We start from the raw sequence: 101312 nt of genomic DNA on the forward strand, positions 1-101312 counted from the left end.
CTATACACTGCAGTCTACAGTATGGTCACGGTCACAGCTGGAGTGGCTGTTTCCACTTCATTGGGTTTGTACTATACACTGCAGTCTACAGTATGGTCACGGTCACAGCTGGAGTGGCTGTTTCCACTTCATTGGGTTTATACTATACACTGCAGTCTACAGTATGGTCACGGTCACAGCTGGAGTGGCTGTTTCCACTTCATTGGGTTTATACTATACACTGCAGTCTACAGTATGGTCACGGTCACAGCTGGAGTGGCTGTTTCCACTTCATTGGGTTTATACTATACACTGCAGTCTACAGTATGGTCACGGTCACAGCTGGAGTGGCTGTTTCCACTTCATTGGGTTTATACTATACACTGCAGTCTACAGTATGGTCACGGTCACAGCTGGAGTGGCTGTTTCCACTTCATTGGGTTTGTACTATACACTGCAGTCTACAGTATGGTCACGGTCACAGCTGGAGTGGCTGTTTCCACTTCATTGGGTTTATACTATACACTGCAGTCTACAGTATGGTCACGGTCACAGCTGGAGTGGCTGTTTCCACTTCATTGGGTTTATACTATACACTGCAGTCTACAGTATGGTCACGGTCACAGCTGGAGTGGCTGTTTCCACTTCATTGGGTTTGTACTATACACTGCAGTCTACAGTATGGTCACGGTCACAGCTGGAGTGGCTGTTTCCACTTCATTGGGTTTGTACTATACACTGCAGTCTACAGTATGGTCACGGTCACAGCTGGAGTGGCTGTTTCCACTTCATTGGGTTTGTACTATACACTGCAGTCTACAGTATGGTCACGGTCACAGCTGGAGTGGCTGTTTCCACTTCATTGGGTTTGTACTATACACTGCAGTCTACAGTATGGTCACGGTCACAGCTGGAGTGGCTGTTTCCACTTCATTGGGTTTGTACTATACACTGCAGTCTACAGTATGGTCACGGTCACAGCTGGAGTGGCTGTTTCCACTTCATTGGGTTTGTACTATACACTGCCACAGTCTACAGTATGGTCACGGTCACAGCTGGAGTGGCTGTTTCCACTTCATTGGGTTTGTACTATACACTGCAGTCTACAGTATGGTCACGGTCACAGCTGGAGTGGCTGTTTCCACTTCATTGGGTTTGTACTATACACTGCAGTCTACAGTATGGTCACGGTCACAGCTGGAGTGGCTGTTTCCACTTCATTGGGTTTATACTATACACTGCAGTCTACAGTATGGTCACGGTCACAGCTGGAGTGGCTGTTTCCACTTCATTGGGTTTATACTATACACTGCAGTCTACAGTATGGTCACGGTCACAGCTGGAGTGGCTGTTTCCACTTCATTGGGTTTATACTATACACTGCAGTCTACAGTATGGTCACGGTCACAGCTGGAGTGGCTGTTTCCACTTCATTGGGTTTGTACTATACACTGCAGTCTACAGTATGGTCACGGTACACTGCAGTCTACAGTATGGTCACGGTCACAGCTGGAGTGGCTGTTTCCACTTCATTGGGTTTGTACTATACACTGCAGTCTACAGTATGGTCACGGTCACAGCTGGAGTGGCTGTTTCCACTTCATTGGGTTTGTACTATACACTGCAGTCTACAGTATGGTCACGGTCACAGCTGGAGTGGCTGTTTCCACTTCATTGGGTTTGTACTATACACTGCAGTCTACAGTATGGTCACGGTCACAGCTGGAGTGGCTGTTTCCACTTCATTGGGTTTATACTATACACTGCAGTCTACAGTATGGTCACGGTCACAGCTGGAGTGGCTGTTTCCACTTCATTGGGTTTGTACTATACACTGCAGTCTACAGTATGGTCACGGTCACAGCTGGAGTGGCTGTTTCCACTTCATTGGGTTTATACTATACACTGCAGTCTACAGTATGGTCACGGTCACAGCTGGAGTGGCTGTTTCCACTTCATTGGGTTTGTACTATACACTGCAGTCTACAGCTGGAGGTCACAGCTGGAGTGGCTGTTTCCACTTCATTGGGTTTGTACTATACACTGCAGTCTACAGTATGGTCACGGTCACAGCTGGAGTGGCTGTTTCCACTTCATTGGGTTTGTACTATACACTGCAGTCTACAGTATGGTCAGTCACAGCTGGAGTGGCTGTTTCCATGGTCACGGTCACAGCTGGAGTGGCTGTTTCCACTTCATTGGGTTTGTACTATACACTGCAGTCTACAGTATGGTCACGGTCACAGCTGGAGTGGCTGTTTCCACTTCATTGGGTTTGTACTATACACTGCAGTCTACAGTATGGTCACGGTCACAGCTGGAGTGGCTGTTTCCACTTCATTGGGTTTGTACTATACACTGCAGTCTACAGTATGGTCACGGTCACAGCTGGAGTGGCTGTTTCCACTTCATTGGGTTTGTACTATACACTGCAGTCTACAGTATGGTCACGGTCACAGCTGGAGTGGCTGTTTCCACTTCATTGGGTTTATACTATACACTGCAGTCTACAGTATGGTCACGGTCACAGCTGGAGTGGCTGTTTCCACTTCATTGCAGTTTGGTCACTCACAGCTGGACACTTCATTGGGTTTATACAGCAGTCTACAGTATGGTCACGGTCACAGCTGGAGTGGCTGTTTCCACTTCATTGGGTTTATACTATACACTGCAGTCTACAGTATGGTCACGGTCACAGCTGGTCACGGTCACAGCTGGAGTGGCTGTTTCCACTTCATTGGGTTTGTACTATACACTGCAGTCTACAGTATGGTCACGGTCACAGCTGGAGTGGCTGTTTCCACTTCATTGGGTTTGTACTATACACTGCAGTCTACAGTATGGTCACGGTCACAGCTGGAGTGGCTGTTTCCACTTCATTGGGTTTGTACTATACACTGCAGTCTACAGTATGGTCACGGTCACAGCTGGAGTGGCTGTTTCCACTTCATTGGGTTTGTACTATACACTGCAGTCTACAGTATGGTCACGGTCACAGCTGGAGTCTGTTTCCACTTCATTGGGTTTGTACTACACTGCAGTCTACAGTATGGTCACGGTCACAGCTGGAGTGGCTGTTTCCACTTCATTGGGTTTGTACTATACACTGCAGTCTACAGTATGGTCACGGTCACAGCTGGAGTGGCTGTTTCCACTTCATTGGGTTTGTACTATACACTGCAGTCTACAGTATGGTCACGGTCACAGCTGGAGTGGCTGTTTCCACTTCATTGGGTTTGTACTATACACTGCAGTCTACAGTATGGTCACGGTCACAGCTGGAGTGGCTGTTTCCACTTCATTGGGTTTGTACTATACACTGCAGTCTACAGTATGGTCACGGTCACAGCTGGAGTGGCTGTTTCCACTTCATTGGGTTTATACTATACACTGCAGTCTACAGTATGGTCACGGTCACAGCTGGAGTGGCTGTTTCCACTTCATTGGGTTTGTACTATACACTGCAGTCTACAGTATGGTCACGGTCACAGCTGGAGTGGCTGTTTCCACTTCATTGGGTTTATACTATACACTGCAGTCTACAGTATGGTCACGGTCACAGCTGGAGTGGCTGTTTCCACTTCATTGGGTTTATACTATACACTGCAGTCTACAGTATGGTCACGGTCACAGCTGGAGTGGCTGTTTCCACTTCATTGGGTTTATACTATACACTGCAGTCTACAGTATGGTCACGGTCACAGCTGGAGTGGCTGTTTCCACTTCATTGGGTTTATACTATACACTGCAGTCTACAGTATGGTCACGGTCACAGCTGGAGTGGCTGTTTCCACTTCATTGGGTTTATACTATACACTGCAGTCTACAGTGGATGGTCACGGTCACAGCTGGAGTGGCTGTTTCCACTTCATTGGGTTTATACTATACACTGCAGTCTACAGTATGGTCACGGTCACAGCTGGAGTGGCTGTTTCCACTTCATTGGGTTTATACTATACACTGCAGTCTACAGTATGGTCACGGTCACAGCTGGAGTGGCTGTTTCCACTTCATTGGGTTTATACTATACACTGCAGTCTACAGTATGGTCACGGTCACAGCTGGAGTGGCTGTTTCCACTTCATTGGGTTTGTACTATACACTGCAGTCTACAGTATGGTCACGGTCACAGCTGGAGTGGCTGTTTCCACTTCATTGGGTTTATACTATACACTGCAGTCTACAGTATGGTCACGGTCACAGCTGGAGTGGCTGTTTCCACTTCATTGGGTTTGTACTATACACTGCAGTCTACAGTATGGTCACGGTCACAGCTGGAGTGGCTGTTTCCACTTCATTGGGTTTATACTATACACTGCAGTCACTGGTCAGTCACAGCTGGAGTGGCTGTTTCCACTTCATTGGGTTTATACTGGTCTACAGTATGGTCACAGCTGGAGTGGCTGTTTCCACTTCATTGGGTTTATACTATACACTGCAGTCTACAGTATGGTCACGGTCACAGCTGGAGTGGCTGTTTCCACTTCATTGGGTTTATACTATACACTGCAGTCTACAGTATGGTCACGGTCACAGCTGGAGTGGCTGTTTCCACTTCATTGGGTTTATACTATACACTGCAGTCTACAGTATGGTCACGGTCACAGCTGGAGTGGCTGTTTCCACTTCATTGGGTTTATACTATACACTGCAGTCTACAGTATGGTCACGGTCACAGCTGGAGTGGCTGTTTCCACTTCATTGGGTTTATACTATACACTGCAGTCTACAGTATGGTCACGGTCACAGCTGGAGTGGCTGTTTCCACTTCATTGGGTTTATACTATACACTGCAGTCTACAGTATGGTCACGGTCACAGCTGGAGCTGGGTTTATACTATACACTGCAGTCACAGGCTGTTTCCACTTCATTGGGTTTATACTATACACTGCAGTCTACAGTATGGTCACGGTCACAGCTGGAGTGGCTGTTTCCACTTCATTGGGTTTGTACTATACACTGCAGTCTACAGTATGGTCACGGTCACAGCTGGAGTGGCTGTTTCCACTTCATTGGGTTTGTACTATACACTGCAGTCTACAGTATGGTCACGGTCACAGCTGGAGTGGCTGTTTCCACTTCATTGGGTTTGTACTATACACTGCAGTCTACAGTATGGTCACGGTCACAGCTGGAGTGGCTGTTTCCACTTCATTGGGTTTGTACTATACACTGCAGTCTACAGTATGGTCACGGTCACAGCTGGAGTGGCTGTTTCCACTTCATTGGGTTTGTACTATACACTGCAGTCTACAGTATGGTCACGGTCACAGCTGGAGTGGCTGTTTCCACTTCATTGGGTTTGTACTATACACTGCAGTCTACAGTATGGTCACGGTCACAGCTGGAGTGGCTGTTTCCACTTCATTGGGTTTATACTATACACTGCAGTCTACAGTATGGTCACGGTCACAGCTGGAGTGGCTGTTTCCACTTCATTGGGTTTATACTATACACTGCAGTCTACAGTATGGTCACGGTCACAGCTGGAGTGGCTGTTTCCACTTCATTGGGTTTATACTATACACTGCAGTCTGGAGTGGCTGTTTCCACAGTATGGTCACGGTCACAGCTGGAGTGGCTGTTTCCACTTCATTGGGTTTGTACTATACACTGCAGTCTACAGTATGGTCACGGTCACAGCTGGAGTGGCTGTTTCCACTTCATTGGGTTTATACTATACACTGCAGTCTACAGTATGGTCACGGTCACAGCTGGAGTGGCTGTTTCCACTTCATTGGGTTTGTACTATACACTGCAGTCTACAGTATGGTCACGGTCACAGCTGGAGTGGCTGTTTCCACTTCATTGGGTTTGTACTATACACTGCAGTCTACAGTATGGTCACGGTCACAGCTGGAGTGGCTGTTTCCACTTCATTGGGTTTGTACTATACACTGCAGTCTACAGTATGGTCACGGTCACAGCTGGAGTGGCTGTTTCCACTTCATTGGGTTTGTACTATACACTGCAGTCTACAGTATGGTCACGGTCACAGCTGGAGTGGCTGTTTCCACTTCATTGGGTTTATACTATACACTGCAGTCTACAGTATGGTCACGGTCACAGCTGGAGTGGCTGTTTCCACTTCATTGGGTTTATACTATACACTGCAGTCTACAGTATGGTCACGGTCACAGCTGGAGTGGCTGTTTCCACTTCATTGGGTTTATACTATACACTGCAGTCTACAGTATGGTCACGGTCACAGCTGGAGTGGCTGTTTCCACTTCATTGGGTTTGTACTATACACTGCAGTCTACAGTATGGTCACGGTCACAGCTGGAGTGGCTGTTTCCACTTCATTGGGTTTGTACTATACACTGCAGTCTACAGTATGGTCACGGTCACAGCTGGAGTGGCTGTTTCCACTTCATTGGGTTTATACTATACACTGCAGTCTACAGTATGGTCACGGTCACAGCTGGAGTGGCTGTTTCCACTTCATTGGGTTTGTACTATACACTGCAGTCTACAGTATGGTCACGGTCACAGCTGGAGTGGCTGTTTCCACTTCATTGGGTTTGTACTATACACTGCAGTCTACAGTATGGTCACGGTCACAGCTGGAGTGGCTGTTTCCACTTCATTGGGTTTATACTATACACTGCAGTCTACAGTATGGTCACGGTCACAGCTGGAGTGGCTGTTTCCACTTCATTGGGTTTGTACTATACACTGCAGTCTACAGTATGGTCACGGTCACAGCTGGAGTGGCTGTTTCCACTTCATTGGGTTTATACTATACACTGCAGTCTACAGTATGGTCACGGTCACAGCTGGAGTGGCTGTTTCCACTTCATTGGGTTTGTACTATACACTGCAGTCTACAGTATGGTCACGGTCACAGCTGGAGTGGCTGTTTCCACTTCATTGGGTTTGTACTATACACTGCAGTCTACAGTATGGTCACGGTCACAGCTGGAGTGGCTGTTTCCACTTCATTGGGTTTGTACTATACACTGCAGTCTACAGTATGGTCACGGTCACAGCTGGAGTGGCTGTTTCCACTTCATTGGGTTTGTACTATACACTGCAGTCTACAGTATGGTCACGGTCACAGCTGGAGTGGCTGTTTCCACTTCATTGGGTTTATACTATACACTGCAGTCTACAGTATGGTCACGGTCACAGCTGGAGTGGCTGTTTCCACTTCATTGGGTTTGTACTATACACTGCAGTCTACAGTATGGTCACGGTCACAGCTGGAGTGGCTGTTTCCACTTCATTGGGTTTATACTATACACTGCAGTCTACAGTATGGTCACGGTCACAGCTGGAGTGGCTGTTTCCACTTCATTGGGTTTATACTATACACTGCAGTCTACAGTATGGTCACGGTCACAGCTGGAGTGGCTGTTTCCACTTCATTGGGTTTATACTATACACTGCAGTCTACAGTATGGTCACGGTCACAGCTGGAGTGGCTGTTTCCACTTCATTGGGTTTGTACTATACACTGCAGTCTACAGTATGGTCACGGTCACAGCTGGAGTGGCTGTTTCCACTTCATTGGGTTTGTACTATACACTGCAGTCTACAGTATGGTCACGGTCACAGCTGGAGTGGCTGTTTCCACTTCATTGGGTTTGTACTATACACTGCAGTCTACAGTATGGTCACGGTCACAGCTGGAGTGGCTGTTTCCACTTCATTGGGTTTATACTATACACTGCAGTCTACAGTATGGTCACGGTCACAGCTGGAGTGGCTGTTTCCACTTCATTGGGTTTATACTATACACTGCAGTCTACAGTATGGTCACGGTCACAGCTGGAGTGGCTGTTTCCACTTCATTGGGTTTATACTATACACTGCAGTCTACAGTATGGTCACGGTCACAGCTGGAGTGGCTGTTTCCACTTCATTGGGTTTATACTTCATTGGGTTTATACTATACACTGCAGTCTACAGTATGGTCACGGTCACAGCTGGAGTGGCTGTTTCCACTTCATTGGGTTTGTACTATACACTGCAGTCTACAGTATGGTCACGGTCACAGCTGGAGTGGCTGTTTCCACTTCATTGGGTTTGTACTATACACTGCAGTCTACAGTATGGTCACGGTCACAGCTGGTGTGGCTGTTTCCACTTCATTGGGTTTGTACTATACACTGCAGTCTACAGTATGGTCACGGTCACAGCTGGAGTGGCTGTTTCCACTTCATTGGGTTTATACTATACACTGCAGTCTACAGTATGGTCACGGTCACAGCTGGAGTGGCTGTTTCCACTTCATTGGGTTTATACTATACACTGCAGTCTACAGTATGGTCACGGTCACAGCTGGAGTGGCTGTTTCCACTTCATTGGGTTTATACTATACACTGCAGTCTACAGTATGGTCACGGTCACAGCTGGAGTGGCTGTTTCCACTTCATTGGGTTTATACTATACACTGCAGTCTACAGTATGGTCACGGTCACAGCTGGAGTGGCTGTTTCCACTTCATTGGGTTTGTACTATACACTGCAGTCTACAGTATGGTCACGGTCACAGCTGGAGTGGCTGTTTCCACTTCATTGGGTTTATACTATACACTGCAGTCTACAGTATGGTCACGGTCACAGCTGGAGTGGCTGTTTCCACTTCATTGGGTTTGCTGGATTTGCAGGATGTCATTCCAGTTTAGCTCTAAACCTGATTTAACCAATCAGCCATTCATGGGCTGTGCTCAGAAGGATGAAATGTTCAGAACATTCCAGATAGAAATGAGGTGACACCATTACCTTTTCTCCAAAGGGTAATCCACACAGCATATTTCTATATAAACGCTTTGTAACCTTGCATCCTCCGTCCGTCCTGAATAAGCTCATGCTCTTGAATGTAGATCAAAGTTATGTGGAACCAGGCATGTTAGAGCTGAGCTGGAACACATGTCTGCATAGTGCACACGCTGTCAGGACTGCCCTTCTCTGCTCTAGTGGGTAATATACAGGGATTTTCCTGTTTAGGCTAGTTAAGATGATCTCTTTGTAGACACTCTGATGAGATATTCTGTTTTGCTAATTCTGTTAGCGACCCATAGAGTGTGTCCAGTATATTACCTCTACACAGAGGCTAAAACGGTTCAGAAATGTTGTGAAATAGCACAGTTACAAATAGAAATCAAACTGGATGGACATCAGAAATAGAGGAAGGACTAAAAACAAACAAAATATAACTATTGTAAAATAGATTGTGTCTGTAAAATGTGTATAATATGTATAAACTGAAGGTAGAATCGTAAGTGTTATTGTTTAGTAGTTTAATCCAATTGGGGAAAGGGTGGGAGGGTTTGCAGGGAATAATAAAGGTATATTCTAAAAAAAGTATGTATATACGTATATATATGAATATATATATATATATATATATATATATATGAATGTTTATGTATGCATGTATATATATATATATATATATATATATATATATATATATATATATATATATATATATATATATATATGGGTATGTACGTGTATGTATGTAGGTATATATATTAATGTTTATGTATGCATGTATATATATATATATATGGGTATGTACGTGTATGTATGTACGTATATATATTAATGTTTATGTATGCATGTATATAAATATATATATATGGGTATGTACGTGTATGTATGTATATATATGAATGTTTATGTATGCATATATATATATATGGGTATGTACGTGTATGTATGTATGTATGTATGTATGTATGTATATATATTAATGTTTATGTATGCATGTATATATATATATATATATATATATATATATATATATATATATATATATGGGTATGTACGTGTATGTATGTATGTATATATATTAATGTTTATGTATGCATGTATATATATATATATATGGGTATGTACGTGTATGTATGTATGTATGTATGTATGTATGTATATATATATATATATGGGTATGTACGTGTATGTATGTATGTATGTATGTATGTATATATATATATATATATGGGTATGTACGTGTATGTATGTATGTATGTATGTATGTATGTATGTATGTATATATATGAATGTTTATGTATGCATGTATATATATATATGAGTATGTATGTGTATGTATGTATGTATATATATTAACGTTTATGTATGCATATATATATATGAATGTTTATGTATGCATATATATATATATATATATATATGAATGTTTATGTATATGTATATATATATATATATATATATATATATATATATATATATATATATATATATATATATATATATATATATATATATATATATATATATATATATATATGGGTATGTACGTGTATGTAAGTATGTATATATATATTTACAAAAAAAAAGATATGGGGGATGGGAAATGATGCAGCCAATTACATTGATGGAAGCAACAATCTATCCACAATATTAAGTGATCCACCCCTAAAAGAAAATAAAAAAAAAACACTTCTTCAGCAGTCCCCATAGGAGAACCCTTTGAAGAACCCTTTTTGGTTCCAGGTAGAAAGAACCCTTTTGGTTTCCATGTAAAAAAAAACTTTATACAGAGGGTTCTACATGGAACCCAAAAAGAGTTCTATCTGGCACCAAAAAGTGTTCTTCTATGGGACAGGCGAAGACCCTTTTTTTTCCTAAGGGTGTAGATACAGACCGAACCACATACGGCTAATTTTGTGGTTGTATTCTGTGATACTCTAAGTCAGTTTTAGTGAAGGGTTGTCATCATTATTGTAACGATCTTCTTCATCTGATAAGGAGTATGAAAGATCGGACCAAAACGCAATGTGGTATGTGTCCATTTTAATGAAATATAACAGAACACTGAATACAAAATAACTAAAGTGAAACAATGAACATCGAAACAGTTCTGTATGGTGAAACACCGAAAACATCTACCCACAACCCATAGTGGGAAAACAGGCTGCCTAAGTATGGTTCTCAATCAGAGACAACGATTGACAGCTGCCTCTGATTGGGAACCATACCAGGCCAAAAACCGAAATACAAAACATAGAACAAAAACACAGAATGCCCAACCCAAATCACGCCCTGACCAAACTAAAATAGAGACATAAAAAAGGAACTAAGGTCAGGATCCCCCCCCCCCCCCCCCCAACCCTCCCAAAAGGTGCGGACTCCAGCCGCAAAACCTAATCCCATAGGGGAGGGTCTGGGTGGGAACCTGTCCGTGGTGGCGGCTCTGGCGCGGGACATGGACCCCACTCCACCATAGTCTTGGCCCACTTAAGTGGCGCCTTTGGAGCGGCGACCCTCTCCACCAGCCCTGGACTGGGGGCCCTTGCAGCGGGCCCCGAATAGGCGGCAGAGTCTGGCCGCTCCTGACTGACGAGCGGCTCTGGCAGCTCCTGACTGACGAGCGGCTCTGGCAGCTCTTGACTGACGAGCGGCTCTGGCAGCTCCTGACTGACGGGCGGCTCTGGCAGCTCTTGACTGACTGGCGGCTCTGGCAGCTCCTGACTGACGAGCGGCTCTGGCAGCTCCTGACTGACGGGCGGCTCTGGCAGCTCTTGACTGACTGGCGGCTCTGGCAGCTCCTGACTGATGGGCGGCCCTGGTCGCTCCTGACTGACGGGCGGCTCTGGCAGCTCCGGACAGGAGGGAGACTCTGGAAGCGCCGGACAGGCGGGAGAACCTGGAGGGAGGAGACGGAGAGACAGCCTGGTGTGTGGAGGAGGCACCGGATGGACCGGGCTGTGGGGGAGGACTAGAGCTCTGGTGCGCAGCCTTGGCACCACTCCTCCAGGCTGGATGACCACTTTAGCCCGGACCCTCTAGAGTGCAGACACAGGTTGAACCGGGCTGTGGGTGAGCACTGGAGATCTGGTGCATACCACTCGCACCTCTCCCTTAGGCTCAATGCCCACATTCACACGGCACAGGCAGAGCGCAGGCATAGGATGCACTGCACCCTCCCAGCGCCCCTGAGACAGCACGCAGAGCCGGCGCAGGATACCCTGGGCCGAAACGGCATACCGGAGACCAAACACTCTTGAGCCTGCACAATACGCCCTGGCTGGATGCCCACTCTCGCATGGCACTTGCGGGGGGCTGGCCTATAGCGCACCTGTCTATGAGTGCGTACTGGCAACACCGTGCGCTTGACCGCATATCACGGTGCCTTCCCAGTACTACCTTCTTCCGGTAAGCACTGGGAGTTGGCTCAGCTCAGCTTTCACTGCCTCCAGTTCTTCCTTGGGGCGGCGATATTCCCCAGCCTGTGCCCAGGGTCCCTTACCGTCTAGTATCTCCTCCCAAGTCCAGGACTCCAGAACCCTCTGCTCCTTGTTACCACGCTGCTTGGTCCTTTTTTGGTGGGTAGTTCTGTAACGATCTTCTTCATCTGATGAGGAGTATGAAAGATCGGACCAAAACGCAGCGTGGTAAGTGTCCATTTTAATGAAATGTAACAGAACACTGAATAACCAAAGTGAAACAATGAAAATCCAAACAGTTCTGTATGGTGAAACACAGACACAGAAAACATCTAAAACAAACGAAGTGGGTGTCTCAGACACAGAAAACATCTAAAACAAACGAAGTGGGTGTCTCAGACACAGAAAACATCTAAAACAAACGAAGTGGGTGTCTCAGACACAGAAAACAGCCCTCCAAATGAAAGTGAATAGCCTCCATTATCAGGGCCAATGCTTATCATACAACTATAATAACTAGAACCCAGACTTTCACCTAGCCAGATCACATGGTATTCATACTGTAAATATTATGCATGCGGGTCAGTGAGGCCAGAGGACTTGCTTAATGCCTGTGATAGAAGGAGAGCATCTCCACTGAGCTTCAATAATGGAATCAGGTTGCATTAACTCTGCATGCTAAACACTTCTCACCCTCACATTCTTCATTTAGTTATATCTGACAGGCCGTTAGTGTGTCATGCAAAGTAATGACTGTGTCCCCATGTGTGATATGAACAATGAAATAACAATGAACTGACTGAAATGGGTGCATGGATGCAACCTGGAGGCTTCTTAATTAGGTGTGTGTCCTTCTATACAGACTGCAGTGCCCCTTCATGTAAACCTGGAGATGCTGCAATCTCAACCAGAAGCCCTCCTGTGGGTCTCAAATCCTCTGCACCCAGTTTTTTTATTGGTTATTCCAAAACTTTGAATGTGATAATTCGTATTAGGTTTCAGATTTGGTCATCCGATGTGACTTGTAAAGACCATTTTATAATTGAGATAACATTACAGAAATGCAAAAGCCCAGAATAAGAGTGAGCAGGAAAGCCATGGTATGAAGGAATCTCCTGAAATCAACTCCCCTTCAGGGCCAAGTTTTTTTAAAGGTTTAAACTGGATAAGAATGATCCGGATTCTGTAATCCCCTGTTTTGCAATAGAATACGTTAAATTGACTGCTGTTTAGGTACAATATATTGAGAAGTGTCAAATAGATATACTTTCGTACAAGTGATAAGCAGGCTCTATTATTTTATTTTATTTTAGTTACCTTTATTCATTAGTTTACTCATCTCTGTTTCATTGACAGTGTAGAATTAGTAACATGACCAGTCCAGTAGATGGCAAGGATAGGCCTATTCAAAGCATTGAAAAGACATATTCTGTGATCTCGATATTGTGGTATCTGGATCCGTATGATCCTATCCGATCCTTTTCTGAAAAACTGCAGTCAATCTAACGTAATGAACCTCCCCATCGTCGTGACACAGAAATTACATCCCAACCTTTGAGTTTTGAAAAAACGCCTTCATGAATAATAGGCTGCCTTCAATAAATTGAAATGACTTGGTCAGAAAATAACATTGAACAGAACATTTCCAGGGCAGAATATTTCAAAAGAAACTAAATGTATGTGATGATGTGGCCGGTAAGATTTTTCGTCTTGAAAGTCCAATATCACAAACTTGACTGTTGACATGCAAAACATGTTGGGCAGTGTAGCAGTGGACTAAATACCAAAATGTATTTTTTGTGTGGATCCCTTTAAATTAAAATAAAGTTTTACCTGAGTATTTATAAGGAAAGATGATTCAAAATCATGACTTGACAAGTGTGATATAACTTGGTGGGAGGAGCGCATCAACAGTGGTGTAAAGTACTTAAGTAAAAAGTACTACTTAAGTATTTTGGGGGAGTATCTGTACTTTACTTTACTATTTATATTTTTGACAACTTTTACTTTTACACTACATTTCTAAAGAAAATCATGTACTTTTTACCCACTACATATTTCCTGATACCCAAAACTACTCATTACATGTTGAATGCTTAGCAGGACAGGAAAATGCTGAAGAAGAGGACACGTGGTCATCCATACTGCCTCTGATCTGTCAGACTCACTAAACACAAATGCATATTATGTAAATGATGTCTAAGTGTTGGAGCGTGACCCTGGCTACATTTAAAAAACAAGAAAATGGTGCAGTCTGCTTTGCTTAATATAAGGAAGTTGAAATTATTTATACTTTTACTTTTGATACTTAAGTATATTTGCAACCAAATACTTTTAGACTTTCACTGGGTGACTTTCACTTTTACTTGAGTAACTTTCTATTAAGGTATCTATACTTTTACTCAAGTATGACAATTGGGTACTTTGTCCACCACCAAGGTGTGTGACTTTGAGAATCACCTTATTTTCTATTCTTCTTTAAGAAAGAAAGAAAGAATACCTTTAAGAAAATAAATTGTAGAAATGGGTGGGGTTTAGCCATAATTTGGGCGTTGTGGCTGTGTTAATTAGTGATGACCGTAGTGACCAGAAGACATCACATGGGTTGTCAAAGGTTTGATAAAGGTTGTGACCTGTCATTATTCTAACTGTGAAAGCTGAATGGCCTGAGTTGACTCAAAATGGACATCTCTCCCATTTGAACTGAACTGAATTTGATTGTGCATGCCATGAAAGCTTTTATTTATTTTGTTTATTTAATTGGGCTAATGAGTGGCGCAGCGGTCTAAGGCACTGTATCTCAGAGCTAGAGGTGTCACTGCAGTCCCTGGTTCAAATCCAGGCTGTATCAGATCCGGCTGTGATTGGGAGTCCCGTAGGGTGGCGCACAATTGGCCCAGCGTTGCCCGGGGTAGGCCGTCATTGAGAGACAATGAATAAAGAAAACTGATTAAGTAGAGGAATAGCAGGGAAGACAAATGCCAGGGTCATCTGTAGGAGGACACTGAGACTCCATTGCCGACTAGTGATTTTGGCCCAACCGTGTGTTACCTGTCGTTACGGGTGCGACGTAGGAGATGAGAAGCAGGTACTGGGAGTGAAGGTTTATTAGCTGACGGACATGAAATGGAACAGGAACAGCGTCTGGACAGGAACACATAACAAACACAATATGGAACAATGCGGACACAGGGAACACAACCAAAGAAGAGACAGATATACAGGAGGTCATCAACAAAGTGAAGGAGTCCAGGTGAGTGCAGGTGAGTGCAGGTGAGTGCAGGTGAGTGCAGGTGATTGAGTCCAGGTGAGTCCAGGTGAGTCCAGGTGAGTACAGGTCCAGGTGAGTGCAGGTGAGTGCAGGTGAGTGCAGGTGAGTCCAGGTGAGTCCAGGTGAGTCCAGGTGAGTCCAGGTGAGTGCAGGTCCAGGTGAGTGCAGGTCCAGGTGAGTGCAGGTGAGTCCAGGTGAGTCCAGATGAGTGCAGGTGAGTGCAGGTGAGTCCAGGTGAGTCCAGGTGAGTCCAGGTGAGTACAGGTCCAGGTGAGTGCAGGTGAGTGCAGGTGAGTCCAGGTGAGTCCAGGTGAGTCCAGGTAAGTGCAGGTCCAGGTGAGTGCAGGTCCAGGTGAGTGCAGGTGAGTGCAGGTGAGTCCAGGTGAGTGCAGGTGAGTGCAGGTGAGTGCAGGTGAGTCCAGGTGAGTGCAGGTGAGTGCAGGTGAGTCCAGGTGAGTGCAGGTGAGTCCAGGTGAGTGCAGGTGAGTGCAGGTGAGTCCAGGTGAGTGCAGGTGAGTGCAGGTGAGTCCAGGTGAGTGCAGGTGAGTCCAGGTGAGTGAAGGTGAGTCCAGGTGAGTGCAGGTGAGTGCAGGTGAGTCCAGGTGAGTCCAGGTGAGTGCCAGGTGCAGGTGAGTGCAGGTGAGTGCAGGTGAGTCCAGGTGAGTCCAGGTGAGTCCAGGTGAGTGCAGGTGAGTCCAGGTGAGTGCAGGTGAGTGCAGGTGAGTCCAGGTGAGTCCAGGTGAGTGCAGGTGAGTCCAGGTGAGTGCAGGGTGAGTGCAGGTGAGTCAGGTGAGTGCAGGTGAAGGTGTCCAGGTGAGTAAGGTGAGTGCAGGTGTCCAGGTATGAGGTGAGTGCAGGTGAGTCCAGGTGAGTCCATGTGAGTGCAGGTGAGTCCAATGAGCGCAGCTGTGCATAATGTTGGTAACAGGTGTGATGACAGGTAGCCTTGCGCCCCCGAGCGCCAGGGAGGAGGAGCAGGAACAGGTGTGACACTGTGCTCAGTAAATAAACTCCATCCAAGTTATTTATTTCCTCTAAATGTGACAGCGAGGCTCCTATTGCGAAACAGCAAAGGCTTCAATTGCAAAACAGAAATATATAAGAGCCTACTGCATGTGTTAAATCTAGGTCACCGCCTCGTTCACAACAAGCTTATACCAGTTTTGCAAAGAAACATCAACACTGATCATCTCACATTATCTAACTTGGCACACACTCATTTATAAACCACCTTTTCTTCTCTTCAGCAGGTTAAGTCCATTGCACATATTTGTTGAGGCCCCTGAAGTATATCATTAAAGTTGAGGCCCCTGTGCTATTTTTCAGGGGAAGTGGGTGTCTTACAAGTTTTGAGGAGTGAACAACATGTTCTTTCATAATCTGTATTTAGTATGAATAGTTTCTCTGCAAGCGTTCCTCTCAGAGTGGATGCATCTGGAGTGAGCTGGTATAAAAGACACACATTCAGCATAATGTAAGTAGAAATGATAGGGTCGTTGCTTTGATAAGGCTTGTTTGTTTTTGTGATGTGTTAAGTATTTAAAAGACGAGAGATCTTTATAGAAATAGACATGTGCAATAACATTCTTTACAAACTGTCTTTTAAAGTATTACAATTTATTGCAAGAGTGATGTGCACTTTAGGTTTTTAATGTGAGGACACTGACTATTTGTGTGTACTTCAGGGTTTATCTTGCTGGGTCGGTTGGCTTGCTGCTCATCTTGACTGCTGACGCTAGAGTTGAGTAAGGAAGGTACACTTCTGCTATTTCCTCTCACATCATAACCACACAACTCAGAAATCATACGCTGTTTACATATTGAATCAACGCCGGGCCGTGTGAAATCAAATGCTATTGTTCCTTATTGATTTGTTTCCCACTGACCCCTGTATAGGAACTCCTCTGAGTCTAGCTTCTGTACCGAGACAAAGGAATGTCTGCTCTGTGATCTGGTTTGCAAGAATGATGATTATGAGGGGAGTCGATTGTAATGCACAAATGAACGGCACATAGCAGCTAAAACTACGTCAGGAGTTTGTTTCTCCACCTTTTTTTCTTTTACACGTTTAGTTTTAGATCAGGGTCGCAGATACAATACAATAGCATTTTCATCACAATAAACTTGATCATAACGTTCCATACAATTGTGAAAACAAAAAATATATGTGCCTGCATGCGTAAAAACAGGAGCTTCCCCCTACCCAGCTACCAAGCTTCCATCCACCCGACAACCACAGCCCCAGAAATCAGCATTCCCACCCCTTCCTACCCACCACGTCTAGAAACCAAAGTTGCTTGAACCCCCACAGCCTCCACCCATGGACTGCCCCTTCCCCCACACCCTCCACCCATGGACTGCCCCTTCCCCCACACCCTCCACCCATGGACTGCCCCTTCCCCCACACCCTCCACCCATGGACTGCCCCTTCCCCCGCACCCTCCACCCATGGACTGCCCCTTCCCCCACACCCTCCACCCATGGACTGCCCCTTCCCCCACACCCTCCACCCATGGACTGCCCCTTCCCCCACACCCTCCACCCATGGACTGCCCCTTCCCCCGCACCCTCCACCCATGGACTGCTCCTTCCCCCACACCCTCCACCCATGGACTGCCCCTTCCCCCACACCCTCCACCCATAGACTGCCCCTTCCCCCACACCCTCCACCCATGGACTGCCCCTTCCCCCGCACCCTCCACCCATGGACTGCCCCTTCCCCCACACCCTCCACCCATGGACTGCCCCTTCCCCCACACCCTCCACCCATGGACTGCCCCTTCCCCCACACCTCCACCCATGGACTGCCCCTTCCCCCACACCCTCCACCCGTGGACTGCCCCTTCCCCCACACCCTCCACCCATGGACTGCCCCTTCCCCCACACCCTCTACCCATGGACTGCCCCTTCCCCCACACCCTCCACCCATGGACTGCCCCTTCCCCCGCACCCACAATGTCAATTGTTTCACCACATTGGGGTATCGTGTTGAGTTGTAGATCAGTTATGTAGGGATGTTTCACTTTTGCACAGTCCTAACCCAAACCTACATCATCTGTAATGCACTCTACAGCACAGGATTCTGACTGAATGTTTGTGTCTGTGTCTGTGTTGCAGGTGCGCCACTATGACTCAGTGAAATGGCTGTCGACAGACAAGGAAGCCCACTTCATGGATAAGGCCATAGTCACCACATTCATGAGACTCTTCAAATACATCACCGGATCCAACAAGGCTGGTGTGTGTGTGTGTGTGTGTGTGTGTGTGTGTGTGTGTGTGTTTTTTTGTGTGTGTGTGTGTGTGTGTGTGTGTGTGTGTGTGTGTGTGTGTGTGTGTGTGTGTGTGTGTGTGTGTGTGTGTGTGTGTGTGTGTGTGTGTGTGTGTGTGTGTGTGTATTTTTTTGTGTGTACATCTATTTGTGTGTGTGCATGCATATGCATGAGTCTGTTTCCATGCTTGTGTGTCTACCTGGCAAGATGTGTTTACCCATACATTTTTCCGATAGGCATCAACATTGACATGACAGTCCCGGTGATTGTCGAGGAGACGAAGAGGATTTCACGGTCATTTGTCAACCTGACAAGTGCATAGGGTGTAGGGTCAAGGGGTCCATTTGGGATTGGCCTAACACTCCATATAACTGATTTTAACCTGGATGCCACAGATCTGTATACTCTGTATAGACAACTCTTACATGGTCATCTTTAAAATACTTTGATTCAGATTTTCTAGAGTGCCAGATGGGCGCGGTTTGCACTTTTGGGACTATTCCATTGTTGCCATTATGCAAGACAAGCTCATTTGAGCGCAGCTTAAGTATTTTAAATAACACAAAGACTTTTTCAACTAGGGACGCACAATATATCGGTAAGCATATCGGAATTGGTCGAAATTAGCTATAACTGCCAACAACGGCATCGGTCCAATGTCTAATTTAACGGCGGTGTGCAAAACCAATGTCAAAGTTGACGTGCACACCTATATAACGTAGGTACATGACATAATGACACCACACAAAATGTTGCGCTACACGTGCAACACAGCATTCCTAACTTAGCCCACAATGTCTGCTGTGTTGGTCGAGCAGTCAACAAGTCGAGCAGTCATTTGAAATAGTAAGAACATTTCAGAGAGACAACTTAAAGTGAAATCCAGTAACGCCAAGATAATGGAATTCATTGCCCTTGAAAATAATCACCCACAACTCAAAAGTGAAACCAGGCTACCTAAGTATGGTTCTCAATCAGGGACAACGATTGACAGCTGCCTCTGATTGAGAACCATACCAGGCCAAACACAGAAAACCCAAATCATAGAAAAAGGAACATAGGCAACCCACCCAAATCACGCCCTGACCATACTAAACAAAGACATAACAACAGAACTAGTCAGACTAAGTCAGAACGTGACCTTAGGCCCTGAAGCAAGGATATGCATATTCTTGGTGCCATTTGAAATACTTTGAAGTTTGTGGAAATGTGAAACACAATAGATCTGGTAAAAGACAATACAAAGAAAAAATCTACAGTTTTTTGTATTTCTTTTGTACCATCATCTTTGAAATGCAAGAAAAAGGCCATAATGTATTATTCCAGCCCAGGTGGCAGCTGTGTATGTGCAGAGTTTTAGACCGATCCAATGAACCACTGAATTTCTGTAAAACAAATTGTATCAGTACCGCCCAAATGTGCCTAATTTGTTTATTAATTACTTTTCATGTTCAAAACTGTGCACTCTCCTAAAACAATAGCATGCTATTATTTTACTGTAATAGCTACTGTAAATTGGACAGAATTGAAGCTTTCTGCTAATATGAGATATGTCTATGTCCTAGGAAATGTTCTTGTTACTTACAACCTCATGCTAATAGCTTTAGCCTACGTTAGCTCAATGTCCCGCAGGGGACCCACCGATCCTGAAGAAGTTTGAACTATATGCTTCTGAAAAGGCAGCTTGACAAAGTCCAGGCCACCTACAACAAAGACTAAAACTCCCCTGCGGGATATGACAGGTTAGTGCACGGTGGTAGGCATGCCAGTGGTAGCCATGCTGGTTAAGTGTGCCTTGAAGTCTAAATAAATCACTGACAGTGTCACCAGCAAAGCACCCCCAGAACATCACAGATTTTCACTGGTCTAATCTCTATTTCAAAACTCACGGACCAGGCAAGGAGGGCATTTAATCAGAGAGGCAATAAAGAGACCAAAGATAACCCTGAACGAGCTGCAAAGCTCCACAGCGGAGATTGGAGTATCTGTCCATAGGACCACCTTAACATATGAGACTAAAATGTTGCTTGTTGGCCATCAAGGAAAATGCTATGTCTGGTGCAAACCCAACACCTCTCATCACCCCGAGAACCACATCCCCACAGTGAAGAATGGTGGTGGCAGCATCTTGCTGTGGGGATGTTTTTCATCGGCAGGGACTGGGAAACTGGTCAGAATTGAAGGAATGATGGATAGCGCTAAATACAGGGAAATTCTTGAGGGAAACCTATTTCAGTCTTCCAGAGGTTTGAGACTGGGATGGAGGTTCACCTTCCAGCAGGACAATGACCCTAAGCATACTGCTAAAGCAACACTCGAGTGGTTTAAGGGGAAAGATTTAAATGTCTTGGAACGGCCTAGTCAAAGCCCAGACCTCAATCCAATTGAGAATCTGTGGAATGACTTAAAGATTGCTGTACACCAGCAGAACCCATCCAACTTGAAGGAGCTGGATCAGTTTTGCCTTGAAGAATGGGATAAAATCCCAGTGGCTAGTTTATAGAGACAAACCCCAAGAGTCTTGCAGCTGTAATTGCTGCAAACGGTTGATTAGTAATGCACGCTCAAGTTAGATTTTTTTGTAATCACTGCCAAAGGTGCTTTAACAAAGTACTGTGTGAAGGGTCTGAATACTTATGGAAATGTGATATTTCAGTTGTTCATTTTTAATACATTTGCAAAAAAAAAATAACTTTGTCATTATAGGGTATTGTGTGTAGATTGATGAGGGATTTTGTATTTTTTATAATACTGTTTACATAACAAAAATGTGGAAACCGTCAAGGGGTCTGAATACTTTCCGAATGCACTGTTGCTCCATTCTACTGTATTAGATTTTTTCCCTCTTGTTGTTTTATTTGTATTATTATTTTGAATTGCTGCATCATTGGGAAGGCCTCGTAAGCAAACATTTCACGGTAACACCAATTGTATTTGGCTCATGTGACAAATAAAATCTGATTTGATTCATGTAGAGCTGTGACTGAGTACTTCATGGCTAAAGATGATACACGACCCTGAAGAAATCCTTTAGGGTCAGCTGGATGATAGAGAGGGCTGGGTTCCCAGGCAGAACTGCAATCTTCTTAAGAGAATTTCTCCACAGCTGATCAGCCACTGTCTAAGAAGTTGAGGCAAGATGATAGTTGACGCAAGGTGATAGTTGAGGCAAGGGGATAGTTGAGGTAAGGTGACAGTTGAGGCAAGGTGGTGATAGTTGAGGCAAGGGGATAGTTGAGGTAAGGTGACAGTTGACGCAAGGTGATAGTTGAGGCAAGATGATAGTTGAGGCAAGGTGATAGTTGAGGCAAGGTGAAAGTTGAGGCAAGGGGATAGTTGAGGCAAGGTGGTGATAGATGAGGCAGGGTGTTAGATGAAAAGAGTAGAACCGCACTCAAGGTCCATAATTTTTATTTTTCATTGTATTTTTCTGTAAATAGCCCTATAAATACAGGTAAAGGGGAAAGAAATATATCGGCCATTGGCTTTTAAAAATGTGGAAAAGCAGGTCACTCTAGGGATACTGTATATTACGCTCTTCCAGTGAGGCTTATGGGCCAATAGAGATGAGGACCAACTGTTCTGGGGCTGGTGGGTCAGGACATAGTCAGCACCCCAGGTGGTGTTTGCATCAGGTGCCAGTCATGCTGAAGTCCGGAGTCCACTGGGGTGGAGGGGGTCCCATTGAGAGAGAGGATCAGTACCACCTGGTGATGCTGTTATTATATCATGATGCATGATGATGATGCTGTAAATAGTGCATGATGTGCAGCACTTATTATTTGATGTGGTCTGACAATAGTTGTGGCTACACCTCTTTCTGACATCATAGCCTATTACAGAATACCCTATTACACCATATAATTAAATATATAATGGTAAGCACATCCTGTCTGTGACCACAACAACCAATAGGATTGAAGCGTGAGGATCAACTTCTCCACTGTTTTGGTACCCTGGCTACCACACTGTGAACAGCGTGAAGTGAACCCGTGCGTGCACATGTGCCGATACTGTGCGTGACTGTGTGAGAGCAAAGTCTTGCATCTTGCTCATCTCAATATCTGCGGTGCTGTTCGTGGCATCATTTAGCTGAGTCCACCTTTTTAAAACAAGATCTCTCAAGACGTGATGGCTGGGTATGTTATACTTTTTTCCCTTCACTGTTTCTGTTTACTTACCAACTCTTTATGGAATTGTTATGCCAAACTGTAGTGAATTCCCACTCCCAGTGGTGCTGTCCCTCGGTTATCACATCTCAGACCTCACGCAACCCATCCCCGACAGTGCCAGAGTGAAAACAAAATAAGAAATCCCTGTGACCTCTGTGACCAGGCCACTGATGGTTGCTAAGGGGGCGGACACCTGACAGCACTTCTGCCTGCTCAGATCCGAGACTCCTCAGTCTCTCTCCAGGTGAACATGTGTGATTGTGTGCCTGGACAGAAGTGGGTGTGACTATTGTAACTTGTTGTGTACTTAAACTTGTTATTGGTTGTAGTTATTTTGTCTAGTTGTCATGATGTTTTTGTTGTAAACATGCTCAGGAAGCATTCTCATATTCATACAATCCTTGGATATAAGAGCAACGTCAACTTACCAACATTACAACCAGGAATATGACTTTCCCGAAGTGAATCCTCTGTTTGGACCACCACCCAGGACATTGGATCGGATCCCAGTACGCGACCCAAAACAACGGGAAGCAGAAGGGACAGATGGAGCAGCCTCCTGGTCAGGCTCCGTGGACGGGCACATCGCACACCTCTCCCGAGTATAGACCTCAGGAGGCTGAAGAAATGTGGCTTGTCACCGAAAACACTCACAAACTTTTACAGATGCACAATTGAGAACATCCTGTTGGGCTGACCAGGTGGCGAATCGCATCTCTGCATGTCTGGCAGACATATCAGTGTGGATGACGGATCACCACCTCAAGCTGAACTTCGGCAAGACGGAGCTGCTCTTCCTCCCGGGGAAGGACTGCCCGTTCCATGATCTCGCCATCACGGTTGACAACTCCATTGTGTCCTCCTCCCAGAGCGCTAAGAACCTTGGCGTGATCCTGGACAACAAACTGTCGTTCTCAACTAACATCAAGGCGGTGGCCCGTTCCTGTAGGTTCATGCTCTACAACATCCGCAGAGTACGACCCTGCCTCACACAGGAAGCGGCGCAGGTCCTAATCCAGGCACTTGTCATCTCCCGTCTGGATTACTGCAACTCGCTGTTGGCTGGGCTCCCTGCCTGTGCCATTAAACCCCTACAACTCATCCAGAACGCCGCAGCCCATCTAGTGTTCAACCTTCCCAAGTTCTCTCACGTCACCCCGCTCCTCCGCTCTCTCCACTGGCTTCCAGTTGAAGCTCGCATCCGCTACAAGACCATGGTGCTTGCCTACGGAGCTGTGAGGGGAACGGCACCTCAGTACCTCCAGGCTCTGATCAGGCCCTACACCCAAATAAGGGCACTGCGTTCATCCACCTCTGGCCTGCTCGCCTCCCTACCACTGAGGAAGTACAGTTCCCGCTCAGCTCAGTCAAAACTGTTCGCTGCTCTGGCTCCCCAATGGTGGAACAAACTCCCTCACGACGCCAGGACAGCGGAGTCAATCACCACCTTCCGGAGACACCTGAAACCCCACCTCTTTAAGGAATACCTAGGATAGGATAAAGTAGTCCTTCTCACCCCCCCCCCCCTTAAAATACTTAGATGCACTATTGTAAAGTGGTTGTTCCACTGGATGTCATAAGGTGAATGCACCAATTTGTAAGTCGCTCTGGATAAGAGCGTCTGCTAAATGACTTAAATGTAAATGTAAATGTCTGTATCACCGCCTGGTACGACAACTGCTCCACTCACAACTGTAAGGCTCTCCAAAGGGTAGTGAGGTCTGCACAACGCATCACCGGGGGCAAACTACCTGCCCTCCAGGACACCTACACCACCCGATGTCACAGGAAGCCCAAAAAGATCATCAAGGACAACAACCACACGAGCCACTGCCTGTTCACCCTGCTATCATCCAGAAGGCGAGGTCAGTAGAGGTGCATCAAAGCTTGACCCAAGAGACTGAAAAACAGCTTCTATCTCAAGGCCATCAGACTGTTAAACAGCCATCACTAACATAGAGTGGCTGCTGCCAACATACTGACTCAAATCTCTAGCCACTTTAATAATAAAAAATTGGATGTAATAAATGTATCACTAGTCACCTTTAACAATGCAACTTTATATAATGTTTACATACCCTACATTACTCATCTCATATGTATATACTGTACTCTATACCATCTACTGCATCTTGCCTCTGCCGCACGGCCATCGCTCATCCATATATATTTATATGTACATATTCTTATTAATTCCTTTACACTTCTGTGTAACTGTTAGATTACTTATTAGATATTACTGCACGGTCGGAACTAGAAGCACAAGCATTTCGCTACACTCACATTAACATCTGGTAACCATGTGTATGTGACCAATAACATTTGATTTGATTTGATATAGATTGCTCTAGTTTGCTTTTCACTGTTAAATTCCCCATTGCATTGTATTGCTACTGTATGCATTGTATTGCTACTGTATGCATTGTATTGCTACTGAATACTGTATGAACAGTATTCTTTCATATCGCTCTTTGTACAGAACCATGTCCACCTCATATGTCCTCTGGAAATAAAGATCATTCTTGTGTGTAACTTCGGTGTAATTCCTCTGACCAGCAAAGGTCGCACTGGATTTGTGACTTATTGGCACCACTATGGTAGCATACAGAGAGTTCACAGTGGACTTGCCATGCAGACCTCCGCCCTATTCACCAGCATGCTGAGTAAATGCAGCTTCCGGTTGTGGGGAGGATTCAAATAAAGTATTTAAAATGTGTGTGTGTGTGTGTGTGTGCGAGAGAGAGAGACTGTGTATGACTGTGTGTGTGTCTTCAGTGCACTCTGCACCTTTCTGTCTAGATCTGACACACTTTGTGTTTTTTGGAGCAGTGGACCAAGGACTCGGCCTGTAGAATTATGAATCTGGCTTTTCCACCACAATGGCTGTGAGATGCATTAAACTTATGGAGTTGCTCATTTCTATCTAGTGGTTTGCCTCCCTTCTCCACTCTGCTGACCCTGTTCTAGATAATTCCATTGATCACTATAATGAAGCACTGTGACCAATAGGAAGGAGGTTCACACTTTGATTAAGATCCATGCTATTATGCAACCGTCAAAAACTGTAATGCACCTTGGAATATTGCTTACATTTTAAAACCGGCTTTTGTTGGTGGACCCACTCTTTGATATGCAAGCATGTAATACATGAACAGAATAAAGGATTTGTATTGAGCTCTAAATTCAGACTCAATATCTGTGGCTTCCTGCACTCTCACCTCACACACACACATACAAAGAAACAGTCTTGGAGTGGTATAGCTGTCTCATCTGGGCCGCTGGCCATTTTTCTCAGACTTAATTACATTACATGGCTGCATATTTTAGGACACGGCTTGTCAGCTGAAGCTGAAACTTAGGCAAGTGACTTCCCTATCATTATACTGTATTATAAGATATATTTGTTTGTTTGTTATGGATTCAACAGGTGTGTGTGCGTTGTAGTGCGATAACATAGACACAGTCCTGTGTGTGAACAATACATGGGATGGGAAAACGTGTTGCGCTAGCTGTTGCAGTGTAAAAGGTAACCGTTGTTGACATGGGATATGCGTGTGAGTGTCTCTGGCCAGGTTCCTGGTCTACAACTATCAAGAAGCTTTCTCCCCAGGCAGGAGAAGAACTCACACTCAGTCCCTCTTCTTTCCTTCTCTCTTCTTTTGTGGGTTTTCTCTGCACTCCGTGGGTGTCACGCCCTGACCTTAGTTATCTATGTTTTCTGTATTATTTTGGTCAGGTCAGGGGGTGACGAGGGTGGGTATGTGTGTTTTTTGTCTTGTCTATGGGTTTTTCTATATCTATGGGGGTTTTGTATGTCTAGGTATTTGTAGAACTATGGTGGCCTGAATTGGTTCCCAATCAGAGACAGCTGTTTATCGTTGTCTCTGATTGGGGATCCTATTTAGGTTGCCATTTTCCATTTTGGTTTTGTGGGTTATTGTCTATATGTAGTTGCCTGTCAGAACTTGTGTTATATAGCGTCACGGTCGGTTTGTTTCTTTGTTTAGTCGTTAATTAAAAGAGGAATGTATGCTTATCACGCTGCGCCTTGGTCTCATCAATATGACGAACGTGACAGAATAACCCACCAAAAAAGGACCAAGCAGCGTGAAAGGGAGGAGCAGCGCTTTGTGGAAAACATGGACCTGGGACGAAATACTGGACGGTAAAGGATCCTGGACGTGGGAGGATATTTTGGCAGGAGAGGATTGCCTACCATAGAGGCAGGTGGAAACAGCACAGGAGGAATGGCGAAGTAAGAGGGAACAGCAACGACGTCGGGGAGGTAGGCCACAGAAACACCAAGATCATTTTTTTGGGGGGGCACATGGAGCAGTTGAGGGGTGAGTCTGAGATGGTCGAGGTGTTATTGGACAGATTGGAGGAGAGAACAGAGGGGTATATTATGAGACCTTCGAGGAGTTGTTAATTAAATTGGAGGAGAGTGAAGAGAGAGAGCTGTTGGTTTGGCATAGTATGCACGGCATTCGCCTTGAGGAGAGTGTTAGCTGTCCGATGCCACCTGTGTCAGTTCCTCGTACTCATCCTGAAACATGCGTTAAAGTTTCGGAACAATTGATGTTGGCTATACAAACCAGGTCTCCAGTGTACTTTCACAACCCGGTGTGTCCTGTTCCTAGTCCTTGCCCTCTTCCTCAAGTGCGCCTCCAGAGTTCAGTACGTCCTGTTCCTCCTCCCTGCACTAGCCCTGATGTGCGTGTCACCAGCCCAGTACCACCAGTACCGGCACCACGCATCAGGCCTCCAGGGTCCAGTACGCCCTGTTCCTCCTCGCCCTGAGGTGAGTGTCCCCAGCCCAGTAACACCAATGCCTGCAATACGCACCAGGCATACAGTGTGCCTCGGCAGTCCAGAGCGTCCGGCGACAGTCCCCATCCCGGAACCTCCGGCGACAGTCCCCAGCCCGGAACCTCCAGCGACGGTCCCCAGCCCGTGGTCTCCGGCGATGAGCCACGGTACAGCTCAACAAAGGCGGAGGGACCAGTGTAAAGATTGGGGGCGGAACCAGAGCCAGAACCAGAGCCGCCACCGAGGGTAGATGCCCACCCGGACCCTCCCCTATAAGTTCAGGTTTGCGGTTGGGATTCTGCACCTTTGGGGGGGGGGGTTCTGTCACGCCCTGACCTTAGTTATCTATGTTTTCTGTATTATTTTGGTCAGGTCAGGGTGTGACGAGGATGGTTATGTGTTTTTTGTCTTGTCTAGGGTTTTTTCTATATCTATGGGGGTTTTGTATTTGTAGGTCTATGGTGGCCTGAATTGGTTCCCAATCAGAGACAGCTGTTTATCATTGTCTCTGATTGGGGATCCTATTTAGGTTGCCATTTTCCATTTTGTTTTTGTGGGTTATTGTCTCTGTGTAGTTGCCTGTCAGCACTCGTGTTATATAGCTTCACGTTCGTTTTGTTTCTTTGTTAGTTTTAGTGTTTATTCGTTAATTTAAAAGAAGAATGTATGCTTATCACGCAGTGCCTTGTTCTCATCAAAATAACGAACGTGACAGTGGGTCTGTTAATACTACAGAATTATTCATGCTGTAACCCTTGTCATCATCAAAGGGAAACTGCAAAAATGAAGAATGCAGGTGTGAATACTCTCTGTACTCCGCCATGTGTATTAACTCTCCCATCTGGTCCGGGACCCAAGGAATACCAAGCACACATGGCCTAAGGGTCAAAGCACTGTTATAATAAAATCACTTGGGATCATGCGTAGCAGTGTGCAACTGTTTCCTTTTTGTTTTCCATGAATTCATCTACAACTCCAGCACCTACAAAAAGTACCTGGATGTGCATATGTTCTTCAGCTTTTATACAGAAATAAAAGATCCCCCAAAATGTTCATGCGCACAAAAAGCTGATTTCTCAATTTGTGTACACAATTGTTGACATCCCTGTTAGTGAGCATTTCGCTTTTGTCAAGATAACCCATCCATGACAGGTGAGGCATATCAAGAAGCTGATTAAACAGCATGATCATTGCACAGGTGCACTTAAAATAAACAATAAAAGGCCACTCTAAAATGTGCAGTTTTGTCACACAACACACTGCCACAGATGTCTCATGTGCTATTGGCAGGGAGTGTGCTATTGGCATGCTGACTGCAGGAATATCCACCAGAGCTGTTGCCAGAAAATGTTCATTTCTCTACCATAAGCCACCTCCAACGTCGTTTCAGAGAATTTGGAAGTACATCCAACAGACCTCACAACCCAGACCCTGTGTAACCACACCACCCCAGGACCTCCACATCTGGCTTCTTCACATGCAGGATTGCCTGAGACCAGCCACCCGGACAGGTAATGAAACTGAGTTTGTTTGCATAACCAAAGATGTTCTACACAAACTGTCAGAGACCGTCTCAGGGACGCTCATCTACGTGTTCGTCGTCCTCACCAGGGTCTTGACCTGACAACAGTTCTGCGTCGTAACTGACTTCAGTGAGCAAAGGCTCACCTTCGATGGCCACTGATACGCTGGAGAAGTGTGCTCTTCATGGATGAATCCTGGTTTCAACTGTACCAGGCAAATTGGTAGACGGCATGTTTGGGATTGTGTGGTTAAGCTGATGTCAACATTGCGACCAGAGTGCCCCATGATGGTGGTGTGGTTATGGTATGGGCGGGCATAAAATACGGACAACGAACACAATTGCATTTTATTGATGGCAATTTTCATGCACAGAGATTTTTATAATTTAAAAAAATGTAACCTTTATTTAACTAGGCAAGTCAGTTAATTAAGAACAAATTCCTATTTACCCTGACGAGATCTGGAGGCCAATGTGCCATTCATCCGCCGCCATCACCTCATGTTTCAGCATGATAATGCACGGCCCCATGTCGCAAGGATCTGTACACAATTCCTGAAAGCTAAAAATGTCCCAGTTCGTCCATGGTCTGCATACTTACCAGACATGTCACCCATTGAGCCTGTTTGGGATGCTCTGGATCGATGTGTACGACAGCGTGTTCCAGTTCCTGCCAATATCCAGCAACTTCGAACAGCCATTGAAGAGGAGGGGGAAAACATTCCACAGGCCACAATCAACAGTCTGATCAATTCCATACGAAGGAGATGTGTCGCGCTGCATGAGGCAAATGGTGGTCACACCGATTCTGACTGTTTTTTGATCCACGCTCCTACCTTTTTTTTTAAAGGTATGTGACCAACAGATGCATCTGTGTTCCCAGTCATGTGAAATCCATCGATTAGGGTCTAATGATTTAATTTCAATTGACCAATTTCCTTATATGAACTGTAACTCAGTACAATCTTTGAAATTGTTGCATATTGCCTTTATATTTTTGGCCAGTGTAAAGTGGTCATCACTAGTTAGCACATTCAGTTATAAACAGATCAAATCTGATTTTTAAACTTAACCTTAACCACACTGCTAACCTTATGCCCAACCCTAACCTTCAATTAAGACCAAAAAACTCATTTTGGTTTTCATGAATTTGTATGATATAACCAATTTGGACTTTGACTATGGTAACTAGTGTCACAATCGTATTACATGTTAATATATTTGACTGTGAGACAATTACTGGACAAATGCAATGGATATTTTTGGCACAAATCTAATAATGAAAGTGCCTTTTCAGTCATTTTGAAACGGACCCTCTGAGGACTGTGGAAAGTGTGATTTCAGAGCTGAACCCTGGCCCCTGATGGGGAGTGACAACTTGGAGCAAGGACATGGAGAAAAGAGCGATATATAAATATGTCAATTTAAAAAAAAAAAGTGCTGTTGTGTTGCGTGGCTGGCGCGCAAGAGAGTATGAAACGCCAGCCTCTCTTGCGGTTGTCAAACTGTCTCACCGACTACACATTTCAAGACCCATAACCTACGTAGACTGTAGTCAATTAACATTCAGATCGAGAATCGATAACTTTCCAGAACAGATTCCCACTGTGGAGCCAACAAGAGAAGTTATCATCACTTGGCCATATTGAAGTTGGATATTCCACTCTAGCCGGACAGCTGTCGGATTTGTGTCCGGACTCCCAGTTTATTTCTCTTTCCCACCGTCCGCCTACAGTCCCTCTTGGGTGGCCCGTCAGTATTGGAGGGCGAAAGTGGACAGATGAGCGGCGCCATGCGCTCGGTTCCGAAGGGCATCTCGTGTCCGTTCCAGGACCAGAACTGCACGTGCATCGTGGAGACTCTCTCCTCCTGGAACGACACGGGGGTCAATGAGTACCGGATGGTGGACCTGCCGTCTGTTACCACCCCTGTAAGTGTTTCGCCTGTTTATTATTCTATCCCAGGTTGAAGTAGCCTGATCATTCATGCAGGACATGCGTTTGGTTTGATCGTGATTGTAAGACTTCGCTATGTTTGTAACGATAACGGATTGCCGTTCCGCATGTCAAAATATGTATTTCAATGACTGATGCAGCTATAATTTCTGAATGACATTGTCTTGTTCAGAAATAAGAAATAATTCAGATTGACATCCACAACAAAAGTAACAATGTGATAGGCAGACTGCAGAGAATCTGCTCAGCTACAAAAGCTTTCTTGACAACTGTCCTGAAATGCACGAATAACATTATTCTCTTGGGGCACATCTGAATGATCAAAATGCGTATTCATTCACCCTGCAATACAGAGTGTTCTGTTCTACAGTGCAGATTTGACTTTAGAGAATGGAAAGTAAGACGGGTGTGCATTACATTTACAGTCATATAGTATGTGCATCAAACGTCCACTGTACATCAAGATTCAGATGGCCTCCCTTACTTCAGCCTCACTCTACCTAAGGCTACCATGGTGCTCTATTGATTTGGCACCTACTTGCAAACCTTTAATTGATGACCCATTTCAATGATCCTGGCTTTTGCATTTACTCCACTTTTTTTTGTGGGTTAAAATGTATTTATTAAAGAATTAGGAGCAAAGGGGTACCTTTTTTTAAAGGGTAAACAAATTATGTCAACGCTCCATTCCGATTGTGCTGTTCAACTGAAGCCCCTTTAAGATGCTGGTTATTGGTTATTTGTGATGGAGTGATCACTCACTCACTCACTCACTCACTCACTCACTCACTCACTCACTCACTCACTCACTCACTCACTCACTCACTCACTCACTCACTCACTCACACTCTCTCTCTCTCACTCAATTGGCATGGGAAACACATGTTAACATTGCCAAAGCAAGTGAAGTAGATAATAAACAAAAGTGAAATAAACAATCAAAATTAACAGTAAACATTACACTCGCAGAAGTTCCAAAAGAATAAAGACATTTGAAATGTCATGTGCATCTATACAGTGTTGTAACGATGTGCAAATAGTTAAAGTACAAAAGGAAAAATAAATACACATAAATATGGGTTGTATTTACAATGGTGTTTGTTCTTTATCGTTTGCCCTTTTCTTGTAGCAACAGGTCACAAATCTTGCTGCTGTGATGGCACACTGTGGTATTTCATCCAGTAGATATGGGAGTTTAACAACATCGGGTTTGTCTTTGAATTCTTTGTGGATCTGTGTAATCTGTGGGAAATATGTGTCTCTAGTATGGTCATACATTTTGGCAGGTTAGGAAGTGCAGCTCAGTTTCCACCTCATTTTGTGGGCAGTGTGCACAGCCTGTCTTCTCTTGAGAGCCAGGTCTGCCTACGGCGGCCTTTCTCAATAGCAAGGCTATGCTCACTGAATCTGTACATAGTCAAAGCTTTCCTTAAGTTTGGGTCAGTCACAGTGGTCAGGTATTCTGCCACTGTGTACTCTCTCTTTAGGGCCAAATAGCATTCTAGTTTGCTCTTTTTTTTTTTTGTTCATTATTTCCAATGTGTCAAGTAAATATATTTTTGTTTTCTCATGATTTGGTTGGGTTTAATTGTGTTGCTGTAATCCTGGGGCTCTGTGGGGTCTGTTTGTGAAGGGGACTCTTCTCCAGGTTCATCTCTCTGCGGGTGATGGCTTTGTTATGGAAGGTTTGGGAATCGCTTCCTTTTAGATGGTTGTAGAATTTAACGTCTCTTTTCTGGATTTTGATCATAGCGGGTATCGAACTATTTCTGCTCTGAATGCATTATTTAGTGTTTCACGGTGTAAACTGAGGATATTTGGTGTTTGTCCCATTTGATGAATTCTTGGTTGGCGAGTGGACCCTCTCTCTCCCTCTCTGTGCATCCTCTGTCTGTCTCGCTCTGCATATGTGTTTTTGTCTGTCATACTTATTTTAGTGGTAGTTAGTGTAAATGTCTAGTTTACATTCTCATCTGTCTTACTAAATGGTCTTACAGAATGTTACCCACAGTGTAAATACTAATGCTGTTTTTTGTGGGGTTTTTTTAACCAAAGGGACAATGAGGTGCAGAGCCCTTTCAGTGGGTAAATATCACCTGCCACCTTTGATGAAATATCAAGTACATTCTGATGGCATTTCCGTGTTAGTCTGTCCCAATCCCTGAGATGACGCAGCTGTGAATAATTGCATTCAGAAAAAGGTTGCCTGAGCATCACAATTAGACAGCCCAACTTCAGTCAGAACCGTCCTGTCAGATGGCTGACTCATTGTCACGACTTCCGCCGAAGTTGGCTCCCCTGCCTGTTCGGGCGGTGCTCGGCGGTCGTCGTCACCGTCCTACTGGTTTTGTCTTATTAGTTTCACCTGTGTGTATTTTGGTTTAATTAGCTTCCCTATATGTAGTAGTTTGACCCGCCCTTGTGTTGTGTGGGATTGTCTTTTGTTACGTGTGTACATATTAGGTCGTGGTGTATTTTATATTCTATACTGGACACCCTGTGGTTTTGGGTTGTCTGGTATAGTGTCCTGCGCCCTGTATTGTATTGGGCTTAGAAGTTTGGCGTTCAATAGTAAAGCACTTTACTCCGTTACTCTCTCTCTGCGTCTGATTCCTGCACACACACCTAGTCCCGCGTGACACTCATTTTAGCCGCCCCCTCCAGATTTCCCTCCAACACGCAATATTTCATCTGGGTTATTGTTATTTTAGCTCAACATAACTCCATAAAATCCACTCTCAATATTCTAAAAATGCAGATTCCTGCATTTCCAGATGTATTTTGTCTGTTCATTCTGGGGTTTATGGTTTTGATTTTGGGCACACACTCAAACTGCCGCCGTCCCCTTTCCAGAGAACGCTTCTTGGCATGCACAGACAGGTGCTGAGTTGCTCGGGAAATACTATACATGGTTGGGTTTTGCATAGAGAATGCACTTCATTGATGTTGTGGAACAATAGCAGGACTCCATCGAAAAACAGGCTTCTGGTAAACAGCTGTGGCAAATTTGCCACAAGTTCATATTTTCACATGGACATTTGTTTTGTGACAAACTTGCAGCAAATTTGCGACTTGTGAACTTCTGGCAAACAATTCTGGGAAACTTGTGGCTAACGTACTGTTTGCTGCAAATTATATCTGCTTTTTGGTTACTTTGTGTATTAACGACATTGAAATGTCGTATCTATGTAAACCAAATCGCATAACTTTTAAATTAACTTGCTTCTCAGAAAGAAAAGTAAACTAAAAATATTAAAAGTACTAAATAAACGAAACAACGTGTATTAAATGTCTTACCAGCGTGATAAAAATAAATCAAATTCTACTTCAAATAATCAGCATGCTAATGACGGAAAGAGCAAAGACTGAATATTTCCCAAATAAATAGTTTATTTAATATTTTTATGTAGCTTCAACATTTAACATCAAATCAAAATGTCTTGGTCGTGTACAAAGATTTGCAGATGTTATTGCAGGTTCAGCAATATGCTTATGTTTCTAGCTCCAACAGTGCAGTAATGTCTAGAAACAATACAATAACCAATTTATTACCATTTTTATTTTAAAGAAATACCAGAACGAGCAATGTCAGAACCAGTATTGTCAGACTCCAGAATATATATATATATATGGTGCCAGTGATGCACATTTGTGTGGGAACCCCCCTACGATCCCCTTATTGATGTAACTTGTTAAATCCACCTCAATCGGTGTAGATTAAGGGGGTGAGATCTGTAAGCCTTAAGACAGTTGAGACATCGATTGTGTATGTGTGCCATTCAAGAATTTTGGTCCACCACCCAAAACACATCCAGCCAACTTGACACAACTGTGGGAAACATTGGAGTCAACACGGGCCAGCATCCCAGTGGAACGCGTTGGAACCAAAAATCTTACATTTGGATTCATCAGACCAGAGGACAGATTTCAACTGCTCTAATGTCCATTGCTTGTGTTTCTTGGCCCAGGCAAGTCTAATTTAGTAGTGGTTTCTTGGCAGGAATTCGACCACGAAGGCCTGATTCATGCAGTCTCCTCTGAACAGTTGATGTTGAGATGTGTCTGTTACTTGAACTCTGAAGCATTTATTTGGGCAGCAAATTTCTGAGGCTGGTAACTCTAATGAACATATCCTCTGCAGCAGATGTAACTCTGGGTCTTCCGTTCCTGTGGTGGTCCTCATGAGAGACAGTTATCACAGCGCTTGATGTTTTTTGTCACTGCAGTTGAAGAAACTTTCAAAGGTCTTGAAATGTTCCGCATTGACTGACCTTCATGTCTTCAAGTAATGGACTGTCATTTCTCTCTGCTTATTTGAGCTGCTCTTGCCATAATATGGACTTGATATTTACCAAATAGGGCTATCTTCTGTATACCACGACTACCTTGTCACAACACAACTGATTGGCTCAAAGGCATTAAGAAGGAAAGAAATTCCACAAATTAACTTTTAATAAGGCACACCTGTTAATTAAAATGCATTCCAGGTGACGACCTCATGAGGCTGATTGAGAGAATGCCAAGAGTGTGCAAAGCTGTCATCAAGGCAAAGTGTGACTACTTTGAAGAATCTCAAATATAAAATATATTTTGATTTAACACTTTTTTGTTGTTGGTTACTACATGATGCCATATCAAATTAAATCAACGTGTATTTGTCATATGCATTGAATACATGTGTAGACCTTACAGTGCAGTTTTAAGAAATAAGTGTTAAAGTATTTACTAAAATAAACTGAAGTGAAAAATAAGAAAATAGTCCACAATCATCTCCTTTGTCTTGATCATGTTGAGGGAGAGGTTGTTGTCCTGGCACCACACTGCCAGGTCTCTGACCTCGTCTCTATAGGCTGTTGTGTCGTCGACAAACTTAATGATGGTGTTGGAGTCGTGCCTGGCCATTGCAGTCATGGGTGAACAAGGTGTACAGGAGGGGACTGAACACACGCCCATGAGGGGCCCACGTGTTGAGGATCAGCGTGGCAGATGTGTGTTGTTACCTACCCTTACCACCTGGGGGCTGCCCATCAGGAAGTCTAGGATCCATTTAAAGAGGGATGTGTTTTGTCCAAAGGTCCTTAGCGTAGTGCTGATATTTGAGGGCACTATGGTGTTGAACACTGCGCTGTAGTCAATGAATAGCATTCTCATGTAGGTGCTCCTTTTGTCCAGGTGAGAAAGGGCAGTGTGGAGTGCAATCAAGATTGCATCATCTGTGGATATGTTGGGGCGGTATGCAAATTGGAGTGGGTCTAGGGTTTCTGGGATAATGGCGTTTATATGAGCCTTTCAAAGCATTTCATGGCTATAGACATGAGTGTTATGGGTTGGTAGTCATTTAGGCAGGTTACCTTGGTGTTCTTGGGCACAGGGACTATGGTTGTCTACTTGAAACATGTTGGTATTACAGTCTCTGTCAGGGCCAGTTGGTCAGCGCATGCTTGGAGTACACATCCTGGAAATCCATCTGGCCCTGCGACCTCGTGAATGTTGACCTTTTTAAAGGTCTTACTCACATCGGCTACAGAGGGTGATCACACAGTCGTCCATAGTCCCTGGTGCTCTCATCCATGCTTCAGTGTTGCTTGCCTCGAAGCGACCATAGAAGTAATTTAGCTCGTCTGGTAGGCTTGTCATTGGGCAGCTCGTGGCTGTGCTTCCCTTTGTTGTCAGTAGTAGTTTGCAAGCCCTGCCACACCCGGCGAGCACCGGAGCCCCTGTAGTACGATTCAATCTTAATCCTGTATTGATGCTTTGCCTGTTTGATGGTTTGTCGGAGGGCATAGCGGGATTACACATACACATACACATGGTTAGCAGATGTTAATGCGAGTGTAGCGAAATGCTTGTGCTTCTAGTTCCGACCGTGCAGTAATATCTAACAAGTAATCTAACAACTACCTTAAACTTGTGTGTATAAAGTAATGAATAAGAATATGTACATATAAATACATCGATGGCCAAACGGCACAGGCAAGATGCAGTAGATGGCATAGAGTACAGTGTATATACAGTGAGGGGAAAAAAGTATTTGATCCCCTGCTGATTTTGTAGTTTTGCCCACTGACAAAGAAATGATTTGTCTATAATTTTAATGGTAGGTTTATTTAAACAGTGAGAGACAGAATTACAACAAAAAAATCCAGAAAAATGCATGTCAAAAATGTTATAAATTGATTTGCATTTTAATGAGGGAAATTCCTCCTCCAAACACGTTGAGTTGATGCCAAAGAGCTCCATTTTCATCTTATCTGACCATGTGCTTTCTTGAGCAGGGGGACCTTGCGGGCACTGCAGGTTTCAGTCCTTCACGGCGTAGTGTGTTACCAATTGTTTTCTTGGTAACTATGGTCCCAGCTGCCTTGATCATTGACAAGATCCTCCCTTGTAGTTCTGGGCTGATTCCTCACCGTTCTCATGATCATTGCAACTCCACGAGGTGAGACCTGGCATGGAGCCCCAGGCCGAGGGAGATTGACAGTTCTTTTGTGTTTCTTCCATTTGTAAATAATCACACCAACTGTTTTCACCTTCTCACCAAGCTGCTTGGCGATGGTCTTGTAGCCCATTCCAGCCTTGTGTAGGTCTACAATCTTGTCCTTGCCATCCTTGGAGAGGTCTTTTGTCTTGGTAATTCTGTGTGATTAGTTAGGTATTTAGTAAATAAATAATTAAACCCAATTTTTATTGCTGATTCAAATTGTTAGCCAGGGTTTGTGAAGATATCTGAAAGTTGTAAATTCTTGGTTGAGACTGAATTAAAGTGACTATTAATATTGACTGCTATTGATGTAAAATATTACTTGGAGGGTACTATTAGGTCTTTAAGAGTTTATTTGGAAGATAATGGCTCTACAAATATTATTTAGTGGTGCCCCAACTCTCTAGGTAATTACATTTACATGATTAGCACAATCAGGTAATATTAATTACGGAGAAAGGATTTTATAGAATAGCATGTCATATCACTTAATCCGGCATAGCCAAAGACACGACACAGGTAACAAACTGAGATTAGGAGCACTCCCTTTAAGAGTGTGCACCTAATCTCAGCTCGTTACTTGTATAAAAGATACCTGGGAGCCAGAAATCTTTCTGATTGAGAGGTGGTCAAATACTTATTTCCCTCATTAAAATCAAAATCAATTTATAACATTTTTGACATGTTGTTCTGTCTCTCACTGTTCAAATTAACCTACCATTAAAATTATAGACTTATCATTTCTTTGTCAATGGGGCAAACTCACAAAATCTGCAGGGGATCAAATACTTTTTTCCCTCACTGTACATATGAGATGAGTAATGTAGGGTATGTAAACATTATATAAAGTGGCATTTTTTGAAAGGGGCTAGTGATACATTTATTACATCCAATTTAAAAATATTAAAGTGGCTAGAGATTTGAGTCAGTATGTTGGCAGCAGTCACTTGATGTTAGTGATGGCTGTTTAATAGGCTGATGACCTTGAGATATAAGCTTTTTACCAGTCTCTCGGTCCCAGCTTTGATGCACCTGTACTGACCTCACATCTGGATGATAGCGGGGTGAACAGGCAGTGGCTCGGGTGGTTGTAGGCCATCTCATCATTGTTGGTAATCAAGTCTACCAATTTAGTGTCGTCTGCAACTTGATTGAGTTGGAGGTGTGCATGGCCACGCAGTAATGGGTGAACAGGGAGTACCGGAGAGGGCTGAGAACGCACCCTGGTGGCGGCCCGTCAATGTCCAGGACACAGTTTCACAGGGCGGGGTCGAGACCCAGGGTCTCGAGCTTAATGACGAGCTTGGAGGGTACTATGGTGTTAAATGCTGAGCTGTAATCGATGAACAGCATTCTTACATGGGTATTCCTCTTGTCCAGATGGGTTAGGGCAGTGTGCAGTGTGATTGTGATTGCATCGTCTGTGGGGGTTTAAGTCCGGGCTCTGGCTGGGCCAATCAAGGACATTCAGAGACTTGTCCCGAAGCCACTCCTGCATTGTCTTTGCTGTGTGCTTAGGGTCGTTGTCCTGTTGAAAGGTGAAGCTTAGCCCCAGTCTGATGTCCTGAGTGCTCTGAAGCAGGTTTTCATCAAGGATCACTCTAAACGTTGCTCCTTTTATCCTTCCCTCAATCCTGACTAGTCTCCCAGTCATTGACACCGAAAAACATCTCCACAGCATGATGCTGCCACCACCGTGCTTCACCGTAGGGATGGTGCCAGGTTTCCTCCATACGTAACTCCTGGCATTTGGTCCAAAGTGTTAGAGTCCATTAGGTGCCTTTTGGCAAACTCCAAACCGACTGTCATGTGCCGTTTACTGAGGAGTGGCTTCCGTCTGGCCATTCTACCATAAAGACCTGATTGGTAGAGCGCTGCAAAGATTGTTGTCCTTCTGGAAGCTTCTCCTATTTCCACAGAGGAACTCTGGAGCACTGTCAGAGTGTACATTGGGTTCTTGGTCACCTCCCTGACCAAGACCCTTCTCCCCCAAGTTTCAAACTTCTTTGATTTACCTTCAACCTCACGGCTTGGTTTTTGCTCTGACATACACTGTCAACTGTGGCACCTTTTATATAGACAGGTGTGTGTGTGCCTTTCCAATCAATTGAATTTACCACAGGTGGACTCCAATCAAGTTGTAGAAAGATCTCAAGGATGATCAATGGAAACAGGATGCACCTGAGCTCAATTTCGAGTCTCATAGCAAAGGGTCTGAATTCTAATATAAATAAGGTGTTTTTAATACATTTGCAAAAAAATTTGAACCTGTTTTTGCTTTGACATTATGGGGTATTGTGTGTAGATTGAGGAAATCTAGTTATTTTTAATCAATTTTAGAATAAGACTGTAACGTAACAAAATGTGGAAAAAGTCATGGGGTCTGAATACTTTCCGACTGCACCGTAAATCTACCTTGCAATGTGTGGCCAACTGTTCCTGGAGAACCTCAACATAATTGATTCAAACCACAGGTTGGTGGCTCCTTAATTGGGGAGGACGGGTTCATGGTAATGGCTGGAGCGGAATTTGTGGAATGGTATCAAATTCATCTAGACGGGGGACTTCATCATTAAGAGACAATTGTCTACTAGTTGTCTCTTCTTCCTGACTCGTGTATAAGGCCTGTGCTGAAAACAACAGATGTAGACTTTACCTTGAAGTGCTGACTTGTGCGTGTGGCGTCAATATGCATGTACAGTTGAAGTCGGAAGTTTACATACACTTAGGTTGGAGTCATTAACTTGTTTTCAACCACTCCACACATTTCTTGTTAACAAACTATAGTTTTGGCAAGTCGGTTAGGACATCTACTTTGTGCATGACGCAAGTAATTTGTCCAATTTTTTTAGACAGATTTTTTTCACTTTTTATTCACTGTATCACAATTCCAGTGGGTCAGAATTTTACATACACTAAGTTGACTGTGCCTTCAAACAGCTTGGAAAATTCCAGAAAATGATGTCATGGCTTTAGAAGCTTCTAATAGGTTAATTGACATAATTTGAGTCAATTGGAATGATACCTGTGGATGTATTTCAAGGTCTACCTTCAAACTCAGTGCCTCTTTGCTTGACATCATGGGAAAATCAAAATAAATCAGCCAAGACCTCAAAGAAAATTGTAGACCTCCACAAGTCTGGTTCATCCTTGGGAGCAATTTTCAAACACCTGAAGGTAACACGTTCATCTGTACAAGCAATAGCACGCAAGTATAAACCACATGGGACCACGCAGCCATCATACTGCTCAGGAAGGAGACTCGTTCTGTCTTCTAGAGATATGGTACTTTGGTGCGAAAAGTGCAAATCAATCACAGAACAACAGCAAAGGATCTTGTGAAGATGCTGGAGGAAACCGGTACAAAAGTATCTATATCCACTGTAAAACGAGTCCTATATCGACATAACCGGAAAGGTCGCTTAGCAAGGAAGAAGCCACTGCTCCAAGACCACCATAACAAAGCCAGACTATGGTTTGGATCTGCACATGGGGACAAAGATCATACTTTTTGGAGAAATGTCCTCTGCTCTGATGAAACAAAAATAGAACTTGTTGGCCATAATGACCATCATTATGTTTGGAGGAAAAAGGGAGAGGCTTGCAAGCCGAAGAACACCATCCCAACCGTGAAGCACGGGGGTGGCAGCATCATGTTGTGGCGGTGTTTTGCTGCAGGAGGGACTGGTGCACTTCACAAAATATCATGAGGAAAGAAAATCATGTGGATATATTGAAACAACATCTCAAGACATGAGTCAGGAAGTTAAAGCTTGGTCGCAAATGGGTCTTCCAAATGGACAATGACCCCAAGCATACTTCCAAAGTTGTGTCAAAATGGCTTAAGGACAACAAAGTCAAGGTATTGGAGTGGCCATCACAAAGCCCTGAACTCCATCCCATAGAAAATTTGTGGGCTGAACTGAAAAAGTGTGTGAGTAAGGAGGCCTACAAACCTGACCCAGTTACACCAGCTTAGAAATTCTAGGGACAGTAAGGAGGCCTGCATCCTGTGACCGTAGCGTACGTGTAGGTATGTATGTATGTATGTATGTATGGCAGGATGAAATCGGAAAGATGGGTAGGAGCAAGCCCATGTAATGTTTTGTAGGTTAGCAGTAAAACCTTGAAATCATCCCTTGCCTTAACAGGAAGCCAGTGTAGAGAGGCTAGCACTGGAGTAATATGATCACATTCTTTGGTTTTGGTCAAGATTCTAGCAGCCGTGTTTAGCACTAACTGACGTTTATTTAGTGATTTATCCGGATAGCTGGAAAGTAGAGCATTGCATTAGACTAACCTAGAAGTGACAAAAGCATGGATTAATTTTTATGCATCATATTTGTACAAAGTTTCTGATTTTTGCAATGTTACGTAGATGGAAAAAAGCTGTCCTTGAAACAGTCTTGATATGTTCGTCAAAAGAGGGATCAGGATCCAGAGTAACGCCGAGGTCCTTCACAGTTTTATTTAAGACCTTCCCCATGACAAACCCGGAAACAAGACAAAAACCTCGGGAACATGACACAATGTCCCAAGAACGTCCATAAAATGTCAATGGAACGTCCCCGAGACAAACCGGGAACTAGACAAAACCTCCAGGGGACCATGACTCAACATCCCAAGAATGTCCTAAAAACGTCTTCCCAATGACTCATTCTTTTTTACAGGCAGGACTTCTAAAGTGTGTCCAGTTTGGGTTATAATTTTTCCCTGTGTGAAAAAAACGCATAATTATGCGTTACACTTGCGTTATCTAAGCAAGTTGCGGAATTAATAAGGTCACGGGGTGTCATATAGTGTTCGCTTTCTGCAGTGTTTGAGAAGTCTGTACAGCTGCCACTGCTTGATTTTCCTCTCTGTTCTCAGCCTGTCTGCTCCTCGCCCCTCTTCTCCTAGCAGAGCAGGCAGGCCTGTTGCCCTACAGACTCCAGACACTGCATGTACACGTGCTGCTTTGGCGCGAGTACTGTTCTTCCTTCAGACAAGCGGGGCCTATGATTTCTTTATCCAGTCCTGGTTCCAGAGTAAAACATGGAAGGTTCCTTGGTTTTAGTGTCGAAGTGGGTAATTCAGTCAGCTACCTTGGGTGTGAATTGGATAGGTACTTGACTGGTGAGACTGGCCCTGAAAGTTTTAACAAAGCGAACCAAAAAATGCAATCCCTACAGTAGCTCGGACCTCAAAATAACTTGATAGTGACACCTAAAGACTCTGGCAGGTGCGCTAGTCCAGTGTCACTTTGATTATGGCTGCACATCATGGTTCACCAGCAGGCCCAAACATCTAAAGAATAAGCTACATGCCAGCCAAAACAAGCCTGTGAGAATTGTACTTAAACTCCCCCCTCTTACTCATTTTAAGCAGCTAGGCTGGCTCTCTGTAGAAAAAAGTGTAATATTAATTAACTCTGTCTGGTCCACATAATTTTTACAGACTCATCCCCCAGGTACATTTCAAATAATTTCACTAATATTAGAGATGTCCATCAATGCAACACCAGGGCCAGAGACTCTGATATTGCCGGTTTTAAATTAATTTAAGAGTCTATCTGGTAAGAACACCTTTTTATACCAACACTGTGGAGTGGAACAAACTACCACAGCAACTCAAAGCTATGCCAACCATAACTTATATTAAATAGAATGTCAAAAGCTGGATAATGATCAAGGAATAGAACAATTGTTTAATCTCTGCATCTACTGTATCTGTATCTATGTAATGTTGTAATGTTTTTGCACCATGGAATTTAGGGACCACAATATAAATGTCTCTGACTTTTTTTGTGATATCCTTGTCACATTTTTAAAATGTATGTACTGTGAGTATCTTTTTTAAAAAACTGGCAAATAAAATCAATCCAACTTGTTTTCCATTTTCAAACAGATTTTTCTTCTCCCCTGACTGGTCTTCAACAGTTACTGGTCTTTGAACTCATATGATCACCAGAAACGGCTTCTGGTAAACTGTTTGCCACTACTGGCAATAAATATTGTTGCCACAGATTCAAATAGAATCTTGAGAGAATTGTATGCCTCAAAAAAAACTATGGCGAACTGTTTGCCACTAGTGGCAATACATATTATTGTGCCTAAGGTTTGTTGCAGATTTACCACTAGTAGAAAAACCTTTGCAAACTTCGGGCAACATTTTTGTAGGACACTATTTAGTTTGCAGCAAAATTGCCACAAACTTAGGGAAGTTTGCCGCAACAAATAATTTTTTGTAAGGGAACTATCAGTTTGATAAGATGTGCTCATGGGAGATGTACCCATCCCACTTTATTTCTGAAGGAAGTCAGGCACTGAATGCAGGAGGTTGATGATTTGTGCAATAAAAAGACATGACATGTATATTAAATATTGTATATTAATAGACTGAAATATTATCCTCATACCCCATAGGCACTTGACAGGTCTGATTTTTTTTGTGGCACTTCTGCATCTGTAGCCAGACATAATGATATTGTTGGAGGCTGGTGAAAAATGAGAATCACCGTGTCTCATTCATATAAACATGAATTTAAAAAAAATATGAATCCACTACCACTTGTTCCAGAGAGACTAGGGTTGTTGATTCATAAAACAGGCCTTCCAGAGATTAAAACTTGAATCCTGGCCTCCCAGGTGGCGCAGTGGTTAAAGGGGCTGTACTGCTGCGCCAGCTGTGCCACCAGAGACTCTGGGTTCGCACCTAGGCTCTGTCGTAACCGGCTGCGATCGGGAGCTACTAAACAATTGGATACCACGAAATTGGGGAGAAAAAGGGGTTAAAAAAGCCTTGAATCCTTGGTTGATACATACATTTTTGTGGTGTGGCGACCCACATTTTTAGCTAAAATGTTGCATGTTTTGCATGCTATTTTGGCATTGATACATTTCACATATCAGTTTGCAAGCAATGTAAAAATAAATATATACCATTGAGTTAATAAAGCCACATACAAACATGGTCTCTTTTTTGTTGAGTAAGGCAGCTCCAAAATGCAAGTGTTTCAGCCTACTGTAGCTCAGTACTTTCTGTGATGGTGGGACATCTGGCGGAAAATACAGAGCGTGCCACATGATTGGCTCAGTGTTCTTTCACTCATGGGGACACTACGTCACCACCAAGTCTAAGGGTAGAGCTAAAAAATTCCAGCCCCTTGGGTGCTGACATAGAGTTACATTAGTAGTGCCCATCCAAGAAGGCTCAAGGTCATTGGTCACAGATAACATTACGTCAAATAACGTTATATCGATAGTAGCTTTGATTGGACTGATCATGTCAACATCATACTTTCAAAATCTTAGCTAGCAGCCATCATCATAAACCAAGTTGACAATCTACTGGCAAATTATTTTTAATCATTGTCATCCTTTTTAATCCTTGTCATATGAAGAGAAATAATGAAGAAATTGTAGAAAAAAATCTGTCGGTGCTCAACGGCCATTAGACAAACATTACACAAGTTGGAAATTGCAAATTTAACAATGAGTGGTTTGGAAGGAATCAGTGGCTAACTGCAAGCACTGCAAAGCAATCACTAGCCTACTATTCAGTGGAGTGGCTGTGTGGTCCCAAGTCTAGGATTAATGGTGTCTTTTCCAATCTTAAAATTATAAACATTCAACATTGGCCATTATGTCAATGAAGGATGATTTGTGCCGCGCTCAAAACAACAATCTGACTAGTGAGTTCAAGACAACTAGTAACTAGGGAAAAGAATGAGCTACGACTGGGAAAATACGTTTTGAATGGTCATCCAATTCGAAATTGTACATCTGGAACTTGGGCCTCTTTTCTAGAGCTTTCATGAATCGACCTTGTTCCCAGTTGTCTTGAAAGCACCATAAATCCAGAGAATGACAGACTTCGATGACAAAGTTTGACAAAATTTGCCCACGAAGGACCTTCCTGTTCAAGTGAGCACAGCATGACAAGGTGAGTCCAAAAATGTTTTGTATGCTGCTGCATAAATTATGTAATATGCCAGGGAGATATGTACTCTATACTGTAGCTAAGATAGTAATACAAATACACGTTGGGCTACTAACAGCTTACTACACATGTGCCTCACCCTAATAATACAATTTGCCTACTGTTCTGACTTGGTGGTGCACATGTAGCCTATAACCTGTTTTAGAGAAATGTAATAATAAAATATTCTAAGGGCTTTCATTGTCTGCTTATATGCCCCCTTTATTTATCCTACGGTTCTGACTTGGTGTGCAGGGAGAACACTGTAAGAAAGGTCCATGTTCTGAATTCTGTCGCTGTAGGCTACATTTCAAATAGTTATATTGACTACGTCCGTCCTAGCTCTTAATCGAAATTACGGATTGCCTCTTATCCGATTGTCGTTCCATTATGGCATAGTTTGTACATATCAATTGTCAGCAGAAACCACATTTGTTTAAGCAAGTCAGCCATATCAGCTATGTTTTTTTAAAGGCATTAAATGAGGCTGAATGAACTGTTTCACTGCCAGACAAGACTCCAGGTGTAGCAGTGGTAAGGTGTTGGGACTCTGCTGTTGGGACAGTTTTATGTAGGCCCTAACAGTTTGTGGGCACCGTTTGTCACCGTTATAGTGCAATTCATGTATTGTTTAGTGTTGTGATGTGGCTTTGCTGGCATGCATCCGCAATTCTTTTGTTTTGCCCAACCAAGATTTACATGCTAAAATCACCACTGATTAATGACATACACTGAGTGTACAAACATTTAGAAACATTATAACTCTTTCCATGACATAGCTTTCACCGTGTCAGTCTATGATCCCCTTATTGAAGTCACTTGTTAAATCCACTTCAATCAGTGTAGATGAAAAGGAGGAGACGGGGTCAAAAAATATTTTTAAGCCTTGAAACAATTGAGACATGGATTGTGTATGTGACAAAAGATTTAGTGCCTTTGAACGGGATATTGTAGTAGATGTCAGGATCACCAGTTTGTGCAACGCTGCTGGGGTTTTCACACGCAACAGTTTCCCATGTGTATCAAGAATGGTCCACCACCCAAAGGACATCCAGCCAAATTGACACAACTGTGGAAAGCTTCGGAGTCAAAATGGGTCAGCATCCCTGTGGAAAGCTTTTGACACCTTGTAGAGTCCATGCCCCTGACAAATCGAGGCTGTTCTGAGGGCAAACATTGCCTCAAAACATGGTTAAAACTATAATTCTGTTATCATAGATGGTCAGTCCTTGCATACATAGCTCTCGCTTTTGAATTTGAGAGTAATTACAGACTGCTTTGGTATTTCCATTCAATTCCAGCTTTAATTAAGCCAGTGTAATGCCAACCTCTGGGAGGCCATATCCCAATCATCTTAGTCACCTTGTGTCGAACAGGACTGTATTATAATGACACAGCTGAAGCTGCAGGGTGCGCATAGCCTCCTGAGATTGGCTGATGGTCACTGACCTCCAGATTACTGACATGTGGCCTTTCCTCAAACCTTACTCTCTTAATACTTGATAGCATCTCTGTTTTAAGAGTTGACAGGTAATAACTGTACCAGAGTTGATCACTGGACTGTAAAATGGACTCCTTCATGTTCATGATCACTAATGATGAGGAAATCGCTTGGCTGACTGAAGAATATCACTGTGGCTGCTTCTTTAAATCGAAAACCCTTCATATCTTTCTATATGCGTCTCACGTGCCTTCTTCACACTCTAAATACTCAATTAGTAAATTAATTGATTTTCAAGGTCAAAGTCATGTTTTAATTGTTTTAACCTTTAACCTCTGTTTTTAGTAATTAATTTAAGCATGATGCAAAACCACACCAAGTTCTTGTGTGGTATTTAATCCATGCTTTGAAAGACCGTGATGACATGAGGATCGCTCCAAATAACGGCCTTAAGTCCCCATATCAACAGATCTTCCCACGGAGGAGGCCTTGTGACTGGGTTCAGCACATGAGTAAGGCTGACGCTGGGGCGTTGTCTTTACATGCAGGTGATGGATGAGCGTCTCGCCTGTCGAAATCGATTCTCCTCCACTGAGCTGTAGACACACGATAGACAACCAAACACTCAGCTAACCCAGCCAGAGGCCTTCAGAATTATTGAGAGAAAATTAGAGAAACTCCGAAAATAAGCTCCCCAAGTTTACCGCCAATCGTTGTGTTATGCTTCAAAGTTAGGGTTGGAGAGTGAGAGAGAAATTCAGAAAACAGGAAGGAACGTTCTCTAGAGTCGTGGTCGTCTCCTCCTCAGCCATGTGTATGTACCCTGTAATACTATAATCCTGGCAAGCAAAGTCAGGCTCTCACTCACTGAGATTCTTATTTCTACCCCACCATAACCATTTCAAATGGTGGTTTTCCAATTCAAATATCCAGATTCCAGAAGCATGGGGGTCCTTTGAGAAAATGGATTGTGAAGAAGCACAGACACACTGTTTCCACAAAGTATTCTCGTCCTATATCCTCATCCTATAATAGATGATAAGCCTGTCAGTCTGTGTGCCGTACATTCTCAGCATGAAAGGTTGTGTGTGTTAGCATACACAGTGCTTTTGGAAAGTTCAGAGCCCTCCACTTTTTCCACATTTTGTTATGTTAAAGCCTTATTCTAAAATTGATTAAATATGTTTTCTTCTCATCAATCTACCACATAATGACAAGGTGATAATTAGGTTTTTAGAATGTTTTACAAATTTATTAAAAATATAAACAGAAATATCTTATTTACATAAGTATTCAGACCATTTGCTATGAGACTCGAAATTGACCTCAGGCGCATCCTGTCTCCATTGATCATCCTTGAGATGTTTCTACAATGTCATTGGAGTCTAACTATGGTAAATTAAATTGAATGGATATGATTTGGAAAGGCACACACCTGTCTATTTAAGGTCCCACAGTTGACAGTGCATGTGAGAGCGAAAACAAAGCCATGAGGTCGAAGGACTTGTCCGTAGAGCTCCGAGACAACGAAACATTTCTGCAGCATTGAAGGTCCCTAAGAACACAGTGGCCTCCATCCTTCTTAAATGAAAGAAGTGTGGAACCACCAAGACTCTTCCTAGAGCTGGATTCCTGGCCAAACTGAACAATCATGGCGAGAAGGGCCTTGGTCAGGGAGGTGACCAAGAACCCAATGGTCACTCTGACAGAGCTCCAGAGGTCCTCTGTGGCGATGTGAGGACCTTCCAGAAGGACAACCATATCTGCAGAATTCCACCAATCAGGCCTTTATGGTAGAGTGGCCATGCTTGCAGCACGCTTGGCACGATCCCTACGGTGAGGCATGGGGGTGGCAGTATCATGCTGTGGTGATGATTTTCAGCGGCAGGAACCGGGAGACTAGTCAGGATCGAGGGAAAGATGAACGGAGCAACGTATAGAGAGATCCTTAATGAAAACCTACTCCAGGGTGCTCAGGACCTCAGACTTGGGCGAAGGTACACCCTCCAACAGGACAATGACCCTAAGCACACAGCCAAGACAATGCAGGAGTGGCTTCGGGACAAGTCTCTGAATTTCCTTGAGTGGCCCAGCCAGAGGCTGGACTTGAACCCGATCGAACTTGAACCCGATCGAACATCTCTGGAGAGTCCTGAAAATAGCTGTGCAGCGACGCTCCTCATCCATCCTGACAGAGCTTGAGAGAATCTGCCGAGAAGAATGGGAGAAACTCCCCAAATAAAGGTGTGCCAAGCTTGCAGCGTCATACCCAAGATGACTCGAGGCTGTAATCACTGCCAAAGGTGTTTCAACAAAGTACTGAGTAAAGTGTCTGAATATTTATGTAAATGTGATGTTTCCATTTTTTATTTTTTATACATAATACATAAACCTGTTTTTGCTTTGTCATTATGGGATATTGTGTGTAGATTGATGAGGGGGGAAAAACAATTTCATCAATTTTCCTATCTCAGCAGACTCTGTCAACCCTCTGTTAGCTCTCTGCCCACGTATCATATGTGCTCTGTAACTGATCTCAACCCAGCTTAGTTGTATCAAATGAAGTGTCCCCTAGCGTCTTAAAAATGTGCAAACTCATTTGCCTGAAATCCTCAGTGTGCGAAGGGAATATTAGAGCAGCCTGATATGATATTGCTATTTATTTTAGTTATTCTCTCCTTTTCTAATTAGCAAGAGATTTAGCCTCAACAATACATGCCCGGGTGCCGATGGGAGGGTATGTACTGTATGGATTGATCACTGTGTTCCTTTTCACTCGCCTCACAGAAATTGAAGCGTTGTGGTGAAAAAATGCACCCCAGAAGGACAACAATATGCTGCAAATATCAACCACAGGCTCTTCCAAAAGGGGTAGGAATGTTTCAGATGAGTGAGTTGGACGACTAGCGTACTGTTAGCATGACTGGCCAACACGGCTTTATCTCTTAATAGAGCGTCACAATCCCAATCTCACAGGCCAGGGAGAGGGCCAGGAAAAAGTGTCCACAGATAACTGAAATAGTGACGCTACGGCAGAATTGTTGCCATACCTTCCACATGATTTTTAGCTGACTACTGTAGTATGTCCTCAGACAGTAAGGATATTGCTCATTTTGGATGTCAGCTTCATACATGAATTCATATGAGCTCATATTTGTCAAATCAAATTGTATTGGTCACATTTACTTGTTTAGCCGACGTTATTGCATTTGTAGCAACCTGCTTTCTAGCTCCAACAATGCAGTCCTTCCTGTGACATCAGGTCTGGAGTTTATTTAAATTCCTTCCATCTTCAGAAGAACATTGGAATTCACGGCTGGAGGAAGAGGAGTAGAGGGAAGATTGAACAGTTATTCAACACTCTGTTTCCTGTCTGGTGGCCTTGAAAACACAGTCTCCTACTGACTCTCACATGCCTCTCTCACTTATTACCACCCACCACGCCACTGATCGCTGGCTCTGATAGCGACACCTTGTAGTTACTGTTCTAAAGAGGGAGACCTGAACTATCCCTGCTCCTAATTAATGCCGAATTAAATTAATTAAGCTAATGTGCCAAGAGGGCAGGACTTCAGTAGCTTTAAAGCTATCAATTAATGCAAATGGTATTCAGATTTTGTTGGCATTAGCAAGTTTTGGAATGTAGCATTAGAGTCAGAACTGGTTTGGTTCAATTAGAGATGAGTATCATTAATCCCCTCGGGGATTATTATTATGGCGAGAGATCATACGAGCACAATTATATCCTCCACAAGCAGACAGAAAGAGACAATGTTATCTTAGATCTGACAATTAGACTGTAAAAGCGCGATAAAGGATGGAACAGGAATGATTAAGTCCAAGATGTAATTGATGTTGCGTTAGAATTGATTCAACTGTGGAGAGACAATGACCCAAATACGGTATACCCTGATGTATTTAGTATATCTCGAGGTGCAGTATGATGGTGCAATCTGTCGCTCCCGAAGAGAGGGTTGACTGCCTATTAGCACGCACACACACAGCATGCACAAACACAAATACACACACAAACACGCGCAGGCACACACACGCACACACACCACAAAAAGCGAGTGAGGCGACAGTGTAGCCTCCTCACTAATGAACAAGCACTGCATCTGCCATCAGACCGAGACGACTCTCAGAGAGAGAGACCAGGGAAAAGAGCCCCTGAGGATCTCTATGGCATTACCATTTGCTTTTTAATAAGCAAACCTATTCAGAAATTATACATCTCAACAACATGATATGTACAGTATGCCTCTGTAACTTTCTTCACGATTAGTTCAGGATTATTCGTAATTATGGTAGCATCCACATTATTAATGAAGACGGGTTAAACATATTCTATTTTGATTTTCAATAAAAGAGTTTGATATAGTCATTGCCTGCTTTAAATATGAGACCAAATACTTAACATTTTACTACTTTAATATACATAAGTGAATTTGTCCCAATACCTTTTGTCACCTAAAGTGTTTCGAAACGGTTCTCCCAATATGGACAAAAATACCCTCAAATTAAAGCTGACCGTTGCACTTTAACCTCAGTCATTGTATCATTTCAAGTCTTAAGTGCTGGAGTACAGAGCCAAAACAACCAAAACATTGTCACTGTCCCAATACTTTAGAAAGTCATGGATGTAGTGTAGTAGCACATGTCATATCTGATCCATGTTCATCAGCCAGAATGTAAAAAAAATATTTTGAGATTTTCACTGCGATCCTTTGAACAATTCCCAATCGATATGCTCATTTGAATGCTGTACACTTTCTGTTCGGAAAAGCCAGCCCTGTTTTGGGGATAATGACCAGTGCTCTGATCTCTTTGCAACCCAGTAGCACCAGATTGTATTGTGCTGTGTATTGGTACCTAATGGTCTAATAGCTGACCTGCATATCATACCAAAATATGGGCAGAGATTTAAAAAAAAATGTATAGCTCAGAAAGCAAAGCTAGAAACAGTCGCCTTTTTAAAAAAACGTTGGGTATTATCTTCAATGTTTTTTTTTCAAGCTTGATGATTCACTGCTTATTTGTTAATTGAAAGGGCAAAGCTTTTAAGATAATTACCTTTTTTGTTCATCCACTCTTGTGATCCAGTGCCTTTTGATAATATTCGGACTACTACCTACATTGATTTAACCTCATGGCCGACCCAAACACATTTTTGTTGAATCAGGGTGTCTTCTATAGAAAAAATAATTCAAACAAATGTGCAGCCAGAGACCAAGTTTATATCATAAAGAGTCATCTAATCACATAGAATAATATGAATGATGGAAACTGTCCCAACTAAATGAAATAAAAGGAAATAGAGAAATAAAGTGGTTGCCAGATGTGTGTTGTTCCAAATATTTCCCTTTTATATTGAGGTTTCCCAGGTGATATGTCTGAAGTTGTGCAATTGGATTGTTATTTAAGTATCTGATTGGCGGCCCATGTCTCATCCAATACCATGGTCATAATGGGGGAAAAGAAAGTCTTAATACCCCATAGTAATCACTCCAGGTAAAATCATTCCGGTGGACTTCTCCAAGGTGTCAATGGATCAAATAGATGGTGTGATAGTGACAGAATAAGATTGACTGCCATAAAAGTTGAGATCTTCATCTTAACATTGGCCCAGAGAGTTGGACGTGGAACCCATTGTTCTCTTTGAAAGTTCAGTTCCCTGGAGAAGCCCAAACTATCCCAGACATACAAAGTATTCAGACCCTTTGACATTTTCCATATTTTGTTTCAAAATGTATAAAAAATCAAAACTGAAATAGCATAAGTATTCAAACGCTTTACTCAGTACATTGTTGAAGCACCTTTGATAGCGACTACAGCATTGAGTCTTATTGGGTATGACGCTATGAGCCTGGTACATCTGTATCTTTGGAGTTTCTCCCCTTCTTCCTGCAGATCCCCTCTAGCTCTGTCAGGTTGGATGGGGAGTGTTGCTGCACAGCTATTTTCAGGTCTCTCCAGAGATGTTTGATCGGGTTCAGGTCCGGGCTCTGGCTGGGCCACTCAAGGACATTCAGAGACTTGTCCCAAAGCCACTCCTGCGTTGTCTTGGCTGTGTACTTAGGGTCGTTGTCCTGTTGGAAGGTGTACCTTCGCCCCAGTCTGAGGTGCTGAACGCTCTGTTCATCTTTGCAGGTTTTCTTTAAGGATCTTTCTGTACTCTGCTCTGTTCATCTTTGCCTCTATCCTTACTAGCCTCCCAGTTCCTGCCGCTGAAAATCATCCCCACAGCATGATGCTGCCACCACCATGCTTCACCATAGGGATGGTGCCAGGTTTCCTCCAGACCTGACGCTAGGCATTCAGGCCAAAGAGTTCAATCTTGGTTTCATCAGACCAGAGAATCTTGTTGCTTATGGTCTGAGAGTCTTTAGGTGCCTTTTGGCAAACTCCAAGCGGGCTGTCATGTGCCTTTTACTGAGGAGTGGCTTCCGTCTGGCCACTCTACCATGAAGGCCTGATTGGGGAAGTGCTACAGGGATGGTTGTCCTTCTGGAAGTTTCTCTTATCTCCACAGAGGAACTCTAGGAGCTCTGTCAGAGTAACCATGGGGTTCTTGGTCACCTCCCTGACAAAGGCCCTCCCTTCCCGATTGCTCAGTTTGGCCGGGCGGGCAGCTCTAGGAAGAGTCTTGGTGGTTCCAAACTTTTTCCATTTAAGAATGATGGGGGCCACTGTGTTCTTGGGGACCTTCAATGCTGCAGAAATGTTTTGGTACCCTTCCCCAGATCTGTGCCTCAGCACAATCCTGTCTCAGAGCTCTACGGAAAAATGGCTTGGTTATTGCTCTGACATGCACTGTCAACTGTGGGACCTTATATAGACAGGTGTGTGCCTTTCCAAATCATGTCCAATCAACTGAATTTACCACAGGTGGACTCAAATTTTTGAAATGTCTCAAGGATGATCAATGGAAACAGGATGCGCCTGAACTAAATTTCGAGTTTCATAGCAATGGGTCTGAATGCTTATGTAAATAAGATATTTCTGTTTTTTGATTTTAGTACATTTGCAAACATTTCAAAAAACCTTTTTTTCGCTTTGCCATTATTGGGTATTGTGTGTAGATTTCTCAGGACGTTGTTTAATTTAATCCACTTTAGAATAAGGCTGTGACATAACAAAATGTGGAAAAAGTCATGGAGTCCGAATACTTTCCAAAGGCATTGCAAATAGACTAGAACAGTCCTCACCAACATTTTCCTAGTCGAGATTACTTTCAGAGTCAAAATGCAAGCTGAACGAAGGTAACTGAAGTAACTGAACTAAATGACTATTGCCTCGTAGCACTCACTTCTGTCACCATAAAGTGGTTTGAGAGGCTATTTAAGGATCATGTCACCTTCACCTTAACACCCACTACAATTTGCATACCACCCAAGCAGATCCAGGGATGATGCAATCGCCATCGCACTGCACACTGCCCTATCCCATCTGGACAAGAGGAATACTGACACTACATGACCAAAAGTATGTGGACACGTGCTCGTCGGACATCTTATTCCAAATCATGGCATTAACATGGAGTTGGTCCCCTGTTGCTGCTAAACTGTAACAGCCTCCACTCTTCTGGGAAGGCTTTCCACTAGATGTTGGAACACTGCTGCGGGGACTTGCTTCCATTCAGCCACAAGAGCATTAGTGAGGCCGGGCACTCATGTTGGTTGATTCGGCCTGGCTCGCAGTCAGCATTCCAATTCATCCCAAAGGTGTTCGATGGGGTTGAGGTTAGGGCTCTGTGCAGGCCAGTCAAGTTCTTCCACACCGATCTCGAGAAACCATTTCTATATGGACCTTGCTTTGTGCACGGGGAATTGTCATGCTGAAGCAGGAAGGTCCTTGCCCAAACTGTTGCCACAAAGTTGGAAGCACACAATTGTCAAGAATGTCATTGTATGCTGTAGAGTTAAGATTTACCTTCACTGGAGCTAAGGAGCCTAGCCCAAACCATAAAAAAACAGCCTCGACCATTAGTCGTCCTCCACCAAACTTTAAAGTTGACACTATGCATTGGGGAAGGTAGTATTCTCTTTGAATCCGCCGAACCCAGAATCGTCCATCGGACTGCCAGATGGTGAAGCGTGATTCATCACTCCAGAGAACGTGTTTCCACTGCTCCAGATGCTTGGCATTGCACATGATGATCTTAGGCTTGTGCGCAGCTGCTTCACCATAGAAACCCATTTCATGAAGCTCCCAACGAACAGTTCTTGTGCGGACGTTGCTTCCAGAGGCAGTTTGGAACTCGGTATTGAGTGTTACAACTGAGGACAAAGATTTTTACTCGCTACAAGCTTTAGCACTCGGCAGTCCTGTTCTGTGAGCTTGTGTGACCCACCACTTTGTGGCTGAGCCGCTGTTGATCCTAGAGGTTTCGACTTCACAACAACAACACTTACAGTTGACCAGGGAAGTTATAACAGGGCAGAAACTGAAATGACTTGTTGGAAAGGTGGCATCCTATGACAGTGCCACGTTGAAAGTCACTGAGCTCGCCAGTAAGGCCATTCTACTGACAATGTTTGTCTACGGAGATTGCATGGCTGTGTGCTCAATTTTATACACCTCTCAGCAAAGGGTGTGGGTGAAATAGCCGAATACACAAATTTGAAGTGTTGTCAAAATACTATTGTATATACAGTACCAGTCAGAAGTTTGGACACACACACTCATTTCAAGGGGTTTTCTTTATTTTTACAATTTTCTATATTGTAGAATAATAGTGAAGACATAAACTATGAAATAACATATATGGAATCATGTTGTAACCAAATATATTGTATATTCTTTAAAGTAGCCACCCTTTTGCCTTGATGACACTATTTGCATGCTCTCAACCAGCTTTACCTGGAATGCTTTTCCAACAGCCTTGAAAGACATCCCACATATGCTGAGCACTTGTTGGCTGCTTTTCCTTCACTCTGCGGTCCAACTCATCCCAAACCATCTCAATTGGGTTGAGGTCAGGTGATTGTGGAGGCCAGGTCATCTGATGCAGCACTCCATCACTCTCCTTCTTGGTCAAATAGCCTTTACACAGCCTGGAGGTGTGTTGGGTCATTGTCCTGTTGAAAAACATATGATAGTCCCACTAAGTGCAAACCAGGTGCGATGGCGTATCGCTGCAGAATACTGTGGTAGCCGTTCTGGTTAAGCCTTCAATTCTAAATAAATCACAGACCGTGTCACCAGCAAAGCACCCCCACACCATCACACATGTCGTGGTAATTTCCTGTATTACTAAACATTGAGAGAGCAAACCACACACAAGTCAGAGTTATATTATGGTCCAAAAATAAGATAAAACATCTTTATTTATCTATGTTACCTAACTAATTCTGATTCAGCCACGACACACCTCCTTCTCCTTAATGCTTCACGTGGGAACCACACATGCAGAGAGCATCCGTTTATCTACTCTGCGCCTCACAAAGACACTGAGGTTGGAACCAAAAACCTCAAATTTGGACTCATCAGACCAAAGGACAGATTTCCACCAGTCTAATCACGCAGTTGAGGTTGAGATGTGTCTGTTACATGAACTCTGTAGCATTTATTTGGGCTGCAATTTCTGAGGCTGGAAACTCTAATGAACTTATCCTCTGCAGCAAAGTTAACTCTGGGTCTTCCTTTGCTGTGGCGGTCCTCATGAGAGACAGTTTAATCATAGTGCTTGATAGTTTTTCCGACTGCACTTGAAGAAATTTCCAAAGTTCTTGAATTTTTTTGGATGACTGAACTTCATGTCTTAAAGTAATGCTTATTTGAGCTGTTCTTGCCATAATATGGACTTGGCCTTAGCCCTATTTGGTAAATCTTCTGTATACCACCCTTTCCACTACTGATTGGCTCAAACGCATTAAGTAGGAAAGAAATTCCACAAATGAACCTATAAAAAGGCACACCTGTTAGTTGAAATGCATTCCAGGTGACTACCTTATGAAGCTGGTTGAGAGAATGACAAGAGTGTGCAAAGCTGTCATCAAGGCAACGGGTGGCTACTTTGAAGAATCTCAAATATAGAATATATTTTGATTTGTTTAACACTTTTCTGGTTACTACATGATTCTATATGTGTTATTTCATTGTTTTGATGTCTTCATTATTATTCTAAAATGTAGAAAATAGTAAAAAGTAAAGAAAAACCCTTGAATGAGTCGGTGTGTCCAAGCTTTTGACTGGTACTGTATATATATTAGTAATTTGCGGGTTGACTCATGACCCGCAGTCCCCGCGGTTATATCCACCCGGCAGACAGGTCTAGGGTCATGAAATATTGTGTGGCTGAGGGGCGGGTGAGTGGTGTGCGTAATAGAAACAATAACTTTAAAAAATCCATACATTTATAATTCTTGTGGAAATTACATAGGCTACAATTCGTTTTTTTCTTTCATTATATTAGGCTATCTGGTATTTGTGCATGAGCCTAAGCTTCAAGATGTAACTGTACGGGTGCCAAATAGCCTACACAGCCAATCGACAAATAATGCTTTTGGGAATGGGCAGAAAAAGTTCATGTCAATACATGGAGGCAAAAAGGGCATTGTCAACGTGTATTTCCATAAACAAAAGCTGTGAAAGGAGAATTGAAAATAATGATAAGGGAGGGGCTGAAAAATAATGTTTGGAAAAGATTTGGTGAAGTGGTAAGAGGATGATAGCAGTGCCAGCTATGTTATGTTTGATGATAATGAGGCGCTATACAAATTTGACAGTCACAAGACGGGAATTCAAAATATACCTGTGGCATGTCAAGGGAACTGTAGCCTACTGTTTAGACGGGATAAATGGAAATTGGACTGTAGGTCTATAATCTCTCATATAGCCTTAATAAGAACTCCTGCAGAATAAGGCATTTCTTGCAATAAAATGACATACCAAATGTAGGCATTTGGACTCCACAGGAGTGGAGAAATATGATTGATTTATTTCTGCATCTTGAGAGAATGCCATGCCCAGTTAGATACCATCTGTAGAGGTGTTGTCTTCATCATGAAAGCTGATAGTATTTCAACCACATAACATATGCGTCGAGGTCGAACTGAAATCTTATCAGAAACACTTTGGGTAATTTTCACAGCTTTCTTTTTCCTTACAACAATTGTATTTTCTCTCCAGTCCCTAAACGTCTTTGCTCGGTGAAAGATGACAGAGTAAACTACCTATGTCAACTAGATTGAAGGATTAATTCGATCGATCCATTACATTATTCTGTGGAGAAAGGGTTTATTTGTACTCTTCTAGGGCAACATATAATGACAAAAGAGAAACTACATGTATCTAATTATAGACAAGCTGAGTAACAAATAGCCAAAATGTCGAAATTTAAAAGCAGAACCATATCTAAATCAGACCAAAAAAAGATCCTCCAACCCCTGTCAAAAAAATCACTGTGCATATCCGACGGTGCATTTTCTATGTTTTCAGATTAGGGTTGGGTGGAGGCGGATGGGTTATTAGCAATTGCGGGCTGGGGCGGGTGAACAAACGGCTGACCCTCACACCACTAAAATACTGTACATATATATATTTATATTCTTGACTCTGACATTGCTCATTCTCTTAATTTTGGGGATTTGTGTGTTTTGTATTGTTAGGTATTATGCACTGTTGGAGCTAGAAACAATTCTCTGCTGGATGCGAGAGATCAAGTGCACCTACAATGTATCAAATCAAATTGTATTTGTCACACGTGCCGATATACAACAGGTGTAGGTAGACCTTACAGTGAAATGCTACTTACAAACGCTAACCAACAATGCAGTAAAAAAAAAGCTTAAATAAAATAAGAATAAGAAATAAAAGCAACAAATAATTCAAGAGCAGCAGTAAAATAACAATAGTGAGTGCAGGTACAGAGTCAAGGTAATTGAAGTAATATGTAGGCCTACATGAGGCTGGAATCTATGACAATTTTTAAGGCCTTCCTCTGACATGGCCTGGTATAGAGGTCCTGTATGGCAGGAAGCTTGACCCCAGTGATGTACTCGGCTGTACGCACTACCCTCTTTAGTGCCTTGCCGTCGGAGGCCGAGCAGTTGCCATACCAGGCAGTGATGGACCCGTCAGGATGCTCTCGATGGTGCAGCTGTAGAACCTTTTGAGGATCTGAGGACCCATGACAAATCTTTTCAGTCTCATGAGGAGGACTAGGTTTTGTTGTGCCCTCTTCACGACTGTCTTGGTGTGCTTGGATCATGTTAGTTTGTTGGGGATGTGGACACTAAGGAAGTTGACGCTCTCAACCTGCTCCCTTACAGCCCCGTCGATGAGAATGGTGGCATGCTCGGTCCTCCTTTTTCTGTAGTCCACAATCATCTCCAATCATTGGAGGCCCCTTAGTGGCTGGGGGCCCTAAGCAACCGCTTATGTTGCTTATGCCTGGGGCCGGCCTTGGTTAGCATGCTCTACAGTCAGTAACAACTTTGCTGTGGGCTCGTGGAAGCTGCTGAAGACACAGTGATCTAAGCTATCCGATTGGCCAGTGGTATGCACCTATCTGATTGGCCAGCAACGTGCCTACAGGTGAACCTGATTTAGCTCTCTGAGCCTGCCAATAGGAGGAGTTTATCTTTAGACAAATTAAATGGTTCAAAATGGGAACACTTCACCTACCCGGCATGCAGAGCAGCTGAATCAAGTGCACCTATCGTATTATTGGTGAATAGGCTACTAAATATAAATATTTATAAAAATAGCTAGCCTGATTGGCTGAGACAAGATTCAAATTCAGGTGCCCTGCCAGGTCCTGCCGTGGCTTCAGCCCTGGCAAATTGTCTGGTTGCCAGTCTGTATCTCAAAATTCAATATTGTTGCTTTGCCCTCCCAAGTCCACTACCACGGATGCATTCACAACACTGCCAACAGACAGAAAACATTCCCCATCATTTTTAAAATTTTAAATGTATTTAACCAGGCAAGTCAGTTAAAAACAAATTCTTATTTTCAATGACGGCCTAGGAACAGTGGGTTAACTGCCTGTTCAGGGGCAGAACGACAGATTTGTACCTCGTCAGCTCGGGGGTTTGAACTTGCAACCTTCCGGTTCTAGTGAATAGAATAGAATGCCATTCAATGTTCTGTGAATAATGTGAAGCACTAGATTGTACACCTCTGTACACACATTTTGCCCGAAAAACTAGTCGGGGCAAGGACTCTCTCTAAGGCGTCGAAATGTTGAATCCAATGCTTCCCACAGTTGTGTCAAGTTGGCTGGATGTCCTTTGGGTGGTGGAACATTCTTGACGCACATGGGAAACTGTTGAGTGTGAAAACCCAGCAGCGTTGCACTTCTTGAAACAAACCGGTGCGTATAGCACCTACTACATTACCTCGTTCAAAGGCACTTAAATATTTTGTCTTGCCCTTTCACGCTCTAAATGGCACACATACACCATCAATGTTTCTATTGTCTCAAGGCTTAAAAAATCCTTCTTTAACCTGTCTTCATTCGAGTCTATGTAAACTGGAAACCATATATCCTGAGGCTGCGTTTATTGTAGCTGGGGATTTTAACAAGGCTAATCTGAAAACAGGGCTCCATAAATTATATCAGCATATCTATTGCGCAACCTGGGCTGGCAAAACCCTGGATCATTGTTATTCTAACTTCCGCGATGCATATAAGGCCCTCCCCCGCCCTCCTTTCGGAAAGTTGACCAAGACTCCATTTTGTTGCTCCAAGCCTATAAACAGAAACTTAAACAGGAAGCACCCGCGCTCAGGTGTGTTCAACGCTGGTCCGACCAATCGGATTCCACGCTTCAAGATAGCTTCGATCACGTGGACTGGGATATGTTCCGCATAGCGTCGAACAACAACATTGATGAATACGCTGATTCGGTGAGTGAGTTTATTAGCAAGTGCATCGGTGATGTTGTACGCACATCTCTATTAAAACATTCCCCAACCAGAAACCAAGGTAACCGGAAACATGACCGAATAAAAACAGTGTAGCTATTCCCTCCGCAAAGCAATCAAAGAAGCTGTGTCAGTATAGAGACAAAGTATAGTCGCAATTCAATGGCTCAGACAGAAGAGGTATGTGGCAGGGTCTATAGTCAATCACGGACTACAAAAGAAGAACCAGCCCCGTCGCGGATCACGATGCCTTGCTCCCAGACAGACTAAACAACTTTTTTGCTCACTTGGCTCTCCTTCACTGCAGCCAAAGTGAGTAAAACATTTAAACATGTTAACCCCTGCAAGGCTGCAGGCGCAGACGGCATCCCCATCCGCATCCTCAGAGCATGCGCAGACCAGCTGGCTGGTGTGTTCACGGACATGTTCAATCAATCCTTATCCCAGTCTGCTGTTCCCATATGCTTCAAGAGGGCCACCATTGTTCCTGTTCCCAAGAAAGCTAAGGTAGCTGAGCTAAATGACTACCGCCCCGTAGCACTCACTTCCGTCGTCATGAATTGCTTTGAGAGATTAGTCAAGGACCATATCACCTCCACCCTACCTGACACCCTAGACCCACTCCAATTTGCTTACCGCCCCAATAGGTCCACAGACGACGCAATTGCAATCACACTGCACACTGCACTAACCCATCTGGACAAGAGGAATACCTATGTAAGAATGCTGTTCATCGACTACAGCTCAGCATTTAACACCATAGTACCCTCCAAACTCGTCATTAAGCTCGAGACCCTGGGTCCCGAGCCCGCCCCTTGCAACTGGGTCCTGGACTTCCTGGGGGGCCACCCACAGGTGGTGAGGGTAGGTAAGAACATCTCCACCCCACTGATCCTCAACACTGGGGCCCCACAAGGGTGCGTTCTCAGCCCTCTCCTGTACTCCCTGTTCACCCATGACTGCGTGGCCATGCACGCCTCCAACTCAATCATCAAGTTGCAGACGACACTACAGTGGTAGGCTTGATTACCAACAATGATGAGACGGCCTACAGGGAGGAGGTGAGGGCCCTCAGAGTGTGGTGTCAGGAAAATAACCTCACACTCAATGTCAACAAAACAAAGGAGATGATCGAGGACTTCAGGAAACAGCAGAGGGAGCACCCCCCTATCCACATTGACGGAACAGTAGTGGAGAATGTGGAAAGTTTTAAGTTCCTCGGTGTACACATCATGGACTAACTGAAATGGTCCACCCACACATACAGTGTGGTGAAGAAGGCGCAGTCGCGCCTCTTCAACCTCCGGAGGCTGAAGAAATTTGTCTTGTCACCAAAAACACTCACAAACTTTTACAGATGCACAATCAAGAGCATCCTGTTGGGCTGTATCACCACTTGGTATGGCAACTGCTCCGCCCATAACCGTAAGGCTCTCCAGAGAGTAGTGAGGTCTGCACAACGCATCACCGGGGGCAAACTACCTGCCCTCCAGGATACCTACTTCACCCGATGTCACAGGAAGGCCAAAAAGATCATCGAGGACAACAACCACCCGAGCCACTGCCTGTTCAACCTGCTATCATCCAGAAGGCGAGGTCAGTACAGGTGCATCAAAGCTAGGACCGAGAGACTGAAAAACACTTCTATCTCAAGGCCATCAGACTGTTAAACAGCCATCACTAACATCGAGTGGCTGCTGCCAACACACTGACTCAACTCTAGCCACTTTAATAATGGAAAAATGTATGTGATAAATGTATCACAAAAAAATGCCACTTTATATAATGTTTACATACCCTACATTACTCATCCCATATGTATATACTGTACTCTATACCATCTACTGCATCTTGCCTGTGCCATTAGGCCATCACATATATTTTTTATGTACATATTCTTAGTCATTCCTTTACACATGTAAGGTAGTTAGGTAGTTGTTGTGAAAATTGTTAGATTAGATTACTTGTTAGATATTACTGCATGATTGGAACTAGAAGCACAAGCATTTCGCTACACTCGCATTAACATCTGCTAACCATGTGTATGTGGCCAATAAAATGTGATTCGATTTGATTTTATTTGTCTCCCCCTTCATCTACACTGATTTGAAGTGGACATCAATATGGGTTCATAGCTTTCACCTGGATTCACCTGGTCAGTATATGTCATGATGTGTCATTCACGGCAGGCCTTTTTAGATCACTGGGAAAGAAGATAACCTATTTTCAGATGTCTATTGGAGATTGTTCCTATTGACTCTTGTTAGCGCACAGAGATGCTGCTGTACGTGTTCTTGAGGTGCACAGACAACCCAGGTTCAATGTCTGTGTTCGGTAATTATTGTGTAGGGGTCTCCTACAGCTCAGTAAGTCCTCTATGTGAAAAGTCTCGACTTTGAGAATCCCTAAGTCACACCATACAACCTTTTGTCAGTTAAACTGTAGAAAATATGTCCACGGGACCCATAATGGCCCCAGAATGATATCTGGCAGACAAGGTGAGGTGAAACAAACATATCTCCTCAGATAATAGTCTCTTGACAAGGGCTTTTGGGTGATCTTAAAGTTTGAACATGTATTTTCTCTCTGCTCTTATTGAGGAAGTTGGGATTTTACCCTATGAGACAAATAGAAATAGAAAAATGTAAATCATTAACTCATTCCACAACAATCCAAAGATGATAAAGGGGATGCTGAGAACTGGCGCCAAAAGCCCACAGGACACAGTCATAAGCCGCGGTTACCAACTTCAGCAATTTACTGGGAGCAACAACAAAAAAAGTTTTTTACTGGGAGCAAAGGTGAAACTGTGAAACAGATGAAACTGACATTTCTCTTCCCACCATGTTTCATTTTCATGCATCTGCAAATTATATATATATAACATTCAGGAGAGGATTCCATTTCATTACAATTCACAGATGCATTCATATTCCACTGATTAGCTGCACTGGAGAAACTATTACACTCAACTGAACGACTTGATTAGTGTAGTGTTAGCTAGCTACATAGCTGCCTTTGCTGTCTTCGTATCATCGTATCCAAGATAATTGTGTTGTTTAGGTTTAGAGTGTGTAGTCTTAGAGTGATTATCTTAATTTACCGAGGTTAGCTAGCCAGCTATTTGTCGTCCTTAACGTAGGTGACTCTGCTAGCTAGCCAACAGCTAGCCAACGCTAGCCAACGTCTTCTGTATAGAACTCAACTACCCGGTCGCATTCACAGGTTGTATCACATTTTCACTTCATTTTCATTACAGTACAACGGTTTGATTTGTTTGATCGTAGCTAGCTACTTAGCTAGCTACATAGCCGTCTTTGTATCAAAGATAATTGTGTAGTCTAGAGCGATTTTCTAGGTTCGCTAGCCAGCTATTGTCGTTCTTTTAACGCAACGTAACGTAAACAACACTGCTAGCTAGCCAGCTAGCCCCCGAATAGCAACACTGCAGAAACTATTACACTCAACGGAACGACTTGATTAGTGTAGTGTCAACAACGCAGCCACTGCCAGCTAGCCTACTTCAGCAGTACTGTATCATTTTAATCATTTTAGTCAATAAGATTCTTGCTACGTAGCTTAACTTTCTGAACATTCGAGACGTGTAGTCCACTTGTCATTCCAATCTCCTTTGCATTAGCGTAGCCTCTTCTGTAGCCTGTCAACTATGTGTCTGTTTATCCCTGTTCTCTCTTCTCTGCACAGACCATACAAACGCTCCTCACCGCGTGGCCGCGGCCACCCTACTCTGGTGGTCCCAGCGCGCACGACCCACGTGGAGTTCCAGGTCTCCGGTAGCCTCTGGAACTGCCAATCCATGGTCAACAAGGCAGAGTTCATCTCAGCCTATGCCTCCCTCCAGTCCCTCGACTTCTTGGCACTGACGGAAACATGGATCACCACAGACAACACTGCTACTCCTACTGCTCTCTCTTCGTCCGCCCACGTGTTCTCGCACACCCCGAGAGCGTCTGGTCAGCGGGGTGGTGGCACCGGGATCCTCATCTCTCCCAAGTGGTCATTCTCTCTTTCTCCCCTTACCCATCTGTCTATCGCCTCCTTTGAATTCCATGCTGTCACAGTTACTAGCCCTTTCAAGCTTAACATCCTTATCATTTATCGCCCTCCAGGTTCCCTCGGAGAGTTCATCAATGAGCTTGATGCCTTGATAAGCTCCTTTCCTGAGGACGGCTCACCTCTCACAGTTCTGGGCGACTTTAACCTCCCCACGTCTACCTTTGACTCTTTCCTCTCTGCCTCCTTCTTTCCACTCCTCTCCTCTTTTGACCTCACCCTCTCACCTTCCCCCCTACTCACAAGGCAGGCAATACGCTCGACCTCATCTTTACTAGATGCTGTTCCTCCACTAACCTCATTGCAACTCCCCTCCAAGTCTCCGACCACTGCCTTGTATCCTTTTCCCTCTCGCTCTCATCCAACACCTCCCACACTGCCCCTACTCGGATGGTATCGCGCCGTCCCAACCTTCGCTCTCTCTCCCCCCGCTACTCTCTCCTCTTCCATCCTATCATCTCTTCCCTCTGCTCAAACCTTCTCCCACCTATCTCCTGATTCTGCCTCCTCAACCCTCCTCTCCTCCCTCTCTGCATCCCTTGACTCTCTATGTCCCCTATCCTCCAGGCCGGCTCGGTCCTCCCCTCCCGCTCCGTGGCTCGATGACTCATTGCGAGCTCACAGAACAGGGCTCCGGGCAGCCGAGCGGAAATGGAGGAAAACTCGCCTCCCTGCGGACCTGGCATCCTTTCACTCCCTCCTCTCTACATTTTCCTCCTCTGTCTCTGCTGCTAAAGCCACTTTCTACCACGCTAAATTCCAAGCATCTGCCTCTAACCCTAGGAAGCTCTTTGCCACCTTTTCCTCCCTCCTGAATCCTCCGCCCCCCCCCCTCCTCCCTCTCTGCAGATGACTTCGTCAACCATTTTGAAAAGAAGGTCGACGACATCCGATCCTCGTTTGCTAAGTCAAACGACACCGCTGGTTCTGCTCACACTGCCCTACCCTGTGCTCTGACCTCTTTCTCCCCTCTCTCCAGATGAAATCTCGCGTCTTGTGACGGCCGGCCGCCCAACAACCTGCCCGCTTGACCCTATCCCCTCCTCTCTTCTCCAGACCATTTCCGGAGACCTTCTCCCTTACCTCACCTCGCTCATCAACTCATCCCTGACCGCTGGCTACGTCCCTTCCGTCTTCAAGAGAGCGAGAGTTGCACCCCTTCTGAAAAAACCTACACTCGATCCCTCCGATGTCAACAATTACAGACCAGTATCCCTTCTTTCTTTTCTCTCCAAAACTCTTGAACGTGCCGTCCTTGGCCAGCTCTCCCGCTATCTCTCTCTGAATGACCTTCTTGATCCAAATCAGTCAGGTTTCAAGACTAGTCATTCAACTGAGACTGCTCTCCTCTGTATCACGGAGGCGCTCCGCACTGCTAAAGCTAACTCTCTCTCCTCTGCTCTCATCCTTCTAGATCTGTCGGCTACCTTCGATACTGTGAACCATCAGATCCTCCTCTCCACCCTCTCCGAGTTGGGCATCTCCGGCGCGGCCCACGCTTGGATTGCGTCCTACCTGACAGGTCGCTCCTACCAGGTGGCGTGGCGAGAATCTGTCTCCTCACCACGCGCTCTCACCACTGGTGTCCCCCAGGGCTCTGTTCTTGGCCCTCTCCTATTCTCGCTATACACCAAGTCACTTGGCTCTGTCATAACCTCACATGGTCTCTCTTATCATTGCTATGCAGACGACACACAATTAATCTTCTCCTTTCCCCCTTCTGATGACCAGGTGGCGAATCGCATCTCTGCATGTCTGGCTGACATATCAGTGTGGATGACGGATCACCACCTCAAGCTGAACCTCGACAAGACGGAGCTGCTCTTCCTCCCGGGGAAGGACTGCCCGTTCCATGATCTCGCCATCACGGTTGACAACTCCATTGTGTCCTCCTCCCAGAGCGCCAAGAACCTTGGCGTGATCCTGGACAACACCCTGTCGTTCTCAACCAACATCAAGGCGGTGGCCCGTTCCTGTAGGTTCATGCTCTACAACATCCGCAGAGTACGACCCTGCCTCACACAGGAAGCGGCGCAGGTCCTAATCCAGGCACTTGTCATCTCCCGTCTGGATTACTGCAACTCGCTGTTGGCTGGGCTCCCTGCCTGTGCCATTAAACCCCTTCAACTCATCCAGAACGCCGCAGCCCGTCTGGTGTTCAACCTTCCCAAGTTCTCTCACGTCACCCCGCTCCTCCGTTCTCTCCACTGGCTTCCAGTTGAAGCTCGCATCCGCTACAAGACCATGGTGCTTGCCTACGGAGCTGTGAGGGGAACGGCACCTCAGTACCTCCAGGCTCTGATCAGGCCCTACACCCAAACAAGGGCACTGCGTTCATCCACCTCTGGCCTGCTCGCCTCCCTACCACTGAGGAAGTACAGCTCCCGCTCAGCCCAGTCAAAACTGTTCGCTGCCCTGGCCCCCCAATGGTGGAACAAACTCCCTCACGACGCCAGGACAGCGGAGTCAATCACCACCTTCCGGAGACACCTGAAACCCCACCTCTTTAAGGAATACCTAGGATAGGATAAGTAATCCCTCTCACCCCCCTTAAGTTTTAGATGCACTATTGTAAAGTGACTGTCCCACTGGATGTCATAAGGTGAATGCACCAATTTGTAAGTCGCTCTGGATAAGAGCGTCTGCTAAATGACTTAAATGTAAAATGTAAATGTATATTCACATCATAATAAACGAGGGAGAGTTTATTTCAGTTCTAGACGAAGGTCCTGGTGTAAGCTAGGTTTCCGCTCTTGCCGTTTTAAATTAGTAGTTAACTTAGTTTTGGGCAGTCAGTGACATTAATTCATCAACTAGGCTTCAGGGGAAAATAAAAACTAGGACTGTGACTGTAGACAACTGGATTTAAACCATATGATGCTGTTTTAAACCTTTTCCTTTTCTCTAACAGGCTGGAAACTGATAGATGAAGTGATTATCCAACCTTAAAGCACCAAGCACGCTAACTCTGCTAATAATCATTTGGAGTTGCACATTTAAATTCACTTCTCAGAGCTTCAATATGAATGGAGACCCATTTGCATCCAAAGGCTTGAAACCAGTTTCCCCATTAACTCACACCAGTTAAAATCAACATACAAACATCACACGTTGTTTTTTAATCCCTCTCCATCTGTCATGTTGTTCTGGAGTCTCTCCGGAATGTCTTTAATGAAGAGATCATTTGTTTGAGTTAGTAACTCAGGGCACGCAGGGCCAATTTCCTGCTCGACTGCTCTGAAGCCGCCGCAGGAGAACACAAATCAACAGGGATAAGCGTCCCCACCAACAAAGGCGTGATGGAATAAATAAGACCAGGCAACATCTCCCTCTGTCATTTAAAATCTCAGTCATTTCAGACTGAGTGGAATGTACATATGGTTGTCTCACTACCTCACTCTAACATAGTCTAACAGAGATGGCTAAAGCATGTTTAGTGAAGGTAAGAACATGGTGAAATACACTGATGGGGAGGAAGAGGAGGAGAAGGCGGAGAAGAAGGAGAAGGAGCAGATGGAGGACAATTATGAGGAGGAAATGGAGGAGGTAACAGAGGTGGAAGAAAAAGAAGAGGACAATTGTGAGGAAGCTGAGAAGGAAAAAGGAGAGGACAATCATGAGGACAATGATGGTGATCATGGCTGGACAAATAGTCCAAGGACAATATCACTGTAGACAAATACCTTGAATTCCTCTGATAACTTCAGAGAAAAACAGACCTGTCTGTGATGCATCCCCTAGATGGAAGTGTTTGACAGCACTAGGAGGATGGTGTGAAAGGGCTTAGACTAAAGCCCAAACTACAGAACAAACAGGAAGAAGAGTAAAAGGTGCTAGCTACATCATACAGACGGGGTGAATAATGGAAAAGATATGTCCTGGACAGAATACCAGCATATCATATGTCAGAGGTGATAAGGGAGATACAGTGCCTTCGGAAAGTATTCAGACCCCTTGACTTTTTCCACATTTTGTTACGTTACAGTCTTATTCTAAAAATGATTAAATAAATAAAAAATTGAAAGAGACCCGAGTTCCCAATTTACAATTCTGAGTTGGATGACCATTCAAAACGTATTTTCCCAGTCGGAGCTCGTTTTTTGGCAGAGTTCCCTTTTCTCTTGAACTCACTGAAGTCAAATTTTGCAGTTCCGAGTTAACAGTTGTTTTGAGCACGGCACAAATCATGTTTCATTGACATCATGGCCAATGTTGAATGTTTATCATTTTAGGCTTAGAAAAGAGACCCTTAATCTCAGATTTGGGACCATACAGCCACTCCACTGAATAGTGGGCTAGTGATTACTTTGCAATTAATGCAGTTAGACACCGGTTCCTTCCAAACCATTCATTGTTGAATTTGCGATTTCCAACTTGTTGTGTAATGTTTTTGTCCAATGGCCGATGAGCACCGATACGTTTTTTTCTATCATTTCTCTTCGTTATTTCTCTTCACATGACAAGGATTAAAAAGGATTTGCCAGTAGATTGTCGACTTGATTCATGATGATGACTGCTAACTAAGATTTTGAAAGTATGATGTTGACATGATTAGTCCAATCAAAGCTACCGTCGATATAACGTGATGTAATTTCATCTGTGGCCAATGACCTTGAGCCTTCTTGGATGGGCACTTCTAATGTAACTCTATGGCAGCACCCAAGGGGCTTGAATTTCCAAGCTCTACTCTTAGACATGGTCTTAGACTCTTCCCCACCTGCCCTGCATGACGGATCGTCGCTGTGCTGTGGGGATGTTTTTCAGCGGCAGGGACTGGGAGCCTAGTCAGGATCGAGGTAAAGATGAACGCAGCGAAGTACAGAGAGATCCATGATAAAACCTGCTCCAGAGTGCTCAGCATCTCAGACTGGGGCAAAGGTTCACCTTCCAACAGGACAACGAATGTCCTTGAGTGGCCCAGCCAGAGCCCAGACTTGAACCCGATCGAACATCTCTGGAGAGACCTGACAATAGCTGTGCAGTGACGCTCCCCATCCAACCTGACAGAGCTTGAGAGGATCTGTGGAGAAGAATGGGAGAAACTCCCCGAATACAGGTGTGCCAAGCTCATAGCGTCATACCCAAGATGACTCGAAGCTGTAACTACTGCCAAAGTTGCTACAACAAAGGCTTGAGTAAAGCGTCTGAATATTTATGTAAATATGATATTTCAGTTTTTATTCGTAAGAAATTACACTATTTTTGAAAAACCTGTTTTTCCTTTGTCATTATGGGGTATTGTGTGTAGATTGATGATGGATTTGTTTTTAAAAAATCCATTTTTGAATAACGCTGTAGCCTAACTACATTTGGAAAAAGTCAAAGGGTCTGAATACTTCCCGAAGGCACTGTAGGCTACAATATGCCCTATTGTTATGTGTATTAGCATATTTATGTTTCCAATGTGATGGTGTTTAACCCTTTTCTGACTTTCATTCATCTGCATGTCCAACACTTGTTTTCCCCATGTTCTTTTCAGGACAACCATTTCTACAAGTTAAACACCAAACTATGTGACATAAACAGTTGCATTCATGAGTTTTATTGACAAATGTCGATAAAAAAAATAAGGTCAGCGAAAGTAGAAACATTACATGAACGCTGTAAGTACAGAAATTGTACTTAGTCAGTGACAACAGTGTGGAGTTTGGCGTCAAACTCAACTTGATATCGAGTCCCCGAGCTGACAAGGTAAAAATCTGTCGTTCTGCCCCTGAACAAGGCAGTTTGGGAGGCCGTCATTGTTAATAAGAATTTTGTTCTTAACTGACTTGCCTAGCTAAATAAAGGTTAAATAAAAATGTTTCAAAAAATATCCTCCATGTGGCTTGTGATGGTCTTTGGGTAAGATTAACTTATAAGTAGACTCATGCAAATCTCAAATGAGGATTCTGGTCTCAGTCCAGTCATGTGTTGAATGTGTACAGCTCCCCCCCCCCCAGTTGTTTGGCCCCCTGGGATCACATTTCCTGGGTACATCCTATCCTAATGACTATCAAATAGGCTCATGCAAGTGTGCAGGCCAGCATTTTACAATTGCTCTATCCTGCATAAAGATTCCGGGGGCAGGTTTCAAGAACAAAATTAAGAAACTAAATCCTTGTTTTAAAAGAATACAAACCAGAGGGGAAACAAGTTTACTGGTTAGTTTATTTTTGAAAAGCCAACATGAATCAAAGGATTAAGAATTAGAATGAGACAGGATGCATTGTTTGATCCTTCACAAAGGACTTGATTTAAAACCCAATTATTTGTGAAATGTCAAAGTCAGTTTGAAGAGAGATTTGTAACATATTGCACAAATTGGATTCTTAACATATCACATGAATTGCTAAATTCACATATCATACAAATTGCTAAATTCACATATCATACAAATTGCTAAATTCACATATCATACAAATTGCTAAATTCACATATCATACAAATTGCTAAATTCACATATCATACAAATTGCTAAATTCACATATCATACAAATTGCTAAATTCACATATCATACAAATTGCTAAATTCACATATCATACAAATTGCTAAATTCACATATCATACAAATTGCTAAATTCACATATCATACAAATTGCTAAATTCACATATCATACAAATTGCTAAATTCACATATCATACAAATTGCTAAATTCACATATCATACAAATTGCTAAATTCACATATCATACAAATTGCTAAATTCGTAACATATCACAGGAAATGGATGACGAAAAGAAGGACCGTTTTGGCTCGTGAGCACCACTTTCAAAACTACTGGCTGAAATTATACAAAAGGTTTGAGAGTGCACATTAACAAGTGGACAAGTGGATACGGTTAATTAATCACAATTTAGTAATGCCAACTGAGGCTGTTGCACAGGTTCCTGTTTAAATGCAGTTATTTTGGTTTACCTGTAGGTGGCCATGGTGCACGAGGCCCCTCGTCACCCCTTCCCCACTGTGGATGTACCTGACTACGCCCATTATACTATAGGGGCCGTCATCCTGGCTATCGGCATCACCGGCATGGTGGGCAACTTCCTGGTTATCTATGCCTTCAGCAGGTACATTTACATTTACATTTAAGTCATTTAGCAGACGCTCTTATCCAGAGCGATTTACAAATTGGAAGGGACAGTTGTTCCCTATGGTAGTGTAACTCTCTCTACCTTAGAAGAGCAGATAATCTAGGCTCTGTCGTAACCGGCCACGACCGGGAGATCCGTGGGGCGACGCACAATTGGCCTAGCGTCGTCCGGTTTAGGGAGGGTTTGGCCGGTAGGGATATCCTTGTCTCATCGAGCACCAGCGACTCCCGTGGCAGGCCGGGCGCAGTGCGCGCTAACCAAGGTTGCCAGGTGCACGGTGTTTCCCCCAACACATTGTTGCGGCTGGCTTCCGGGTTGGATGCGCGCTGTGTTAAGAAGCAGTGCGGCTTGGTTGGGTTGTGTATCGGAGGACGCATGGCTTTCAACCTTCGTCTCTCCCGAGCCCGTACGGGAGTTGTAGCGATGAGACAAGATAGTAGCTACTAAAACAATTGGATAACACGAAATAGGGGAGAAAAGGGGGTAAAATTCTAAAATTATATATATATATATTTTTTAAAGAAGAGCAGAAAATCTCATCAGTTAAAATGTGATTGGAGTTTCTTGCAGCAAGAAAATGTACAGTTAATGCTGAGGTTTATCTCGTCTCAATATCCCTCCATGTGTCATATGTGGCTCTGTAGTCTCAGTTGTTTATCAGTGTGTCTCAGTTGATCAGCATCGTGAGTCGAGAGATCAGGGTATTCATCCTCCCTCCTGAGCCCAAACATGATGTAGTGTAACTAGCGTCCATGCCATGCTTCACTTTCAATGCATTTCTCTCCCACTATGATGACTCATTCTGAATATAGACAGGCATACACACACAATCATATGCAGATATAAGTGGTACGTGTTGGACAAATTGATGGCACTAGCTCTATCCATAGCTAAAAAGTTGTCAACAATAATAAACCCTTCACCATAAAAAGAGGGGTACTACTGCACGCAATTACAGAACAATAACCATCTTTGTGTTTCCCTGTGCTGTATGTGTTGTGTTCGACAGGAGCAGGTCACTGAGGACTCCAGCCAACATGTTCATCATTAACCTGGCCATCACTGACTTCATGATGTGCATCACACAGGCACCCATCTTCTTCACCAACTCCATGCACAGGAGATGGATCTTCGGGGAGAAAGGTACTCAACACCCATCCCCGAACACGTCTGAGGCCAATATTTTCCACTCAGACACCCCCCCCCCCCCAAAAAAAAAAACTATAATTGACTTCAAACCAAAAAACATAGAAAATAGCATAGAATTATGTGGACAAATTCAGTCTTTGAATTGCGTCCGTTTCCTATAATTGACTGGTAGGGGGTGGAATGAAGGAATTGACTCAGACTGAGCTCTGAGCAGAGCTTGTGTCTTACAAGGTTAATACGTTGGACAGAAAAGGCGGGCGATGGAAAGAGGGAGAAGTCTATGAAAGGAATGTGTTTATTTATTACCATAGTCATGGAATTAAAGAACATATGAATGTAAAACTCTCAATGAGATGTTGCCTAGAGATACAGGGAAAGGCTACTTACTTCTGCAAACACCTCACACAACATCTCTACACTCTTAGAAAAAAGGGTTCCAAAAGGGTTTTTCAGCTGTCCCTGTAGGATAATCCTTTTTGGTTCCATGTAGAACCCTTTTTGGTTCCATGTAGAACCCTTTTTGGTTCCATGTAGAACCCTTTTTGGTTTCATGTAGGAACATGAAACCCAAAAGGGTTCTACCTGGTACCGAAAAGGGTTCTTCAAAGGGTTATCCTATGGGGAGAGCCGAAGAACCCTTCTAGGTTCTGGATAGCACCTTTTTTTTCTAAGAGTGTACAATAGCTGTGGGAGAAAGAAGAAGCGTTAACTGGCACAGCTGCTTTATTCTCATTCTGTAGTATAAACAGCAAGTGCTAGAATATCTTGATTTTTATTTATGAGCATGGAAGATAGATTTATTCTCGTTGAATTACAGACCTTTTGACATCATGAGGAATTATATTGAACCTAATCCATTTTTATAAGTCATAGTGATCTTCAGATCATATATCCCTAACAACCCCCTACCCCCACCTACCCTCCTACCTTATTGTTGTCGTCCAAATTAACTGGGAAAAAAATAAATAAACTGGAAATTGTGTTCAAGTGTATTTCCTGTGTCCTGGTGGGCAGCACTCATATACAACTCAATACCTGCAATTTAGGTGATTACAGATGGCTCAATCTTGATATTGAAAATTATTGTGCCAAATCTGCTTCTTCATTGATATATTCAAGAGTTTTAATATCTTTATCTATTTTTGCTCAGTTGAAATAGCCAGAACCGGAGCTGTACTGTGTATTCCCAGTTCTGCCATTGGTAAACCCAACTTACTCCAGTAAGTTAAGGCGTCAAATCTTCCCTGGCATCACCCACCATTGAGGGTGTGTAACAGCCTTAGGCTACTGCCATACCACACTAACACAAGGTATTACCCCAGACAACACATTACCCCTGGAGTGTGTGATTTGTATTAACACAGCTATGGAGTGGTCTATCATGACATATATACAAACAATGTGTTGCACAATATATATATTTTGCGAGACATTGAGGTTTTGATTGAGGTACATCACCAGTCAAAAGTTTGGACACACTACTCATTCAAGAGTTTTCTTTATTTGGACTATTTTCTACATTGTAGAATAATAGTGAAGACATCAAAAACGTTGAAATAACACATATGGAATCATGTAGTAACCAAAAAAGTATTAACAAATCAAAATAGATTTTAGATTTTAGATTCTTCAGAGTAGCCACTCTTTGCCTGGATGACAGCTTTGCACACTCTTGGCATTCTCTCAACCAGCTTCATGAAGAATGCTTTTCCAACCGTTTTAAAGGAGTTCCCACATATGCTGAGCACTTGTTGGCTGCTTTTCCTTCACTCTGCGGTCCAACTCATCCCAAACCATCTCAATTGGGTTTAGATCGGGTGATTTTGGAGGCCAGGTCTTTTGATGGAGCACTCCATCACTCTCCTTCTTGGTCAAATAGCCCTTACACAGCCTGGAGGTATGTTGGTTTATTGTCCTGTTGAAAAACAAATGATGGTCCCACTAAGTGCAAACCAGATTGGATGGCATATCTCTGCAGAATGCAGTGGTAGCCATGCTGGTTAAGTGTGCCTTGAATTCTAAATAAATCAGACAGAGTCACCAGCAAAGCTCTCCCACACCTCCTCCTCCATGCTTCACGGTGGGAACCACACATGTTGAGATCAGCCATTTACGTACTCTGCGTCTCACAAAGACACTGCGGTTGGAACCAAAAACCTCATATTTGGTCTCATCAGACCAAAGGACAGATTTTCACCGGTCTAATGTCCATTGCTCGTGTTTCTTGGCCCAAGCAAGTCTCTTCTTCTTAATGCCCTTTAGAAGGGGTTGCTTTGCAGCAATTTGACCATGAAGGCCTGATTCACACAGTCTCCTCTGAACAGTTGACATTCAGATGTATGTTGAACTCTGTGAAGCATTTATTTGGGCTGCAATTTCTGAGGCTGGTTACTTTAATTAACTTATCCTCTGCAGCAGAGGTAACTCTGGGTCTTCCTTTCCTGTGGCGGTCCTCATTTCTGCCAGTTTCATCATAGCACTTGATGGTTTTTGCGACTGCTCTTGAAGAAACTTTCAAAGGTCTTGAAATGTTCCGAATTGACTGAACAAGGCAAAAGGTGGCTACTTTGAAGCATCTCAAATATAACATACATTTTGATTTGTTTAACACTTTTTTTGGTTACTACATGATTCCATGTGTGTTTTTTCAAAGTTTTGATGTCTTCACTATTATTCTACAATTTAGAAAATAATACAAATAAAGAAAAACCCTGGGAATGAGTACTGTAGGTGTGTCCAAACTTTTGACGGATACTCTATATGTTCTGGTGTCTGCAGAGTGGAGGTGGATGGGTGTCACAACAGGGTGAGTGTTGGGTGTGAATCTGAGATGGGGTCAGTCAGTATTACCCTCTGCTAGGCCCACTCTCCCTGCAGGCTGGCCCTGTGTTTGACCTGGTTCTCTGCTGATCATTATCCAGGCTATGGAGTGACTATCACCCACAGGGGGCATTACAACACACCAACAGTACTCTGACTCTCTATCAATCTATGTTTCTTTTCTATTCCCACCTTTTATCTCAGCAGTTAACTGTACTCTCTCCGTCTCTGTGTCTTCTAGGCTGTGAGCTCTATGCATTCTGCGGGGCTCTATTTGGGATCTGCTCTATGATCACTCTGACGGTGATAGCAGTGGACCGCTACTTTGTGATCACGCGTCCGTTGGCCTCCATTGGGGTGCTCTCCAAGAAACGAGCCCTGCTCGTCCTCATGGCTGCCTGGGCCTACTCACTGGGGTGGAGCTTGCCCCCTTTCTTCGGCTGGAGTAAGTCCACACATGCATGATCATCACGCACGCACGCATCCGCACATACACACATATTGGGATGAGATCCAGTATGCCAGGGCTGTACACGCTGTATGGGAGAGTTGTGGTTGTGTCAGTGTGTGCATGTGTTAGAAAGAGCTAAAAAAGACAGCAAGATAGAAAGACAGCGAGAACGAGTGCTCCCCCTGGCTCTGTGTTCTCTCTTTGAACTCCAGTTAGCAGTAGCTTAGTTTAGGAATGAGGATTTAGGCATTGGATCAGGTGTTCTGAGCTGCCGGAGATCTTTCAGTGATAAGGAATTAAATTAAACTAGTGGGCGAACTGGCTGGAATGGGCCCCTCATAAGCCTCACATGGGCCTGTCCTTACAGTATGCTGTCCTCAGAATTACTCACACCCCATCATTGTGTGTATCTCTGGCAAATAACAAATGTGTCCAGCCCGATTCTGTCCAGCACGTTAATGGGTGATATGCTGGAAAGGACCTTGGGGTGACACTAACTCAGACAATGTGGAGGGTAGAGGGGGTTTGGGGAGAAGGATAGGGGATAGGGATAGGGATAGGGATAGGGATAGGGATAGGAGATCATGGACTGGCTACCTCCTGCAGCAGTCTGGGGCTGGGCTCTGCATGCAGGCGTGCCAACCCAGAGATGGTTTCGCAACACGAATGTCCTATCTGACAACACGAAGGGCGTCTGTCTCCTTAAACCCATCTGACGTCCCCATCTTTGCCCGTCTCCGCAGATTACCACATCATTTCATCCCCTCTGGGGAAAAAACATTAATAGCATGAAAGCAAAACAAAACTGCGCCATTATACAATTTGAGGCTTTGATCGTCCAGAGCATTTAGTTAATCAGAAGTGCTCCCTTGATCCAAACTTTGGTTTTCTTGTGTCTTCCTATTGATGCGAATGTCTTTTGCTTTCCCTGACTGATTGGTTTACCATAGCAGGGCTTCAATGGATGATGCATGATGAACAACTTGTAGATGACTTTGAAGTGGTGTTGAAGAAAGAACATTGTCTCTCTCCTTACATGTTACCCTTTTCCCCCTCTCTGTTCCCCTTCTCTCTCCTTTCTCTATCCCCTTCTCTCTCCTTTCTCTATCCCCTTCTCTCTCCTTTCTCTATCCCCTCGTCTCTCCTTCCCCTTTCCTCTTCCCCTACCCCACTCCTTCCCTCCTTTCTCTATCCCCTCGTCTCTCCTTCCCCTCTCCCTCCCTCCTTCCCTCCTTTCTCTATCCCCTCTCCCTTCCTCCTTTCCTCCTTTCTCTATCCCCTTCTCTCTCCTTTCTCTATCCCCTTGTCTCTCCTTTCTCTATCCCCTTGTCTCTCCTTCCCCTCTCCCTCCCTCCTTTCCTCCTTTCTCTATCCCCTTCGCTCTCCTTTCTCTATCCCCTTGTCTCTCCTTTCTCTATCCCCTTGTCTCTCCTTCCCTCTCCCTCCCTCCTTTCTCTATCCCCTTCTCTCTCCTTTCTCTATCCCCTTGTCTCTCCTTCCCCTCTCCCTCCCTCCTTCCCTCCTTTCTCTATCCCCTCTCCCTCCCTCCTTTCCTCCTTTCTCTCTCCTTTCTCTATCCCATTGTCTCTCCTTTCTCTATCCCCTTCTCTCTCCTTTCTCTATCCCCTTGTCTCTCCTTCCCCTTCCCTCTCCCTCCATCCTTCTCTATCCCCTTGTCTCTCCTTCCCCTTCCCTCTCCCTCCATCTTTTCTCTATCCCCTTGTCTCTCCTTCCCTTTTCCTCTCCCCTCTCCCTTACCCCCCTCCCCCTCTCCCTCCCTCCCCAAGGTGCCTATGTTCCAGAGGGTCTGTTGACTTCCTGTACATGGGACTATGTGACCTTTACCCCGTCCGTGCGTGCCTATACCATGCTGCTCTTCACCTTTGTCTTCTTCATCCCCCTGATCGTCATCATGTACTGCTACTTCTTCATCTTCAGAGCTATACGTACAACTAACAAGTGAGTGGATTTGACACCAGAGAGCTGGTTTAGAGATGTCACTGGAAGTGTCAAATTAAGTTACTGCATTGGATTCTCTGAAGCATTTCTAATTTCTCGCATGAAAATGTGCAAACAAAATGTGTGTGTGTGTGTGTGTCATAGGGCTGTAACTAAGATCAACGGCACTGCGAGTACCAGAGACTCCATTAAGAGTTTCCATCGGCTGAAGAATGAGTGGAAGATGGCTAAGATCGCTCTTATTGTCATCCTCCTCTATGTCATCTCTTGGTCCCCCTACTCTGCTGTTGCCCTGACCGCATTATCAGGGTGAGTGGTTTTGATATACTATACTACCCTACACAATACACACCCACTTCTAAAAGCATTGCCGCAGCCACAACATTCATACCTTGACCATTCAATATATCATACAATATATATTGTATAATTCTACCTTCAAGCCTAACAGCCTTCTCGCTCTGCCCTCTTCATGTCCCCTGTAGGTATACAGATTTTCTGACCCCCTACATGAACTCAGTGCCTGCTGTGATCGCCAAGGCTTCAGCCATTCACAACCCCATCATCTATGCCATCACCCACCCCAAGTACAGGTACTGTAGTCTTGCTGCCACCCCAAGTACAGGTACTGTAGTCTTGCTGCCACCCCAAGTACAGGTACTGTAGTCTTGCTGCCACCCCAAGTACAGGTACTGTAGTCTTGCTGCCACCCCAAGTACAGGTACTGTAGTCTTGCTGCCACCCCAAGTACAGGTACTGTAGTCTTGCTGCCACCCCAAGTACAGGTACTGTAGTCTTGCTGCCACCCCAAGTACAGGTACTGTAGTCTTGCTGCAACCCCAAGTACAGGTACTGTAGACTTGCTGCAACCCCAAGTACAGGTACTGTATTCTTGCTGCAACCCCAAGTACGGGTACTGTAGTCTTGCTGCAACCCCAAGTACGGGTACTGTAGTCTTGGCAACCCCAAGTACTGTAGTCTTGCTGCAACCCCAAGTACGGGTACTGGTCTTGCTGCAACTGTATTCTTGCTGCAACCCCAAGTACAGGTACTGTATTCTTGCTGCAACCCCAAGTATAGGTACTGTAGTCTTGCTGCAACCCCAAGTACAGGTACTGTAGTCTTGCTGCAACCCCAAGTACAGGTACTGTAGTCTTGCTGCAACCCCAAGTACAGGTACTGTAGTCTTGCTGCAACCCCAAGTACAGGTACTGTAGTCTTGCTGCAACCCCAAGTACAGGTACTGTAGTCTTGCTGCAACCCCAAGTACAGGTACTGTAGTCTTGCTGCAACCCCAAGTACAGGTACTGTAGTCTTGCTGCAACCCCAAGTACAGGTACTGTAGTCTTGCTGCCACAAAATAAAATATAATGGTTTCTATTGTTGCAGTATGGGTCAAATCTGCTTACCCAACCCCATTTGGAAATTCCGCTAAGCAACAAAGTCAAAGGGCTATTCTGTTGTTGTTTTTAATTTCACTAATCTGATACTGGCCAAGTGAACCATTGCATTCCATAAGAATCGATCAAATCTGAGAGAGAGGAAGGGTATAGCCCCTGTCAGCTAGCGATCAGACTGGTGTTGTCACGATACCAGAATGTTTACTTTGATACCAATACCAGGTTTAGTATCACGATACTCGATACTAAAACAATACCACAGCAAAAAAAGAAAGAGAGGACATACTTTAAAAAAATGTGTTCTTAGTTCCAAACAATTCTTACATCAGGAGATCACACCTAGTTAGCACTGTTGTTTGGTTAGCGGTGATTCTGTTGTGTACGTGTTGGAGTTTGCAGAAGAAAGACACAGGGGATTGCAACAAATAATCCTAATTCTGCCCAGTAGGCATACTGTACAGTAGGTTACTTTGTACATTGTACTTGGCTAGATTCTACAGTTGAGACAATAACCAAGTGTTCACCCGCCTTCCCACTGGACACAGACGTCATTTAAACATCAACTTTTGATTTACATTTGTTTGAGTTGTCAACTCAATGTGAAATCAATGTGAAAAACTGTCACCATGTCATTGGATTAACTGTAGGTTAAAAGTTGGTTGGAAGAAAAGGGTCACTTCCCTTAATTTAATGACTTTTTGCAAATCCAATCAGTTTTCCACGTTGATTCAATGGCATCACATATGTTTTGGTTGAAATGACGTGGAAACAACGTTGATTCAACCAGATTTTGTTTTGGTAAAAAAGCTGTGGGATGGGCCTGGAGAAATATAACTCTCAAATTTACAGACAGAGCTATGGATGCAAGGACTGAACATCCATGATATCAAAATTATAGTTGTAATCATGTCTTGGGGCTAAACAGTGTTTGTTTACATTTTGGGTATATAACATACATTTATTAGTCCAAAAAGGGATGTAGCAACCAAAGATTCCAGCTTTAACTTTTAATTGAGAATATCAGGAATCAAGGTAAGACACAGATGCAGACTGTTTGAAGTAACAATGTTGATGGTAACCACAGGGGCAGGGGTCGATGAGCAGAGGCCAAGGTACAGGACGGCAGGCAGGGTCAGAGACAGGCAGTGGTCAGGCGGGCGGGTACAGAGTCAGAATAAGCAAAGGTCAAAAACCAGGGTGAGAAATAGAGAGGCTAGGGTAAAACAGGAGCTCCCACACATGCTGAGCACTTGTTGGCTGCTTTACCTTCATTCTCTCAAACAATTGTCATCATCACTAGTTAACACAGTAACAAAGTCCTAATTATGGCAAAAATTTGACTTTTTAAAGCTAACCCTAACTAATGAAGGCCAAGTTTGATGCGTTGGTCCACCAGGCCATCAGCACATTTGGGGGGGACGATGACGACACTCGAAGTCAATCTTAAATTAATCGTCCTTTATTTGTCAGCACGCTGGAAAGGTTCCAACCAACTCAATGCACCAATATACACATGTCAATCAGGAGCTCTGCCAAGGCAGACACAGCAGTTGTCTTATATACGGCTATACACAGACAAAACTGAGATATCTTTCGTTCTCGTTCTCAAAACAAGGTCCAGGTGTACTGCCAAATTGCAGCTACTGATAGTGAGGATTCGCTCAGTCAGCCACTTGCATGAACACACGGAAATTGGTTTATAGAACAGCACATGAATAGAACACAGAAATTAGTTATCAGAAAAGCACAAAATGGGTTATGTCACATTTGACATGGGTGTTTATGTCACACAGTTATGCCACATTTATGAACCCTTTTTAAAGCATGATATACGGTTATAGATACTTTAACACATTTATGTAGTGCTTATGAAGGCATTATGAAGGCTTTGAGGCCTTTATAAGCTGAACGTAATTTAAATCAGAACCATAAACTGAATACATTTTAGAATAAATTCAAACCATTAAGTTGATTTTTGAAATCTGAGACATATTTGGTAGAAGATCCAAAAGTAACAAATTATAATACTGGACCGTTTTTCATGTTCTGGTATTTAAAAACTACCATTGTTTTCATACACTGTGCAACTCTAGATCAGACTAAACTTTCCTCTCTACAATCACTCATTAACCTGGATGTTAATACAACTGGACATTATTTTATTCTCACCACACAGGAAGGATGCCAAGGGTTAATAAACTGGATAGGGCACCTAGATTGTTTCCTCTGACATGATACATCAGGCCAAGTCCCTGCCATGTTCTGTCCCATCAGACTGCCTATGTTGTCGCCTTGTACTGTATGGTACTTTGCCTTTCTGTCTTATGCTAGAGGAAATATATCAGTTAACCTCTGGACCTACATCTCCTAAATCTGCCCCCTGCACTCTTGATCTTCAGGATGGCCATAGCCAAGTACATCCCATGCCTGGGGTTTTTGCTGTGTGTACGTAGACGCGACCTGCAATCCACCAACAGCAGCTTCATGTCCACCCGGCGATCCACTGTCACCAGCCAGACCTCCGACATCGGCGACCGCTTACACCGCACCAGCACTGTCAAGTCCCGCCTCTCTTCTGCCTCCGACAGCGAATCGGTATGAATAAATATGTCCTGATATGAAATCATGAGGTGTGTGTGTGTGTGTGTGTGTGTGTGTGTGTGTGTGTGTGTGTGTGTGTGTGTGTGTGTGTGTGTGTGTGTGTGTGTGTGTGTGTGTGTGTGTGTGTGTGTGTGTGTGTGTGTGACGTTTATGTAATGGTTCCATCCCCCCAGGCCTGGACAGATACTGAGGCTGACCTCTCCAGTATGGGCTCCTGGCCGGCTAGCCGCCAGGTGTCCTGTGATATCAGTAAGGTCACCGCCGAGCTCCCACACTTCAAGCCCTCCAGCTCCAAGTCCAAGATGAAGAGCCACGACTCTGGTATCTTTGAGAAGGTAACTAATACATCAAGGCAAGGTCAGGTCAAGCCTGCTCCCTGTCCTCTTTCACATGTGTGACAACGTACCGAATGTGTGGAGGATATTTTGGGCTCTAGAGGCAGAACAGTGTGAATGCGTTGTCTAACACAGTAAAGGTCAGTAAGTAAGCCAATTTAGGGTTTAAAAAAAAATCCCACTTGCACTTATGTGCTCATCTCCCAACATCAATACACATTAATGCCACCAATGATACCTAACATTCAGTGCCTCTACCTGGGAAGCACCTAATCAAACAGTAACACACTTGCTGTACTGTAATGCAACAAGATTCGTAGGAGAATTAGTCAAGAACTAAGTACACATTTCCATCATAAAGGATTCTTCTGTGTAGTCCGCCACAAATCTATTAAACCAACTATTGGCTTGGAAAGCACCCCTGGATTTGTCAGCCAATCGCATGGCTCCTAAATTAATCTGGCACCTTGTTACAGACAGAATGGTAAGATGAATCCACAGCAGAGGGGTCACTCCAGGGAGGAAGCTTTAGGAGGGCTTTGCTGTACCATAGACGTCTAATCCAATTTTGACATTTTTGAAACGTGTTCATCTTTACGGCGTCTTTCAGTGTTACTATTTCAAATGTGATGTCACCTGCTAAAGCAGTGTTTTATTAACTGTGGTATAGGGTGCCCCCATGAGAACACAAGCTAGCTCTATGGAGCACAGTACTTGTAGAGGCAATCTGTATCGGAGGATAAGAATCTATTTTTTAAATGTATGAGCAATCGTATAGGGGTCAGCAGACATATTTCTGTAAAGCGGATATATAGAGATAGCTGATGTGTCTTATCAGGGTTCATTACAAATAAAAATGGTATTTTAAATGTGTCTTACATCTCTTTACAACATATTGTGATACAATTATAATCTTTATTGAGAGTTTAGATTTCACTGTTAATTAAATGTCCCCCTTTGCACTCTAAAAAGAAAAGGTTCCTGGAGTATCCTTCTTTCTTTAAATTAAAACTGTGGGGGAACCCCTATTAGCTCATCAAAGAACCCTTGATAAAATGTTATTTGAAGAACCTTGTGGGGGAACCCCTATTAGATCTTCAAAGAACCCTTGAAAAAGGTTATTTAAGGAACCTTGTGGGGGAACCCCTAAGTTCTTCGAAAAACTTTTCTCAAAGGTTATAATGGTTCCTCTAAGAACCTTTTGGGGTTAATTTTTTTTACTCCCTGTCCCTATCCCCCCTTATACAAAAATATTTTAATGACAATATTGATTTAAATAATTCATTGTTAATATGGTGGCACCACAAATGTGAATGAACAATTTACCAAACAAAACACACAAAAAAACATTGGAACATTTCTGCAGACATGTCAGAACATAATAAATAATACATTTACTTTGTATAGTGCTTTTCACTCTCATGGTGAAAATATAAAATACAATAAAAACAACATACATTAAAAATGAATTAAAGTAAACTAACAATATTGTAGACTTGATGCTAAATACAGATTGGATTTTTTTGCTTTTGTGTGTGTGTGTGTGCGCACGTGTGTGTGTGCGCACGTGTGTGTGTGTGTGTGTGTGTGTCCAACAACCACTTGCCCAACAACCACTTATTTATGTTAGGAAGTTTGCTATCTTTATGACCGGCCCTGGTAACTTTACCCCAACTTCCCTTATACCCAGAACACCGCAACTTAAGAACATCACAAATGTTCAGCTGTAGTTTTATATAAGCATGCACACTTATGTTTATGAAGAAACAGATTATTTGTGCCGAGACATACCTTGCCACGGACATAAAGGCCACTCGGGTCCTCATTGAAGCGTAAGGACAAGAGCAGGATCGCTGCTAGGGTCTCGAGTCCTGGGGAAAAGTAAAGTAAAGATCTTACTACATTTGCAAAAAAAATGTGTGTTACAATTCTATTACAAAATACATATTTTGTATGTACTATGTACTGTATAGGCTACATTAGAGAAAGGGAAGGAATAAGAGCAAATACCCGTGCGCCTCTTCTGTATTGTCCTTCAGGCCCTGTCGAAATAGCAGGTCCTCACCCATGCCTCGCCTCTCTACCGCTGCTATTATTTTGCCACTAGCCTTGCAGAGTCCTTGAATTATCTTTTTGTCTATATCCATTCCATGGACTTGATTCATTTCTGAGAAGATCTGAAAAGATAATTTGCACATATTTTTTTTTTTTCTGGAGGTTTAACTTGATTCGCATAGATTTAAAAAATAGCAAATGTGTAACCGAACTAAAAAAAAGTGAGAGTTTGTTTCATATTCATGATCCAGTGAGCATATTTTGACAATAAAATGACTGTTACTTACTTGGTTCAAAAGTGGTGTAGCAGACAGGCCCCCCCAAGTAGCTCTACATCATGCTCGCCATTCGTCACCTATGACACAAATACACATATGCACAGGTAAAGCACCTGATTTTTAAATTATGTTCCCACTTCATTGGATAGTCGCATATACTGTATGGTCCATATATACTCAAACGATTAGCTGCAACTTTGTTGACAAGCAAACACCTGCTGGAACTAAGGTTAGGTTTAGGGGTAGGGGTAAGGTTAACCATAAACCCTGGCTGCCTTTGATGCTGGGCCTGCATTCACATCAGAACTCATATTCTGTGTGAATTTAACTCTGATGACTGCAAACTTTTTTTTCTCAATCATCCCATGCCACGATTCCTTCGTAAAGGATAATTGTAGTAATGACCAAGTGTACAAAAACGTAATAAAAATATCACTCACATATCCTTGTCCTGTACAGTCCCTTAGAAATGGGTACTTGGCCACCAATGATGTCACTATATAGTCTGCTTGTAGGGTACCTTTGAAAAGGGTAGATCAATGTGGTGTTCCATTACAGCATAACACATCCTATGACTACACACAAATCAAATCAAATCGTATTGGTCACATACACATATTTAGCAGATGTCATTGCGGGTGTAGTGAAATGTTTGTGTTTCTAGCTCCAACAGTGCAGTAATAACTAAACACACACACACACAAACTCACATGATGTACCAAATGTATAAACTTCCCAGGTATATGTGCACGTGATATCAACTAAAATCTGGATGATTTGTCTCCTCCACTTGGACCAATCAGTGGGAAAGTTGGAACTCTTCACTCTGTTGGTTGAGTTTACACTGCAGGGCTGTGGGGAACTCAGGAAGGGTGCATATTGTGGGCCACAGTTTTGTGTTGGTTGGTGGATGCTGGTTATTGGTTGGTTGTTGGCTTGTAGCAAATTGTGGTGGGTTGGTCTTTTTGGAGTGGTACTGTGATTCCTAAGCATGTGTTCTTTGACTGCTCCCAGCATTGTCTCATCTGGTGTCTTTTGGCATGTGTCTTTGCAATGTTTTTGTAGTCACAGATGACATGTGCAATTCTCTTGAAGTGCTGATGTTTGGCTTCAAAGCACATACACGACAGATGGATAAGTGGTCCTTATGCCATCAGCAGTCGGTAGTAATGGTTCGGAAAGTGCATCTTGGGTGTTTGCTTGTTTGGGAAAAGCATGAAATTGAAAAAGCATGAAATTCCATTATTTTCTCTTCCAGGTATGGTGCCCAAGACCTTTTGATAGTAGGTGCCATTATTATGTCCCCAAGTTATCTCAGTAACAGGCACACTTCCCATGCATCGCAGCTGGCTATTTGCCACCCAATCATTAGCATTTCTCAGATGCACTCCCAACCAGATGTCCATTATTCCTCAGGACGCGCTCAGATAGTGGTGTTTGTCTGGATGATCTGTCGTAGTTGCCATTCGGGAAGTCATCAATCTCGTCATTTAGCGGAGCAACAGTGATTTGTTTTGTCTTCACAAGCTCGTGTAACACCATCCAGGTATGATGCCCTCAAGGAAGTCATGCATCACACCGAGGGGAATAAATAGATAAAGGGTAAAGGTGCATATGTCATCTCAGAGACATAGCACGGACTTCTAACACCATAGACTCTGGCATTTTCGGGGTTTTCTTGGACTGCCTGCAGGTGGTAGCTGTAATTTGTTGAGTCGCGCATGGTGAGCTCTCGACCTTGGTTGCTGTGCAAAAGCCGCAGGGCCAGACGGATTACCGGGAGGTGTATTCCGAGCATGCGCTGACCAACTGGCAAGTGTCTTCACAGACATTTTCAACCTTTCCCTGTTTGAGTCTGTAATACCAACGTGTTTCAAGCAGACCACCATAGTCGCTGTGCCCAAGAACACGAAGGCAATCCGCCTAAATGACTACCGACCCGTAGCACTCAACGTCTGTAGCCATGAAGTGCATTGAAAGGCTGGTCATGGCTCACATCAACACCATTATCGCAGAAACCCTAGACCCACTCCAATTTGCATACCGCCCCAACAGATCCACAGATGATGCAATCTCCATTGCACTCCACACTGCCCTTTCCCACCTGGACAAAAGAAACACCTATGTGAGAATGCTATTCATTGACTACAGCTCAGCGTTCAAAACCATTGAGCCCTCAAATCACTAAGCTAAGGACCCTGGGACTAAACACCTCCCCCTGCAACTGGATCCTGGACTTCCTGACGGGCCGCCCCCAGGTGGTAAAGGTAGGTAACAACGAGTGACGCAGCGGTCTAAGGCACTGCATCTCAGTGCAAGAGGTGTTACTACAGTCCTTGGTTCGAAACCAGGCTATATCACATCCGGCCGTGATTGGAAGTCCCATAGAGCGGCGCACAATTGGCTCAGCGTCGTCCAGGTTAGGGGAGGGTTTGGCCGATGTCGGCCGTCATTGTAAATAAGAATTTTTCTTAACTGACTTTCCTAGTTTAACAAAAATGATGATCCTCCACTATACTGCCCTGCACAATCACACAATACTTCTCTCTGATCTTCACCATAAACATGCAGAGGTTTCTCATAAGGCCTCTAACTAGGTCTTCAGTTTTGAAGTCCACCGACTCAACAACATTAGTTGCAGGCGCCCACGCGAGATCAGAGTCGTCATCATTCACATTTTCCTTAATGTAGTCAGGCACAGGAATTACAGAACCATTAGGTCTACTTGTCAGCAAATGATTGTGTTTTTTTGTATATATGTGTCCTATGTGAAGAAAAGCATTTGCATGAAAACATGTAACCTCCAAGTCCACATGTTAACAGGAACCCTTGATACAGACCAATGTGGCGAATCCGTTTTATGATTCCTCAAAAAATGCTTGTTGCAATATTGTGCAGTTAGCAGGCATTTTGACTGGTTTTGACTGATAGGTAGCTTAGCATTTAAAGCATTCCAATTGTCCAGCCGACAAGGTGAAAAAAATGTGTCATTTGGTCCTTGAGCATAGCAGTTATAACACCCCCACAACAAGAGCTGCGTGGTAGTTGGGTTAAAAGCAGAAGTGAAGTTTTGGTTGGACCTAGCATGCAATTGATTTTTTTATTTAAATGTAAAACCTTGGAAAGGAGAGATGTCGTCCTCCAACTGATTTTGCTGAAGCCACTGGCAGACATCCTCCACTGACCATCCAGATACTTCAGAATTTCTGAAAATAAACAACAAAATCAGGTTTCATGCCGGAGTCCAGTTAGGCTATGCAAAGGCACTACATACCCTGTCCCGGAATACCCATGAAATTACCCAAAACCAACTAAAAGACACTTTGTTGTCCCATTTGAATGCAATTGTTATGCTAATAGATGTCAGTTTGTATTGACTGCTATGTAGGTTAAATTCACACTTCAAATGCAGCTGTCCTACAACATATCCTTACCTTCTTCTTGATCCCAATTGCATTGTGTCCATGTTCTGTATTATATATTTTGTAGTAACAGCAAAAGGTTACAGTGAAACCAAGGAAAAGGGCAGCAGCTGCCATCACTAACCTCAGTTACTGCTTTTTACCTTTGGACATACAAATAATTCTATTAACACAAGTTTTTGTATATTAAAAAAATCGTAATGGAAACATCTTCCAATGGGTGTACCAAGCAAGAAGGCAGTAACTGCCGTCTAGGGTCAGGTCAGAGGTCAGGGTCAATATGAATAAAAAATAAGTCCTTGCCGCTGAAAAGCATCCCAACAGCATGATGCTGCCACAACCATGCTTTACTGTAGAAATGGTGCCAGGTTTCCTCCAGATGTGACTCTAGGCATTCAGGCCAAAGAGTTCAATCTTGGTTTCATCAGAACAGAGAATATTGAGTCCTTTAGGTGCCTTTTGGCAAACTCCAAGTGAGCTGTCATGTGCCTTTTACTGAGGAGTGGCTTCCATCTGGCCACTCTACCATGAAGGCCTGATTGGTGGAGTGCTGCAGAGATGGTTCTCCCAACTCCAAAGAGCAACTCTGGAGCTCTGTCAGAGTGACCATCGTGTTCTTGGTCACCTCCCTGACAAGGTCCTTCTCCCCCGATTGCTCAGTTTGGCTGGGCGGCCAGCTCTAGGAAGAGTCTTGGTGGTTCCAAACTTCTTACATTTCAGAATGGAGGCCACTGTTTTTGGGGGACCTTCAATGCTGCAGAAATATTTTGGTACCTTTCCCCAGAACTGTGGCTTGACCCAATCCTGTCACTGAGCTCTATGGACAATTCATTCGACCTCATGGCTTGGTTTTAGCTCTGACATGCACTGTCAACTGTGAGACCTTATATAGACAGGTGTGTACCTTTCCAAATCATGTCCAATCAATTGAATTTACCGCAGGTGGATTCCAATCCAGTTGTAGAAACATCTTTAAAACCTCTCAAGGTTGTTGCGAATTTTCGCAGCTTTTTGTAAATATCGCACAACATTTCAGCGCCCTGCTACTCATGCCAGGAATATAGTATATGCATATGATTAGTATGTGTGGATAGAAAACACTCAGACGTTTCTAAAACTGGTTAAATCACGGCTGTGACTATAACAGAACATGCGTTTCATCGAAAAGTGCAGGAAAATCTGATCACTGAAAATGGAAAAATATATCCATCCGCCACTTCAACCCATTGTTAAAGGCGAACCACATTAAATGGGGCTGAGGTTGCAATACCTACAGCTTCCACACGATGTCAACAGTCTTGTCATTTGACTACGATTTGTTTCTTGGTCAAACGAAGAAGAGACAAGCCATTTGTTCAGGTCTCCGACCGGATATTTTGGTTGAGATTTACCCGGACATTATTTCCAGACGGACAGCTAAAGAATATACATCGCCTCGTGATCAATTTGATCGCTTATTAACCTTTACTAATACCTAAAGTTGCATTACAAAAGTACTTCGAAGTGTTTTGTGAAAGTTTATCGTCGACTTTTTTAATTTAAAAATTACGTTACGTTAGAAAACGCAAAATTTTTTTTTGTTCACACAGTCTTCATAGATCGATATCTAGGCTATATATGGACCGATTTCATCGAAAAAAGACCCCAAATGATGTTTATGGGACATCTAGGAGTGCCAAGAAAGAAGTTTGTCAAAGGTAATGAATGTTTTATATTTTATTTCTGCATTTTGGGTAGCGTTTTGGGTAGCCCAGGCTACCGCAATATCTGTCGTTAGGTGACGTTGCAGTATTTTGGGGGTACATGCTATCAGATAATAGCTTCTCATGCTTTCGCCGAAAAGCATTTTACAAATCTGACTTGGTGGATAGATTCACAACGAGTGTAGCTTTAATTCACTACCTTGAATGTGTATTTTAATGAAAGTTTAATGACAGTCTGAGTTTTATCAAAAACTATAGGTGGCGCTCTGAAACTCCGCTGAGTGGTGTTCCTGCCAGGGAACTGTATTCTGCTACATCCTTAAGAAGATGATCAAGGGAACAGGATGCACCTGAGCTCAATTTTGAGTCTCATACCAAAGGGTCTGAATGCTTATGTCCTTCTGTAGCTCAGTTGGTAGAGCATGGCGCTTGTAACGCCAGGGTAGTGGGTTCGATTCCCGGGACCACCCATACGTAGAATGTATGCACACATGACTGTAAGTCGCTTTGGATAAAAGTGTCCGCTAAATGGCATATATTATTATTATTATTATTATTAAATGAGGTATCTGTTTTTTATTTTTAATACATTTGCAAGAATTTCTAAAAACCTCTTTTAGATTTGACGTTATGGGGTATTGTGTGTAGATTGATGAAGACATTTCTTTATGTATTATTTTTTATATTTATTTATCTATTCTCCAAGATGGCATTGCAGTCAGACGTCCTTTGTCCTCGTCTTGTCATGTCCCGTATATATATATATTTACATCTTTCTTCACATATCTTTTATGTATTTTCTTTTCTAAAAACTCAACTTCAAAACATTCTCCTGCAACCCGCCTCACCAATTAAAAAAAAGTATTATTTACCTCAAATCTGAAATCCACAATAGAAGCTAACCAGAAGCTAGCCAGAAGCTAACCAGAAGCTAACCAGAAGCTAGCCAGAAGCTAGCCAGAAGCTAGCCAGTTTACTGGCTAACATTAGTATTCAGCTAACCACGGTTGATGGTCATCAGCTATCCTTTAGCTCGAAAAGCTATCGGCAGTTTTGTACAACGTGACTCAGACCAGAACATACCGGACCTATGTTTTCTCTCCATATCCCCGGATTTCAACTAAAAGCTCTGGACATTTATACCTGGATCTCGCAGCTAGCTAGCTGCTATCCCTGTGACTATTGGCGTACGTCGATCCCGGAGCAAACATAAATTATTCCAGAGCTAGCCAGCTGAAGAGTTCCATCTGTCACGCCTTGGTCTTAGTATTTTGTGTTTTCTTTATTATTTGTTCAGGCCAGGGTGTGACATAGGTTTATTGTGTTGTCGTATTGGTTTTTTTGTAGGCATTGGGATTGTGGCTGATTAGGGGTGTGTCTAGCATAGGCTTGGCTGCCTGAGGCGGTTCTCAATCAGAGTCAGGTGATTCTCGTTGTCTCTGATTGGGAACCATATTTAGGTAGCCTGGGTTTCACTGTGTATTTCGTGGGTGATTGGTTCCTGTCTCTGTGTCGTTTCACCAGATAGGCGCGGTCACTTTGGTTTTTCTTTTTACTTGTTTTGGAAGAAGAGAACGAGCGCCATTCTCCTTGCGGAGATGGTGCTAAATACATCAACACGGTCGGTCCCTGGGATTCGGCTGGCCAACACGATTCGGTTTGCTTGGAAGGAAAAGGAGTTGGAGCCTTTAGGACGGGAATCGTTTGGAAGGATAATATTGATGGGGATTCTAAAGCTGACGGTGAAGGACGTGTTTTGTTTCCAAGGCAACTCATTGGAGGGAGCATACGACGTGGCGCTATATACAGAGGAAAAACATGATGATATCCTGAGGATGGCAAGAGCAGTGGGAGGTGAGAGGCCGATGTGCCACTACGAAATAACAAGCCTGGCGAAGAATAACTTTAGGGTTGTAACTGTCAACATTTACAACCCTTACGTTAAGGACGAAGAGGTGAGGGCTTTTCTGGGGAGATACATGGATAACGTCTCCTCAGCAAGGCACCTCAAAGACTCCCTTGGGTTTTGGAATGGGAGGAGAGGATTCCAGGCCCTCCTCAGAGAGGACCCAAGGGGACAAGGTGGCTACCTCCATCCTCCTGCTATGTTCTCCCTAGGGGCTGACAGGGGGACGTTGTTTTATGCACGTCAGCCCCCATTTTGCAGGCGCTGTATGGCCTACGGTCTCATATTCGCCTCATGCAATGCAAGAAATCACGGGATCACGAGGCGAGGAATTGTGACAAGCCTAAGACGTGCCATGGGTGTGGCTCATCAGCACACCTGTGGAGGGGATGCCCGGCCCGTCAGAGGTCATATGCGTCTGCGGCTGGGGGGGGGAGCAGGAGCGGGGGATGGGGGAAGAAGAGGAGGGGAAGGAAGCACGCCTCATGACCAGAGTTCAGGTCCAGAGGGGAAGGCGACAAGGAAGGAGGAGGAGCCAGAAGCGGCGGATGGAAGAGAGAAGGAAACGGAAGGCACGGGAGTAGAAGAACCAGAAAAAGCGGCGGAAGAAGGCAACCGAGTGGAGGAGCATGAGAGAGAAGAAAGCGAGGGAGCAGTGGCGGAGAAGGAGACGGTGGAAGAGAAAGTGGACTGGGGGGAAAGTGCCCTGGTGGAAGAGATGAGGGGTATGGTGGAGGAGCTGGCGGGGGGGGGGGTGGTATCTCTCCACTGCCGCCATCACCAAAGAAGAGTATGAAGAGGAGGGGGCGATTGGCCGACAGTGAGGGGGAAGGGATGGCCAAGAGAGTAATGGGGTGGGAGAAACCTCTGGGTTGCTGCTGGTTTCCCCAGGCCCTCAATTTCTGTTGGGTGGGGACACACATAACAAGACTCAGGACTGGGTACAAGAGGAGGTGGGGAGTTTTTTGTTTGGGGACTCAGCCTCCCCAATTTCTTCCAAACCAGCTGCAACACTGGGGAGGGGGAGGATTGTGGGGGTAGACCCAGGGTGCAGGGCACCCCGGAGCCAAACACTATTCCTGCATCCTGAGATGGTGTGATGGAGGAAGAGGGGGGGATGTCGGGATTACGGATGGTGTTCTCACCGGTAGATATGGAGCAGGGGAGCATCGGATGAGTCTCCTGTTTATGTTTTCTTTCTGTCTGGGTTTAGAATTTGAGTGTATTACATGTTTTTTTTTCATGGAGTCTAATTTTACTTTTGTTAGTTTAAATGTAAGGGGTTTAAGGGATTTTGTTAAGAGGAGGGCAGTTTTTAGTTATTTGGAGGGTGTGGGGTTTGATTTTTGTTTTTTACAGGAGGTTCACCTGAGGGATGGAGGGGATGTTATTAGGTTTAAGAGGGAGTGGGACAAGGGGGAGTCGGTTTGGGGTGTTGGGGGGTGCACTCATCGGGGTAGGGATTTTGTGTGGGCACAGGGAGGTAAAAGTGGAGGATTCTTTTGTGGTAATGCAGGGGAGGGTTATAGGGGTGGATGTCACGATAAGGGATTGTAAATTTAGATTAGTGGTGGTGTATGGGCCACAGGTGGTGGCAGACAGGAGGGAGATGGTGGACTGTCTGACGCCCCTGTGTGTCACAAATAGGAAATTAGTGATGGGGGGGATTTTAATACAGATTTAGGAAGAGGGGGGATAGCAGTGCGGGCACCATTGCCAGGCTAATGACTTGCCATGGTCTGGTAGATGGTGGTCTGCACACTACTCCGAAAATGGACGGTCCTACATGGCGCAACTCCAGGGGGGTTGAGCGGAGGCTCGACTATATTTTTGTACCCAGGTCTTTGGGTAAGTTGTCTGGGAGGCTGTTGCCTGTTTTCTTTTCGGATCACGACAGGCTGCTCCTGCAGGTGGGGTCGCCAGTCTGCCTCTTTGGTAGGGGGTACTGGAAGCTAGATCGGGATGTGTTGGAGGAGCAGGCTTTTGTTGACGGGTTTTATGGTTTCTTTTGGAGGCTTGAGGGCCTCCGGTCCATGTATGCGAGGGGTGTTAGAGTGGTGGGAATTAGTTAAGGTGAGGATTAGGGCTTTTATAATAGGGTATTGCAAGAGGAAAAAAAGGGAGGAGAGGAGGGAGGTGGATCGTATCCAGAGGTTAATTGAACTCGAATACGAGGCAGGCAACCTCGGCGGGTCGTTTGACTGGGAGAGATACGCAACCCTAAAGGCGCAGCTCAGGGAGTTGCAGGAGCGGAAGGCTCGTGTTTTCCTTGAGCGTGCGCATAGTGGCTTTCTAGAACATAATGATACTTGTTCTGCTATGTTCTTTAAGTTGGTTAGGGCAAGACAGAGTAGGAAGGTAATGCATGGTGTTAGGGAAGAAAATGGTAGTATAGTTAGAGAACCAGAGGATATGGTCAGGGTGACAACTGATCATTTCCAAGGTTTATTTAAGGAAAGGGAAATAGATGTAGAGCAGGGAAATGTGTTTTTAGAACACTTGTCCAGGCGGTTGCCGGAGGACATTAGAGAAGTGATGGAGGCCCAGATCTCACTAGAAGAGGTTGAGAGCGCTCTTAGGAGGATGGGAAAAGGGAAGGTGCCTGGGATAGATGGGCTGCCGGCTGTCGCCATCTTAAATAAGCATGCCCCATTCAAGAAATTTCGAACCAGAACAGATATAGCCCTTGGTTCTCTCCAGACCTGACTGCCCTTAACCAACACAAAAACATCCTATGACGTTCTGCATTAGCATCGAACAGCTCCCGTGATATGTAACTTTTCAGGGAAGCTAGAAACCAATATACACAGGCAGTTAGAAAAGCCAAGACTAGCTTTTTCAAGCAGAAATTTGCTTCCTGCACTGAGGATAGGAAACACTGTCACCACCGATAAATCCACTATAATTGATCATTTCTATAAGCATTTTTATACGGCTGGCCATGCTTTCCACCTGGCTACCCCTACCCGGGTCAACAGCCCTGCGCTCCCCACAGCAACCTCCCCCACTTCTCCTTCACCCAAATCCAGATAGCTGATGTTCTGAAAGAGCTGCCAAATCTAGACCCCTACAAATCAGCCGGGCTAGACAATCTGGACCTTCTCTTTCTAAAATGATCTGCCAAAATTATTGCAACGCCTATTAGTAGCCTGTTCAACCTCTCTTTCGTGTCATCTGAGATTCCCAAAGATTGGAAAGCAGCTGCGGTCATCCCCCTCGTCCAAGTGGGGACACTCTTGACCCAAACTGCTACAGACCTATATCTATCCTACCCTGCCTTTCTAAGGTCTTGAAAGCCAAGTCAACCAACAGATTACTGACCATTTCGAATCCCACCATACCTTCTCCGCTATGCAATCTGGTTTCAGAGCTGGTCATGGGTGCACCTCAGCCACGCTCAAGGTCCTAAACGAATCTTAACAGCCATCGATAAGAAACAATACTGTGCAGCCATATTCATTGATCTGGCCAAGGCTTTCGACTCTGTCAATCACCACATCCTCATCGGCAGACTCGATAGCCTTGGTTTCTCAAATGATTGCCTCGCCTGGTTCAGACGAGCTTCAATGCCATACAACTCTCCTTCTGTAGCTTCCAATTGCTCTTAAATACAAGTAAAACTAAATGCATGCTCTTCAACCGATCGCTGCCTGCACCTGCCCGCCCGTCCAACATCTACTCTGGACGAATCTGACTTAGACTATGTGGACAACTACAAATACCTAGGTGTCTGGTTAGACTTTAAACTCTCCTTCCAGACTCACATCAAACATCTCCAATCCAAAGTTAAATCTAGAATTGGCTTCCTATTTCACAACAAAGCAACCTTCACTCATGCTGCCAAACATACCCTTGTAAAACTGACCATCCTACCGATCCTCGACTTCTGCGATGTCATTTACAAAATAGCCTCTAATACCCTACTCAATAAATTGGATGCAGTCTATCACAGTGCCATCCGTTTTGTCACCAAAGCCCCATATACTACCCACCACTGCGACCTGTACACTCTCGTTGGCTGGCCCTCGCTTCATTCTCGTCACCAAACCCACTGGCTCCAGGTCATCTACAAGACCCTGCTAGGTAAAGTCCCCCCTTATCTCAGCTCGCTGGTCATGCGCTCCAGCAGGTATACCTCTCTGGTCACCCCCAAAACCAATTCTTCCTTTGGCCGCCTCTCCTTCCAGTTCTCTGCTGCCAATGACTGGAACGAACTACAAAAATCTCTGAAACTGGAAACACTTATCTCCCTCACTAGCTTTAAGCACCGGCTGTCAGAGCAGCTCAAAAATGACTGCACCTGTACATAGCCCAACTATAATTTAGCCCAAACAACTACCTCTCCCCCTACTGTATTTATTTATTTTGCTCCTTTGTACCCCATTATTCATATCTCTATTGTGCACATTCTTCCATTGCAAATCTACCATTCCAGTGTTTTACTTGCTATATTTGATTTACTTCACCACCATGGCCTTTTTTTGCCTTTACCTCCCTTATCTCACCTCATTTGCTCACATTGTATATAGACTTATTTTTCTACTGTATGTTTGTTTTACTCCATGTGTAACTCTGTGTTGTTGTATGTGTCGAACTGCTTTGCTTTATCTTGGCCAGGTCGCAATTGTAAATGGGAACTTGTTCTCAACTTGCCTACCTGGTTAAATAAAGGTGAAATAAATAAATAAATAAATACATGTTTTATTCATTTTAGAATAAGGCTGTAACGTAAACAAAATGTGGAAAAAGTCAATGGGTCTGAATACTTTCTTAATGCACTGTAGAATTGCTTGAAAATCAGAGACAGCTGTCCATCAACGACTCCAAACCAAATTTACTGAGTATGAGCAATTTTGACAAATCAATGGATGCAGTCAGTATATGTTGCCGTAAAAGTTGTGCCAAGTTTGTAGAATCTTATTAAAAATGATTAATGGCTGCCAAAAATGCTTCCACCAAGTATTAACTCTGGTGTGAAGACATCTTCATTTTATCATTTGGAAAATTGTCTATAATTAAATTTTGCTCTGAAAATGTGGAGTAGGTTGTATAGGTCTGTAGGGAAAAAATTGAATTAAATCCATTTATTTTAGATTACATTTTAAGCCAGCAAAATGTGAAGACTGTGCAAGGTGTGTGTAACCTCACTATTGTACTGTAAACACTGACTTTTCATGCCTGATTGTTGCTGTCAATATTCGCCCATTTCAAAATCAAATATTTTACGAAGGCTTAAATAAATGTTCTTCGGGATCGGTGTCCCTTCCAGGGGACGGTTGAGCTAAAGTAGGCTAATGCGATTAGCATGAGTTTGTAAGTAAGAAGAAAATTTACCAGGACATGGACATATCTGATATTGGCAGAAAGCTTAAATTCTTGTTCATCTAAATTTACTGTCCAATTTACAGTAGCTATTATAGTGAGCAAATACCATGCTATTGTTTGAGGAGAGTGCACAATTTTTAACATAAACAGTTACTAATAAACAAATTAGGTATATTTGGGCAGTCTTGATACAACATTTTGAACCGAAATGCAATGTTTCATTGGATCTGTCTAAAACTTTGCACAGACGCTGCTGCCATCTTGTGGTCAAAATGTATATCGCAACTGGGCTGTAATAATACATTATGATCTTTCTCTTGCATTTCAAAGATGATGGTACAAAAAAATAGAATAGAAATAGAAATAGAAAATAACGGTTGTTTTTTTCTTTATATTTATCTTTTACGAGATCTATTGTGTTATATTCTCCTACATTCCTTTCACATGTTACCAAGAATATGCATATCCTTGCTTCAGGGCCTGAGCTACAGGCAGTTAGATTTGAGTATGTAATTTCAGGTGAAAATTTAAGATCCTCAATTGTTATGTGTCTCCTCTTAATATAAGGAGTGACCAATCCCTACAATTATTAGTATGTCTTTACTTACATGTGACCCAACAAATGTGTTTTGTGTGACTGGAATTTAATTGAGATTCACATTGAAATGACTCAGAGTTGTCACTTATTATAATAGCAGGAACCAACCTCTGCGTCATGTATTTTTTATCTTCCAGAGCTCTAATGCCATGGACAACATCTCCATGACAGGCGTGGGCCACAGTGACCACGGCTTCCCTCCAAGTGTAAGTACCCATAATTAGTGTCAGTTAATTCCTCGTGGCTGTATCGTCTAGTGTGGCTTGCCATTACCTACCTCCAATAAAAAACCAAGCAGCACTGGTGCCCTATTTAATCTTCTCTCAGTCTGAAATGTAACACAACATGTTTCCCCCTGTTTTCTACCCTCTTGATCCCATCTACGTAATATGGATCCCAGTTTCCCATATAGAGAAGGCACTATAGCAGGGATCATCAACTAGATTCAGCCGCAGGCAGATTTTTTTCTTGAGTGGATGGTCAGGGGCCTGGAACATAATTACAAATAATTTGTAGACTTCAAGAAGCCCAGATATAATATTTGACGAAAACTTAACAATGTCAAACCTTGCTTACAATTGTAAACAATCACATATATCTCTTGTTCATGCGTGGAAATACTTTGGAACAGATTTTCAAAATGAAAATCATTTGGCGCCGAGTTGCTGCTTTTAAAAGTACTTTATGTCCAACAATAAAAAAATAAAAAATAAATCACCGCGGGCCAAATTCGGGGGAACCGTTCTCTATAGTCTCTGCCTTAGCCAAATAAGACTGATGTGAATGCGTTCCTGTGCAGTCTGACAGGGATTGGCCATGAGCAGACAGCAGATGGCACAGAACAAGTGGCCTTGATAAATCACTGCAGTTTAATCTTAATAAATATCGCAGCGGACTAACCAGGTTTATGAATGAGAGACACAATTAACTGCCCTGCGACATGCCTGGTGGCAGGCTAAGCCAACGGGGGAGAAATATTGCCACTTTCCCTTTCATTTGTAGTCAGTGCTGATAATGTCAGGGTAGGAACGGCAGTGGCTGATTATATTGACACTGATCTGTAAAGACAAAGGAAAATACATCTAATGGTCTAGTTCAGGGATGGCAACCCCCTTTTGTACGCCCGCAGATCAATGTCCAAAGACAAAAATATATATATATATTATTTTTGGGGGTTACTCAGTCTGGTCTCAACTTACTGTATAGTAAAATACACAATATTTGGTTGTGCATCAGCAGTTTTTCTCTTGTTATGTCAGTCACTGACAGTCACTCAATTGGCCCATGTCAGCTAAAATGTTTTAGATTGGTAAATGAGTCTAGCGTCCTGCCAGGGGTTGGAACCAAAACAATTTCCCAATCGTTTTGTTCTGAACAGAGCCTAGGGTAGCCTAGTGGTTAGAGCGTTGGACTAGTAACCGGAAGTTTGCAAGTTCAAACCCCCGAACTGACAAGGTACAAAATCGTTCTGCCCCTGAACAGGCAGTTAACCCACCGTTCCTAGGCTGTCATTGAAAATAAGAATTTGTTCTTAACTGACTTACCTAGTAAAATAAAAAATAAATACAATTTGTTCTGACAAGCAAAATAAAGTTCTGGACCGGTCCGAACTCCAAAAAAAGATCCGGTTTATATCATTCCATTTTAAACCTCTGGCTTAGAGTTGGACAATAGCTTACGTTAGTTAGCTGGCTAACACGTCGGTGTGTGCAGAGCGGCACTACAATTAAAAACACATCTTACCTGATTGTAGTTAATAAATCCAAACCAAATTTTGCTTAGAGCCGCTGGTTCTGACGACATGTGGATATTGATGTGGGTATGCAGACCCACAAGCCACCGCAGACCCACAATTTCTTTGTGGCCCCCACCGCCATTAAAGTTAACCATCCCAGGTCTAGATAGTGTTTTATCCTTCAAGGACTGTCTTTTAGTGAAAATAATGTCAAACCATAAATCCAATCTTTGTCTTAAATTGCAATGCTGCATAGCTAGACAATTGTGTGTGAAAGTCAATAATTTAGCATTTTATGTCCGCTGTTCTCATCTCACCTTCTGTTTGACATCGATAGGCAGGAGATTCGTCAGAAGGCACCATAACTAGAGGAATGATTGGCCGGATTCCCAGCATCGTCATCACCTCTGAGACCAACCCCTTCTTACCTGTCCTTAAAGCCAGTTCCCATGGTTCCAGTACTAGGCCAGCCAGTGGCAGTGTAGATGTAGGATCTGTAACCAAGGGGCCACGGGAGAGTGTCCAGCAGGGGTCAACACTTCCCTCTAACAGGGATGGCTCTACACCACTCATCTGATCACAACCACCCAGTTTTTATGTACAGCACTTGATTATTTATAGTAAATGCCAGGGTCTGTACTCAACATGCAACTTTTCTGAAAGTCAAGTTATTCACCAGGGGGTTATGTTCTTTATTAAAACGTTTTTGTTTTGTTGCTTTGTTAATGTGCAAGGTGACAAAGTACAGAATTGCAGTTTTGTATCTACTGTAAGAAAATGGGATAGGTTGTGTTCTGCTAAACTTTCACCAGGTCATCGCAGTGAGCTACAATCATACAAGAAGCCTAGCCATTTCAAATCCCTTTCAAACATTTCCCCTAGCTCAGGTCCCCTCCTCTTAGATCTGCAAGAGGAAGATGGCTGAAACAGATGATATAGAACTGTTGTGTGTAGTAATGCATTTGTGACTGAAACAGGCAGCACTGATCTGAGCTGGAGATGGCCATCTGAGTGATCTACACTATATATACAAAAGTATGTGGACTTTTCCACATACTGGATGGATTCGGCTATTTCAGCCACACCCATTGCTGACAGGCGTATAAAATCAAGGACACAGCTATGCAATTCCATAGACAAACATTAGCACTAGAATGGCCTTACAAACTGCCTCTGGAAGCAACGTCAGAACAAGAACTGTCGGGAGATTCATGAAATGGGTTTCCATGGCAGAGCAGGAGCACAAAAGCCTAAGATCACCATGCTCAATGCCAAGCGTTGGCTGGAGTGGTGTAAAGCTCGCAACCATTGGACTCTGGAGCAGTGGAAACACGTGCTCTGGAGTGATGAATCACGCTTCACCATCTGGCAGTCCGACGGACAAATCTGGGTTTGGAGAATGCCAGGAGAACACTTCTCAAATGCCTAGGGCCAACTAAAGTATGGTGGAGGAGGAATAGTCTGGGGCTGTTTTTCATGGTTCGGGCTAGGCCCCTTAGTTCCATATAAGGGAAATCTTAACGCTACAGCAAAGGATGATTATTCTGTACT

General features: G+C 43.8%; 1 protein-coding gene across 1 annotated transcript; it reads left to right on the forward strand.

The window, feature by feature from the left end:
• The first annotated feature begins 30837 nt into the window (after window positions 1–30837).
• On the forward strand, window positions 30838–100457 carry opn4a (opsin 4a (melanopsin)). Its single transcript, XM_046357894.1, has 11 exons — window positions 30838–31095; window positions 71855–72000; window positions 73034–73167; window positions 76235–76438; window positions 78232–78403; window positions 78548–78712; window positions 78889–78996; window positions 82203–82398; window positions 82578–82739; window positions 98164–98232; window positions 100099–100457. Exons 1-11 carry the CDS (start codon window positions 30946–30948, stop codon window positions 100336–100338), a joined length of 1746 nt encoding a protein of 581 aa, XP_046213850.1. The 5' UTR covers window positions 30838–30945; the 3' UTR covers window positions 100339–100457.
• Window positions 100458–101312: the final 855 nt, after the last annotated feature.

The sequence above is a fragment of the Oncorhynchus gorbuscha genome, linkage group LG08 (genome assembly GCF_021184085.1).
Source record: "Oncorhynchus gorbuscha isolate QuinsamMale2020 ecotype Even-year linkage group LG08, OgorEven_v1.0, whole genome shotgun sequence".
Lineage (NCBI taxonomy): Eukaryota > Metazoa > Chordata > Actinopteri > Salmoniformes > Salmonidae > Oncorhynchus > Oncorhynchus gorbuscha.

Coding starts and splice junctions, on each gene's coding strand:
- opn4a (XM_046357894.1), top strand. CDS start 30,946: ATGAGCGGCGCCATGCGCTCGGTTCCGAAGGGCATCTCGTGTCCGTTC. Junction 72,001..73,033: donor GTTATCTATGCCTTCAGCAG/GTACATTTACAT, acceptor TGTGTTCGACAG/GAGCAGGTCACTGAGGACTC. Junction 82,399..82,577: donor CTGCCTCCGACAGCGAATCG/GTATGAATAAAT, acceptor CCATCCCCCCAG/GCCTGGACAGATACTGAGGC.